Source organism: Zosterops lateralis, assembly GCF_965231275.1.
Source record: "Zosterops lateralis genome assembly, chromosome: W".
NCBI classification, from domain to species: Eukaryota; Metazoa; Chordata; class Aves; order Passeriformes; family Zosteropidae; genus Zosterops; species Zosterops lateralis.
Window position 1 is genome coordinate 27,799,078 of NC_139801.1, and position 142,912 is coordinate 27,941,989.

The window sequence follows — 142,912 nt, forward strand, 5'->3', positions numbered from 1 at the left end:
TTTACACCAATCAGTAACAAAAGTATGTATGACTAGAGTCACTCGAGCTCCACCTAAACACACAGAAATAGTATAAAAATAAGTCGAGAATGGGGAAAAGTTAGGGAAGAATCCATGGTAGCTGCTGGGATCAGTTGATGGGCTGAACCTGTCTTCTCCCCCATAGAGATGCCTATTGGATAGGAATCATACTCTATGCATGCTGAACATTTTATTGGGGATTAGAGCTTGTCTGTATATTCCTTCAAATATATTTTTTGCAGTCAGACACTATCACCAACAATCTTAGAACACTAACCTGTCACTATTTATATTAATAAAGAGTGTTATTCCATAAACTGCCAGTGCGAATCCTTGGCAGACGCTACCAGTCGCCAGCAGCAGGTAACACAATGGGTAAAGGGGAAGACCTGCTGAGGGGTCTCCCTTGCACTGTTGGTGCGTTTCCCTAAGTCAGGAGAACCACCCTCTGATCCAGTAGGACTGCTCAGTGAAGGATCTCCCCCAACGGGATGCTGACGGACCGGTCGGGCGCAATGGTCTCAACTTCCCTGAAACGCAGACAAATTAAACACTAAAGACTGAGTAAATCTCCCCACACGAAGGGTCGAGGAAGCCTCCCTTTTTCTCGTGACACACGGCACTGTGAGAGCTGCTATGGGGAAATAAACTCCATCTTAGCAACACCCAAACCAGCATCACTGGGGCCTGATTCTCAGCTGTCCTCTGCTGCTGAAATTGCAGTTATAGAAGACGGATTGGTACCTGCCCTACGCTCAAATCAACATTCAGCCCCTAATTAATTTTCCTGCTCCTAAAATCTCTAAACCACCAGTCACCTTCTACGTGGAAGAATATGCCTTTTAGGCTTTATGATGTCAGACCTCGGCTGGCTGCCAGGGGCCCAACCAGCTGCTCTCTCACCACCCCTCCTCAAGAGGACAGGAGGAGAAAATAAGATGAAAAAGTTCCTTCAGGACACAGCCACCTGCCAGATCTGAGGGCAGCAGGGAAATACCTGCCCCAGACAGCGCTTTACACCCTTTCTTAAATATGCTTACACAGGGGTGCCACCAGCTTTGCTGAGTTGCTCAGCTTTGCCTCTCAGGGAGTCTGGTGCCTAGCTGGTGAAAACTAGCTGTGTCTAGCGCAGAGCAGACCCTGGCCTCTTCTCACAGAGGCCATGCCTGCAGGCAACACTCTGTGTCCAGTTCTGGTCCCCAGAAGTCAATAAAAAGAGGCGGACAGACTGGAGAGGGTCCCAAGGAGGGCCATGAAGATGCTCAAAGGGCTGGAGAACCTGCTTTTGCTGATACCTTTTCCGGTGATACTTTAAGCGACCTAAAACACCAATTGGCATAGTCGGAGGGATGGCAAGAGATATCACTGAATACTTACAGAAGCAGGGAATAAGCCTAAGTCCTAAATACTCGGACAAATGGGCTCAGCATGATCCAAAAGCTGTGGAGGAACATCTAAAAGCAGCTAGGGGCTGCATGAAGGCTAGCAACGACAAAGGAATTAGTTGCAAAATGTTAGGCACCTGCCTAGGCTCAGGGGGAACCTCCTCACAGTATTCTAGTACTTCAAGGGAGCCACATGGAGAAGACAAGGGACAACGGGCACAAGTTGCACCAGTCCCCATTGCTGGAGGTTTTCAAGATGCAATTGGACAGGGCACTAAATAATCTCATCTAGGCTCCCTTTCCCACAGAAGGCTGCACCAGATGATCTTTCAAAGTCCCTTCACACCTGGGCTGGTCTAGGATCCTACAATTCTCCAGTGGATCTGGGTTTCATAACCCTTGGCTCTCTTCGGTTTGGAGCTAAGTATCCACAACCTTGCCTGCGAGGCGAGACATAAAATTCCACCAGGTGACAGAGACTTCTAAAACCTATGGCAATCACCCAGCATGCTGGTTTAAATGTAAACCGGCAGGAGAAAAATAATCCCACACATCTGCCTCAAGAGAGATTACAGGTCGGAGTTACAATTTACTAAACAATGATACAGAGAGAACTGGTTTTAACCCACAAAGTCAAGAGCATAAACTGGCACCCTGCTGGTCAGAGTGATGGCCACAGTCCTGTTGAAGTAATGGTCGCAGTCCTGTTGATGTTTTGGTCCTCCTTTGGATCTGTCAAGTGGTGGTGCCCAAAGTCCCCAAACCCAAAGATTATATATATGCTCAGGTTCAGGTGGGAATGCTCAGTACCTCCCCCAGGACAGGGAGTTTCACAGTGGAGGAATGCAATACTGTGAGTCATGGGATATTTTGGGAGTCTCTGATGGTCTGAGTCACTGCAGCTGCCCATTCTGCTAGTGCCATTGAGTCCATTATGGCCCATTAGCAGAGATGACCCCTCAGGCTGGGTGGGAATGAGCTGGTGCTTCCCCACAGGGGAGTTATCATGGCTGAGTCATTTGGGTGAAGAAAAAGAAAAACACTACCCTGCCTGGGAAGGGTTGCCTCTTCTCCCTTTTCTCATTTAATAGCCATTTTGTAGCCTGAGGTGTTGGGTGTACAGTAGGCAGCTACTGCAAGTAGATCCATTGTTGGCAGTTCATCAGGAATGACATAGAGGGTGGTACAATACAGTTTGCTTACATGCACATAGTGCTAAACTGGCACCCTACTCCTGTAACCAGGACACCCAGGTCCAACAGGAGGTCGATGCTTCCAACACAGTGCACCATGATGAATCCACCCTTGGAAAGCGTGCATGTAGCCTCCTCGCACACAGTATCTTCTACAGTTTTAGCAGCAGCCCACACAGACTTTCTGTACCTTGGCATGCCACTGCCAAAGAGCTAAGACTTTGCTTCCTACAAGACGTGAGAGACTGCTAAACGCTTCCAGCTTCAGGCTTCAAATGAACAGGCAAATCACCATCTATCTCTGAAATGCTGTTACCTGGCTGAAACATTCCACATGCACGTGCAGTTGGTGCAGTCGCGGGAGACACCGTTTGAATTTGCAGAACTACTTCCCCTCAGTAAGACGCGCAAGACGGAGATGATATCCCCATGACAAATCTTTATTGTGCAACTGCTGCTCAAGGCTTTTATTACCTTCCACAGACACACGGCAAAAAAAAAAAAAAAAAATTACACATCAAAAGCTGCTAGACTGATGGGCAACAGATGAAATCCATTCAGTGGCGATTTGTACACGTGCAGCAGCTCTTGCGGTGCCAAAATCTTAGCCAGGCGGCCAGTCCGACTGACGGCCACCCAGAACGGGTAGATGTATGCGATAGACAGACTGCCCACCCTCGGGCCCTTCATCCACAACCATCCGGAATCCATTGGTCAGGCCCAGGTGAGCAACACACATCTCGCCAACAATCATTACATGCCCAAGAAGCTGGAGAAGGAAGTACAAACCCATAAATAAGTAAAATAAAATGAATAAAGGAACACATAAAGACGGGAGAGGGCAGGAAAGGAAGGAACGAGAGCAGAGAACCACCCAGAGAATGCAGCTAGCCAATTCCTAGCAGTTCAACCACTGCATATCAAATTAATGTCCGTCCAACCTCCGGCAACTAAAGCTTTCCAAGCAAAGCTACAAAGACCAATTATGCACGCTATAGGGGCAAAAGAGAGCTAGGCAATTTTTCCAAAGCTAGACAGCAAAGGACTACAAAACAGCCACAGAAGCTGACACTGTCTCCGGGTTAAAGCCCCCATTGTGTCTTCAGGCAACATAACCAATCCTGCTGGAAAATAAACTTGAGGCCGCCTTTTGCATGGGTTTACAAAGTCTTTGAACATGGCTTTCATAGCTTAAAGCAAAACATCCAGCACCTCTCAACCAGCTTTGCCCTTCCTTGCCCCTGACCTGCCAAAAACCCCAAGCCCTCCTCTCCATGTTAGGAGTACTACTACTCTGACTCTAAACCACAACGATAGGCACCTGACTGCACTCCAAAACAACACTGCATTTTGCACCAGAAGTACATACCCAGGGACCAGCACTGCTTTATAGCACTGCTTTTAGTCAAAAAGCTCAACTCCATTACAAGCTAGAGGCAAGAGATGATAGCGCCAGAAAACCCAAAGTAGCCTACTGTGCCCTATCAAGGGGGAAAGGGGGGATGGGAAAGAGTCTAGTAAATGAGGCACTACCTACAGGTACAGTTTAGCATAAAGAAAACTCCCACAGTACTTACAGATTCACCAGAATCTCCTGCTTCAGACAACTCAATAATTGGCTCCTTAGGCATGACTAGGAAAAGTGCCCGTCTAGGGGCGAACGATCATGGAATGCACGGCACTGGAGGAAGAGCAAACAGTTAAAACATAACCGGCTTCAGAGAAAGGTAATAGCTTATGCAAACCCATCTGCCCCACTGAACTCCTACAGAAGCAGATTACCAGATACCCCAAACACAAGCCAGAACATTGATTATTATGCTTTCTATACCCAAAATACAGTATATTTACAGAGCCCCCTCCAGAAGTGGGATTCGTCATGCAAGACCATGGGGGAAGGAGACAGGCCACTACTTGCAATTAACAACCTCCAGCATGTTTTAGTTCGGGCTGATTCTTTCCTAAGCAGTTTTTCTATTGGATGTGGTCCACGCAGAGACTGGAGACAAATGGCTTAACCGAATCGGCAAAGAGTTCAGTGAAGTGGAAGAGCAGCGGCCATTCATTTCCCACAGGACAGGGGGCTCAAGTATCAAACACACGCATAATGACAGGAAGCCTGCGAGTGCATAGGACGAGTCTGTCTTCCATACTGCATGCAAACCCTACCTTCAAAAGCAGAAGGAATCCCTAACTGATAACTTTCAGCATTTTAATAACTAAATCATATGGGATACTACCTTAAAGTTAACATTGCATAGGCAACGACTGCATTGTTTTTCCCCCGGTCTAAGCAGCTCACTCTAGTTTCCAGTGCCAACACCCGTGACACTTGCAAGCATGCTGTTATCACGGTCTTACTTCCCCAGAGAAACGAGTTCTGGAAAGCTAATGCAGCCTGCAGCATGATCACTTTGTAAACTTCTTTTTTTTTTCCTTAATTTTTTTTTTTTTTTTAATCCTAGAAAAAGACGTAATTCCTCGCCCTCATAATCCAGTCTGGGGGTTCAAAACCAAAGTCTAGTACAGATAAGCTGCGAAACTTCATCGATGCTGTTAGGAGACAGACTGAGACCAAGTTACCGTCGGAGGCCCTTCTCTAGGCGCGCACAGGACACGCTGGGGGTGGGATGCGAGGCGAGCCCGGACAACACCAGCAACCCAGTACGCCCGCGGCAGCCGGAGGGGTGGGGGCGGGGCACGGAACAAACTATCGGGATGGTGCAGCAGAGAGCGCCACAACCCAGAAGAAGCCCGGTCCGTCCCGCGTCCCTGCACCCACCCACCCGCAGCAGCAGCGCCGCCGCACGCCCTACCGCGCGCCCGGGTGCCCCGCACCGGGTGTCCTCGGCTCAGATGCCCGCAAGCGCGCGAGGAGGGGGAGGAAGGGAAGAGGAACCGCGCACAGAGCAAAGCCGCGGCTACCTCCCAGTCCTCGTCGCTGACGATACCAGAGAAACGCCTTGCCGATGAACTTTCCGAAGATAGTAGTGGCGCCACCAGGGCGAGAGGCCAGCACACCGATACTCGCGTCAGCCAAGGACAACGCCCGTGTCCGCCCCGCCACTTCCTCCACTAAGCCGGGCCCTCCGCGGCGCCCATTGGGCCGACGGATCGTCGCCCGCGTCTCGATTTGCTGTCTCGCCTGTCTTTTTCGCTTTTCCCCGCCCCCTTGGCGGGTCGGCCCTCGTCGACCTGGTGCCCGCGGGGCGCGGATGGATCTGCTCCGTGTAGTGCTGCGACCCTGAGGGCGGGCTACGAGGTCGCAGAAGAGGCTGTAGTAGCTACAAGTACTACCTCTTGTTATTTGTTACCGCATCAAGTCCACCCCAAAGGTGCCTGTGCCTTTTTGGTGCTGCTCCCTCCACTCAATTGACTGCTTTGAGCAGGGCAGGGCAGGGCAGGGCAGGCCTGGCCTTAACTTCTCAGGACATCTTGAAAAACCGGCAGAAGTTGCTCCACACTGTTTGCTGAAAGCCCCACTTCCATTGCAGTCGTTTCTAAGCTGCACGTCTCCTGGAAGCAAATAAAATACAAAGCGTGCGTTCGGCACTGCTGGCTTGAGGGCTCAAGAGAGTAGGATTTGCGCTAAGCTGGATAGGAGTCTTTTAGAAAAATAGGCAGTGCCCTCAAAGCTGCCCAAGGGTGGTCTGTGGTGCCCTGCAGTCCCGGGGACAGTGAGCACCTTGAATGGTCCACACAACTGTCTTGTAACATATACAAACTCTGCTTTCCTCTACATCAGGCTAAGGATATCCTTGGTCGCCTTTGTGGCAAGGACACATTGTCCTATTTTGCAGAGCTGCTTTCCAGCCGATCGACCTCCAGCACGTACTGGTGCATGGGGTTGTGCCTGCCCAGGTGCAGGACTTGTGTATGCACAGGTTCCTCGGGTGGTCTCAGAACAGATCGTTTCCTTTGGTGGAAAGGACTTTGTTCCCCAAGTCCCTGCCTTGAGGTTCAGAGTCACAAGAGGTTTGGCAACCGTGCCAGTGAAAACAGAGGAAAATGACTCGCCGGGTACCACAGCCTTCTCCATGTTGCTGGCCACTAGACCTCCTGGCTTATTTATCAGCAAGGGAGGAGAGCTGTTACGCATTATTTAGTCTTACTTTCTGACCAACGCAGCTGTGGAAGCCCATCTTATGATTCTTTACATCCCCTGCCAAATTCAGCTCCAGCTTTGCCTTAGCTTTTCTGGTCCCATCCCTACAGACCCGAGCAGCATCTTTAGATTCTTCCAGAATGCGTGTCCCTGCTTCTACTACCTATGCATATCCTCCTTGCGCTTCAGCTCGACCTGAAGAGAAGGCCGTTACTCTGCCACGCTCATCTCCTGCCTTGCTTGCCTGATTTCTTACATTGACCTCATCCTCTTGATCCAGCAGCCTATAGTAGACAGCAACCACGAAATTTGCTTTGTTAACTTGGGTGGGATGATGACTCCAGAGCCGGCCAAGGCCTAAGGCATAATTTCTATGGCCTTCACCATGTTAGCTCAACATTATCTTTATGGATGGAGATCCCCATAGATGATGTCTAGAAAGGACAAGTTGGCCAAAGGAGGAGTTCAGTGGCAGTGAGGATTGTCCTCTTTTGTCTCTGACAAATGGCACAGCATGGAACAAAGCCATATGACCAGAACTTTCAAGGACACCACGGCCAAAAACTGCTACCACATATATGATTATATTGCTCAGTTCTTTGCTTATATCATGCTATACGCAAGGAGGAGAAGATTGGGCTGTATAAAAGGAGGGTAGTAATTTCACCTAGTTATGAGGAATTCCCAAAAGACCTTGGAGACAATTGCTGGGCTGCTCTCTTCTCCCTCCTCCCAAGTGGGGACAACTTCCTGGGAAGCTTCCGCATACGATTGTTATTAGTATTGCATGGGTTAGCACAATGTTATTAGAGTTCTACCACAGCTCGTGCACTTCTCAATGGCAGTTCCAAATCTCTATTTCTGTAACTTCAGAAAAAACACTCTGTTCCTGAATCTGCACTCGCAAAGGTTCTTAGAGAACGCAACCAGACTCGCAGTGCTGAATTGGTTGTAATCGGAAAATAAGCCTAACCCCACCCAGTCCCTCTGACCTCTGAGGACCAGCTGGAACGCAAGGGGCTTTATTTTCTGCCAAATTTCTTACTCTTAACACAACAGCTTGGCCTCTAATTTTCACCCATAAGCTCTCAACCTGTTCATCGCTGTCTTTCAAAGACAGCTCTGTACAGGAAATCCCTCTTATTTTGGTTTACATAGAGGGTCACCTCCGCCTCTCCTTCCTTCTGACCCATTTATAGCCACTGATTGCGGAGCTCCAGTCATTGAGTTGTCCCAGTATATTTTTACTGTAGTGATTACACTGTTAGCTTTCCGGCTGCACAGTGGTTTCCAGCTCCTCTTTCTTATGCATACTGCATGCATTGGTACAGAGGCACTTCCGTTGGGCTGTTAACTGTGTCACATTTTTGGACAAGGATCAAGCCCCAATTTCTTTGCAGCAGTTCTCAAGTATTCCCCTCTCGGTTCCTAACACACCACCAGCCCCTGGCTCTTCTCTGTTGCTCGAAACTCCATTGTCTTTGCCCGCTGAGTCTCGTTTAAAGCCCTCCTTGTAAGTCTAACCAGCTAACTGGCAAAGACGATCTTGCCCCACTTGGTCGCGTGAATCCCATCAGCTCCCGACAGACCTGGCTTCTTAAAGGTAGACCCATGACCATAGAAGCCAAAACCTTGAGTATGGCGCCAGCTACGCATCCCAGCATTCAGCTGTTCGGTCTGTCTCCTCCTTCCTGGACCCCTTCCTCAGACCAGACACCAAAAGAGGAGACCATCACCTGTGCTCCCCATCCTTTTAACATCGCTCCTTCAGACATAATAGACCTCTTGGGAGGGTTCTAAGTTGCCTCATCAGACCCTACAGAGAAGAGTAGGAGCAGATGATGAGCTGTAGGGTTCACCAGCCTCGGCAGCCTCTCAGTGACACCATGAATGGGAGCTCCTGGTAGGCAGCAGAGTTCTCTAGAGAAATCGTCTGGGTGGGAAATGGGTGTCTCGGTGTTTCTCAGGAGGAAATCTCCAATTACTAATACCTGGATGTGCTTCTCTGGTCGCACTGGTTCTAACGTGGGCAGGTGGTTAGGTCAGCTTTGCATGGTTGGCTTTGTCCTGGGTCCTGTCCCTTCCTCATGTGCTCTTCAGTCTTCAAACCAGGAGCATCCTGTCTGTTATGTAGGGGCACTTTGGGAGATGGGAGAGTGTTCTTCCTTCTACCCCGAGCACAGAAATGCATCCGGTCTCCTTCATCTCAGGAGTTACTTATGTCAGTCACCCCGAGGTTACATTCTGGCTTACCTTCCTTTTGTGCAGCCTGAAGGCAGGCCGTCGCTCAGCCTGGGGCAGCGTACAATACCTGGCATCGAACTCCCGTCCGTGTACCCGGAGTCCGTGCTTCCTGTCAAACTCCTCTTTTAAAACTTACTTGTCCAAGGAGATCTTTCTGCTGGGCACACTTGCAGCTATGCCATCCACCACCGCCTTTGGGTTCTAAGGGGGACTTCCAGGTACTGGAACTCTTGCCCTGCCCTTTGCTCATTGACCCTGTCCATCGGTCCCGCACAGGGCTGCTGATTATTCTCTCCCTCTCCCTCCTCGCACCCTCACTTTTAGTTTAAAGCCCTCCTAATGAGGCCAGCTATCCTACTGGCAAAAATATCTTTGCCCCGCTTAGTGAGGTGGAGCCCCGCTCTCCCAAGCAGATGCTGATCCAAAAACAGGGTCCCATGCTCATAGAACCCAGAACGCTGTTGCGAGCACCAGCTCCGCAGCCAATTATTTACCCGCATTATCAGTGTCCTTATCCTACCAACACCTGGACGGCATCAAAAGCATCCGTGGTGGGTCGACCTTGCCTGGATGCCAGGTGCCCACAGAGCCGCTCTATCACTCCTCCTTCTCAGCTTGACACAGAGAGAAAATAAGATGGAAAACAGCTCACAGGGTGAGATGAGGCAGTTTACTAAAGGAAAAGAGAAAGGTTTTGCACGAAAAAGCAAACAGGAAAAACAAATATTATATCCCCTGGTTCCCATCAGCAAGCACTGTCCGACCACTTTCCAAGAAGCAGGGCTTCAGCACGCGTAGGGGTTGCTCCGAAAGGCAAACGCTGTAAATAACGAATGTGCTCCCTTCCCCCTCCTTGACTTAGCTTTTATTTCTGAGCTGAAGTCATATGGTATAGAATAGCCCTCTGGCCAGTTTGGGTCACCTGGTCTAGTGGTGTCTCCTCCCAGGATCTTGCCCACCCCCAGCCTTCTGATGGGGGGCAGAATGCTGGAGAGACAGCGCTGATGCTGTGCCAACACTGCCCAGCAGTAGCCAAAACACTGATGTGTTATCAACACCTTTCTAGATACAAATGCAAAGCATGGCACTGACGGCCGCTATGGGGAAAATGAACTCCATCTCAGCCACACCCAGTACAATCTCCACCCCTTACTCCCCACCATTTGCATCATACTCAGACCCCACAGAATTCTATATATCTATATATTTACATACATATATCTGTCTTCTAATTATTCCACTGCATTTATTTGTCATGACTGAAATCCCTTCTTACCAACGCTTACAACGCTTAAACCATCTTTATGCCCAACACACGTATACATTTTCATTAACTACCGTCCCACTTCCTTTTCAAAGACAGATGATAGCTTCCCATTTCGTGGGCTTCCTCCACCCCTCCAGATGTTTAAAAAACAGGCCGCGACTTGGGCTCCATTCCATCAAGATGGGTGCTCGGGACAGAAGCGACACACTCGATCGTTCAGCACCGACACCGGCCCTGCCTGGGCTATCATCGCACTCTCCTCACGCCTCGTAAAATTCGCTCATCTTCGGTTCATGTCACTCCTGATACTTTACTTCCTGCAACATACAATTTACACTCATTATTTTTCCCCCAAGGTTGAATCTCCTTGAGGCACACACCAGGTCTCCCCATCCTTCTGCATTGCCCACCAAGTACACCCAGGTCCTTGAGCAAAGACAATCCCATTTAATGGGTTTGCCTTCTCCCATGGGAGGAGAATTCCACACCGACCTCCTTAGCCACTTCCCTGTGTGTAGTATGGGGACCTTATCTCTTCCCACAGTATGTAGGGGGTTTGTTTGGGCAGGACCAGTGCGGTTAGCAGATCCTCTGGTGTTAACCAGCCAAGTGGCTTCTGCTAAATTTGCATCCCAGTGCTTCCATGCCCGATTGCCTAACCCTCTTGGACATAGTCATCAGCAGTCCATCATACCTCTCAGTCTTTCCAGAGGCCTGTGGGTGATAAGGGATGTGATATATCCACTCAATGCATGTTGCTTTGCCTAAGAGTTTATGGGTCCATTTCATAAATGAGACTCATTGATTCCATCCCTTCTGGGGTACCATGTCACCACAAAATGTGTCTCTCAAGGCCCAAGAGAGATTTTTGAGCAATAGCATGGTTTACAGGGTATTTTTCCCGCCAACCAGTAGTTGCCTCTACCACGATGAGTATGCAAGCTCTTGCCTTGCTGTGTTCATGGCAGTGGTCCAATATAGTCAATTTGCCAGGCCTCATCACGATATTTAAAACCCAATTTGGCCATCTATTCCAAGGAGATTTTACTCATGCGGCTCACTTGATTGCAGCACATGTTTCGCATTCATGGGTGACCTGTGTGATAGCCTCCGTGGTCAGGCCGACCCCTCGATCACAAGCTCATCTGTAGGTTGCATCTTTTCCTAGATGTCCTGATGTTTCATGGGCCCATCGGGCTGTAAAGAGTTCACACTTCTGCTCCCAGTCTAAGTCTACCTGAGCTATTTCAATTTTGGCAGCCTTATCTGGCTGTTCATTTTTGTGATGTTCCTCAGGGGCGTGGCTTTTGGACATCTAAGCATCTACGTGACGTTCCTTCAGAGCCGTGTTTCCTATCCGTGCAGTGATGCCCTGCCACAACACAGCAGCCCAGATGGGTTTACCCCTGCACTGCCAATTGGTCTTCTTCCATTGCTGTAGCCACCATCCAGGAGTCAGTATAGAGACACAGTACAAGCCACTTTTCTTCTCCTTCAGTGGCCTCAACAACTCGTTGTGTGGGACTCCACACAGCAGCTTTCCACCTCTGATGGTTCCCAACCACAAGGCAGGATCCATCACAAAAGAGAGCATGGCCTCTTTCATCTTCTGATAACTCATTATGTGGTGGTGCTTCCTTCCTGAGCACGAGTGACCTTCCAAATCAATGCTCCAAAATCTCTGCCTGCTTTCAGGGATTCTCGGGCAATTGGGTTTCCCCAGGCGAGCTCGTTGTGTGATCAGTGCTACCCACTCACTTATTCCATGTAGCACTGCTTGCACGATATGTCGAAGGGATGCTTCCTTTGAACGTCTAGTGTAGCACAGGAAATTGCAGTGCCAAGAGGAGACACCCTTCTTTCCCAACAACTTCTGAGGATGCTCAAACCCCCTCATACGCTGCTAATATTTCTTTTTCAGTTGGAGTGTAGTGGGCCTTCTGGTCCGCAATATTCCCGGCTCCAAAACCCTAATGGTCAACCTCGCGTTTCTCTTGATGTTCTTTGCCAGCAGCTCCAAGTGATACCATGCTACCCAGCTGCAGTGTAGAGTATATTTTGCAGGGCTGGCCCAGTCTGAACAGGCCCAAGAGCTACCGCACAAGCTATTTCCTCTTTGATCTGCCCAAAGGCCTGTTGTTGCTCAAGGCCACATTCAAAATGGTTCTTCTTCTGGGTCACTCGATAGGGGGGCCTCGCAAGCTGACTATAATGTGGAATATGCATTCTCCAAAACCCCAGGCGGCTTACGAAAGCCTGTGTTTCCATCTTCTTAGCTGGCAAAGACATAGTTGCTATCTTGTTAACCACATCCATAGGCACATGACGGCGGCCATCCTGCCTTTTGACGCCCAAGAATTGGATGTCCTGTGCAGGTCCCCTGACCTTGCTTTTCTTTATGGCAAACCCAGCTTTCAGAACATTCTGAACTATTCTTTTTTCCCTTCTCAAACACTTCTTCTGCCTCACTGCCCCACACAATGATGCCACAAACGTATTGTAGATGTTCAGGGGCATCACCCCTCTCCAGTACGCTTTGGATCAGTCCATGAGAGGTGGTAGGGCTGCGTTTCCATCCCCGGGGCACTCGATTCCAGGTGTTTTGGACACCCCGCCACATGAGAGCAAACCGTGGTCTGCACTCTGTTGCCAAAGGAATTGAGAAGAATGCATTGACAAAGCCAAGTGCAGCATACCACCTGGCTGCCTTCGACTCCAGTTCATATTGGAGCTCTAACATGTCCGGTACAGCAGCACTCAGTGGGGGCGTTACTTCATTCAGGCCACGATGGTCTACTGTTCACCTCCACCCTCCGTCAGACTTTTGCACTGGCCACATGGGACTACTAAAAGGTGAGTGAGTCTTGCTGATCGCTCCTTGGCTCTCCTTATCCACTTTTTCTTTGTCACTTCTGGGGGCAATTACTGTAGTTGTTTTTGTTTGGGTCCCTATCTCAGCCATAGCATCCTCAAATGCAGTTTGGGTCCCTGCCTCAGCCACACTCCTCTGAGAGCACTGAACTGTGGCTCAAGAGGCCCCCGTACAGGGCGAGAAGCTGCTGGGTTTCATCCGGTTAGGCAAGGCACCCTTCTGTCAGGTGACGCCTCAGTTTGCCAGGGTGCATTACCTGTTTAGGTGTAGAGTCCCAGGCAATGGGAGGTGATAACCACTCTAGGAACCTGCCCAAATCCTTCCACACGCACTGCCATCCAGCGACCAGCCGCTTCAGGGCACATTTCGGTATCTCCTCACCTACAGTTTGTTTTGTCTTACACCAGGATGACACCAGATTCCACAAACCCCATAGTGTGCCAACAGTATTAGTTATTAGTATTAATAGCATTCAACAGCTTCACATAAGGATGAACGAGGAATGCGGCCGCCTGCATTCTAAAACAATCTACATCAATCCCAGATAGGGAGAGGGATTCCCTCATTGTCCCCAGAAAATAGCTCCCCCAGCACAACAAAGACATCAATGTCACAGCAAAGCACAGAGCCACTGTTTGTATTAACATGTTCTCAAACTCAACAAAACAAAGAGATAAGCAGCGCACCTGACAAACTCCATGTCCCGCACAGGAGCTTGCTACTCAGTAACTAATATTACTATACCATGCAAGATATATAACTGCCATTGTCTCGGCCCACATTAGGAACCGAAAAGGACTGGTGTGGGTTTATCTCGGCTAGATGCCAGGTGTTCACCAAACAACTCTATCTCTCTCCCTTCCCAGCTGGACAGGAGAGATGAAAAACAACTTGCAGATTGAGATAAGGCAGTTTACTAAAGCAAAAGTGAAAGTTTGTGCATGAACAAGGAGAGGGAAAAAACCCAAATTTATTGTCTAGTTTCGATCAGCGAGCACTGTCTAGCCACTTCCCGGGAAGCAGGACTTCCGCACACGTAGCAGTTTCTCCGGAAGGCAAACACTGTAAATAAGAAATGCCCCCCTTTCCTCCTCCTTTACTTTGCTTTTATTTCTGAGCTGACGTCACATGGTATGGAATATCCCTCTGGCCAGTTTGGGTCAGCTGTCCTGGTTGTGTCTCCTCCTAGGATCTTGCCCCACCCCCAGCCTGCTGATGCTGGGGCAGAATGTTGGAGAGACGGCACTGATGCTGTGCCAACACTGCTCAGCAGTAGCCAAAATGCTGGTGTGTTATCAACACCTTTCTAGCTACCAATGCAAAGCACGGTGTGGGAAAATGACTGGGGACCCTGTGGACCGGTAACTGGGGATTCAATTAGAGGAAACTTAGGAGTTATATTAACATCCTTACAGGAGTTAAAACAGTACGGGAATTATAGGGTAAATCACAGTTGCGGCTCCCTGGATGGAATGCAGTTGGCATGACTTGAAACCTATTCCGCGATGATTCCCCATACACACGCACCTGCTAAGGGGGATGGAATGGAGGGTGGAGCGGAGCGAAGGCCAGGCTCTGCAGAAATCCTTGCAGGGAAGGGAACGCAATGGTACTTTGCAGCTGATAAACCGCATGCCACCTGTCAACCAGGGGAGATAGGGGAAGATGTCTTACTGCTGAGCCAGCAACTGTGGTGAAATCTCTCTCCTTAGATGAACTCGCTTCATTAAAGCCCAATAAATAATATTAACGCACACCTCCATCCCAAAGTTACCCACCTCCAAAGTGCAACCACCCCTCACTGGGCATGCCCTCTATATTCCTTTTGACTGTATCTTTAAAAGCAAAGCAAGAGAATTTTACACCAATCAGTAACAAAAGTATGTATGACTAGAGTCACTCGAGCTCCACCTAAACACACAGAAATAGTATAAAAATAAGTCGAGAATGGGGAAAAGTTAGGGAAGAATCCATGGTAGCTGCTGGGATCAGTTGATGGGCTGAACCTGTCTTCTCCCCCATAGAGATGCCTATTGGATAGGAATCATACTCTATGCATGCTGAACATTTTATTGGGGATTAGAGCTTGTCTGTATATTCCTTCAAATATATTTTTTGCAGTCAGACACTATCACCAACAATCTTAGAACACTAACCTGTCACTATTTATATTAATAAAGAGTGTTATTCCATAAACTGCCAGTGTGAATCCTTGGCAGACGCTACCAGTCGCCAGCAGCAGGTAACACAATGGGTAAAGGGGAAGACCTGCTGAGGGGTCTCCCTTGCACTGTTGGTGCGTTTCCCTAAGTCAGGAGAACCACCCTCTGATCCAGTAGGACTGCTCAGTGAAGGATCTCCCCCAACGGGATGCTGACGGACCGGTCGGGCGCAATGGTCTCAACTTTCCTGAAACGCAGACAAATTAAACACTAAAGACTGAGTAAATCTCCCCACACGAAGGGTCGAGGAAGCCTCCCTTTTTCTCGTGACACACGGCACTGTGAGAGCTGCTATGGGGAAATAAACTCCATCTTAGCAACACCCAAACCAGCATCACTGGGGCCTGATTCTCAGCTGTCCTCTGCTGCTGAAATTGCAGTTATAGAAGACGGATTGGTACCTGCCCTACGCTCAAATCAACATTCAGCCCCTAATTAATTTTCCTGCTCCTAAAATCTCTAAACCACCAGTCACCTTCTACGTGGAAGAATATGCCTTTTAGGCTTTATGATGTCAGACCTCGGCTGGCTGCCAGGGGCCCAACCAGCTGCTCTCTCACCACCCCTCCTCAAGAGGACAGGAGGAGAAAATAAGATGAAAAAGTTCCTTCAGGACACAGCCACCTGCCAGATCTGAGGGCAGCAGGGAAATACCTGCCCCAGACAGCGCTTTACACCCTTTCTTAAATATGCTTACACAGGGGTGCCACCAGCTTTGCTGAGTTGCTCAGCTTTGCCTCTCAGGGAGTCTGGTGCCTAGCTGGTGAAAACTAGCTGTGTCTAGCGCAGAGCAGACCCTGGCCTCTTCTCACAGAGGCCATGCCTGCAGGCAACACTCTGTGTCCAGTTCTGGTCCCCAGAAGTCAATAAAAAGAGGCGGACAGACTGGAGAGGGTCCCAAGGAGGGCCATGAAGATGCTCAAAGGGCTGGAGAACCTGCTTTTGCTGATACCTTTTCCGGTGATACTTTAAGCGACCTAAAACACCAATTGGCATAGTCGGAGGGATGGCAAGAGATATCACTGAATACTTACAGAAGCAGGGAATAAGCCTAAGTCCTAAATACTCGGACAAATGGGCTCAGCATGATCCAAAAGCTGTGGAGGAACATCTAAAAGCAGCTAGGGGCTGCATGAAGGCTAGCAACGACAAAGGAATTAGTTGCAAAATGTTAGGCACCTGCCTAGGCTCAGGGGGAACCTCCTCACAGTATTCTAGTACTTCAAGGGAGCCACATGGAGAAGACAAGGGACAACGGGCACAAGTTGCACCAGTCCCCATTGCTGGAGGTTTTCAAGATGCAATTGGACAGGGCACTAAATAATCTCATCTAGGCTCCCTTTCCCACAGAAGGCTGCACCAGATGATCTTTCAAAGTCCCTTCACACCTGGGCTGGTCTAGGATCCTACAATTCTCCAGTGGATCTGGGTTTCATAACCCTTGGCTCTCTTCGGTTTGGAGCTAAGTATCCACAACCTTGCCTGCGAGGCGAGACATAAAATTCCACCAGGTGACAGAGACTTCTAAAACCTATGGCAATCACCCAGCATGCTGGTTTAAATGTAAACCGGCAGGAGAAAAATAATCCCACACATCTGCCTCAAGAGAGATTACAGGTCGGAGTTACAATTTACTAAACAATGATACAGAGAGAACTGGTTTTAACCCACAAAGTCAAGAGCATAAACTGGCACCCTGCTGGTCAGAGTGATGGCCACAGTCCTGTTGAAGTAATGGTCGCAGTCCTGTTGATGTTTTGGTCCTCCTTTGGATCTGTCAAGTGGTGGTGCCCAAAGTCCCCAAACCCAAAGATTATATATATGCTCAGGTTCAGGTGGGAATGCTCAGTACCTCCCCCAGGACAGGGAGTTTCACAGTGGAGGAATGCAATACTGTGAGTCATGGGATATTTTGGGAGTCTCTGATGGTCTGAGTCACTGCAGCTGCCCATTCTGCTAGTGCCATTGAGTCCATTATGGCCCATTAGCAGAGATGACCCCTCAGGCTGGGTGGGAATGAGCTGGTGCTTCCCCACAGGGGAGTTATCATGGCTGAGTCATTTGGGTGAAGAAAAAGAAAAACACTACCCTGCCTGGGAAGGGTTGCCTCTTCTCCCTTTTCTCATTTAATAGCCATTTTGTAGCCTGAGGTGTTGGGTGTACAGTAGGCAGCTACTGCAAGTAGATCCATTGTTGGCAGTTCATCAGGAATGACATAGAGGGTGGTACAATACAGTTTGCTTACATGCACATAGTGCTAAACTGGCACCCTACTCCTGTAACCAGGACACCCAGGTCCAACAGGAGGTCGATGCTTCCAACACAGTGCACCATGATGAATCCACCCTTGGAAAGCATGCATGTAGCCTCCTCGCACACAGTATCTTCTACAGTTTTAGCAGCAGCCCACACAGACTTTCTGTACCTTGGCATGCCACTGCCAAAGAGCTAAGACTTTGCTTCCTACAAGACGTGAGAGACTGCTAAACGCTTCCAGCTTCAGGCTTCAAATGAACAGGCAAATCACCATCTATCTCTGAAATGCTGTTACCTGGCTGAAACATTCCACATGCACGTGCAGTTGGTGCAGTCGCGGGAGACACCGTTTGAATTTGCAGAACTACTTCCCCTCAGTAAGACGCGCAAGACGGAGATGATATCCCCATGACAAATCTTTATTGTGCAACTGCTGCTCAAGGCTTTTATTACCTTCCACAGACACACGGCAAAAAAAAAAAAAAAAAATTACACATCAAAAGCTGCTAGACTGATGGGCAACAGATGAAATCCATTCAGTGGCGATTTGTACACGTGCAGCAGCTCTTGCGGTGCCAAAATCTTAGCCAGGCGGCCAGTCCGACTGACGGCCACCCAGAACGGGTAGATGTATGCGATAGACAGACTGCCCACCCTCGGGCCCTTCATCCACAACCATCCGGAATCCATTGGTCAGGCCCAGGTGAGCAACACACATCTCGCCAACAATCATTACATGCCCAAGAAGCTGGAGAAGGAAGTACAAACCCATAAATAAGTAAAATAAAATGAATAAAGGAACACATAAAGACGGGAGAGGGCAGGAAAGGAAGGAACGAGAGCAGAGAACCACCCAGAGAATGCAGCTAGCCAATTCCTAGCAGTTCAACCACTGCATATCAAATTAATGTCCGTCCAACCTCCGGCAACTAAAGCTTTCCAAGCAAAGCTACAAAGACCAATTATGCACGCTATAGGGGCAAAAGAGAGCTAGGCAATTTTTCCAAAGCTAGACAGCAAAGGACTACAAAACAGCCACAGAAGCTGACACTGTCTCCGGGTTAAAGCCCCCATTGTGTCTTCAGGCAACATAACCAATCCTGCTGGAAAATAAACTTGAGGCCGCCTTTTGCATGGGTTTACAAAGTCTTTGAACATGGCTTTCATAGCTTAAAGCAAAACATCCAGCACCTCTCAACCAGCTTTGCCCTTCCTTGCCCCTGACCTGCCAAAAACCCCAAGCCCTCCTCTCCATGTTAGGAGTACTACTACTCTGACTCTAAACCACAACGATAGGCACCTGACTGCACTCCAAAACAACACTGCATTTTGCACCAGAAGTACATACCCAGGGACCAGCACTGCTTTATAGCACTGCTTTTAGTCAAAAAGCTCAACTCCATTACAAGCTAGAGGCAAGAGATGATAGCGCCAGAAAACCCAAAGTAGCCTACTGTGCCCTATCAAGGGGGAAAGGGGGGATGGGAAAGAGTCTAGTAAATGAGGCACTACCTACAGGTACAGTTTAGCATAAAGAAAACTCCCACAGTACTTACAGATTCACCAGAATCTCCTGCTTCAGACAACTCAATAATTGGCTCCTTAGGCATGACTAGGAAAAGTGCCCGTCTAGGGGCGAACGATCATGGAATGCACGGCACTGGAGGAAGAGCAAACAGTTAAAACATAACCGGCTTCAGAGAAAGGTAATAGCTTATGCAAACCCATCTGCCCCACTGAACTCCTACAGAAGCAGATTACCAGATACCCCAAACACAAGCCAGAACATTGATTATTATGCTTTCTATACCCAAAATACAGTATATTTACAGAGCCCCCTCCAGAAGTGGGATTCGTCATGCAAGACCATGGGGGAAGGAGACAGGCCACTACTTGCAATTAACAACCTCCAGCATGTTTTAGTTCGGGCTGATTCTTTCCTAAGCAGTTTTTCTATTGGATGTGGTCCACGCAGAGACTGGAGACAAATGGCTTAACCGAATCGGCAAAGAGTTCAGTGAAGTGGAAGAGCAGCGGCCATTCATTTCCCACAGGACAGGGGGCTCAAGTATCAAACACACGCATAATGACAGGAAGCCTGCGAGTGCATAGGACGAGTCTGTCTTCCATACTGCATGCAAACCCTACCTTCAAAAGCAGAAGGAATCCCTAACTGATAACTTTCAGCATTTTAATAACTAAATCATATGGGATACTACCTTAAAGTTAACATTGCATAGGCAACGACTGCATTGTTTTTCCCCCGGTCTAAGCAGCTCACTCTAGTTTCCAGTGCCAACACCCGTGACACTTGCAAGCATGCTGTTATCACGGTCTTACTTCCCCAGAGAAACGAGTTCTGGAAAGCTAATGCAGCCTGCAGCATGATCACTTTGTAAACTTCTTTTTTTTTTCCTTAATTTTTTTTTTTTTTTTTTAATCCTAGAAAAAGACGTAATTCCTCGCCCTCATAATCCAGTCTGGGGGTTCAAAACCAAAGTCTAGTACAGATAAGCTGCGAAACTTCATCGATGCTGTTAGGAGACAGACTGAGACCAAGTTACCGTCGGAGGCCCTTCTCTAGGCGCGCACAGGACACGCTGGGGGTGGGATGCGAGGCGAGCCCGGACAACACCAGCAACCCAGTACGCCCGCGGCAGCCGGAGGGGTGGGGGCGGGGCACGGAACAAACTATCGGGATGGTGCAGCAGAGAGCGCCACAACCCAGAAGAAGCCCGGTCCGTCCCGCGTCCCTGCACCCACCCACCCGCAGCAGCAGCGCCGCCGCACGCCCTACCGCGCGCCCGGGTGCCCCGCACCGGGTGTCCTCGGCTCAGATGCCCGCAAGCGCGCGAGGAGGGGGAGGAAGGGAAGAGGAACCGCGCACAGAGCAAAGCCGCGGCTACCTCCCAGTCCTCGTCGCTGACGATACCAGAGAAACGCCTTGCCGATGAACTTTCCGAAGATAGTAGTGGCGCCACCAGGGCGAGAGGCCAGCACACCGATACTCGCGTCAGCCAAGGACAACGCCCGTGTCCGCCCCGCCACTTCCTCCACTAAGCCGGGCCCTCCGCGGCGCCCATTGGGCCGACGGATCGTCGCCCGCGTCTCGATTTGCTGTCTCGCCTGTCTTTTTCGCTTTTCCCCGCCCCCTTGGCGGGTCGGCCCTCGTCGACCTGGTGCCCGCGGGGCGCGGATGGATCTGCTCCGTGTAGTGCTGCGACCCTGAGGGCGGGCTACGAGGTCGCAGAAGAGGCTGTAGTAGCTACAAGTACTACCTCTTGTTATTTGTTACCGCATCAAGTCCACCCCAAAGGTGCCTGTGCCTTTTTGGTGCTGCTCCCTCCACTCAATTGACTGCTTTGAGCAGGGCAGGGCAGGGCAGGGCAGGCCTGGCCTTAACTTCTCAGGACATCTTGAAAAACCGGCAGAAGTTGCTCCACACTGTTTGCTGAAAGCCCCACTTCCATTGCAGTCGTTTCTAAGCTGCACGTCTCCTGGAAGCAAATAAAATACAAAGCGTGCGTTCGGCACTGCTGGCTTGAGGGCTCAAGAGAGTAGGATTTGCGCTAAGCTGGATAGGAGTCTTTTAGAAAAATAGGCAGTGCCCTCAAAGCTGCCCAAGGGTGGTCTGTGGTGCCCTGCAGTCCCGGGGACAGTGAGCACCTTGAATGGTCCACACAACTGTCTTGTAACATATACAAACTCTGCTTTCCTCTACATCAGGCTAAGGATATCCTTGGTCGCCTTTGTGGCAAGGACACATTGTCCTATTTTGCAGAGCTGCTTTCCAGCCGATCGACCTCCAGCACGTACTGGTGCATGGGGTTGTGCCTGCCCAGGTGCAGGACTTGTGTATGCACAGGTTCCTCGGGTGGTCTCAGAACAGATCGTTTCCTTTGGTGGAAAGGACTTTGTTCCCCAAGTCCCTGCCTTGAGGTTCAGAGTCACAAGAGGTTTGGTAACCGTGCCAGTGAAAACAGAGGAAAATGACTCGCCGGGTACCACAGCCTTCTCCATGTTGCTGGCCACTAGACCTCCTGGCTTATTTATCAGCAAGGGAGGAGAGCTGTTACGCATTATTTAGTCTTACTTTCTGACCAACGCAGCTGTGGAAGCCCATCTTATGATTCTTTACATCCCCTGCCAAATTCAGCTCCAGCTTTGCCTTAGCTTTTCTGGTCCCATCCCTACAGACCCGAGCAGCATCTTTAGATTCTTCCAGAATGCGTGTCCCTGCTTCTACTACCTATGCATATCCTCCTTGCGCTTCAGCTCGACCTGAAGAGAAGGCCGTTACTCTGCCACGCTCATCTCCTGCCTTGCTTGCCTGATTTCTTACATTGACCTCATCCTCTTGATCCAGCAGCCTATAGTAGACAGCAACCACGAAATTTGCTTTGTTAACTTGGGTGGGATGATGACTCCAGAGCCGGCCAAGGCCTAAGGCATAATTTCTATGGCCTTCACCATGTTAGCTCAACATTATCTTTATGGATGGAGATCCCCATAGATGATGTCTAGAAAGGACAAGTTGGCCAAAGGAGGAGTTCAGTGGCAGTGAGGATTGTCCTCTTTTGTCTCTGACAAATGGCACAGCATGGAACAAAGCCATATGACCAGAACTTTCAAGGACACCACGGCCAAAAACTGCTACCACATATATGATTATATTGCTCAGTTCTTTGCTTATATCATGCTATACGCAAGGAGGAGAAGATTGGGCTGTATAAAAGGAGGGTAGTAATTTCACCTAGTTATGAGGAATTCCCAAAAGACCTTGGAGACAATTGCTGGGCTGCTCTCTTCTCCCTCCTCCCAAGTGGGGACAACTTCCTGGGAAGCTTCCGCATACGATTGTTATTAGTATTGCATGGGTTAGCACAATGTTATTAGAGTTCTACCACAGCTCGTGCACTTCTCAATGGCAGTTCCAAATCTCTATTTCTGTAACTTCAGAAAAAACACTCTGTTCCTGAATCTGCACTCGCAAAGGTTCTTAGAGAACGCAACCAGACTCGCAGTGCTGAATTGGTTGTAATCGGAAAATAAGCCTAACCCCACCCAGTCCCTCTGACCTCTGAGGACCAGCTGGAACGCAAGGGGCTTTATTTTCTGCCAAATTTCTTACTCTTAACACAACAGCTTGGCCTCTAATTTTCACCCATAAGCTCTCAACCTGTTCATCGCTGTCTTTCAAAGACAGCTCTGTACAGGAAATCCCTCTTATTTTGGTTTACATAGAGGGTCACCTCCGCCTCTCCTTCCTTCTGACCCATTTATAGCCACTGATTGCGGAGCTCCAGTCATTGAGTTGTCCCAGTATATTTTTACTGTAGTGATTACACTGTTAGCTTTCCGGCTGCACAGTGGTTTCCAGCTCCTCTTTCTTATGCATACTGCATGCATTGGTACAGAGGCACTTCCGTTGGGCTGTTAACTGTGTCACATTTTTGGACAAGGATCAAGCCCCAATTTCTTTGCAGCAGTTCTCAAGTATTCCCCTCTCGGTTCCTAACACACCACCAGCCCCTGGCTCTTCTCTGTTGCTCGAAACTCCATTGTCTTTGCCCGCTGAGTCTCGTTTAAAGCCCTCCTTGTAAGTCTAACCAGCTAACTGGCAAAGACGATCTTGCCCCACTTGGTCGCGTGAATCCCATCAGCTCCCGACAGACCTGGCTTCTTAAAGGTAGACCCATGACCATAGAAGCCAAAACCTTGAGTATGGCGCCAGCTACGCATCCCAGCATTCAGCTGTTCGGTCTGTCTCCTCCTTCCTGGACCCCTTCCTCAGACCAGACACCAAAAGAGGAGACCATCACCTGTGCTCCCCATCCTTTTAACATCGCTCCTTCAGACATAATAGACCTCTTGGGAGGGTTCTAAGTTGCCTCATCAGACCCTACAGAGAAGAGTAGGAGCAGATGATGAGCTGTAGGGTTCACCAGCCTCGGCAGCCTCTCAGTGACACCATGAATGGGAGCTCCTGGTAGGCAGCAGAGTTCTCTAGAGAAATCGTCTGGGTGGGAAATGGGTGTCTCGGTGTTTCTCAGGAGGAAATCTCCAATTACTAATACCTGGATGTGCTTCTCTGGTCGCACTGGTTCTAACGTGGGCAGGTGGTTAGGTCAGCTTTGCATGGTTGGCTTTGTTCTGGGTCCTGTCCCTTCCTCATGTGCTCTTCAGTCTTCAAACCAGGAGCATCCTGTCTGTTATGTAGGGGCACTTTGGGAGATGGGGGAGTGTTCTTCCTTCTACCCCGAGCACAGAAATGCATCCGGTCTCCTTCATCTCAGGAGTTACTTATGTCAGTCACCCCGAGGTTACATTCTGGCTTACCTTCCTTTTGTGCAGCCTGAAGGCAGGCCGTCGCTCAGCCTGGGGCAGCGTACAATACCTGGCATCGAACTCCCGTCCGTGTACCCGGAGTCCGTGCTTCCTGTCAAACTCCTCTTTTAAAACTTACTTGTCCAAGGAGATCTTTCTGCTGGGCACACTTGCAGCTATGCCATCCACCACCGCCTTTGGGTTCTAAGGGGGACTTCCAGGTACTGGAACTCTTGCCCGGCCCTTTGCTCATTGACCCTGTCCATCGGTCCCGCACAGGGCTGCTGATTATTCTCTCCCTCTCCCTCCTCGCACCCTCACTTTTAGTTTAAAGCCCTCCTAATGAGGCCAGCTATCCTACTGGCAAAAATATCTTTGCCCCGCTTAGTGAGGTGGAGCCCCGCTCTCCCAAGCAGATGCTGATCCAAAAACAGGGTCCCATGCTCATAGAACCCAGAACGCTGTTGCGAGCACCAGCTCCGCAGCCAATTATTTACCCGCATTATCAGTGTCCTTATCCTACCAACACCTGGACGGCATCAAAAGCATCCGTGGTGGGTCGACCTTGCCTGGATGCCAGGTGCCCACAGAGCCGCTCTATCACTCCTCCTTCTCAGCTTGACACAGAGAGAAAATAAGATGGAAAACAGCTCACAGGGTGAGATGAGGCAGTTTACTAAAGGAAAAGAGAAAGGTTTTGCACGAAAAAGCAAACAGGAAAAACAAATATTATATCCCCTGGTTCCCATCAGCAAGCACTGTCCGACCACTTTCCAAGAAGCAGGGCTTCAGCACGCGTAGGGGTTGCTCCGAAAGGCAAACGCTGTAAATAACGAATGTGCTCCCTTCCCCCTCCTTGACTTAGCTTTTATTTCTGAGCTGAAGTCATATGGTATAGAATAGCCCTCTGGCCAGTTTGGGTCACCTGGTCTAGTGGTGTCTCCTCCCAGGATCTTGCCCACCCCCAGCCTTCTGATGGGGGGCAGAATGCTGGAGAGACAGCGCTGATGCTGTGCCAACACTGCCCAGCAGTAGCCAAAACACTGATGTGTTATCAACACCTTTCTAGATACAAATGCAAAGCATGGCACTGACGGCCGCTATGGGGAAAATGAACTCCATCTCAGCCACACCCAGTACAATCTCCACCCCTTACTCCCCACCATTTGCATCATACTCAGACCCCACAGAATTCTATATATCTATATATTTACATACATATATCTGTCTTCTAATTATTCCACTGCATTTATTTGTCATGACTGAAATCCCTTCTTACCAACGCTTACAACGCTTAAACCATCTTTATGCCCAACACACGTATACATTTTCATTAACTACCGTCCCACTTCCTTTTCAAAGACAGATGATAGCTTCCCATTTCGTGGGCTTCCTCCACCCCTCCAGATGTTTAAAAAACAGGCCGCGACTTGGGCTCCATTCCATCAAGATGGGTGCTCGGGACAGAAGCGACACACTCGATCGTTCAGCACCGACACCGGCCCTGCCTGGGCTATCATCGCACTCTCCTCACGCCTCGTAAAATTCGCTCATCTTCGGTTCATGTCACTCCTGATACTTTACTTCCTGCAACATACAATTTACACTCATTATTTTTCCCCCAAGGTTGAATCTCCTTGAGGCACACACCAGGTCTCCCCATCCTTCTGCATTGCCCACCAAGTACACCCAGGTCCTTGAGCAAAGACAATCCCATTTAATGGGTTTGCCTTCTCCCATGGGAGGAGAATTCCACACCGACCTCCTTAGCCACTTCCCTGTGTGTAGTATGGGGACCTTATCTCTTCCCACAGTATGTAGGGGGTTTGTTTGGGCAGGACCAGTGCGGTTAGCAGATCCTCTGGTGTTAACCAGCCAAGTGGCTTCTGCTAAATTTGCATCCCAGTGCTTCCATGCCCGATTGCCTAACCCTCTTGGACATAGTCATCAGCAGTCCATCATACCTCTCAGTCTTTCCAGAGGCCTGTGGGTGATAAGGGATGTGATATATCCACTCAATGCATGTTGCTTTGCCTAAGAGTTTATGGGTCCATTTCATAAATGAGACTCATTGATTCCATCCCTTCTGGGGTACCATGTCACCACAAAATGTGTCTCTCAAGGCCCAAGAGAGATTTTTGAGCAATAGCATGGTTTACAGGGTATTTTTCCCGCCAACCAGTAGTTGCCTCTACCACGATGAGTATGCAAGCTCTTGCCTTGCTGTGTTCATGGCAGTGGTCCAATATAGTCAATTTGCCAGGCCTCATCACGATATTTAAAACCCAATTTGGCCATCTATTCCAAGGAGATTTTACTCATGCGGCTCACTTGATTGCAGCACATGTTTCGCATTCATGGGTGACCTGTGTGATAGCCTCCGTGGTCAGGCCGACCCCTCGATCACAAGCTCATCTGTAGGTTGCATCTTTTCCTAGATGTCCTGATGTTTCATGGGCCCATCGGGCTGTAAAGAGTTCACACTTCTGCTCCCAGTCTAAGTCTACCTGAGCTATTTCAATTTTGGCAGCCTTATCTGGCTGTTCATTTTTGTGATGTTCCTCAGGGGCGTGGCTTTTGGACATCTAAGCATCTACGTGACGTTCCTTCAGAGCCGTGTTTCCTATCCGTGCAGTGATGCCCTGCCACAACACAGCAGCCCAGATGGGTTTACCCCTGCACTGCCAATTGGTCTTCTTCCATTGCTGTAGCCACCATCCAGGAGTCAGTATAGAGACACAGTACAAGCCACTTTTCTTCTCCTTCAGTGGCCTCAACAACTCGTTGTGTGGGACTCCACACAGCAGCTTTCCACCTCTGATGGTTCCCAACCACAAGGCAGGATCCATCACAAAAGAGAGCATGGCCTCTTTCATCTTCTGATAACTCATTATGTGGTGGTGCTTCCTTCCTGAGCACGAGTGACCTTCCAAATCAATGCTCCAAAATCTCTGCCTGCTTTCAGGGATTCTCGGGCAATTGGGTTTCCCCAGGCGAGCTCGTTGTGTGATCAGTGCTACCCACTCACTTATTCCATGTAGCACTGCTTGCACGATATGTCGAAGGGATGCTTCCTTTGAACGTCTAGTGTAGCACAGGAAATTGCAGTGCCAAGAGGAGACACCCTTCTTTCCCAACAACTTCTGAGGATGCTCAAACCCCCTCATACGCTGCTAATATTTCTTTTTCAGTTGGAGTGTAGTGGGCCTTCTGGTCCGCAATATTCCCGGCTCCAAAACCCTAATGGTCAACCTCGCGTTTCTCTTGATGTTCTTTGCCAGCAGCTCCAAGTGATACCATGCTACCCAGCTGCAGTGTAGAGTATATTTTGCAGGGCTGGCCCAGTCTGAACAGGCCCAAGAGCTACCGCACAAGCTATTTCCTCTTTGATCTGCCCAAAGGCCTGTTGTTGCTCAAGGCCACATTCAAAATGGTTCTTCTTCTGGGTCACTCGATAGGGGGGCCTCGCAAGCTGACTATAATGTGGAATATGCATTCTCCAAAACCCCAGGCGGCTTACGAAAGCCTGTGTTTCCATCTTCTTAGCTGGCAAAGACATAGTTGCTATCTTGTTAACCACATCCATAGGCACATGACGGCGGCCATCCTGCCTTTTGACGCCCAAGAATTGGATGTCCTGTGCAGGTCCCCTGACCTTGCTTTTCTTTATGGCAAACCCAGCTTTCAGAACATTCTGAACTATTCTTTTTTCCCTTCTCAAACACTTCTTCTGCCTCACTGCCCCACACAATGATGCCACAAACGTATTGTAGATGTTCAGGGGCATCACCCCTCTCCAGTACGCTTTGGATCAGTCCATGAGAGGTGGTAGGGCTGCGTTTCCATCCCCGGGGCACTCGATTCCAGGTGTATTGGACACCCCGCCACATGAGAGCAAACCGTGGTCTGCACTCTGTTGCCAAAGGAATTGAGAAGAATGCATTGACAAAGCCAAGTGCAGCATACCACCTGGCTGCCTTCGACTCCAGTTCATATTGGAGCTCTAACATGTCCGGTACAGCAGCACTCAGTGGGGGCGTTACTTCATTCAGGCCACGATGGTCTACTGTTCACCTCCACCCTCCGTCAGACTTTTGCACTGGCCACATGGGACTACTAAAAGGTGAGTGAGTCTTGCTGATCGCTCCTTGGCTCTCCTTATCCACTTTTTCTTTGTCACTTCTGGGGGCAATTACTGTAGTTGTTTTTGTTTGGGTCCCTATCTCAGCCATAGCATCCTCAAATGCAGTTTGGGTCCCTGCCTCAGCCACACTCCTCTGAGAGCACTGAACTGTGGCTCAAGAGGCCCCCGTACAGGGCGAGAAGCTGCTGGGTTTCATCCGGTTAGGCAAGGCACCCTTCTGTCAGGTGACGCCTCAGTTTGCCAGGGTGCATTACCTGTTTAGGTGTAGAGTCCCAGGCAATGGGAGGTGATAACCACTCTAGGAACCTGCCCAAATCCTTCCACACGCACTGCCATCCAGCGACCAGCCGCTTCAGGGCACATTTCGGTATCTCCTCACCTACAGTTTGTTTTGTCTTACACCAGGATGACACCAGATTCCACAAACCCCATAGTGTGCCAACAGTATTAGTTATTAGTATTAATAGCATTCAACAGCTTCACATAAGGATGAACGAGGAATGCGGCCGCCTGCATTCTAAAACAATCTACATCAATCCCAGATAGGGAGAGGGATTCCCTCATTGTCCCCAGAAAATAGCTCCCCCAGCACAACAAAGACATCAATGTCACAGCAAAGCACAGAGCCACTGTTTGTATTAACATGTTCTCAAACTCAACAAAACAAAGAGATAAGCAGCGCACCTGACAAACTCCATGTCCCACACAGGAGCTTGCTACTCAGTAACTAATATTACTATACCATGCAAGATATATAACTGCCATTGTCTCGGCCCACATTAGGAACCGAAAAGGACTGGTGTGGGTTTATCTCGGCTAGATGCCAGGTGTTCACCAAACAACTCTATCTCTCTCCCTTCCCAGCTGGACAGGAGAGATGAAAAACAACTTGCAGATTGAGATAAGGCAGTTTACTAAAGCAAAAGTGAAAGTTTGTGCATGAACAAGGAGAGGGAAAAAACCCAAATTTATTGTCTAGTTTCGATCAGCGAGCACTGTCTAGCCACTTCCCGGGAAGCAGGACTTCCGCACACGTAGCAGTTTCTCCGGAAGGCAAACACTGTAAATAAGAAATGCCCCCCTTTCCTCCTCCTTTACTTTGCTTTTATTTCTGAGCTGACGTCACATGGTATGGAATATCCCTCTGGCCAGTTTGGGTCAGCTGTCCTGGTTGTGTCTCCTCCTAGGATCTTGCCCCACCCCCAGCCTGCTGATGCTGGGGCAGAATGTTGGAGAGACGGCACTGATGCTGTGCCAACACTGCTCAGCAGTAGCCAAAATGCTGGTGTGTTATCAACACCTTTCTAGCTACCAATGCAAAGCACGGTGTGGGAAAATGACTGGGGACCCTGTGGACCGGTAACTGGGGATTCAATTAGAGGAAACTTAGGAGTTATATTAACATCCTTACAGGAGTTAAAACAGTACGGGAATTATAGGGTAAATCACAGTTGCGGCTCCCTGGATGGAATGCAGTTGGCATGACTTGAAACCTATTCCGCGATGATTCCCCATACACACGCACCTGCTAAGGGGGATGGAATGGAGGGTGGAGCGGAGCGAAGGCCAGGCTCTGCAGAAATCCTTGCAGGGAAGGGAACGCAATGGTACTTTGCAGCTGATAAACCGCATGCCACCTGTCAACCAGGGGAGATAGGGGAAGATGTCTTACTGCTGAGCCAGCAACTGTGGTGAAATCTCTCTCCTTAGATGAACTCGCTTCATTAAAGCCCAATAAATAATATTAACGCACACCTCCATCCCAAAGTTACCCACCTCCAAAGTGCAACCACCCCTCACTGGGCATGCCCTCTATATTCCTTTTGACTGTATCTTTAAAAGCAAAGCAAGAGAATTTTACACCAATCAGTAACAAAAGTATGTATGACTAGAGTCACTCGAGCTCCACCTAAACACACAGAAATAGTATAAAAATAAGTCGAGAATGGGGAAAAGTTAGGGAAGAATCCATGGTAGCTGCTGGGATCAGTTGATGGGCTGAACCTGTCTTCTCCCCCATAGAGATGCCTATTGGATAGGAATCATACTCTATGCATGCTGAACATTTTATTGGGGATTAGAGCTTGTCTGTATATTCCTTCAAATATATTTTTTGCAGTCAGACACTATCACCAACAATCTTAGAACACTAACCTGTCACTATTTATATTAATAAAGAGTGTTATTCCATAAACTGCCAGTGTGAATCCTTGGCGGACGCTACCAGTCGCCAGCAGCAGGTAACACAATGGGTAAAGGGGAAGACCTGCTGAGGGGTCTCCCTTGCACTGTTGGTGCGTTTCCCTAAGTCAGGAGAACCACCCTCTGATCCAGTAGGACTGCTCAGTGAAGGATCCCCCCCAACGGGATGCTGACGGACCGGTCGGGCGCAATGGTCTCAACTTTCCTGAAACGCAGACAAATTAAACACTAAAGACTGAGTAAATCTCCCCACACGAAGGGTCGAGGAAGCCTCCCTTTTTCTCGTGACACACGGCACTGTGAGAGCTGCTATGGGGAAATAAACTCCATCTTAGCAACACCCAAACCAGCATCACTGGGGCCTGATTCTCAGCTGTCCTCTGCTGCTGAAATTGCAGTTATAGAAGACGGATTGGTACCTGCCCTACGCTCAAATCAACATTCAGCCCCTAATTAATTTTCCTGCTCCTAAAATCTCTAAACCACCAGTCACCTTCTACGTGGAAGAATATGCCTTTTAGGCTTTATGATGTCAGACCTCGGCTGGCTGCCAGGGGCCCAACCAGCTGCTCTCTCACCACCCCTCCTCAAGAGGACAGGAGGAGAAAATAAGATGAAAAAGTTCCTTCAGGACACAGCCACCTGCCAGATCTGAGGGCAGCAGGGAAATACCTGCCCCAGACAGCGCTTTACACCCTTTCTTAAATATGCTTACACAGGGGTGCCACCAGCTTTGCTGAGTTGCTCAGCTTTGCCTCTCAGGGAGTCTGGTGCCTAGCTGGTGAAAACTAGCTGTGTCTAGCGCAGAGCAGACCCTGGCCTCTTCTCACAGAGGCCATGCCTGCAGGCAACACTCTGTGTCCAGTTCTGGTCCCCAGAAGTCAATAAAAAGAGGCGGACAGACTGGAGAGGGTCCCAAGGAGGGCCATGAAGATGCTCAAAGGGCTGGAGAACCTGCTTTTGCTGATACCTTTTCCGGTGATACTTTAAGCGACCTAAAACACCAATTGGCATAGTCGGAGGGATGGCAAGAGATATCACTGAATACTTACAGAAGCAGGGAATAAGCCTAAGTCCTAAATACTCGGACAAATGGGCTCAGCATGATCCAAAAGCTGTGGAGGAACATCTAAAAGCAGCTAGGGGCTGCATGAAGGCTAGCAACGACAAAGGAATTAGTTGCAAAATGTTAGGCACCTGCCTAGGCTCAGGGGGAACCTCCTCACAGTATTCTAGTACTTCAAGGGAGCCACATGGAGAAGACAAGGGACAACGGGCACAAGTTGCACCAGTCCCCATTGCTGGAGGTTTTCAAGATGCAATTGGACAGGGCACTAAATAATCTCATCTAGGCTCCCTTTCCCACAGAAGGCTGCACCAGATGATCTTTCAAAGTCCCTTCACACCTGGGCTGGTCTAGGATCCTACAATTCTCCAGTGGATCTGGGTTTCATAACCCTTGGCTCTCTTCGGTTTGGAGCTAAGTATCCACAACCTTGCCTGCGAGGCGAGACATAAAATTCCACCAGGTGACAGAGACTTCTAAAACCTATGGCAATCACCCAGCATGCTGGTTTAAATGTAAACCGGCAGGAGAAAAATAATCCCACACATCTGCCTCAAGAGAGATTACAGGTCGGAGTTACAATTTACTAAACAATGATACAGAGAGAACTGGTTTTAACCCACAAAGTCAAGAGCATAAACTGGCACCCTGCTGGTCAGAGTGATGGCCACAGTCCTGTTGAAGTAATGGTCGCAGTCCTGTTGATGTTTTGGTCCTCCTTTGGATCTGTCAAGTGGTGGTGCCCAAAGTCCCCAAACCCAAAGATTATATATATGCTCAGGTTCAGGTGGGAATGCTCAGTACCTCCCCCAGGACAGGGAGTTTCACAGTGGAGGAATGCAATACTGTGAGTCATGGGATATTTTGGGAGTCTCTGATGGTCTGAGTCACTGCAGCTGCCCATTCTGCTAGTGCCATTGAGTCCATTATGGCCCATTAGCAGAGATGACCCCTCAGGCTGGGTGGGAATGAGCTGGTGCTTCCCCACAGGGGAGTTATCATGGCTGAGTCATTTGGGTGAGGAAACACTATCCTGCCTCACAGGGTTTGCCTCTTTTTCCTTATCTCATTTAACACCCACCTTGTAGCCTGAGATGTCGGGTGTGCACTGGGCCGCTACTGCAAGCGATCCATCAATAAAAGTTCATCAGAAATGACCCAGAGGGGGGTAGAATACACAGTTTGGTTATACCCACCACGGGTTAAACTTGCACCTTACTCCTTTAACCAGGACATTATCCACCCCTATACATATCTCCTACGTCATGCCAAAATGAATATCTTTTCTTCAACTATATACCTACATATATATATATATAGACACAATGAAGCATTACAGACAGTTCTCACTCAAAATTAGGTCCCTTTGAGGTACAAAATGTGTTTCCCCATCTTTCTGCATTACCTACCAAGCGTAACCAGGTCCTTGAGCAAAAACAATCCCTCGTTTGGGTTTGCCTTTGTTTGAGGTGTGACTAATCCAAACCGTCATTCCTAACATACCTCTTATATGTACCACAGGCACTTTATCTCCATCTACAGTATGCAAGTGTTCTGATTGGGTAGGACCAGCTCAATTGATGGAGCCTCGGGTATTGACCAAACAGGTGTCCTTCACTGAATGCAGCTCTCAGTTGTCTGAAGGTTTCTCTGCCCAGTGCATTCAAGGTGGTTTGTAGCAGTCCATTGCATCGTTCAAGTTTCCCAGCAACTGGCGCATGATGGGGAATATGATATATCCACTTAAAACCATGGCTATCTGGCCCAGGTGTCTATGAGGCTCTTTTTGAAATGTGTCCCATTTTAAGACTCAGTTCTCTCTGGGGTGCCACGTCACCACAAAACTTGCTTTTCCAGGCCCAGGATGGTGTTCCGAGCAATGGCATGAGGCACAGGGTATGTCTCCAGGCACCCAGTGGTTGCTTCTACCTTGGTCAGCACATAGAGTTTTTCTTGGCGAGTTTGGGGGAAGTGTGATGTAATCAACTTGCCAGGCTTCCTTCCGTACCTATATTTTGACCACCGTCCACCATACCATAGAAGCTTCACCCGCTTGGCCTGCGTGATTGCAGCACATGTCTCACAGTCATGGAGAACCTGTGAGATACTGTCCGTGATTTAAGTTCACCCCTCGGTCACAAGCCCATCAGCATGTCGCATCTCTCCCCGATGACCGGAGGCATTACAGGCCCACCGAGCTAGAAATAACTCTCCCTGGTGCTGCCAGTCCAGTTCTAACTGAGGTACTTTAACCTTGGCAGCTTGATCCACCTGCTTGTTGCTACGATGCTCTTCATTAGCCCGACTCTTGGGTACATGTGCATCTATGTGATGGGCCTTCGTGGTCAGCTTCTCTACCCGGGCAGCGATGTCTTGCCACATCTCAGCCACATCCAGATGGGGTTCCCTCTGTGCTACCACTTGACCTTTCTCCATTGATCTAGCCATCCCCACAGAGCATTTGCTACCAACCACGAGTCAGTGGAGATGTGCAGTCTTGGCCACTTTTCTCATTCCACAATACCAAAGCCAGCTGGATGGCTCTGAACTCTCCAACCTGACTTGATCCAACTTGTCCCTCGGTAGTTTCTGCAATCCACCATGTGGGTCTCCATACGGCTGCTTTCCATTTCTGGTTTGTCCCTACAATATGGCAGGAACCATTAGTGAAGAGGGTGTATCGCTTTTCATTTTCTGGTAGTTGGTCATATGGTGGGGCCTCCTCAGCACATGTCACCTGCTCCTCTTCTTCTTCAGAAGACAGTCCAAAACTCTCACCTTCAGGCCAGTTTGTGATGATTTCCAAAATCCCAGTGTGATTAGGATCTCCTATCCAGGCTCACCGTGTGATCAGAGTGATCCACTTACTCCATGTAGCATTGGTGGTATGATGTGTAGAAGGAACCTTTCCTTTGAACATCCAGCCTAGCATGGGTAGTTGGGGCGCTAGAAGCAGCTGTGCTTTGGTGACAATCACTTCTGAAGTGGCTCAAACCCCTTCATAAGCTGCCATGATCTCTTTCTCAGTTGGGGTATAGGTGGCCTCAGATCCTTTGTATCCCCAACTCCAAAACCCCAGCAGTTGTCCTCAGGTCTCCCTGGGTACTTTCTGCCAGAGGCTCCAGGAAGGACCATTCTCCCTGCCTGGCTGCAGTGTAGAGCACGTTCTTCACATCCTGTCCTGTCCTGACTGGCCCAAGGGCTACTGCATGGGCAGTCTCCTGTTTGATCTGTTCAAAGGCTTATTGTTGTTCAGGGGCCCCACTGGAAATCCTTTTTTTTTCATGTCACGAGGTAGAGAGGGCTTACATTCCGACTGTACTCAGGGATATGGATCCTCCAAAAGCCCACAGAGCCTAGGAAAGCCCATGTTTCCTTTTTGCTGGTCGGTGGGGACACAGCTGGTATTTCGTTAAGCACTTCTGTTGGAATCTGGCGACATCCATCTTGCCACTTGACTCCTAGAAACTGAATTTCCTGAGCAGGTCCCTTAACCTTACTTGGTTTAATGGAAAAACCAGCTTTCAGGAGAAACTGCATGATCTTCTCCCCTTTCTCAAAGACTTCCCCTGCTGTGCTCCCCCATACGATGATGTCATCTATATAGCGTAGATGTTCCAGAGCCTCGCCCTTTTCCAGTGCAGTCTGGATCAGTCCATGGCAAATGGTGGGACTGTGTTTCCACACCTGGGGCAGTGGGTTCCGGGTGTACTGCAAACCCCTCCAGGTGTAAGCAAACCGTGGCCTGCACTCTGCTGACAAAGGAATGGAGAAAAATGCATTGGTGTTATGGGCTTAGGCTTCTCAGTGAATTTCTTCCCATTATCGTTGTGGAGGTGCTGGGAGGGAAAAGGGGCAACTGCTAGATGAATGGCCAGCAATTGAGACACAAAAAGAATAGCTAATAGCCCTGGGATACCAACACAATCGTTTTGGGGAGGGGAGAGGAATAGGGGGTTGGGGAGTTTTAGCTGGGGGGGGGGGGGTGGTGGGCTCTTCCACTCAGGGGATCAGGGGATCTGCGAACTGTCGCACGATGCCATGGGAGGTTGTGCGCTCTGACCTGGGACTTTGCTGCACTGCAACTCAGCACTACGATTGAGTTCTGCCTACCTTCCCCACCTGTGCCCGCTGCTGATGAGAAGGTTCCAGCTGCCAGCCGTCCGCCGCCCGCACATCGACCAGCTGCCACTCGCGTGAGTTTGCAGGAACCTTTTTGAAAGGGGAGACACCTCCTTTTCCTCTCTCATCTAAGTGCCAGCCCAGGCCACCTGGGGAGGTTCCGAGCTCGCATCAGAGTGGCCCCTGCCAGCTGCAAATCAGTTACAGCAGCTTTTGCCTTGCCTCTCCTTGCGATGTCCTTTTGGGTCTTTGAAATACCCACTCCTGAGGTCATCTATGCCGAGGATACACAGGGCCTCTGGACCAGTCACGATGGGGTGTTTGTGCCATTCCTTCCTGGTCAAGTTCACTTCAGCTTCCAGTACAGTCAGCTGTTGGGATCCCCCTGTCACCCCAGAAATAGAGATGGATTCTGCTCCCACATTTCTCAATGGCATTAAAGTACATTGTGTGCCAGTGTCAACTAAAGCCTTATACTTTTTTGGGTCTGATGTGTCGGGCCATCAGATCAACATAGCCCAATAGACCCTCTCCTCTACTTGGCTAGAGGCAGGGCCCCTCTGGTTCTGGTCATGGTACTTATTGTTCCCTTCCTATAAACATGACCTGGAGGTCCCTTCAAGAGGATTGGACATAACATCATCACTCCTATATTGCCAGGAGTATACCCTCGTGGAGCGTGCCCTCTCTCCTAAGCTGGGGGATGCCTGCTCCTAATAGCAGAGACTCTCGTCTGTCCTGGCGAGATATGGAAGATTCCCTCCTTAAGCTCCTCTCTTAGTTTCTGGTAGCCCTCTTCAATTTTCTCTTCCAGGCTCCAGACACGCTCAGCCAGTTTCGTTTCCACAGTCGAGACGTGGGCCCGTAACGGGGTGGCGATGGTGTCTTCATAAATGCTGAGTTTACTAACCAATGCACCCACCTTATCTTCTCCCTCCCTCCATTGCAGCCTCGCTAAGTAACAGGAATATATTTCTGACCCGAGCTGAGCGAATTTCAGCCGCATTTGTGATGCGTACTGGACACCATCTGGACTTTTAGGGAATCCCTTGTCCTGTGAAAAAACTATCTCCGACACAGCTAATTCCCTCAGGCATCGAATACCTTGCTCCATCATGTTCCACTGTCCTTGCTGCACATGCAGGTCCTCCTTACAAAGGTGTCTTTCCCTCACACTTGACAGCAGTCGTTGCCAGAGGCTGAGAGGTTCCTGCCTTTTCCCGAACCCCTGGTCAATAACCACACCCCAGGACAGGGATCCCAGTTGCCTGGCCTCACTACCATCTAGAACTGTATCATTAGCCATGGCATTCCGGATTTGGAGCAGCCAGGTCAATAGGGACTCATTTGCCTGGCATGTGAACTCTCTACGCAGCTCAACCAGCTTGCCCAGGGACAGGGATCGAGTGATGTTTTCTGGCTCTTCTGCTGGATGTGAAGGTCCTGCCTCTTCCTCGTCATTCACTATGTGGATTTTCTTTCCTGAACAAGGGCAACTGCTACCAACTTAGGCTGTCCTTCTGGTTCAGCAATGGTTTGCGTGCATATGGTGCCTGTTGATTTGTCTCCTTTTCCCTCTGGCTCAGACGTGGTTTGTGTGGGCGTGGTTCTTGTTGATGTGTTTCTTTTCTCCTCCTCCTGAAAGTGTTGTACCATACCAAGCAGTGTCTGGTAAGCAACAGCCAGGGCCCAGCATGTCGCTGTGAGTTGTCCATCTCTGGAGCTATCAGAGCCTTTTCCCTTCACATAACTTCTTATTTTAACAGGGTCCTGCAGTTGTTCAGAGGTGAACTTCCAGATCATTGAAGGAGAGAAGTTTTCCAAATACTGGCCCATCTACTTTGACATCTCGTGCCACTCAGGATTATCTACTCCCAGGGCAGGCCTCCAGACAGATTCCCTAGAAGCCTCTGTCCTGACTTTAAGCATGGTGTTGACAGTGCAAGCTGTACAGAGAAAACTTAGCAGAACTAACAAGAAGATTATGCTGTCCTTAACATCTAGAGGGAACTCAACATTCTCAAAAACTGTTGTAGCAGGCCTGAAGGGCTGGAAAAAAACATTCTCTCCTCTTCATCCCACAGGCTTGATGCCTTCTATTTTTCAAATCCTGTACTGCATTAGTGCATAACTCTAAACTCCATATAAAGAGTTAGCTAACTGTCTTCACATTTTGGTCAGACAAAACAATCCCTCTAGGCCTGAGATCCAAGGACACCCTACTGCCTCAGGCCCCAGAAAGTATAAACAAAAGTGAATTGCGGAGGAAGGGGAGGAGCAAACTGGAGACATATGACTTCATTACCTGAAGCCGTAATTGGAGGATTAACCCCTGTTATGTAAATGGACCAAACTTATTTCTGTCTGAAAAACTCATGACCATCGTCCATCTTGGCTGTAGCCTCTGAGGCTTCTGACTGCCCAAGGTCTACCTTCTGAAGGCCTTTAATAAATACCTACTTTTATTCTCTTAACCTTGTTTAGCCTCTGTTCCAGGTAGCCATTCCAAGGCATCAGGCCGGGGGTGATTATTAATGAGGCCCCAGAGGTAGCAGGCCAGACAAGGACAGGCAAACCAGACTGAATATACATTCGAAATGAAACTCATTGTCTCTGATTTATCATGCCATAAACGCAGTAAATGAGCAAAGCAACTATGTTTCCTCTCCGGATCATAAAGAGAGCATCATGATGGACAAATACTTCTCCCTATGCAGAAATATGTACAGGGTATAACATGCACGGGAATACACCAAGAAATATGATGATCAGGAAAGTTTCTATACCCCAACACACAAATGCTTAGGAACAAAACTGTAATTCCGACCTCTCTCAAGCCTCACGTTGGGTACCAAAAGATGTGCCGGTTTAAAAGTAAACCGGCAGGAGAAAAATAATCCCACACATCTGCCTCAAGAGAGATTACAGGTCAGAGTTACAATTTACTAAGCAGTTTACAAAAAATACAATGATACGGAGAGAACTGGTTTTAACCCACAAAGTCAAGAGCATAAACTGGCACCCTGCTGGTCAGAGTGATGGCCACAGTCCTGTTGAAGTAATGGTCGCAGTCCTGTTGATGTTTTGGTCCTCCTTTGGATCTGTCAAGTGGTGGTGCCCAAAGTCCCCAAACCCAAAGATTATATATATGCTCAGGTTCAGGTGGGAATGCTCAGTACCTCCCCCAGGACAGGGAGTTTCACAGTGGAGGAATGCAATACTGTGAGTCATGGGATATTTTGGGAGTCTCTGATGGTCTGAGTCACTGCAGCTGCCCATTCTGCTAGTGCCATTGAGTCCATTATGGCCCATTAGCAGAGATGACCCCTCAGGCTGGGTGGGAATGAGCTGGTGCTTCCCCACAGGGGAGTTATCATGGCTGAGTCATTTGGGTGAAGAAAAAGAAAAACACTACCCTGCCTGGGAAGGGTTGCCTCTTCTCCCTTTTCTCATTTAATAGCCATTTTGTAGCCTGAGGTGTTGGGTGTACAGTAGGCAGCTACTGCAAGTAGATCCATTGTTGGCAGTTCATCAGGAATGACATAGAGGGTGGTACAATACAGTTTGCTTACATGCACATAGTGCTAAACTGGCACCCTACTCCTGTAACCAGGACACCCAGGTCCAACAGGAGGTCGATGCTTCCAACACAGTGCACCATGATGAATCCACCCTTGGAAAGCATGCATGTAGCCTCCTCGCACACAGTATCTTCTACAGTTTTAGCAGCAGCCCACACAGACTTTCTGTACCTTGGCATGCCACTGCCAAAGAGCTAAGACTTTGCTTCCTACAAGACGTGAGAGACTGCTAAACGCTTCCAGCTTCAGGCTTCAAATGAACAGGCAAATCACCATCTATCTCTGAAATGCTGTTACCTGGCTGAAACATTCCACATGCACGTGCAGTTGGTGCAGTCGCGGGAGACACCGTTTGAATTTGCAGAACTACTTCCCCTCAGTAAGACGCGCAAGACGGAGATGATATCCCCATGACAAATCTTTATTGTGCAACTGCTGCTCAAGGCTTTTATTACCTTCCACAGACACACGGCAAAAAAAAAAAAAAAAAAATTACACATCAAAAGCTGCTAGACTGATGGGCAACAGATGAAATCCATTCAGTGGCGATTTGTACACGTGCAGCAGCTCTTGCGGTGCCAAAATCTTAGCCAGGCGGCCAGTCCGACTGACGGCCACCCAGAACGGGTAGATGTATGCGATAGACAGACTGCCCACCCTCGGGCCCTTCATCCACAACCATCCGGAATCCATTGGTCAGGCCCAGGTGAGCAACACACATCTCGCCAACAATCATTACATGCCCAAGAAGCTGGAGAAGGAAGTACAAACCCATAAATAAGTAAAATAAAATGAATAAAGGAACACATAAAGACGGGAGAGGGCAGGAAAGGAAGGAACGAGAGCAGAGAACCACCCAGAGAATGCAGCTAGCCAATTCCTAGCAGTTCAACCACTGCATATCAAATTAATGTCCGTCCAACCTCCGGCAACTAAAGCTTTCCAAGCAAAGCTACAAAGACCAATTATGCACGCTATAGGGGCAAAAGAGAGCTAGGCAATTTTTCCAAAGCTAGACAGCAAAGGACTACAAAACAGCCACAGAAGCTGACACTGTCTCCGGGTTAAAGCCCCCATTGTGTCTTCAGGCAACATAACCAATCCTGCTGGAAAATAAACTTGAGGCCGCCTTTTGCATGGGTTTACAAAGTCTTTGAACATGGCTTTCATAGCTTAAAGCAAAACATCCAGCACCTCTCAACCAGCTTTGCCCTTCCTTGCCCCTGACCTGCCAAAAACCCCAAGCCCTCCTCTCCATGTTAGGAGTACTACTACTCTGACTCTAAACCACAACGATAGGCACCTGACTGCACTCCAAAACAACACTGCATTTTGCACCAGAAGTACATACCCAGGGACCAGCACTGCTTTATAGCACTGCTTTTAGTCAAAAAGCTCAACTCCATTACAAGCTAGAGGCAAGAGATGATAGCGCCAGAAAACCCAAAGTAGCCTACTGTGCCCTATCAAGGGGGAAAGGGGGGATGGGAAAGAGTCTAGTAAATGAGGCACTACCTACAGGTACAGTTTAGCATAAAGAAAACTCCCACAGTACTTACAGATTCACCAGAATCTCCTGCTTCAGACAACTCAATAATTGGCTCCTTAGGCATGACTAGGAAAAGTGCCCGTCTAGGGGCGAACGATCATGGAATGCACGGCACTGGAGGAAGAGCAAACAGTTAAAACATAACCGGCTTCAGAGAAAGGTAATAGCTTATGCAAACCCATCTGCCCCACTGAACTCCTACAGAAGCAGATTACCAGATACCCCAAACACAAGCCAGAACATTGATTATTATGCTTTCTATACCCAAAATACAGTATATTTACAGAGCCCCCTCCAGAAGTGGGATTCGTCATGCAAGACCATGGGGGAAGGAGACAGGCCACTACTTGCAATTAACAACCTCCAGCATGTTTTAGTTCGGGCTGATTCTTTCCTAAGCAGTTTTTCTATTGGATGTGGTCCACGCAGAGACTGGAGACAAATGGCTTAACCGAATCGGCAAAGAGTTCAGTGAAGTGGAAGAGCAGCGGCCATTCATTTCCCACAGGACAGGGGGCTCAAGTATCAAACACACGCATAATGACAGGAAGCCTGCGAGTGCATAGGACGAGTCTGTCTTCCATACTGCATGCAAACCCTACCTTCAAAAGCAGAAGGAATCCCTAACTGATAACTTTCAGCATTTTAATAACTAAATCATATGGGATACTACCTTAAAGTTAACATTGCATAGGCAACGACTGCATTGTTTTTCCCCCGGTCTAAGCAGCTCACTCTAGTTTCCAGTGCCAACACCCGTGACACTTGCAAGCATGCTGTTATCACGGTCTTACTTCCCCAGAGAAACGAGTTCTGGAAAGCTAATGCAGCCTGCAGCATGATCACTTTGTAAACTTCTTTTTTTTTTCCTTAATTTTTTTTTTTTTTTTTTAATCCTAGAAAAAGACGTAATTCCTCGCCCTCATAATCCAGTCTGGGGGTTCAAAACCAAAGTCTAGTACAGATAAGCTGCGAAACTTCATCGATGCTGTTAGGAGACAGACTGAGACCAAGTTACCGTCGGAGGCCCTTCTCTAGGCGCGCACAGGACACGCTGGGGGTGGGATGCGAGGCGAGCCCGGACAACACCAGCAACCCAGTACGCCCGCGGCAGCCGGAGGGGTGGGGGCGGGGCACGGAACAAACTATCGGGATGGTGCAGCAGAGAGCGCCACAACCCAGAAGAAGCCCGGTCCGTCCCGCGTCCCTGCACCCACCCACCCGCAGCAGCAGCGCCGCCGCACGCCCTACCGCGCGCCCGGGTGCCCCGCACCGGGTGTCCTCGGCTCAGATGCCCGCAAGCGCGCGAGGAGGGGGAGGAAGGGAAGAGGAACCGCGCACAGAGCAAAGCCGCGGCTACCTCCCAGTCCTCGTCGCTGACGATACCAGAGAAACGCCTTGCCGATGAACTTTCCGAAGATAGTAGTGGCGCCACCAGGGCGAGAGGCCAGCACACCGATACTCGCGTCAGCCAAGGACAACGCCCGTGTCCGCCCCGCCACTTCCTCCACTAAGCCGGGCCCTCCGCGGCGCCCATTGGGCCGACGGATCGTCGCCCGCGTCTCGATTTGCTGTCTCGCCTGTCTTTTTCGCTTTTCCCCGCCCCCTTGGCGGGTCGGCCCTCGTCGACCTGGTGCCCGCGGGGCGCGGATGGATCTGCTCCGTGTAGTGCTGCGACCCTGAGGGCGGGCTACGAGGTCGCAGAAGAGGCTGTAGTAGCTACAAGTACTACCTCTTGTTATTTGTTACCGCATCAAGTCCACCCCAAAGGTGCCTGTGCCTTTTTGGTGCTGCTCCCTCCACTCAATTGACTGCTTTGAGCAGGGCAGGGCAGGGCAGGGCAGGCCTGGCCTTAACTTCTCAGGACATCTTGAAAAACCGGCAGAAGTTGCTCCACACTGTTTGCTGAAAGCCCCACTTCCATTGCAGTCGTTTCTAAGCTGCACGTCTCCTGGAAGCAAATAAAATACAAAGCGTGCGTTCGGCACTGCTGGCTTGAGGGCTCAAGAGAGTAGGATTTGCGCTAAGCTGGATAGGAGTCTTTTAGAAAAATAGGCAGTGCCCTCAAAGCTGCCCAAGGGTGGTCTGTGGTGCCCTGCAGTCCCGGGGACAGTGAGCACCTTGAATGGTCCACACAACTGTCTTGTAACATATACAAACTCTGCTTTCCTCTACATCAGGCTAAGGATATCCTTGGTCGCCTTTGTGGCAAGGACACATTGTCCTATTTTGCAGAGCTGCTTTCCAGCCGATCGACCTCCAGCACGTACTGGTGCATGGGGTTGTGCCTGCCCAGGTGCAGGACTTGTGTATGCACAGGTTCCTCGGGTGGTCTCAGAACAGATCGTTTCCTTTGGTGGAAAGGACTTTGTTCCCCAAGTCCCTGCCTTGAGGTTCAGAGTCACAAGAGGTTTGGTAACCGTGCCAGTGAAAACAGAGGAAAATGACTCGCCGGGTACCACAGCCTTCTCCATGTTGCTGGCCACTAGACCTCCTGGCTTATTTATCAGCAAGGGAGGAGAGCTGTTACGCATTATTTAGTCTTACTTTCTGACCAACGCAGCTGTGGAAGCCCATCTTATGATTCTTTACATCCCCTGCCAAATTCAGCTCCAGCTTTGCCTTAGCTTTTCTGGTCCCATCCCTACAGACCCGAGCAGCATCTTTAGATTCTTCCAGAATGCGTGTCCCTGCTTCTACTACCTATGCATATCCTCCTTGCGCTTCAGCTCGACCTGAAGAGAAGGCCATTACTCTGCCACGCTCATCTCCTGCCTTGCTTGCCTGATTTCTTACATTGACCTCATCCTCTTGATCCAGCAGCCTATAGTAGACAGCAACCACGAAATTTGCTTTGTTAACTTGGGTGGGATGATGACTCCAGAGCCGGCCAAGGCCTAAGGCATAATTTCTATGGCCTTCACCATGTTAGCTCAACATTATCTTTATGGATGGAGATCCCCATAGATGATGTCTAGAAAGGACAAGTTGGCCAAAGGAGGAGTTCAGTGGCAGTGAGGATTGTCCTCTTTTGTCTCTGACAAATGGCACAGCATGGAACAAAGCCATATGACCAGAACTTTCAAGGACACCACGGCCAAAAACTGCTACCACATATATGATTATATTGCTCAGTTCTTTGCTTATATCATGCTATACGCAAGGAGGAGAAGATTGGGCTGTATAAAAGGAGGGTAGTAATTTCACCTAGTTATGAGGAATTCCCAAAAGACCTTGGAGACAATTGCTGGGCTGCTCTCTTCTCCCTCCTCCCAAGTGGGGACAACTTCCTGGGAAGCTTCCGCATACGATTGTTATTAGTATTGCATGGGTTAGCACAATGTTATTAGAGTTCTACCACAGCTCGTGCACTTCTCAATGGCAGTTCCAAATCTCTATTTCTGTAACTTCAGAAAAAACACTCTGTTCCTGAATCTGCACTCGCAAAGGTTCTTAGAGAACGCAACCAGACTCGCAGTGCTGAATTGGTTGTAATCGGAAAATAAGCCTAACCCCACCCAGTCCCTCTGACCTCTGAGGACCAGCTGGAACGCAAGGGGCTTTATTTTCTGCCAAATTTCTTACTCTTAACACAACAGCTTGGCCTCTAATTTTCACCCATAAGCTCTCAACCTGTTCATCGCTGTCTTTCAAAGACAGCTCTGTACAGGAAATCCCTCTTATTTTGGTTTACATAGAGGGTCACCTCCGCCTCTCCTTCCTTCTGACCCATTTATAGCCACTGATTGCGGAGCTCCAGTCATTGAGTTGTCCCAGTATATTTTTACTGTAGTGATTACACTGTTAGCTTTCCGGCTGCACAGTGGTTTCCAGCTCCTCTTTCTTATGCATACTGCATGCATTGGTACAGAGGCACTTCCGTTGGGCTGTTAACTGTGTCACATTTTTGGACAAGGATCAAGCCCCAATTTCTTTGCAGCAGTTCTCAAGTATTCCCCTCTCGGTTCCTAACACACCACCAGCCCCTGGCTCTTCTCTGTTGCTCGAAACTCCATTGTCTTTGCCCGCTGAGTCTCGTTTAAAGCCCTCCTTGTAAGTCTAACCAGCTAACTGGCAAAGACGATCTTGCCCCACTTGGTCGCGTGAATCCCATCAGCTCCCGACAGACCTGGCTTCTTAAAGGTAGACCCATGACCATAGAAGCCAAAACCTTGAGTATGGCGCCAGCTACGCATCCCAGCATTCAGCTGTTCGGTCTGTCTCCTCCTTCCTGGACCCCTTCCTCAGACCAGACACCAAAAGAGGAGACCATCACCTGTGCTCCCCATCCTTTTAACATCGCTCCTTCAGACATAATAGACCTCTTGGGAGGGTTCTAAGTTGCCTCATCAGACCCTACAGAGAAGAGTAGGAGCAGATGATGAGCTGTAGGGTTCACCAGCCTCGGCAGCCTCTCAGTGACACCATGAATGGGAGCTCCTGGTAGGCAGCAGAGTTCTCTAGAGAAATCGTCTGGGTGGGAAATGGGTGTCTCGGTGTTTCTCAGGAGGAAATCTCCAATTACTAATACCTGGATGTGCTTCTCTGGTCGCACTGGTTCTAACGTGGGCAGGTGGTTAGGTCAGCTTTGCATGGTTGGCTTTGTCCTGGGTCCTGTCCCTTCCTCATGTGCTCTTCAGTCTTCAAACCAGGAGCATCCTGTCTGTTATGTAGGGGCACTTTGGGAGATGGGAGAGTGTTCTTCCTTCTACCCCGAGCACAGAAATGCATCCGGTCTCCTTCATCTCAGGAGTTACTTATGTCAGTCACCCCGAGGTTACATTCTGGCTTACCTTCCTTTTGTGCAGCCTGAAGGCAGGCCGTCGCTCAGCCTGGGGCAGCGTACAATACCTGGCATCGAACTCCCGTCCGTGTACCCGGAGTCCGTGCTTCCTGTCAAACTCCTCTTTTAAAACTTACTTGTCCAAGGAGATCTTTCTGCTGGGCACACTTGCAGCTATGCCATCCACCACCGCCTTTGGGTTCTAAGGGGGACTTCCAGGTACTGGAACTCTTGCCCGGCCCTTTGCTCATTGACCCTGTCCATCGGTCCCGCACAGGGCTGCTGATTATTCTCTCCCTCTCCCTCCTCGCACCCTCACTTTTAGTTTAAAGCCCTCCTAATGAGGCCAGCTATCCTACTGGCAAAAATATCTTTGCCCCGCTTAGTGAGGTGGAGCCCCGCTCTCCCAAGCAGATGCTGATCCAAAAACAGGGTCCCATGCTCATAGAACCCAGAACGCTGTTGCGAGCACCAGCTCCGCAGCCAATTATTTACCCGCATTATCAGTGTCCTTATCCTACCAACACCTGGACGGCATCAAAAGCATCCGTGGTGGGTCGACCTTGCCTGGATGCCAGGTGCCCACAGAGCCGCTCTATCACTCCTCCTTCTCAGCTTGACACAGAGAGAAAATAAGATGGAAAACAGCTCACAGGGTGAGATGAGGCAGTTTACTAAAGGAAAAGAGAAAGGTTTTGCACGAAAAAGCAAACAGGAAAAACAAATATTATATCCCCTGGTTCCCATCAGCAAGCACTGTCCGACCACTTTCCAAGAAGCAGGGCTTCAGCACGCGTAGGGGTTGCTCCGAAAGGCAAACGCTGTAAATAACGAATGTGCTCCCTTCCCCCTCCTTGACTTAGCTTTTATTTCTGAGCTGAAGTCATATGGTATAGAATAGCCCTCTGGCCAGTTTGGGTCACCTGGTCTAGTGGTGTCTCCTCCCAGGATCTTGCCCACCCCCAGCCTTCTGATGGGGGGCAGAATGCTGGAGAGACAGCGCTGATGCTGTGCCAACACTGCCCAGCAGTAGCCAAAACACTGATGTGTTATCAACACCTTTCTAGATACAAATGCAAAGCATGGCACTGACGGCCGCTATGGGGAAAATGAACTCCATCTCAGCCACACCCAGTACAATCTCCACCCCTTACTCCCCACCATTTGCATCATACTCAGACCCCACAGAATTCTATATATCTATATATTTACATACATATATCTGTCTTCTAATTATTCCACTGCATTTATTTGTCATGACTGAAATCCCTTCTTACCAACGCTTACAACGCTTAAACCATCTTTATGCCCAACACACGTATACATTTTCATTAACTACCGTCCCACTTCCTTTTCAAAGACAGATGATAGCTTCCCATTTCGTGGGCTTCCTCCACCCCTCCAGATGTTTAAAAAACAGGCCGCGACTTGGGCTCCATTCCATCAAGATGGGTGCTCGGGACAGAAGCGACACACTCGATCGTTCAGCACCGACACCGGCCCTGCCTGGGCTATCATCGCACTCTCCTCACGCCTCGTAAAATTCGCTCATCTTCGGTTCATGTCACTCCTGATACTTTACTTCCTGCAACATACAATTTACACTCATTATTTTTCCCCCAAGGTTGAATCTCCTTGAGGCACACACCAGGTCTCCCCATCCTTCTGCATTGCCCACCAAGTACACCCAGGTCCTTGAGCAAAGACAATCCCATTTAATGGGTTTGCCTTCTCCCATGGGAGGAGAATTCCACACCGACCTCCTTAGCCACTTCCCTGTGTGTAGTATGGGGACCTTATCTCTTCCCACAGTATGTAGGGGGTTTGTTTGGGCAGGACCAGTGCGGTTAGCAGATCCTCTGGTGTTAACCAGCCAAGTGGCTTCTGCTAAATTTGCATCCCAGTGCTTCCATGCCCGATTGCCTAACCCTCTTGGACATAGTCATCAGCAGTCCATCATACCTCTCAGTCTTTCCAGAGGCCTGTGGGTGATAAGGGATGTGATATATCCACTCAATGCATGTTGCTTTGCCTAAGAGTTTATGGGTCCATTTCATAAATGAGACTCATTGATTCCATCCCTTCTGGGGTACCATGTCACCACAAAATGTGTCTCTCAAGGCCCAAGAGAGATTTTTGAGCAATAGCATGGTTTACAGGGTATTTTTCCCGCCAACCAGTAGTTGCCTCTACCACGATGAGTATGCAAGCTCTTGCCTTGCTGTGTTCATGGCAGTGGTCCAATATAGTCAATTTGCCAGGCCTCATCACGATATTTAAAACCCAATTTGGCCATCTATTCCAAGGAGATTTTACTCATGCGGCTCACTTGATTGCAGCACATGTTTCGCATTCATGGGTGACCTGTGTGATAGCCTCCGTGGTCAGGCCGACCCCTCGATCACAAGCTCATCTGTAGGTTGCATCTTTTCCTAGATGTCCTGATGTTTCATGGGCCCATCGGGCTGTAAAGAGTTCACACTTCTGCTCCCAGTCTAAGTCTACCTGAGCTATTTCAATTTTGGCAGCCTTATCTGGCTGTTCATTTTTGTGATGTTCCTCAGGGGCGTGGCTTTTGGACATCTAAGCATCTACGTGACGTTCCTTCAGAGCCGTGTTTCCTATCCGTGCAGTGATGCCCTGCCACAACACAGCAGCCCAGATGGGTTTACCCCTGCACTGCCAATTGGTCTTCTTCCATTGCTGTAGCCACCATCCAGGAGTCAGTATAGAGACACAGTACAAGCCACTTTTCTTCTCCTTCAGTGGCCTCAACAACTCGTTGTGTGGGACTCCACACAGCAGCTTTCCACCTCTGATGGTTCCCAACCACAAGGCAGGATCCATCACAAAAGAGAGCATGGCCTCTTTCATCTTCTGATAACTCATTATGTGGTGGTGCTTCCTTCCTGAGCACGAGTGACCTTCCAAATCAATGCTCCAAAATCTCTGCCTGCTTTCAGGGATTCTCGGGCAATTGGGTTTCCCCAGGCGAGCTCGTTGTGTGATCAGTGCTACCCACTCACTTATTCCATGTAGCACTGCTTGCACGATATGTCGAAGGGATGCTTCCTTTGAACGTCTAGTGTAGCACAGGAAATTGCAGTGCCAAGAGGAGACACCCTTCTTTCCCAACAACTTCTGAGGATGCTCAAACCCCCTCATACGCTGCTAATATTTCTTTTTCAGTTGGAGTGTAGTGGGCCTTCTGGTCCGCAATATTCCCGGCTCCAAAACCCTAATGGTCAACCTCGCGTTTCTCTTGATGTTCTTTGCCAGCAGCTCCAAGTGATACCATGCTACCCAGCTGCAGTGTAGAGTATATTTTGCAGGGCTGGCCCAGTCTGAACAGGCCCAAGAGCTACCGCACAAGCTATTTCCTCTTTGATCTGCCCAAAGGCCTGTTGTTGCTCAAGGCCACATTCAAAATGGTTCTTCTTCTGGGTCACTCGATAGGGGGGCCTCGCAAGCTGACTATAATGTGGAATATGCATTCTCCAAAACCCCAGGCGACTTACGAAAGCCTGTGTTTCCATCTTCTTAGCTGGCAAAGACATAGTTGCTATCTTGTTAACCACATCCATAGGCACATGACGGCGGCCATCCTGCCTTTTGACGCCCAAGAATTGGATGTCCTGTGCAGGTCCCCTGACCTTGCTTTTCTTTATGGCAAACCCAGCTTTCAGAACATTCTGAACTATTCTTTTTTCCCTTCTCAAACACTTCTTCTGCCTCACTGCCCCACACAATGATGCCACAAACGTATTGTAGATGTTCAGGGGCATCACCCCTCTCCAGTACGCTTTGGATCAGTCCATGAGAGGTGGTAGGGCTGCGTTTCCATCCCCGGGGCACTCGATTCCAGGTGTATTGGACACCCCGCCACATGAGAGCAAACCGTGGTCTGCACTCTGTTGCCAGAGGAATTGAGAAGAATGCATTGACAAAGCCAAGTGCAGCATACCACCTGGCTGCCTTCGACTCCAGTTCATATTGGAGCTCTAACATGTCCGGTACAGCAGCACTCAGTGGGGGCGTTACTTCATTCAGGCCACGATGGTCTACTGTTCACCTCCACCCTCCGTCAGACTTTTGCACTGGCCACATGGGACTACTAAAAGGTGAGTGAGTCTTGCTGATCGCTCCTTGGCTCTCCTTATCCACTTTTTCTTTGTCACTTCTGGGGGCAATTACTGTAGTTGTTTTTGTTTGGGTCCCTATCTCAGCCATAGCATCCTCAAATGCAGTTTGGGTCCCTGCCTCAGCCACACTCCTCTGAGAGCACTGAACTGTGGCTCAAGAGGCCCCCGTACAGGGCGAGAAGCTGCTGGGTTTCATCCGGTTAGGCAAGGCACCCTTCTGTCAGGTGACGCCTCAGTTTGCCAGGGTGCATTACCTGTTTAGGTGTAGAGTCCCGGGCAACGGGAGGTGATAACCACTCTAGGAACCTGCCCAAATCCTTCCACACGCACTGCCATCCAGCGACCAGCCGCTTCAGGGCACATTTCGGTATCTCCTCACCTACAGTTTGTTTTGTCTTACACCAGGATGACACCAGATTCCACAAACCCCATAGTGTGCCAACAGTATTAGTTATTAGTATTAATAGCATTCAACAGCTTCACATAAGGATGAACAAGGAATGCGGCTGCCTGCATTCTTAAACAATCTACATCAATCCAGGAGAGGGAGAGGGAGATGGAGAGGGAGAGGGAGAGGGATTCCCTATTGTTCTGCAGTCTTTAAGGGCTAGTTGGATGGCTCTCACTTCTGCAAATTAGCTTGACTTACCTTCTCCTTCAGTAGCCTCAATGAATCATTTTGAGGAAGTCCATACATCTGCTTTCCACCTCCTATGGTTTGCTGTCACTAGCCAGTCATCATCAGTAAATGGAGGATAGCTTCTTTCATCTTCTGATACCTCATTACATGGTGGTGTTTCTTGGGCATGAGTCACTTTTCAAAGCAATGCTCCAAAATCTCTGCCTTCTTTCCACAATTCTAAATGTGTTTGGGGTTAGTTTTTCTCAGCGGAATTTCTTCCCATTTGTTGTCAAGGAGATCCCGAGTATGGGCGGGGGGCGGGGGAGTGTAGCTTCTTAGGCTAAATGGCAGAGATTAAGAGACAAAAGAAATGGCCGAATACCTTGGCATAACACTGCTGGGTGAGAATGGGCTACTGAAATAAACTAATCAATATGATTCCAACAGAAGCCTCTTTATTGTTTACATAAAGCCACAGTTATTGTTTCTACAGTTCATGTGTACAGGAGTCTCTCAGTTGGCTAAGTCATTTGTCCATCAGTCAGGCACACATCCTTCAGGGCATCTAATTGGTCAAGTGTCCATCACCATGTTGTGTGTCCTCTAAGTTTTGCATTTCTTGTAGACACTTTCCCAGGCTCTTGCTCATTAGTTTAGACCTGTTGTTGTTCCCGGAGCCTTGACGAATCCTTGAGAACTCAGAAAAAGAAGACTGCAGGTGCCTTCTTGTCTACAGTTTGGCTGGTACAGGGAATGGCCTAAGTTATTCAGATGCTTTGTTACAGTTCCTCCCTCTCTTTCTTGGACCAGCCAAACTTTCTTTATTGCATTTTCTGCCAATCGAGTCATCAATTTTACAATACATGGAATGATACAAAGCAAAAGTATAATGAAAGCTAATATTCCCAAAGCACCTTTAGTGATCTCTTTTAACCAACCAGTGGTTCCCCATCCCTTAAACATTCATCCAAACTCCAGTCATTAACAGTCAACTTCTTCATGTTATCTTGTAAGTGTTTAAGTTTCTTGTGAATGGATGCAGAATGATCAGAGATGTTCATACAATGCATCCCCTCAAAATCTTCACACTCATGCCCATGAGCCAATAATAAGAAATTGATGGCAGCCCTGTTTTGCAGCATGCCGTATCTAACACTCTCTAAGTCAGTGAGCATTTGGTCTATAATGGCTGAAGTGATATTTAACTGTTTAGCTGTCCAACAACCCAACTTATTAAGAGTCGTTAAGGCTTGAGCTGCAGCAACACCTGGCACTAGGATTGATGATATTATCCTTGCTGGAGCGCCCCAAAACTCTACCTTATCAGGACCATTTGGCCCCAAGCTTGTGATTGCTCTTTTTGTTCTTCTGCTCTGTCCTGCTCTCCAGATGGTCTGATTTAGCAACTCACTCTTGCTGGGAGCAAACATAGTTAGTTTCCCTAAGTAACACGGTCCACCAAATGCCCTATCTCCACAGATTAAGAAGACTCCTGGTGGAAGCATTCTTACAGTTGCATTCTCACCAGTACTTTCAGGATTAGTTCAACCATGGAAGTATTTGGTTAGGTCCTGATACCATGAAGAATTGGGATTAAGGATTGCTCTACTATTTTTGGGATGTGGGACTAGGACATTGCTCATGTTTGTCGATCTTTTGTCTAGAAAGTAATTGAAAAACAAGTAATAATTTCCAGGTGCCGATCCTAACAGATCCAGCTCCTGAGGCTCCAACCCGGTCCGGTTCAGTGTCTGTGCTATCATGCCTGCTTGGAAGCCTTCACTGTTAGGCCTAATTCCCAGTCTTCTACATGGATCCAATTTTGCCCTTCTTTTGATTATGCTGCACCAATGATCCTCTGCACTAGGTCTACTTGCTCCTACATATGGTTTTCCTGCAGCTCCTACCTGTTTTGTGAAATTATTGAAGTTACTCAAAGGGACACCAATTAAACATGTGTGAAAGGGGTCTCCTGGCATGGCTAAGAATAAGCAAAAGGAATCTACCCGAGTCGCATTAGCCCAATTAAGCCACACATTCTGTCGATGCCATCCTGGCGGATTAATTTCTTCTGCACTACAGATGTAACCACATTGTGCAAGTAGCAAAGGGAAAAACTCAGAAACCCGCATCTCTGGATTACGACTGCTCTTTGTCCTTATCCTCAGCAAAACCCCCTCCCCTATATGATCAGGGAGAAAATCCCAACCTGGCTGCACTCCTTGCCTTTTGTGCCCTTCTCCTATTCCGTCTTCTTTGGTTCTCCTTTTCCCACCTACGCTTTGTCTGTTCCCACCATTCAGGTCTAACACCCCAGGTTCCAGGGATGAATATTCCCTTCCCACACTCAATTGTCTTGACTCTATTCTCCCTTTCTTGTCTCCTGAGCTTCTGAAGCTTGCTATGATACCACCAAAAGGGCTGCACTAGATGGTCCTTGGACTCAAACTAACTCAGTGCCTCCTCAGAGGTTTCCGGGGAATTCACAGTTATTCCAGTCACCTGGGATAACACCACCCATGTGTTAAATTCTTGAGAGTGCAAATGTCTGCAGTTTATGCACCTGGGAAAACTACCTCCTTTGAACTGATGCCACCGGTCAGAACCACACCCCACACATTCAAACCTCACCCAGGGATAGGAAAATTTTTTGCAGTTCTGAGGACAACTGATGTCTTCAGGTAGTGCTGGTTGGTGGTTCATTGGCGTTATTGGGAGTCAGTGTGCCTTTCTCAAGCCAGGGACCAACTCACTTCGCTGGTATCCATCAGGGTCCCTTGTCTGTAATGACACAAGCATAACCCCTCCCCCACATTAATAGATCTGCAGGTCCTTCCCATAGCCCTGTCATAGGATTCTTAAAATGAACTTTTGGCTGGTGCTGTGCCAATTCAGAATCCTGCTGCAGACCTGAATAATGGGTTAATGCAGGTGGTTCATTATGCCTACCTACTAGCTGTAGATGATTCATCACATAAACTGCTTTCATCAATCTGCCCTGTGGGCTCAGCCCATCCTCCCCTGTTTTTTGTTTATCAAGCAGCCCTTTCAGTACCTGATGTGTCCTTTCAATAATAGCCTGATCTGTGGAGTTGCCAGGAATCCCTGTGCTATGTTTCACCCCTCAACGAGCCAAAAAGTCTTGGGTTTGTCGGGCTACATACCCCAGCCCATTGTCCGTCTTAATTTCCTGGGGCAGATCCATTACAGCAAAACAGATCCAATCCGCCAATCATACCCTGATATTGCGGACAAGTTGTGAAAATTCCTTGGGCATCCTGTAATGATATCCCAAATTTTTTGTGTAGAACCTTTGCACCCTGGTGAAAGAACTCGCGAGCCCTCCTAGTCTGAGTGAATTTGTCAATGTTTGGAGAAGCAGAGGCCCAAAGTGGTGCCACCAACTGGTCAGCCTTCTTGTTACCCAATCTCAAGCTTAATCTGTTTTTTTTCTCACTCGAGATTCCAAGGCTGGTGGTTCCTGTGGGCTCCGAGGGAGTGACTTTCCCTCTTGACCTCTGAAGGATTTAGGGTCTGCTGTCTGGCTTTGTGTCTCTGTATCTGTGCTGAGCTCAGTGCGGCGCGAGAATGATGAGGAGTCTCAAGGTCTTGGTTTTCTTGGTTTCTCGCATTGTTTATTAGTTCTTATCTTACAATTCTCAGTGTCTGGCCAAGATGTTCACAGCAGCCTGGACACGAGGTGACTCCCCCCTGTCATGGGAGGTCGCTACCTCTTATACAGATAACTACGTACCCGTTATTTACAATTCTGTGCCAATGTCTATCACCTATACTAACAGGGTCATGTCTACTTTGATCCAATCCACTGAAACTATTTTGTGCCCACATCACTACAGAAGATGGATGCCAAGGGAGAAGAAGAAGAACCCAGGGCACCGCTCTAAAAACTCCATCTTGTCACTTTGCATCTACATTCTAAAAATCCCTAAACTATAAAATCTTCTACACAGTGATAACTACACTACTCTCAGTAACACCTTTGTGACTTGCAATTCTTCTCTCTGATGGATGTTTTTCTCATGGACCAAAATCAAAGACTGTGTCTTCCTGGGCTCTGTGCCAGGCAAACTCCCCTGCACAGATCCCAGACCCTCTTTTTCGGGTCCCAGGCCTCTCTACTGAGGTCTATGACTTTCCAGGGTGCCCAGAGGGATGCCCTGGACTCCAACACCCAAGGCCAGACCTTCCAGCAGGCCAGAATGACTTTGTATATGGGTAATAAAATAATCTCATCTATGAGAATTAAGTAATTGCCACAGCTGCAAAAAGAGTTGCCATAACCATCTGTTCCGGACTTCCTTCAACAGTGCCCACTCTATTCGCTTGACCACACCTACAACATAGAGAGAGTCAGAAACAATATTAATGGGATCATTTGGCCACTTCTCAAACACTCTGATCACAGCGTATAGTTCCAGAACCTGCAAAGAGTCTCCTGGCCTCTCAAGGACTTCACTGAGCCATTTGCCATTTTCCTGCCATGTAAGACCTGCTTTAGAATTTTTCCGACTGGCATCAGTGAAAACTGTGAGGCTTTCCACAGGTTGCCTTGATAACCAAGGTAATTCCTCGACCTGTTGATGCAAAGAAAAGAACTTATGTGGAGGAAAATGAGTACTAATAAGACCTGAAAAATTAAACAATGCCCATTGTAATGTGTTCGAATTCTGCAATGACCACTGCAAGTACTCCTTTGTTAATGGAAGAAGAATACTTTGGAGTTCCATCCCCGCTATTTCCAATGTCCATTTCCGTGCCTTGATCACAACCTTCGCTATAGCTTCCAGTTGAGTGGTCACAGATTTGTTCAAATTAAATGGTAAAAACACCTATTCCAAGATTTTGAATGGTTGTTTTGTCTGGCTATCCCACTGCATCAGTATAGCCATCATGTGTACTTCCTTATTCAGCACAGCCACAAACAACGGCAGAGCAGGTAACCAATGGTCTCCAAAGGAGTTGCCCAATTTAGTGGCAATCTGAGTCAAAGCCTTCTGCTGCTTTTCAGTTAGCTCACACTGCAGATTGGCCTGACTACTCCCTTTCAACAATGCCATCAGAGGCTCAAGGTCCTCATTAGTTATACCACAAGTGCTACTAATCTACTGTATGCCTCCAATCAATTTTTGAGCATCTGTCAAGGTCCAAATCTCAGTGCAGATAGTTAATTTCTGGGGGCAAATTTGGGCTTCAGTAATAATCATTCCCAAATATTTCCATGGGGCCTGTTGTTGAACCTTCAAAGGGGCAATTTGAAGACCTGCAGTCTGCAATCATCGCTGTAAGACAGGTAGCAGGTTCACGGCATCCAAATGTTCTCCTTCAATCAGAATATCATCCATGTAATGATAGATAAGATACTGTGGGTACTGTTTTCTTGGTGGAGCTAGTGCCCAAGCAACATACAGCTGGCACATCACCAGTGAGTTCCACATCCCTTGTGGCAAAACGGTCCATTGATACCACTTTGCTGGTTCTGCCTTATTAATGGATGGTATCAAGAAGGCAAACTTCTCACTATCATCTTCATGTAGAGTGATTGTGAAAAAACAATCTTTCAAGTCAATGATCAACAATTGCCAATTCACAGGTAACATTGCTGGTGAAGGTAGGCCAGCCTGCAAGAATCCCATGTCCTGCATTGCCGAATTAATAGCCCCAAGGTCATGTAACAACCTCCACTTTCCTCATTTTTTTGGAATTGTGAAAATGGGTGTGTTCCAGGGGCTCATAGAAGGTATTATATGCCCCTTTTGCAATTGTTCATCAACAATTCTGTAACATGGGCAAGCTTTTCTTTTGACAGTGACCATTGATCAATCCATATGGGTGTTTCAGTTAACCACTTCAATTTTAGGATCAGCCGCCCCTCAATGGCCGCAACTAAAAGCCCTCATTAGTAAGGCAGAAACCCATCTGGCTCAATACATCCCTTTCCAGCAGCCAGATCGTTGTGTTCATCACGTAAGGTCTCACCTGGGCACAAACGTGCTTCATTGTCAACCCAAACCGTTAGAAGTGACTCACTTACTCGGGTCATCTGCATACCCCCCACCCCCAGAACTGGTGTCCCCAGGGTGGTGAGAGGCCATGAATCAGGGCATGCAAAGGAAGGTACGATGGTTACATCCGCGCCAGTGTCAAGCAGCGCAGCTTTAACTTTCAGGGTTTTTCCACCGGGATGCTGAAAAGTAATAGGTTTAGCTGGTTTATCCTTGGACAGTGGCATCGTGAACATCACCTGAGGAGTTCCTGTTGGTCCAAAACCTCCATCCCCCTTGAACTAGCCCCTTTTCTAGGAACCTGAGCCCTAAAAGGAATTAGATGAGCCAATCTAGTTCCTTTTGGGATGTAAACAGGTGGGCTCATGGCCTGCACCATGATACCAGTATTACCCAAATAGTCTGCATCTATCAGTCCAGGCAAAACAAAGATGCCTTGCTTTGACGTGGATGATCTCCCTATCAGTAGGGCACTGAGTCCATGCCCCAAAGGTCCGTTAGCCGTGGATGGAACAACCTGCACAGTAGCATCAGTCAAGCTGACGTCTACTCCTGTTTGTAGATCCACTCCAGCACTTCCTGATGTTGTGGAGATGAGAAGGTCCAGGCAGCCGCCTGACCGTGGCCTTGAGAGTGCATTTGTGTCGTGTTGTGCCCCTCCGTCGTGCTTGGTTTCATGTTTCCCAGTGGCGTTCCGTCCTTCTTGCATCAAGATTTGCATTCGCTGGCTGTATGCCCAAACTTGTCACATCTGCTGCAGTTTCCTGAAGAGTCGGTAGATGGCGCTATCGCATTACTTTTCTTCGCAGCTTTGCATTGGTTCTTCTTGTTATGTGACTGACCTTTCCACAGCGAAAATACTTAAGACCGATGCTCTTGCTGTGCTGGACTAACACCTTCAGAGCCACAGCCATGGCATCTGCCAAGCCACCATTTTTGTCCTCCATAGTTCCATCCCTGGAACATGCCTCTATCATGTCTACCGAAGTTGCCACGAGTATATCATTCTCTGGCATGTGAGGTTCACGTTTGCCACCAATAGCTGTTTTCAGATCGCAGCTTTAACATCTGAGGACATTCCAGGAACTCGGTCAAGCGCATCCCTAAGATGATCTAGGAAACCCATAAAGGTCTCCTTTGGTTCCTGCCTGATGGTAACGTAAGACTGTTTCGGAAGTTCTATATTGGGGACAGCCCGAAATGCCTTTCTGGCCAACCTCTGGGACTGCTGTAAAACGGTAACATCTAACTTGGATTGTTCCTGGGGATCAACATAAGGTCCCTTCCCCAGTAGCATGTCTGTCGTCACAAACTGTCTGGGATCTCTGAGGGAGTGAGAGATTCTCGGTAACCAGCGCTTCCACTCTCTGCTCCCAATCCACTAGAAACAAGAGCTTCTGTGTGGGCTTTAGAAAGGTGCCTGCTAACTTTTTGCAGTCAAAAGGGACCAACAACCCACTAGTAAATATATGATCTATCATCAACTGCACATACGGGTTTGTCAAGCCATATTGCATCACTGCCTTCTACCCCTCGTGGGCAAGTTTCTAGTCCAGCGGTGCCCACAGGTGTTGGTTTGGGTCCCCAGGAGCAGCAATAACTGGGAAAGCACTTGGAACGAACTCACCCTCGACCAAGGCATCATGAATAATACCTCGCCACTTCCGAATGTGATCGAGATAACCACCAGGACTGGAACAACTCAGACAATCCCATCCAGGGCTTCACTGGTCAGGATCCCTACCCTCCTCCCTCGGCCGTGTGTGCTCTCGGCTTTCGGGTCGAGTTACAAGGGGATCTGGCTACGTTCTCTGGTGAACCGATCTCACCTATCACCATAGCTATCTCGGTCAGGAATGAGACCTCAGTAAGATGCTCCCTCAATGGATTCATTGCCCTGTGGTCCTTCTGCCCACCACAGTGACCTGGCTTTTTGCCTCTCCGTCATCTGCCTATCAACCAGGGCTCTGAGCTAGGCTAATTCTCTCTGCTCCCACTGCCTCTCCTCCTCTTCAAAGTGCCGATGATGCTCTGCCTCTAATTGCTAGGTATGTGTAAGCCGCAGTGCATTTGAATGCTCGGTGTTATCAAGTGGCTTTGCATCAGAATGCTCAGCCAAGGTAAGCTGAGTAAGCCGCTCTGAGCAAGGTGATGACAGGGCTGGCGGATCTTAACACAGCCCCCTGATGCAGCTGGTAATTCTTCCGAATTAAGCTCTGGACTCCCCTTAGGGGACCCCGTTGCAGGGGCAGGTGAGGGGGACATATCTACCTCCACTTTTCCACTTCTGCTGAGAGTTGTGAAGGCGACACAGGTTGTTGCTGTGCAGTGTTAGCATTATCAGTCACCTGTGGAGCCTGCGGGTCTGGCTTTGGGGGTGCAGAAGGCAAAGATGGTATGACAAAGTCCTCCCCCTCAAAGAATTCTCAGGGAAAGGTCGGAAGCGCAACCACAGGGTCCTCTGGCTCTAACGCGGCAACTGCTTTCGCTGCAGCTGGCTTTTTTGCTTTTAACTGCCTCAGAGCTGTAATCGCAATCCTCCACATCCTGCATAATGCTTTCGTGCCTTTGACTCCAGTGCTCACCTCTTCCCAGAGTTCTGCCCCCACTCTGTCCCATTCCTGAGTATCGAATACGCTTCTGGGGGTGGCAAAAAATCCTCTATCCTGACCCCATTTTAATAACTTCTTTAAGACCTCCTGATCATACTTATCATCTTTCTTTGAAAGGATAATGTGCAGGAGATTCAGGGTAGCCGCCTCTTCTTTGGACAAAGACTTGCCCATCTCCTCCAGCCCCGGCCCCTCACCTGTCTTATCTGGTGAATTCGCTGCAGCGTTCTGAAGCTTTGCTTCTTCTGGAGCTTTTAGTCGGAAGACTTTGTGCTTTCCTACTCTGATCTCTTCATCCAGAGCTTTTCCTTGGAAGGCTGTGAGCCTCCGTACTCCGATTGGAGTCCGCGACTCCTACCTCGGCGGCCAACTGTGGAGGTGTTGGGCTGGGCCCCCTGCCTGTGTTCTCTGCAGATCCTCTTCACGCCCGATCATTGTTCAAAGAGTCCTGGTCCCCTTCAATCTTCCACCCTCGTAGAGATGATTGGGTTCACCAATATGCAGGGGGAAAATGGGCTACTGAAATAAACTAATCAATATGATTCCAACAGAAGCCTCTTTATTGTTTACATAAAGCCACAGTTATAGTTTCTAGCACTACTGTTCACGTGCACAGGAGTCTTTCAATTGGCTAAGTCATTTGTCCATCAGACAGGCACACATCCTTCAGGGCACCTAATTGGTCAAGTGTCCATCACCACGTTGCGTGTCCTCTAAGTTTTGCATTTCTTGTAGACACTTTCCCAGGCTCTTGCTCATTAGTTTAGACCTGTTGTTGTTCCCGTAGCCTTGATGAATTCCTGAGAACTCGGAAAAAGAAGACTCAGGTGTCTTCTTATCTACAAGCAGTTTGGCTGGTACAGAGAATGACCTAAGTTATTCAGATACATTGCTACATAACACTGAAATGGTTTTGGGGGGAGGGGAATGGGTTTTTTGGCAGTCTCTTAGCTGGGGATAGCGCAGTCTTTGTCCTGCTTGGAGGGGAGATGGTTGCGGGTTTTGGTGCTGGACTTCTGCCCAGAGGCTCGGTGCTGCTGGGGAATTCTCCTTGCTGCCTGTTGGTAAGCCTACTGCTTGCAAGAGATACCTGTTGACTAGGACTTTTCAGCACCCGCCATCATCGGGTGACCTTCACCATCTGCAATGGTTGTTTTCAGGGGAAAACCAGGCCCCCCACCTCCCCCCTCTCTCTGGAGAGAGGGTCCCAGCTGCTGGTTGACTGGAACCTCAGTGGTTGCCATTGCCAGGATATGCACAGGACATGTGAGAGCCAAGGGAAACCGATCCCCCCGCCACATCTCTCTCTTCCTGAGGCCACCATTAACCCCTGAGGAGACTCAGGGCTTGCATCGGAGCACCCCCTGAAGCCATGGGGGAGTCACTGCAGCCTCTGCTTTGCCTGGGCCAACAGCGGCCCCTGCCGGGTGTAGTCATAACTACACCAAAGGGGAAATACCTTAACGGGTGGGAGAACTTATGTTAATGTTGTTTGCTCTGTTTTTTATATCTATTTTCCAATAAAGAACAGTTATTCCTTTTCCCATATTTTTCCTGGAAGCCCAGTAATTTCAAAGTTATAACAATTTGGAGGGAGAGAGCCATCTTTCCATTCCAGGAAGGTTCATGCCTTCCTTGGCAGACATCTGTATTTTAAACCAGGACATAAATTGGTGTGCAAAGTGGGGCTCTGTAGCAATATACAGCTGGTTTACAGCTGGATATAATTAGTCTGATAATAACAGACTTGATTTGGCTGACCTGGCTTGTTCTAGAAGTCCCTAGGGGGAACAAAGTCCTCAGCTTCCCCACCTAAGCCCTGGATGCAGACAGACCACTGACCAGAGATCTGGGCAGTGCAGAGATTCCCAAGCAATAGGCTCCCCAAGCCCAGGAAATTCAAACTGGCTATAAAAAGAAGATTGGACAAAAAAAGTGGGTTACTAGCTGTTGATTAGGACTCAGAAGATGTCTGTATTGTGCATCTGTCTCAAACCCATTGACTTTGTGTTACAGGGCTTGAGGTCATCCAGAGGAAAGGGTGAAAAGAGAATAATAGTTCTTGAGTAACCCATTTTTGCACTGGATATAGGAACGTCATTAGGAAGCACCATGTGGCTTAGCCTTCCCTGTTTTGGTTGGCATATGATTGTGGCTATGTTTTTCTCATTTGCCAGTCATTAACAAGACATGGGTCCTATAAGTAAGGCTACGGTGGCTGTTATCCAGTTTGTAGAATGGATCAATAGGGTGAGGAATTCAATGTTTGTAAACTTCCTCTGGAATGTGGGCACATGGCTATATAACTATCAAAGACTAAGTTCATATCTTTCGGGTTTCCTTAATAATGGTACTGATTGTGAGTAAGCAACATGGGGGAGTTTTCTCCCAACTCATCACCCACTTCTTTGGGCCTACGTATTGGTTTGTCAGGGCCTGGGTTTTGGTAGCAAGGGGGCCACAAAATGGGTCCTGTGAGAAGCTGCTGAAAGCTTCCCACCATGTCTGACAGTGGCTGATGGTTCTGAAGATGGACATGCTGCTGACAAAAACTGGGCCAATGAGAGAGGTTGGTTATGCCTCTGTGATGACATATTTAAGGAGAAAATCAAAACAAAGTCACAAGTTTTTGCTTCTAGTCAGAAAAGAGGAGGAGGTGAGAATATGTGAGGGAAAACAACATGGTGACACCACAGTCAGTGGAGAAGGAGGGGGAGGAGGTGCTCCAGATGCCTGAGCTGAGATTCCTCTGCAGGCCATGGTGAAGACCATGGTGAAGCAGGATGTAACCCTGCAGCCCATGAGTCCACGGGGAATGCAGAGATCCACCTGCAGCCTGTGGGGGAGGTGCCCAGGTCAGAGCAGGTGGATGCCTGGAGGAGGCTGTGATCCAGTGGAAGACCCAGTGGAGAAAGGGGGCCCCTGCTTCCAGGCTGAAGCAGCCTGTCCTTGGAGGAATGCACCCTGTGGAAAGAGAGGCTCACACTGTGGCAGTTTTGGGAAGACTGTCTGCCTGTGAGGGGAATTCACACTGCAGCAGGTGTGTTATAGCTGCTGCTTGTGACAGTGGACCCATGCCAGAGAAGTTCACAGAGAACTGTCTCCCATGAGAGGGACCCCACGGTCTCACAGAGGAAGGACTCCTTTTCCAGAGTAGCAGAAGAAAATCTCAGTGATGAACTGTCTAAAACACCCATGCCCTGTCTCCCTGTGCTGTCAGTGGGAAGGAGGGAGGGGCCGGGGAGGTGACCTAGGGTGATGTTATGATGCTTGTATCCCCAATCATCTGTTCTGTGTGTGCTGTATGTTGTATTCTGTACCTTTAAAACTGGTTCTGAGAGTGAAGCAGGGAAAGAAGAAGCGTGCAGTTTGTTTGAAAAAACAGCGTTTACTCCTACACATTCGGCTCTCTGGACTCGGTTGTGTTTGTCGGAGGTACGGACAGTGGCTGGAAAGAGAACTTTTTTTGCTTTTAGTTTAGCTAGCTGAGGCATTATGCAGAATGTGAAGGATTGCAATTATGGCTCTGAGGCAGTTAAAAGCAGAAAAAACAGCTGCAGTGGGAGCGGTTGCTGTGTTAGAGCCAGAGGACCCTGCGGTTGTGCTTCTGACCTTTGCCCGAGAATTCTTTTGAGGGGGTGGACTTTGTCATACCATCTTTGCCTTCTGCACCGTTAAAGCCAGACCCGCAGGCTCCACAGGTGACTGATAATGCTAACACTGCACAGCAACAACCTGTGCCGCCTTCACAACCCCCAGCAGAAGTGGAAAAAATGGAGGTGGATACATCTCCCTCACCTGCCCCTGCAACGGGGTCCCCTAAGGGGAGTCGGGAGTTTAATTCTTTGATTTCAGCCTTAATGAACTCAATTAACTGGTGGTTTTTATGATCATACTTTGGAGCAAACCCTTGTGGTGGTGTGTTTTCGTCAAGTTGTGGTTTGCTCCTTTTACCCCCCATGTCTGGTTTATCTTAGGTTTTACCCCAGGTCTTCCCCTCCCCGGTCCTTTTGTCCCTCTTCCCTGACCCTGCCCTGCGTTAACCGGGGCAAATCACCTATCTGCCTCACCCCTCTGCCCCTTGATTTAAATGTTAACTGCATGGAATCCTTCCTCTCTCTACTGGACCATCTGGAAGAATAAACATCTGAGAGAGCCTTCTCTAATTCCTCATTCCGAGCGTCATTATAAAAAAACACCGCCGCAGAGATAGCCTGTTCTGCACTGTCTCAGACTGCTGGCATTCTGAGAGCGGTACTCCTGATACCAGGGTTGGAGCTTTGAGCTAGCTGGGTCTCTCTGGCCCTGTCAGTGTCAGTTGGCACCCACCTGTGGGACTAATGGAGCCCAAATGGAAGGACTGTTAAGCACTGATTTAGAAGAATTAAAAACTTTATTTAAAATAAATATCGCTGGGGTAAGGGAGCTAAACTTCCCTTTTGTTAACAGAAGCCAGACTGAAGGAACTGATAAATCATTGAAGGAACTGATTAATCATGGAAGCTGTCAAACTAGGCTTTTGCATCCTGAATAATCAATAGACCCCATGAATACAATACAATCATAAATCAAACAGTCCTGGTGTCAGGGTCCGCAAACATATGCGGGGAACCTGATGGTTCGTTTTAGAGATCTCAAAGCGCAAAAGACACAACAGGGGACAAACCAGTTTGCTTAAACAAAAAAAAATGCACTTTTATTTAGTGCCCACAATGCGATAGTAGGGAAAGAAAATAAAGAATAGTGAGAAAGATAGAGAAAGAGGGGAAGGGGGATTATAGCTACCACGTGGAGAGTCGGAGGTCCTCAAGACGTAGAGATGCCCATAGACGCGATCTTCTCCAGTGGGATGTACACAAAGGGTGCACGGGATCTGCAGAGTCTTTATAGGCTGGTCAGGAAGAGGACCAAGGCGAGTGGAACGGAGCCAAAGAGGGCACTGGGCCAATGCAGGCACCTGCGTCAAAGTTGGGTGCTCAGGAACAAGCAGCAAGCTGTACCCTTCTAGCATGGTCAGTATAGTCAGCTCAGTCCACTGTAACGAGCTACTATTGTTCTTGCATTCCGTTCTCGTGGAGATGCGTATCAGTCATCGGCAGGCGCCCCACCTAAGTCAGGCCAGGGGCTCTCCCTAGTCTCTTCGGGGGTCTTGGTCTTCAACCATCGGAGACAGTTGTGAGGCATAACACATCCTCGGACAGACTCTGACACCTGGAAAACAGGATTCAGCTGTCAAAGGTTAAAAAGTCAAAGAGAGGAAGACCCATCTTACTTCATCATTTTAGAACCCTACCGCATAAAAAACACCACTGACCCATTTCAAAGAACAAACTAGGCACGCTTAATGGCTTTTTGGGCTAATTACCATACGAGGTGGGGAATGGGATGTACCAAAGTTATGAATATGCATTTGTGGTTTAGGTATTCAATACTCCTGTAGATAAAAGACCCTGTGATCATCTGTAAATTGCGCGTGTGTATTTGGGAGCTATCCCGCACGCTGCCCGGCGTCGTAATAAACATACACTTTCTAACTTTAAACTGTTAGAGAGTCTTTGTCCGTCATAGTTGGATATTGGTATTAGATCAATATCCATAGTTTTTTAATAATTCAACTGTGCCTTGGAAAACTGAGAAGCCACGGCGCTGGGACAGTGCTGAGCCGCTGTGAGTCGGCCACATGGGAGAGAGCTGCTGCACGCACCGCCCCACCAGGAGAGAGACTGCGTGCCGAGTCTGTGCTGTGCTGGGGCTGTCACTCTGCTGCACGCCAAGCCCACACCACTCACCCATGCCAGCTGACTACCACGTGCTGCCCACGCCAGCTGCTTGCTGCTTGCTCGGCCGTGATGCCTCAGGGGGTCGCCTGCTGTTCACCCTCCAGCTTCTCATCTCTCACCACAGCTCACGACACCAAGGATTGCACAGTTTGTGGAACACCAGCACCTCTGCCAGCCAGCTCGCCTTTTGTAAGCAGCGGTCTGGCAGGGAAAGGAGATGAGGCATTGATTTAGAAGAATTAAAGACTGTAGTCAAAATAGATAGTGCTGAGATAATGTAGCCAGGACTTCCCTTTTGCTAACAGAAGCCAGACTGAAGGAACTGATAATCCTTGGAAGGAACTGATAAATCAGAGAAGCTGTCAAACTAGGCTTCTGCATCCTGAATAATCAATAGACCCCATGAACACAATACAATCATAAATCAAACAGTCCTGGGAAAAACAGGATTTAGCTGTCACGAACACTAAAGGTTAAAAAGTCAGAGCTGAGGAAGACAATCTTACTTCATCATTTTGGGACCCCACCCTATAAAAAAGACCACTGACCCATTTCAAAGAACAAACTACGCATGCTTGATGGCTTTTTGGGCTAATTACCATACAAAGCGGGGAATGGGAGGTGTCAGAGCTATGAATATGCATTTGTAGTTTGTGTATTCAATACTCCTGTAGATAAAAGACCCTGTGATGATCTGTAAATGGCACGTGTGTTTCTGGGAGCTATCCCGCACGCTGCCCGGTGTCGTAATAAACATACACTAAACATACACTTTCTAACTTTAAACTGTTAGAGAGTCTTTGTCCGTCATAGTTGGATATTGGTATTAGATCAATGTCCATAGTTTTTTAATAAATCAGAGGGAAAGCCTTTCAGTGCACAGAAAGGTCCCTCCAAGGCTTCGGAAGCCTCCTTGCAGCTTATTTTACCCAGGACCATCAGTTTGGTAACTGCCTGGCTGTGCAGCAGGTGGGGGTACAAGTGCTTTCCCTGGGGGAGTGGGGGGGCACTGGGCGCATGTGGTGGGCGAGCCACGTGGTGCCAGGGGGAGCCGCTGAGTCGGCTGTGTACCCCAGACTGGATTCTTGGGTTCTTTTTTGCTTTTGTTTTTTCATTTTACTGCAGGATTTGGTTTTGTGAAAGGCAAATATGGATGCTCGCTTGAGGTCACAACACAGAGAAGCGTACGTCCAACTGGGAGAAATCTTGGTGGAAGGAAAAATGGGGTTTTCAAAGGGTTTGTTAAAGAGATTTGTCAGATGGTTGTTTCTCCATTTTCCACAGATGGATTTGAAAGATATTAAAACTGGGGATTTTTGGGATGCAGTAGGGATTCAATTGACTGAGCTGACCACAACTAAAGGAGATTCTTCTGAAGATAAATTCTATTCTTTATTTGTGAAAAATTCAATCTGTGCCCAGAAAACAAGAAAGAGAGAAAGGGAAACTGGAGAAACAACCATTGCATCCACCCACAGCTATGCCTGAAGCCCCAGTTCCCCAAACCTCTTACCCTGGTGCCTCTTTCCCTACCCTAGGCAGATTGCAGGGGGCAATCCACAGAGATATAAAAGCACAGGACAGCTATCATCTTCCTGGCCCCCTACAATCCTCTCGGGACCCTAGCTCTGGTGGCATGCCGCCTGCCGCCAGAGACCTTTCCATAAACCCTGGTTCCAATCCCTTCTCCCCGATGGAAAATGCTCAGTTTGCCCCTCATGATCCCTTGTTTTCAACCCTACAAAATGGCCCCTGGGGGGACATAATGACAGAGGCCACAGGTCCTGGTCTCGACCATGTGCTCCTTCCTCCCACAATCCCTCTCTCCCATTCCCTTCCCCTCCAACCAACCCTTTCCTGACACCCAACTCCTCCCATCCCCCGGGTGCCACTCCTTCCTTTGTGTCAGCCCCTTTGGCTCCTCCCCCTGTGTCAGTCAACCTGGCACCACCCCAGGCTCCACCCATAGCCCCTCCCATGGCTCCACCCTTTGCTCCACCCCCAATGACATCACTGGGAAGCTCTGTCTCCTGTGGTAACCATGCCCATGTTACCGCCCCTTGCCCAAGTAGCTCCACCCACCCTCTTCCGGCTTCTGGTTCCCACAGTTCCACTTCCAGTTCCCACGGTCTAGAACCCAGAAGTGGGGGGCCTGGGAGCCAGAACCTGGAACTGCAAGCCATTCCTTTTTCTCCTCCTGTTTCTTACAGCAGCAGGGAATCTCATCCTAAATAGGAATCCCTCTCTTATCAAAACAGGAAAGAGCTTTGCTGAGCTCAGAAAGAATTTGGCCAAAAAGGAGAGTTTTTCAAAGGCCTGTTAAAGGCCACCTCTTCATCTAATGTGTTAGTTCCTAGAGACCTCAGGGATTTGTTTTCATGCCTCCTCACCCCTGCAGAATGTATGCTGTGGGAGAGAACATGGAAGAGAATTCTTAGTGATCTCCTTTCTAAATGGTGGCAAAACAAAGAAACCGCACTTGACAATGAAAACAATCCTGTTACATTTTATCACATTTGAGGTGAAGGTGAATGGTCTGAGGCAAGCAAGCAGGCCAGGGGGATCCCTCAGTTTGTTCTTGAATGCATGAAAGAAGCTGCCAAAAGGGCATTCCAAATCATGCCCACCACAGATGTTGAACAAAGTTATATTGCTATTAAACAGTCTCCTTCTGAGGCCTTCTTAGATTTTATAGACAGACTCCATGCAGTGGTGGAGAGTCAAATGGAGGACCAGGAGCTGCTGCAAAAGATGATCCTAGAAGTGGCTCAAAGAAATGCCAATGATGTTTGCAAGAGGGTCATCTTGGGGCTTCCTGTCGATCCACTCCCAACCCTGGATCTCCTCATTGGGATTTGCATGAAGCAAGCCATCATAGATCCGGAGGATCAGCGAAAGGGACCTGGGCTCAGGAGCTGGACTGCAGCACCAGCCACCATTTCACCTCAACCACCAATGGCTGGGAGGGTCAAATGTTACTAGTGTGGGAGGGAAGGACACATGATGTGATTTTGTCCTTTCAAAAGAAGAACACCATACACCCCAGTGGGTGGGGAACAGAGGGGGAAAGGGGGGGCAAGTTCCATCACCAAAAAAACTAAAGAGGGAGCATGGATCTGCCCCGTGTGAGGAAAGAAATGTGGCAGACCACAAATTTGTTGGGAATGTGGGGCAGAGGGGTTCTCCCAAGATACTAGAACCCCAAAAACCTTCAGAGTTTGTTAATACAAAGAGTCAGAATGAGCCCTTTCAGCTCGAGTTAACTAACCCTATGAATTTTTCATCACCAGACTGGCAGACTGAAACAATTGATCCTGGACATGTTGAAAACTTTCATTGGACAGACTGTAAATACCTTGTTGTTGGGGACACAAAACACACTGCCCCTGAGATTGAGATTGCACCGACTGTGTTACCATCTAATCTGGAGCAAATCATTCTCTTGGCACACTGTGTCCATCCATCCCTTTTCCTCCCAAAGGGCCAAATCATTGCCCAAGCTATCCCTTTGCCTAGTCAGCGTCTCAGTGACCTGGATCTTCCAGTTTACTGGGCAGAGACCATGGGGGAGAACAAGCCCCTCATTTGGTGTGCACTGAGGCGGGAGGGGGATTCTGTACAACTTGAAGGAATGTTAAACACCAAATTCGATGCTACAGTTACACTACCGCACAAATGGCCATCACACTGGGAGCTGCAACCCGTGGCTGGCAGGATTTCAGGTATCAGGGGCACAAAATTGGCACAACAATCAAAGAGCAATGTGAAAATAGAGGGACCAGATGGGCGTTTGGCTTCTGTATGCCCATTTGTTTTAGATTCAAAGTACACCCTGTGGGGAAGAGACACCATGTCCCAATGGGGAGTCAAATTAGAGGCTCCAAAAAACCCTAAGGATTTTTCTTAGAAGCCACTGAGGAGCGTGCCTTCCAAAAACTGAATTGACTGACTGATACTCCCATTTGGCAGGACCAATGGCTGCTGAACAAACAAAAACTAAAAGTGCTCAATGAGCTAGTGGAGGAACAATTGGCAAAAGGTCAGTCACATCGTTGAAACTAACAGCCCCTGGAATTCTCCAGTGTTTGTCATCAAAAAGCCGGAGAAAGACAGATGGCGCCTCCTCCACAATTTGCGAAAAATTAATTAGGTGGTCAAGGACATGGGGTGTCTTCAACTGGGTATGCCAACCTCTTCAATGCTCCTCCAAAATTGGAATCTGGTTGTCATTGATATAGAAGACTGTCTCTTCCAAATTTCCCTAGACCCAGACGACACCCCCCGATTCATGTTCTCAGTTCCCTCCATCAATAGACAAGCCCCCTGGAAATTACATCACTGGAGAGTTTTGCCACAGGGTCTCAAAGTAAGTCCCAGTAATTGCCAGTGGTATGTCTCCAAAATACTGTCCCCAGTGTGTGCCAAGGTGGGGGAAGCTGTCATCTTTCATTATATGGATGATGTGCTTGTGTGTGCCCCTGACGACAACAGACTTGCACAAATTCTAGAGGAAACTATTACTGCTCTGGCTGCTGTGGGATTTGAGTTGCAGCAAGAGAAGGTGCAGAGACTGCTGCCTTGGAGATACCTAGGGCTCGAGATTGCCAACCAGACAATAACACCTCAGAAGTTGGTGATCAATGATAGGCCTAGGACCTTGAGGGATCTCCATCAGCTGTGTGGGTCCTTGAACTGGGTCAGGCCCTGGCTGAGCCTTACCACAGATGACCTAGCACCCTTATTCAATTTGTTAAAGGGAGGAGAGGAGCTGAACTCTCTGAGGGCTCTGACTCAGAGGCACAGCAGATGCTGGAGAAAGTACAGTTGGCACTGTCTTGCCAGCAGGCCCATTATTGCCAGCCAGACCTCCCATTCAATTTTATCATTCTAGGGAAGTTGCCACACCTCCATGGGCTCATTTTTTTTAATGGGACAAGGACCAAAAGGACCCCCTCTTGATCATAGAGTGGACATTCCTTGGTCACAAAATGTCTGAAAGTATCACCAAGCCACAAGAGTTGATGGTCCAGTTGATCAGTAAAGCTAGGGCCAGGATACGAGTGCTGGCAAGGTGTGAATTTGCATGCATCCATGTCCCAATCAAATTATCAACAGGAAGATTGACTAAAGAGGCTTTAGAGCAACTGCTCCAGGAAAATGAAATGCTACAGTTTGCTCTAGATAGTTACCCAGGATAAATTTCAATTCACTGTCCCAGTCATAAATTATTTAATTCAGAATTCAATCTGATCCCAAAAGAGAAACAAAGTCTCAAACCCTTTAAAGCCTTGACCATTTTTATTGACACGTCCAGAGGGTCTCACAAGTCATTAATGACTTGGAAAAATTCTCAGACAGAGCAGTGGGAGATGTCAAAGTAGTCAAAGGCTCCCCTCAGGTTGCTGAACTAGCTGCAGTTGTCAGGGCCTTTGAGAGGTTTCCAGAACCAATAAATTTAGTCACTGATTTGGCTTATGTAGCAGGAGTAGTGTCTAGAGCAGAAAATGTGGTCCTAAGAGACATTTCAAATCCAGACATTTTTTATTTGCTATCAAAGCTGATTAATCTAGTCTCCCACTGAGAGCATCCCTTTTACATAATGCATGTAAGGTCACACTCAGACTTTTCAGGTTTCATTACAGAAGGCAATCGCAGAGCAGATGCCCTAGCTGCTCCTGTACAGCTGGCTGGCCCCCCTGACATCTTCTAACAGGCCAAGTGTTGGGGTGCGTATCTTTCTCTGGTCCGCCCAGTGTTCAGCTGGACCACCTACTAGCTCTGATACGCCTCAACAGAACCGTTGTGTGAGTTCTTGGCTCTGCAGCACCTTTACCTTTGCTGTCACGGCCGTGGTTTGAAAGAGGGGAAACTCTCGAGGCTCGGGGAACAAAGGTTTTATTTGGGGATCACAGGGGAAGCCCCTGGCCCCAGGCCCGGTGCCTCAGGAGAGAGACCCCGAACCTGGGCTGCAGGGAGTTTTTGTCCAAAACAATTTGGGGCGTGGATACAAGTTATAAACCAATAAAACAAAGCAAGGTGGCAAATGCCAACTGAATTACATAAACACTAACAAATCAAGGTAAATTGGGGAGGGGTCCCTGGGGGATCCACCAACCACTGGCCGAACCTTCGGACCTTGGAGATAATTGATGGACGGGGGGGGGAAGATACATTGGAGAGGATGGGTAGGGATTCATCTCAGGGAGGGACCAATGGGAGACAGTCTCTGGGCAGAGACCTGGGTTGTCTTGGAAACTCTTATCAACTTTTGATAAGAACATTTCAGGATAGGGGGCCCACTGAAGGTGGCTAAAAAACTACACTAAAGTTACAATTAAAAACTATACTAAACTTATAACTAAAACCTATAAAACAATTCCAGCATCCACACAGCCAAGTTAAGCCATCAACAATTCCATCAAAATGTCCCAGGTCTGATCCACCAATTCCATCTAAGGCGAGACCAGGCCAAAGCGATCACTGATACATGTCATCATTGTCAAAAAGCTTCAGTGCCATCACTAGGGTCAGGTGTGAATCCAAGGGGACTTGGCAGTTGTGAGGTGTGGCAGACAGATGTCACTCATATATCCCAGTTTGGGAGATTCAAGTATGTTCATGTGTCTGTCAATACCTTCTATACCTTCTCTGGTGCCGTTTATGTCTCAGCCCACAGAGGGGAGAAGACCACTGATGCACAGAAACATCTAGTGCAGGCCTTCTCCATGTTGGTGTCCTGGGTTGCAGTGTAGGATGTACACAAAGCATTTATTCTATCACCATCTTTATGAACTGTTGAAACCAGGTGGGCTAGTGTATTCCCAAGCCCCCTGCCTCTTCTGCTAATGGCTTCTGGGGTGTCTTTTGCTAATGACCTTTGGGGTGTCTTCTGCTAATGGGCCATTAACGCCTGGCCCATGAGTCACAGGTAACTCCCTCCAGGGGTTATCTCTGTTTAATGGGCCATCAAGGACCCACTTCACACTCCTCATCCTATTGGGAGATGCTCTGCCCAGGGGGAGGAGCCAAGCATTCTTACCTGGATGTAAGCTGGTATGTGGGACAGTGCAAGTGGCACTTACCCACTGGATTCCCAGAGGACCAGAGCTCCCAGACCTTTCTACAGGATCACTGCTTCAGGAAGAGCACTTCACCTGGACTGCTTCCACCATCCTGCTCAGGTTGTATTCTGACTCTGTCAGTGATCCTTTGTGTTATTGCATTTATTTTATTTTATTTTTACCTTTTTTACCTTTCTTCTTATTAAATTATATCTCTGACTTGGAGCCTCTCATTCGTTTTGCTTTCAAACCACAACAGTTGGGGATCCCAAAAGAGATAAAATCAGATAATGGTCCAACTTATGCCTCTAAGGCCTTCAGTGAGTTCCTGCAGCAATGGGGGGTGAAACACAGCAAATCCCTTACTCCCCCACTGGTTGGGCAGTAATAGAAAGGACCCACCAGACATTAAAGAAAATGCTAGAACATCAAAGAGGGGATGGTAAACTCAACAGTTAGCAGTAAAGGTTGTGCAAGGCTTTGTTTACCATGAACTTTCTGAACGGTTCCTTTGAAAATCTTAACCCTCCAGTGTTAAGACATTTCAATCAGAATCAGCATCTGAAACTGTAACAGAGACCACCAGTCCTGATTAAAGACCCAGAGACCTGTTAAATTCAAGTACCCTTTGATTTGGTAACTTGGGGGGGGGGGGGGGGGGGTATGCCTGTGTATCCACTCCCTCAGGTTTGAGGTGGGTCCCACAAAAATGGGTCAAGCCCTTTGTTCCATCAAGGGAAAAGAAGGTCCCAAATGCAGCCTCACCTCCTCCTTCCCAGCCAGACGATGTTGCAATTGCTTCTTCCCAGAGACAGCGCAAAGGAAGTGGGAGACCCGAATCCCCTGTCACTCCTGATCTAGAGTTGTTAACTGATTCTTCTGCTGAATTTTAAATGTTATTTTCTAACTTATGTGTGTATGGTTAGTTTTCTTTTAAGGACATCCTCCTGATGCCCAAGATGAAGCCTGAACTCTAGTGTTTTCTCTTGCTTCTGACTCAGTCAGTAGTACAGGGACATGAGTGCGAGGACTCTCAAGGAATGCACTACCTCAATCTACCTGGCAAAATCCTGAGCATCCATGATTCCATCCAGGAAATGAAAGGCATGATGGAGGAGATCAAGCAAGGAGCAGGACACTGGATGGAGAACATCTTCAAAGACTGGAAGTTGCCAGGAGGAATGTCGTCATTTGTGAAGGATGTCTTGCTGGCTGTTCTGGTTCTCATTTTAATTTACATAGCCTTTAGGACTCTAAAAGGAGTAATGACTAAGTGTACTAACAGAAAACCGGCCCCTTGGATTGTTACTGTGTCGAAAGATGGTGGAAGAGGCCAGAGACAATGGTTTAAGAAGTTAGTCTCCTCCCTCCTTTCATTCAAAATTAAACAGAAAAGAGGGAAACATGGTGGATTTTCATCAAGTTCTGGTTTGCTCCTGTTATTCCCCATGTCTGCTTTATCTTGGGTTTTACCCCAGGTCTTCCCCTCCCCAGTCCTTTTGTCCCTCCTCCCTCCCCCTGTGTTACCTGGGGCCAATCACCTACCTGCCTCACCCCTCTGCTTCCTGGTTTAAATGTTAAGCGCGCGGAATCCTCTCTCTCTCTACTGTACCATCTGGAAGAATAAACATTCTCAGGTTTAATCTGGTTGTTTCTCACCCGAGATTCCAAAGCTGGCTGGTGGTTCGTGTGGGCACAAAGGGAGTGATTTTCCCTCTTGACTTCTGAAGGATTTAGGGTCTGCTGTCTGACTCTGTGTTCTGTGCTGAGCTCGGTGCTCGGTGTTCGGCGCGAGAATGATGAGGAGTCTCAAGGTCTTGGTTTTCTTGGTTTCTCGCATTGTTTATTAGTTCTTATTTTACAATTCTGTGTGCCCGGCCAAGATGTTCATAGCAGCTCGGACACGAGGCGACTCCCCTTCCCCTGTCCGGCCAAGGCGTTCACTGCAGCTCAGACACGATATGACTCTCCCTGTGATGGGAGGTCGCTACCTCTTATACAGATAACTACCTACCCATTGTTTACAATTCTATGCCAATGTCTATCACCTATACTAACAGGGTCATTTCTACTCTGATCCAATCCACTGAAACTACTTTGCGTCCACGTCACTGCAGAATATGGATGCCAAGGGAGAAGAAGAACCCAGGGCACCGCTCTAAAATCACCATCTTGTCCCTTTGCATCTACATTCTAAAAACCCAAAACTACAAAATCTTCTGCACAGTGATAACTACACTACTCTCAGTAACACCTTTGTGACTTGCAATTCTTCTCTCTGATGGATGTTTTTCTCATGGACCAAAATCAAAGACTGTGTCTTCCTGGGCTCTGTGCCAGGCAAACCCCCCTGCACAGACCCCAGACCCTCTTTTTCGGGTCCCAGGCCTCTCTACCGAGTTCTGTGACTTCCCAGGGCGCCCAGAGGGATGCCCTGGACTCCAACAAACATCTGAGGGAGCCTCCTTTAATCCCTCCTTCCGAGCCTCATTATAAAAACCACCACCGCAGAAATAGCCTGTTCTGCACTGTGTCTCGGACTGCTAGCATTCTGAGAGCGGTACTCCTGATACCAGGGTTGGAGCTTTGAGCTAGCTGGGTCTCTCTGGCCCTGTCGGTGTCAACCCTGACAGATCAATATCTTTCTGTGATACTATTGCTAGAATGTCTTTTTCTGCAGCTCCTTTTGCTGTTGCATCAGCAAAACAATTCTCCAGTTCGGGAATTGTTTTCCCTTTATGATGAGCTTTGCAATGCATACTAGACACTTATGTAGGCTTCAAAATATCCTGCAGATGTGCAAGGATCTGTTCAGCATGTTTGATTCTATTACCTTGAGCAGTCAGCAGCTCTTTTTCCTTCCAGATGGCTCCATGTGCATTCACAATAAATGCATATTTAGAATTGGTCCATACATTTACCTTCTTTCCTTCGCTCAGTTCTAGAGCTCTCATCAGTGCAATCAGTTCAGCTTTCTGTGATTATACATCTGGTGGCAAGGCCTTTAATTACCTTGTCCATGGTTGTCACTGTATATCCTGTCATTCTTTTACCATCTCTTATGAATCTGCTTCCGTCTGTCTACAGTTCTCAATCTGGATTTTCTAGAGGCACATCCTTCAGGTCTGCTGTGCTGGAATAGACCTTCTCTATGATTTGTAAACCATCATGGTTAGGCACACTGTCAATCAATGTGGAGGACAGAAACGTAGCAATGTATTTGAACAGCTTAGGCCACAGTGTGCTCCAGCAGAACCGTCTTTAGTCATTCTTATCAGAACCCTTTGGAATTGTCAAGGTTACTAAGACACAATTTGTTCTAAAATAAGGAAGAAGAGGCTGAGAAACAGAATACCAAGACTGCAAGAACTAGATAAAGGAGGGCCATGAAGCTCTGGACTGTAATCAATCATATTTCCTGAAAGGTGTATGCTGAACGCGTGGACAAGATAGGGGCACCAATCAAGTAATGCATGATTGCTTGAACAGTAGTTTTAGAATGTATAAATATAGCTTAATGTAAACAATTAATGGCTTCTGCTTAATCATATTGGTTAGTTGTCCAGAAGTCCTGAGCTCCTGCAGAAACATAGCAGGGTTGATGACAGAGGTTGTTTTTAGGGTAACATCATCTTGCTCCAACAACACTGCTTGGTACTTAAGCATCCTGCTAGGGGACAACCAATGTCCCCCCTTTTGTTCAAATAGTTAGTACTGCATGGGGTACATACACTACAATGTGTTGCCCAAGAGTAAATTTCTGGGCTTCCTGGATCAATATAACAGTAGCTGCCAGAGCTTTCAAACACCCAGGCCACCCTTGGCTAACATTGTCTAGCTGTTTTGAAAAGTAGGCCACAGCTCTTCTCTGGTTTCCAAGGAACTGTCCTACTACCCCCAAAGAAGCATTCAGTCGCTCATAGGTGAAAATTTCAAAAGGTTATTTAAGACTGGCAGCCCTAACACTGGAGCTGACATAAAAGAATGTTTAAACTGTTTAAATACAGCTGTAGTACTATCTGTCCATATCACAATTCCCTTATCAGCTGCTTTTAATGCTCCATAAAGAGACTTTACTAGTAATCCATAATTTGGTATCCATAAGTGACACCAACCTATGATTCCCAGGAAGGCTTGAATTTCTTTCATGGTGTGGGGTTCAGGAAGATGACAGATGGCATCTTTCCAATCTCTGTTGAGTCGTTGATGTCCACAGAAGATTTCAAGCCTCAAATAAATCACTGCTTCCTCGGCAATCTGTGCTTTCTCTTTCGATACTCCATACCCACTTAGTCCCAAAAAGTTTAATAAACTTACTGTGAGTTGGATGAAATTGTCTCAGTCTTTGGCTGCAATTAGTATATTGTCCATGTACTGTAAAAAAAAAAGCCTCCTGGTTCTTGTTTTTTCCAGTCCTCCAATTATTTTGCTAGCTGGTTTCCAAATATTTTCTGGCTATTCTTGAAACCCTGGGGTAGGACTGTCCAGGTGAGTTAGCTTCTTCTCCCTGTCTCAGGATTTTCCCACTCAAAAGCAAAAAGTTCTTGACTTTTCTTATTCACAGGAATACAGAAGGTGGCATCTTTGAGATCTAACTCAGTAAACCACCCTAAATTGTCTGTCAGTGTGATCAAAAGTGTATGGATTGGCCACTATGGGGTGAATATCCTGTTATTTTGTCAAATGTTCTTAAATCCTATACCAATAGATAGCTCCTACCATCAGCTTTTTATACTGGCAGGATGGGCATATTGTATTTGGATTCACATTCTACCAATAGCCCAAATTTAAGGAACTTTTCAATTATAGGGATTAACCTGGTACAACTTTCTAAGTTCAAAGGGTATTGCTTTTGTCTTACTGTATGGTTCCTGGTTTGAGTGCAATGCTTACAAGTTCTGCTCATTTGGATCTCCCAGGACAATTGCTAGCCCACACTAGTGGAATGACAGCATTTTCAACTTTTGTGGGAATCTTGCTATAGTCCTCCTCTATCAAAAGGGCAGTCATTTCCACAATTTTAGGTTCAGGAATTATAACTTGTATTCTTCCCTCTTTGCAAAACCTAATTTCTGCTTTTAATATCTCCAATAGGTTTCTACCCAGCAAAAGCTTAGGAAAGTTTGGCATACAGAGGAATTGGTGAATCATCCAGTGTTTTCTCAGTTTAAATTTCAAATTTTGAAAGAAAGGCCTTATTTCACTTACCCCTGTTGCATCAACTACTTTTACAGTGTCTTGACTCAATTTCCCTTCTAAAGTACTTAACACAAAATATGTGCCCCCATAGCTACTAAAACCTCAATTTTGTCTTTCCCCAGCTTAGCTATAACCAAAGGCTCTGCTAGGGAGAAAGCCTTTGGTCACCCTCATTCCCTATCCACAACTAGCTTGGTAGCTGGGTCTGGAAATTTCTTCTTCACCAACACTGGACACTCCTTTTTCCAGTGCCCTTTCTTCTTGCAAAAAGCACATTGGCTCTTATCCAAAGGAGTCCCCAGGCAGATGCAGAGGAGAGACACTTTATTGCAAAAACCAGGCCTTTTTAAGCAATTAGGCCTTTATCAGTTACATAGTTTTAAAACATAAACATAATTCAACCAACCACCATGCACTACAATGTGAACATGTAATGGTTATATACCTTGTTTTTCTACCTCCAGTTCAGCTGAGCCACTTTCCCATAGTCCTCTTCTAGATTTTACAAGGATAACAAGGCCCTTATTTAATAAGGTTTATCTATATGCAACAGATACCCTTTTTAGATTCCTTAGATGTCTTTTCCTGATCGACCCCCTTACCATGCTGGCCTTTGCATCTATTACACTAGTGGCAATTCCCCCCATCTTTTAGATCTCCAGCTTTTGAACCTGTATTTCAATATGCCTTCCAAGCCATGTCCAACAATTCCCCTATATCTTCCCTCTCTTCTATCTTTTGCAGTTTTATCCTTATATCGTCTGCAGACTGACCTATAAACAGATAGACGAGGTGTGCCTTCCCTTCAGTTGATTTGAGGTTTAGAGTTGTGTACTTTCTTGCAGCCTCTTTTAGCCTATTCAAAAAGTCTATTGGAGTTTGATCTTCATTTTGCTTTATGTTGTATAATCTTGACCAATTTATTGCTTTAGGAATTCTCGGTGGGTCCTCTCCACCACTGCTTGGCCGGTCGGGGAGTGCGAGATGCCTTTCTTATGTTCCACTCCCCATTGCTGCAAGAAGCTGCGGAGCTCCTTGGACTTGTATGCAGGCCTGTTATCTGTTTTTAAGGCTTTCAGGATATCCATAAAGGAGAAAGCCTGGAACAAGTGTTTAATGGCATCCCAGGACTTCTTCCCTGTGTGGGTGGAGGCATAAACTGCACCAGAAAAGATGTCCACTGAGACGTGCACGTATTTTTGTTTCCCGAACTGCAGGAAGTGCGTGATGTCTGTTTGCCACACCTTGCAGCTGTTAAGGCCTCTGAGGTTTGCTCCTTCACTCAGGGTGGGGAGTGCATGCTGTTGACAAGTGGGACAGGTGGCCACGATTGCCTTGGCCTGTTCCTGGGTGAGATTGAACCGGCCAACTAGATCTGGGGCATTTTGATGGAAAAGCTGATGACTGATCTTTGCCTGCTCAAACATGTTTGGCAGTGGGGCCATTTCCTCAGGGGCAGCAAGAGCATCAGCCCTCCTGTTTCCCTCAGCGGTGAACCCTGGCAAATCACTGTGTGATCTTGTATGCATCACATAAAAAGGTTGCTCTCGGTGGGACACTAACTTAACGAGCTTTGAGAGCAGTTGGAAAAGTGCAGTGTTGGACACCTCTTGCAAAACCAATTGTTCAGCTCTGGACACTACTCCTGCGACGTATGCAGAATCGGTGACTAAATTGAATGGTTCAGAGAACCTTTCAAATGCCCTGATGACAGCGGCCAACTCAGCAGATTGAGGTGATCCTTCCACCTCAGCAACATCTGTCTCCCATTGCTGAGTCTGAGGGTCCTTCCAAGTCATGACTGACTTGTGAGACCTTCTGGACGCATCAGTGAAAACTGTCAAAGCATTTAAAGGCTTCCTGCTCTGAACACTTTCTAGAGCCAATGTGAATTGGGCATTCAAATTGAAAATTTTGTGGGCAGGCCGATGAATTTAAATCCGTCCTGAGTAGGAGTCCAGAGCAAATTGCAGTGCTTCATTCTCCTGAAGCAGGTGTTCCAACACTGCCTTTGTAATTTGGCCCAATTGAAGCTGAATTGGAATGTGAATGCATTCAAAATCAGTCGGCTAATTCCCTAATCCGGGTCCTAGCTTTCCGAATCAGGTCAGCTACCAACTCCTGTGGCTGTGTCATTCTTTTGGACCTCTGGTGGCTCAGGAAGACCCACTCTATTATCAAGAGGGGATCTTTCCTGTCCTGGTCCTTTCTTGAGGTGTTGTTGTCCCTCTTGGGTGTTGTTGTCCCTCTTGTCCCACTGAAAAATCACCCTATGTAGATGTGGCAACCTTATGAGGATGATAAATTGAAAGGGCAGGTCAGGGTCGCATTTGCTCGTCTGCTTGGTGGACATGGTTACCTGGACCTTTTCCAGTGCTTTTTGTGCCTCTGGGGTGAGAACCCAGCTCCTCTCTCCCTTTCAACAAATTGAAAAGAGGGGCCAGGTCTTCTGTGGTCAGACCCAGCCAAGGCCTCACCCAATTCAAAGCTCCACACAGCTGATGGGCATCTGCGAGTGTTCTAATTTTTGTTTTGATTGCCAATTTTTGTGGCCTGATTGTCTGCTTACCAGTTTCCAAGCCCAGACACTTCCAAGGTGGCATCCATTGAATTTTAGATTCCTGCAGCTCGAACCCCGCAGCAACCAGTGTGTCGACTGTCAGGTCAAGCGCATGAGTCAATAGGTCTTCATTGGGGGGCACACACAAGGACATCATCCATGTAATGGTGGATAATGGCCTTCTCCGCTGCTGCATGGACTGGGGATAGCAAGGAAGGGACGTACCACTGGCAAATCACAGGAGAGTTTCACATTCTATGGAGAAGAATTTTCCAATGGTACCTCTTTCTTGGGGCTTCTCAGTTTAGGATGGGAACCTGTTGGAGTCCAGGACATTCCCTTGGATGATCTGGGACCCAAGGAAGGGAGCTTGAGCCCTGGACAGGGGGTTGTGGAGCCGGTCCAGGGGGTTTGGAGACCTTGGCACAGAGCCCAGGAAGACACTGGGTTTGATTTTAGTCCATGGGAGAGGCTTACGACACTGAGAGAGGAATTGCAAACCACCAAGATGTGAAAACAGTAGTTTAGCACAGCACAAGATGAAAAATATAGTAGTTTTAGGATTCATAGAATAGAGGTAAGTGGGGGAAAACATGGAGGAATTAGGGTGGTACCTCGTGTTCCTTTCCTTCTTCCTCGTCCTCCATCTTCTGAGGTGGTGATGACACAAGGTAGTTAGAGTGGATTAGGTCAAAGTAGAAATGACCCTTTTAGTGTTGGCACTAGGTATTGGTATAAAATTGTAAATAACTGACACATAGTTATCTGTATAAAAGTAAGGTGAAGTCCCATCAGTGGTCAGTTGCCTCATGTCCTAGCTGCTGTCCGGACCTTGGCTGGGAGCAAAGAAAATTTTGAGATATCAAATAATAAACAACACGAGAAATCTGAAAACAAGGCCTTGAGGACTGTGCTTTTTTATTCCGATGTGACTCGGGGCTTTTAGAGGGCCAAGGACTTTTAACAACCTAAATCTCAGGTGAGGAAACTCTCCTTGAGAATTGGCATCCCTGGGTACTTCCCAGTGGACCCACCAGGCCCTCTGAAGCCAGGAAAACAACCTGAGAAGACAGGGGAAGATTTTTGGCCAAAGCAGCTGACTTCAAATTCGCCTTGGACAGAGGAACTTCAAGGGCCCTGGACCCGTCACCCTGAGATATGCTGGTCGGTGATCAGGACACCCCTGGGACGAATTTGACAACACCAGCACCCCGTTCTTCATTTTTGGTAAGACCGGTCGAATCCAGAACACATGGGGGATAGTGTCCCAGGAACAACTTAGGATCCTATCTGCATTAAGGGTAGTCATGTCTGCACATCCTGCAGGCCTTTCTGAAAAGGAGCTTCAAGCTCTTCTTTTGTGGGTTCAGTGTAACTTTCCACATTGTGAAACCCATGTCCTATTTGAGCCAGCATTTTGGTAAGAGGAAAATTGTGAGTTGTACCACAGAGCCACAAAAAAGGACAAAACAGCTGCTAAGCTGTTGTCCGCAGGGAGAACCATGCTAGAGGCCATTTCACATAGTGGCAAGGTGGTTCCTCCTTTCTTGCAGCAGTGGAGAACTGCGAAGGAGGGAGAAAGCAAGGTTTCATCTGTTGGCGGGCAGCCAGCAGGAAATTTTTCTGCCTCTCAGCAGCAGGCAGGTCCCGTATCTCCTAGTGGGGATGTGGGAGGGGAGGGCCATCAGTTCCCCCCAGTTATAGCAGCAGGGGAGAGCCAGCAGCTCCCCCCAGGTGAGGCACATGAATGCCAGCAGCTTGTCTCGGTGCCTCAAACCCTGAAACCTGAATCCTCGATGCCAGTCCCGGGAAAGCAAAAACTTGCGATTCATCCCAGTGACCAAGATAAAGACATGCTTTCTTTTGAGGCATGTCCCCTGGACATGGGACACTCGCCCTGGGGGGGGGGGGGGGGGGGGACAGAGAGATTTAGAACAGAGTCCACCTAGAAGTCCATTTACTCCCCCCAGACACTGTGCACTCCTCCACCCCTTCCCCCATCCAAACAGGGACAGACAAAACAGGGGGGAGGTACAGTGTGGCAAACACCAGAACAGCAGGGAAAACAAGCAGCCTGTGATAACTGCGGTGCATGCACGCGGAAGCGATCCGAGTCAGTTGCGCCAGGAACAATCACATGGCGGGGATGCGGAACCATGCCAGGAAGGGGCAGATCATGGGGGAAAGCAATTTGGGATTTCGCGGACCACAGGACCGGGACAGAGGGGGAGGGAAAGCTCATGCCGGTAGCTCGGCGCACGGCAATGACACAAGCTACGGGAAGCGGCGTGGACCAAGCTGTGTCCGCATCGCAAAGCATGGGCAAAGAGCCAGAATGGGCGGCGCAGGCACAGAGCTATGCACTGCAAACTCCAGAAGTGCTCGCGGCTGATGTTGGTGCAAGTGCAGAGTGAGTGGGGTGGAGCCCAAGCCACAGTCTCACTCCGGGTGGGGTAAACTCTGATGGCGAGCGAGATGGGGGGGTCCCTGGGGACGGGTCGAGAGGGAACGCCTACCAGGGCAGTGCCAGGGTGGCGAAAGCAGGATCGGAGCAGGTGGGGGCAGAGCAAGCAGGGATGGGGCATGGCCAGGGCAGAGTTTCTCCAGGGAGCCACTTTCTCAGGGCGAACGCCGCGGAGCCTGACCCCGCCCACGAGAGGCATTTTAGTACCAATGCAGCAGGCTTTCAATGATTCAGAATTAGCTAGTGCTTTCAATGATTCAGAATTAGCTAGTGCTTTCACATGTTTGGGTGCACGTCCAAAAATTACTACAGTGTTTCAAAGAGATCCAGAAACGGAGAATTTGTTGCAAGCACAGCATCTTTTGTCAAAGATGGTGGAAGAAATCCCAGACAAAACAGCCACTGATTGACAAGGTCCAATTGTCGCGATGCCAACGCCACCTAGTGGCGGGACTACACAATTACAGCAGTCACAGGGACTTCTATATCCATCTAGTGGAGCAACATTGCCACCCAGTGGCGGAATACCTACATTGCATCATTTTTTCCTAGTTACATATAAAACGCCGATTTATTCTCCAAAGCAACAATTTCAAGAAGAATAAATAGAGCCTTTGTCAACTTTAGAGGACCACGAAGCAGCTCAACTGCAACAACAAGCATCGGGTACAGATGAAAACATGATTCATATTACTGCTTCACAAGGCATTCCTATGGTTCTTCCGAGGTGGTCTCCTGGCTAGCGCTCCTCTTCAGATACCATATAAACGAGTTTTTCCTTTGGGTCCAGATTCCAGAGACGTGATCTTGCTTGGAAGAAGGAGCGGACTCACACTTGGTGGTAATTAGGAAGGTGTTTATTTAGGGCGAAGCCCTGACATCAGAGAGAGTGAGAGTGTGAGTGTCGATTTTGGTTCTTACTTGCCCTTACTGTCGGAAATGAGGGGGAGTGACTTAGGTAAAGAGGGCATTGACATTGCCATTTTGGGGCAAAAGGGGTGTGGAGATACCTGAAGCCTTGGCTGAACCATCTGGCTTTGTCAGGGCCATCAAGTACCAGAGTGTGTCAATGGATAAGGTACAATAGAAGGTACAATACACTGGGAGAGGGCTATTGAGGGAGTACAATGGGGAGGGAGAGGCCTATTGAGGGGAGTAACCACAGGAATTAAGGAAAGGGGTGTGGGTAGGGATGAACCATTACAGAAACACAATAACAAAAATCGTACAGAACTTTAGAAATCTCAAAATGCACACTGCAACACATTCCTGTTTGATCAACAACAACTGCTGGTCCTTCACTTCAAGCTCATTCAGTTTTGCTATCCAAAGATTTTATTAAGCAATTTTTTCTACAGTTTAAAGAAACAGCTTTGGAGCTCAACCCAGATTTATCCACTCCATTCCCTCAAGTGCTCCTTTTGTTATGAATAAAAATGGGCGGAGAAAATATTAATCTCCTTAAAACGCCTTTATTGATCAGCTCTTTCAATATTTGCTCGAGGGGTTTTTGGCTGCCCGTGCGCAGTGAAGGAGGAGGGTCTTTTTCAACTCTGCTGCAGGCAATTCAACAGAGTTGGAGAACTCGCCCTCGCTAGGAGCAACCCCAGAGTTCTGAGTTTCCTTTGTTTTCTTCGGGAGTCTCACCTCTGGTTTGGTCTTTTTAACTTACAGCTAGTAAGCAAAACCGGAGAAATTAGCTCTTTTGATACTTCAGGGTCCACACGGCCTAGAACTGGTTTCTGTGCGTTTCAATTTTGCTTGTTTTTTATTTTATAAGGGGTTTTTGGTGTTAAACGGTATCCCGAGATGCACCTGGAGTCTTTTATTTGCATGCGGGATTAGTTGGGGCGGGCAGCTGGAGACTCTTGCGACCGCGTGGCAGTTTTGCCGCAGTTATGGTGTCTCGGGGTCTCACGCTGCCTCACAGCGGCGGCAACGTTTGCGGGGGTTTGGGCCGGTTCTTGTGAGGTGGGGGTGGAACGTGGCGGGCGTGAGTTTCTTTCTTTTGGAACGGGGCGGCGGTCTGATGGGGGGGTCCAGCCCGGGGTGGGCGGCTCCGCGGCTGGAGCTGCGTCGGGGCGGGCGGCTTCGCGGCTGGAGCCGCGCCGGCGGCGGCGGCTGCGGCGGCTCCGCTGGTCTCTCTCGCTCCGGCGGTGGCGGCTGCGGGCGGCTGGGATTTCTCCGCGCCGAACCTGGGGGGGGGGCCGGCCGGCTCCTCCCTCTCCCGCTCCGGCGGCGGCGGCCGCGGCTGCTCTGCTGGTCTCTTTCGCTCTGTCGTTGGGGGTGGGGGGGACGCGGTGCCGGGCTTCTTTGAATGGAGCTCTTTTTGTTTTTAAGGTGGTCTGGGGGGGAGGTGCCACGGAGGTGGCCTCTCACTGTTACATTATAGGATAAACATTTTAAATTTCATTTTTATCACTTTCACCAAAAGGTAGCCAGGTTTCTCTTCAGCCAACCTCACAGACTCCTTCTTTGTTTACCCTCTGGCTACCTGATGGATCCACCCTCTCCTTTGGTAGTGCTGCACAAGGATCACATGCTGCATAAAAATCCCAGGTTCCTACTCCTCAACTAGGAGTGAGAGAAATTCCAAAAAGAGAAATAACCCTTATGGATGAAGGGATCACATCTCAAGAAGATGTGGACAAACAACAAATGCAGGCAGACTCCAGAAGAGGAGAAGCAGCATTAGCATTGCAACTACAGCAATTGATTCCAGTTTCTGAAGATTCAAAGATATCTGATACACAGGTATCCAGTGCAACAGATTGGACTGAAATAAAGAAAAAAGCATTGAAAGAATTTAATTTAACAGGCAGAAGAAGTTTAGCATTGCCAGTGACGTACGATGCACAAGGCCAAAACCCAAGATGGGAGCGATTGGATCATGATGTCATCAAAGAGTTGGCGAAAGCCATCTGTGATAATGGATTGGGATCTCCGTACTTCAAGCAGCTTTTGAAGGCAACATTTAACATATATGATTTAATATCTTTTGATCTCAAATCCATCGCTTCAATGATTCTCACAGATTCGCAGGTCCTTACCTGGGAAGCGAAATGGAGAAGAGCTCTTGAAGAGCTCAGGAACAAATATCGAGGAGGACCGCATGCAGGCATCACTGTAGTGCGAATGGCAGGTGATCCACCAGATGATGAGCCAGGTCATCAAGTGAGAGATTTGCCATGAGAGGTGTTGACAGATATAAAAGAAGCAGCAAGAAAAGCAATTATATAGATTCCACCAGCTGGAGTTCCAGAGAGCATTTATACCGAAATAAAGCAAGGTTCTTCAGAGTCATTCTCCTCATTCATTGATCGTCTCACGCAATCAATAGACAGGCAAGTCGATGATGAGGGAGCAAAGCCACACCTGCTTTGAAGTCTTGCATTTGCAAATGCCAACACAGAATGCAAACGCATCATCAGCGCGATTCCTGGTCAGCCTTCCTTGGCAGAAATATTAAAAGCATGCAGCAAAGTAGGAACAACACAGCATGTGGTGTCAAGCAAGTATCTGGGGAGAACATATGGAAAGAATTATCAAAGCCCAGACTGAAAATGTCAAAGAGGCTTTTGCAGCCAACAGAGTGATTCCACAGCAGCAATGACGGCAAAACTTGTGGGAGGACAATGTTACAAGTGTGGCAGACAGGGGCACTTCAAGAAAAACTGTCCAGAACATGCAAAGACTGCAAGCCCATCAGGTGTTTGTCCGAGATGCAGAAGAGGAAAGCATCAGGCAAGCCATTGCCATGCCAAAACAGGTGTGGATGGAAGACCTCTGCCTCTCTCGGGAAGCTCCAAGAAGAGTATGAATTGTCAACGCGCGATGACACAAGTGATGGGAATGACTCAGAACCAAATTCCGCAAGTAGAACAGTTGTTGGGGAATGCCAATCCGAAGCCCTCAGCAGGACAATCTACAGGATCCCCAGTGATCCAGACTTGCTGCCACCAGGGGTACAATGTGACTTGGCAGCTTCTAAAATGGCATGTTTCTTAGATGAAAATCATGCAGTGATACCCACAGGGGTCACTGGAACTTCATGGAAATTCAAGATATTTAATCATAGGTAAAGACAGGAGCAGCATTTTAGGTCTCATCATTTATCCTTCAATTATTTACGCAAATTGCAATGAAGAATTGGCAGTTTTGGCCAAGCCTCTTCGACCACCATTGGTCATTCCTGAGAACACCTCAATTGCCAAAGCTGTTGCATTGCCATCTCACGCCGTGGAACAGGTCATGCCAGTGCTCCATCAACAGGATTTTTCTTTGGGTGAGCACGTGGAAGTTCATGCCACATGGGTGAAACACCTAGGTCAAGATCGACCCATCATTAAATGCTCATTGACCTACGGCAAGAAGACAATTACGCTCCAAGGAATGCTCGACACAGGGGCAGATGTCACAGGGATTTCACACCTTTTTTGGCCCAGAGTGAAGCTTGGTTGCACATTTGAGTTCACTTTCAGGCATTGGGGGAAGTTCCATCTGTCCGCAGAGTGAAAATGTGATTCTTGTCTCAGGACCAGGAGGAAAGACAGCAGTCATCCGTCCATTCATTGTGAAAGAACCCTTCACAGCATGGGGAAGACACATCTTGGCACAATGGGGCATGAGGTTGGAAGTGGATTTTTAGTGGGGGTCACTGCGGCACTCACCACTTTGAAACTGATCTGGAAGACAGACAATCCTGTCTGGGTGGATCAGTGGCCCCTTGAGCGGAAGAAATGGAGTGCACTCAAAATTTTAGTCAAAGAACAGTTGGAAAAGGGACACATCAAACCAACAAATAGGCCCTGGAATTCTCCAGTGTTTGTGATCTGCAAGAAGGTCTCTGGTTCATGGAGATTGCTTCATGATCTCAGAAAGATCAATGAGGTCATCAAAGAAAATGGGACCACTTCAGTTGGGACTTCCAGCTCTCTCAATGATTCCGAGACATTAGCCACTTGTGATCATTGCTCTCAAGGACTGTTTCTTTAACATTCCATTTCATCCAGATGATGCTCCTCGATTTGCAGTCTCCATCATTCTTCAGAAAATTCAAATCAACAATCTGCAAGACTTACAACAGCTTTTGGGAGAAATCAACTGGATGAGACCAATCTTGGGAATCACAAACGATGAACTTACATCGTTGTTCAATCTTTTGAGAGGAGACTGCAACATCAAATCTCCCAGAACTCTCACACCAGAGGCTCAGAAAGCCCTTTAGAGGAGTGCTGAAGCTCTCCAACAGAGACAGGCACATCATTTTGTAGAAACATTGCCATTCTTTCTTGCAGTGTTGGGGGAAAAAGTACAATTGTATGGTTTGATTTTTCAATGGGATGCATCACAAACAGACCCATTGTTGATTTTAGAGTGGATTTTTTTATCTTACAGATCTCCAAGGACAATCCTCACAAGTTTGGAAATGACATCTCTCATCATTTTCAAATCTAGGTCCAGACTGCTGACAATGGCAGGCAAAGATTTTACAATGATTTACCTGCCTTTGAAAATTGAATATTTTGATTGGGCATTGCAAAAATCAGAAGATTTGCAAATTGCATTGTTAGATTACCCTGGCACTTGCACGATTTACTTTCCAAGCCACAAATTGCTGAAAGCAAAAATAAGTTTTAGAGAAAAACCAAAAATAAGTGAGATCCTGTTGGATGCAATTACCATATTTACCAGCGTCTCAGGGAAAACTCAGAAATCAGTTATCACATGGCAAAATGTGACAACAGGAGAGTGGGAATCAAACATAAAAACAGTGCAGGGTTCACCACAGATAGTGGAGTGGGCAGCAGTGGTTCGAGCTTTCAAACTGTTTCCTCAACCTTTCAATCTGATCACAGATTCAGCTTATGTAGCGAATGTGGTCAGAAGGCTTGAAGGTTCACTTTTGAGGGAGGTTGACAATGAAGACTTATATTCATACTTACTTTGTATGAGGACTTTATTACAGGAAAGAAAACATGAATATTTTGTTTCCCACATCAGGACATCTCTTCCAGGATTCTTAGCAGAAGGCAATGCACATGCAGACAAATTGGCTATGCTGATTTCAAATACTTTGCCAAACATCTTCGAGCAGGCAAAGTTGAGTCATGCATTTTTTTCATCAGAATTCTCAGACATTGATGGAAACTTTTAGCATTTCCAAAAGCCAGACAAAGGAAATCATCAGTACTTGCCCAGACTGTCAGTGTGTAAAGCCTCCTGCATCCATGAGAGCAGTCAATCCAAGAGGATTGCACAGTGTGCAATTATGGCAGACAGATGTCACCAAATACCCATATTTCGTAAAACTCAAAAATATTCATGTTTCAGTTGGCTTGTGGCCATTTTTTACAAGCATTTGCATCATTAGGTGTGCCGCAAGAAATCAAAACAGACAATGGTCCAACTTACATGGGAAAGTGCTTGGCAAATTTTTGAAAAGGTGGGGTGTCCATCACACTTTTGGTATCCCACATTCTCCAACAGGTCAAGCGATCACTGAAAAAACACATCACATACTGAAAGTCCTTTTGGAAAAACAGAAAAGGGGGGAGGCAGATGCAACACCACACATGCGCTTGAACAAAGCCTTGTACGTGCTGAATTTTCTAAATGGCTCTTTTATAGAGCCCACTCCGCCAATCATCAGACATTTCTTAGACAGTACAAAAGCAAAACTAAAGGAGAATCCTTTGGTTTTGGTTAGGAACCCAGACACAGGACAGATCGAAGGACCATTCAAATTAGTAACTTGGGGCAATGGCTATGCTTGTGTCTCCACAGGAACCGGACCAAGAAGGGTGGCAGCAAAGAACGTGAAACCCTACTGAGTCCAAACGCAAGCAGACGCGGACCCCAAGACTGGAAACAGAAATGCGGGCATGCAGACGTGAGTGGGTGTCAAGACAGCAGACGTCCCCTCGTTCTACGTGCAAAAGAGACTTTGGGATTTGAGTTTTCTTTGGGACTTGGGTGGTGGTGCATTTCAGGGATTCCGATGGAAAGGAGGCCTTTGATAACACACATTTGCCTCATTTTCTCGTTGGTTCCTTTGAGCAATGCAGCAGTTTGGCCCATGGCTCAGCCAAAGGAAAATGTTTGGGAAACTCTGGCCAATGCATCAGGGCTGGACACCATCTGTTTGACACACTCAAGACCAGGAACCCCTTTTTCGACATGTTTAGTGGGGTTGCCAGTGAGCGAATGGCCGATTCCAGAAAGCATCCCTCCAGCAATTTCAAAGGTCATTTTAAATCCAGTGGACCAATAGGATGTTTAGACGAAGTTCCTTCCTGTGGCTCCTTTTGAACCTCAGGAACTGGAAATTCTTGGATCGGTCAGAATGAATTTTTGTGTGAAATTTAATCATTCTGGAGTGGCAGAAAACAAAACAATAGATGTCACTCCAAATCACATCATTTACAGAAATGCATCATCTTGGTGTAATTACACTAAGATGCTGAGCAGACCATCCAATCATGTTCCAGCGCAATTGCCAAAAGGAATCTTTTTCATCTATGGGGACAGAATTTGGCCCGCAGTCCCCGCAAATGTCAAAGGTGGTCCATGCAGCATTGGAAGGCTTTCATTGCTAACACCCAACATGACATTGCTGAGAGAACAAAAGCAAAGGGGAAAGATCTATCCAACAAGATGATTCAAAATGTGATGATGATGTTCACACATGGACCAAGAAGTAAAGAATTGTGGTTGCAATTTTTTCACTGCAGACAGCATCAGGAGTAGCCTTGACACAATTGGATCACATGGCTTGTTGACTGAGCAAGCATGCCAGAGCCATTTCTCTTACACTGAGTGACATGTTAGTGGACATTGACAGTATAAGACAAGCAACTCTCCAAAACAGGGCAGCAATTGATTATCTTTTGCTGTCACATGGGCATGGGTGTGAGGAATTTGAAGGGATGTGCTGCATGAACTTGTCAGATCATTCCAAGTTAATTCATGAGAACATCAAGAAATTTTGAGAGAGCATGAACAAACTTGGAGAAGTAACTAGGTCATGGCTGGACGACATGTTCAATTTTTTTGACCTTTCACCATTGTGGAAGATTTTAAGAACAGGTGTATGTATTCTATTGGGGTTTGTAATTCTTCTCATGGTCATGCCGTGTTTGTTTCAATGCATGCGACAACTCATGGACAAAACTGCCAAAGAGGTCTTTTTGGTGCAAACAGGAGGGGGAGATGTCGGAGTCCAGGACATCCCCTTGGATGACCTGGGACCCGAGGAAGGGAGTAAGTCTCGGGTGAGGAAACCCTTCCCAAGAGGAACCAAGAATGCAAAGAGTGGAGCATTGTCAGGGTGTAGAGGAATTTGGAAGAAACAATCTTTAATGTCAATGACAACCAAATTCCAATCTTGGGGGAGCATTGTAGGGGATGGCATCCCTGGCCTGAGAGAACCCATTTCTTCTATTACGTTCTTAATTTGTCGAAGGTCCTGGAGGAGCCTTCATCTGGTCTTATCAGATTTTTGGATGACAAACACGGGGGAATTCCAGGGGGAGGTGGTTTCCTCGATGTGTCCCTTTTTCAATTGCTCTTCTATGAGGTCATTCAGTACCCTTAATTTCTGTTTTGAAAGCGGCCATTGTTCCACCTAAACTGACTCATCTCTTTTCCAATTCAGCTTTTGGGTGGGACGCTGTTCAGTGACCACTACCTGAAAATCCTGTGAGGGGTCAGGAATGTTAATTGTGACCCCCTCACTGGGCCATTAGGTCTCTCCCAAGCAAGGGTTCCGGGTAGTCCAAAATGAAAGGGCAGAGATTTGCCAATTGCCCCTTCGATCCCTCCATTTGCACAACGGTCTTTGATTGTCTAGCCAATTCAAGACCTCCTATACCCTGGATGTGCCAAGGCACACTTTGCAGAGCCCAATGTGATGGCCACATCCCTTCAGGGATAACCGTGATGTCCGTGCCAGTGTCCATGACACCCTCGATGGATGTGGTCTCCCCACCCACCGTTAGCTTGCAAGTCTCCTTGGTCTTGTCCTCCCCTATGGCTCTTGCTGTGTTCACTGTGGGAACACCTGTCGTCTCAGGTGAATCTGGGAGAGGGATTACCTGTGTGATTATCTGCCCTTTTGGAAGGAAGGTTGGTGGGTGTAGGCAGTACAGCCAGAGAACCAGGCATCCTGGGTCAGATGTAAGCAGCACAGGCATAATCTTGATCTCCTGCGGGGTGTACTTACAATCCCCAATGACTACGCATTTCCCATCAATCCGTGGCCAAGTACCTTGCTCTGGGCTAACAGAGGCTTTGTGCCAATTGCCGTCACTTAGGAGGAGTGGCTCAGTTGGGCTCAGTCGAAATGGCTCGTACAACGAGGTTGCTGTTAAAATAGGTTGTATCTCGTCCTGTGAAACAGTCAAATCCAATGCAGTCCTCTCAGAAGGAGCCTGTATTAAATCATGTTTACACAAAGGAAGAATAATGTTATTTTCCCCCTTTGTTTTCCTCTGTTTCTCTTTCTCCCCTCTATCTCAGGCCACCCAATTTTTTCCACACGCTGGGTGGGCCCACACTCCTCCATCAGTTTTTTTGAGGGGCTTTCAGGGGTTTACCCCCTTTCCCACCCTCCCCTCCTCCCCGTTCCCTGAACTTGTCAAAGTCTTTTTTGACAGGGCATTGTAGGCACCAATGTCCCGTCTTCCCACACAGCAGGCATGGCCTCTCAGCACTCCCTCGAGGGAGACACTTCTTCTGGGCTGACGAGTGGGGAGCGGGCAGGGTGTTTGATGCCTCAGCGACCACAGCAGCAGCAGTTTTGACAGCAGTCTGTTTCCCTTGGTGACCTACTGGTTGGCTCATCCATGGAACCTTTTGCTCGCACACCTCGAGCATCGCTTGGAGTGTCGGCATGGGATTCATAGGCAAGGTTAAGATAGCTGCTCGACACTTCTCATTAGCGTGTGAGAAAGCCATCTCTAAAACTTCCTCTCTTGCCTGCTCCTTCCACACCTATAACTCAACAGCTTTTGAAAGTTTTCCAACAAACCTAACATAAGGTTCACTGGGGCCTTGATAGATTTCAGAATAGGGTGGCAAAGGACCAAGGGGTTGCATGCAGAAAAATGCTCGCTATGCTGCTTCTTTAATCTAGTCTAGAACAGGGACAGGGATATCTGAGGCTTGGGTATGACCTAATTCCCATTGCCCTTCACCGCACAGATGTTCTATAGTTACTGGGATTCCATTTGCATCAACAGCAGTGGTTGTATCCCTTAAACCAGGGAGTGCGTTTTTCAGTATACTCTTCCACAAAGCTTCCCACAACCTGTATTTAGTGGAATCAGAGGCATTTGACAAGATGCTTTAGATCAGCTGGGACAACCAATATCCCTGAGAGCTGGGCATTTAGACAACCTTTAAAATAAGGGCTATCCCTTACGTATTCTTTCAGAGCTTTACATAAGTCTTTTATCATGCTATGGGGTATAGGGTTCCAGTCAGCTGTGATGTTTCCATGCCTAGTTTGGTGGTATGTGACCGGAGTGAGCGTTGGAATGCAGCTGCGGCTTGGACAGTCAGCTTCTGAATCATTGCAGTCGGTTTTGCAACCATTCAAAGCGGGGGAGGGGGAGGTGTGGGAACCAGGCTGGGGAGCGTGGCGACCGTGAGAACCAGAGGCAGGGTGGGGCCTCTGGGCCACAGGGGGAGTGGTCTGGCCCTCCCGTGACGTCATCCAGTGGGCAGACCTTGGGGTGGAGAGAGAGGGAGGGGTTTGGGAAGAGGACGGAGGATAAATCTCGTGTGAGGAGGATGAGAACTGGGTTTGGGGCAGACAGGGCTCAGATGGATACCACGACAGCGTGGGGATGGCTCGCACACATGTTCCTTGCGCGAACAAAGAATCCAGGAGGGGGACCGGGCCCATGCCACTCGCCACGGCGAAAGAGACTCCCACTGGCGACGCGGGGGGAATGGAAGGCTGCATGCGGTTTTGGGGGGATGGGGAATCCTGTGGCACCTGCTCCAGGCATGGGGGACTCGTGCCACCAGCTGAGGCAAAGAGGTAAAGGGCTGGCACTGCTCGCTGCAGCAAAGCAAAGAAAGTGGTCTCGTAATGCGACGCCGGGGGGATCCTGGCCACCCGGGGCTGAGCAATGAGTGTCCCCGCTGCTTGGGGCTGGGTGGGGACAGCCCATGCCACTCCTGCCCAAGCAGGGGGACTGCCTCCTGCGCTGTGACAAAGAAACTGCTTCCCCACAAATCGGAGACGCTGTTTTGCGGCGTTTTGTCCCTACACAAACAGAACCGAACACGGCTTTTCGCAACTGGGGAAAATGGGGGAAGGGGGTCCCGCACCACCTGCCCATGGCAGGCATAGGAATTTAGGGCAAAATGGACAATTTTACCTGATTGGGAGAGTGGAGCCACCCGCGGGGTCTCGGGACTAGCTGGACGCGATTCCTTCCCTGCACAGGGTAGTGGGGAGTGCTCCTTTGCTGTTTCCCAAAGAATGCCAGCCGTGGGGGAAGAGGGGATAGGACTGGGGGAACAGGGAACCTAGAGAAATGGCTTTTTAAAGGACTGCTCTCTTTTCCCTCTCCTGCCGCCTGCTAGTGCAACGTGTATCTGGAGTGGCCAAGACATGAACTCAGCTGCTCTTAGATCACCCACGCAAGCTAAATCCATAAGAGTCATGCACACTGCATCCCAAAAAGACGCACTACCCACTAACTCGGTGGTGGTTTGAGGAAAATAAAGGAACAGAAACCGAATAAATTTTTTCAGATCTGCTTTCGAAAATTTAACTTTTGCTACTGATAAATCAGAACAAATTTTATAAAATACTCCCTTCTGAATCACGGAAAATTTCACACCCATAATGATTTTATATTTAACTGTGATTCACACACACACACACCATGAAAAAGGCAGAAAATCAAAGGTGAAAGCAAAAGCCGAACACGTTTGAGACCACGTGGAGGGGGTGGGGAACTCAACCTCCCGTGGCCACAAGGTGCCGCTGTAGGGCAGAAAAAGAAACCGTGATTGCGAAACCAGTCCCAAGGTGGCCATGTGGCGAGTAAAGCAAAAGAGAAAGAAAGAAAAAGAAAAAAATCACAGACAGAATTTTTACCAAAGGATACACTTTACCAACACTTTATCCTGTATTGTTTAAAGCTGCACAGCTTTTTCTCCCTTTCCTTCTTCACAGGGGAAGGCATTCTAGACATAAAGCCTCCGTTACCCCAAAAATGGTAACAAATATTTACCATCCGATGTGATGAGAAAGAGAATCCATGGTGGTGTGTTTTTCCTCACCTGATGTTGGGGATTAGGTTTGCTCCTTTTTACTTTAAAGAATTTTTTCCCTATAAGTTACCAAGGAGACTAAGTGTTGGATACTTAAAGAGTACTTGACTGAAACAAAGACATGGCCAAAGGTTTTGTTTTTCTTATCTGTTGTAACTCCAGAAGGGAGGGGGTAACTGCCTTCCCTGATAACAAGGCAGCTGTTAAAAACTGGATGGGGTATTGTCTCTTATCTCTGCTCAGTCTTCCACTACCCCCATGGGAATATCTTTTGTTAACGCACCATCAAAGCTCACCAATCGCATAACACATTTCATCATCCTACTGTGAGATGCTCTACTAGGGAGCAGAAGGGCAACCATTTCCACCTAGATAAAAAGGAGCCGCAAGTATCACCAGGCACTCCGGTGTTCCAACGGGACTCCCAAAGGAAGACCAGACACACTTTGGGACCCCTGGCTTCACAGGACCATCTCTGCTTCCAACAGGACCATATCTGCCACTCCAGGAGGGCTGACTTTGGACTGTTTCCAATGTCCTGATTAACAGGACGTCAGGTTGTATTTCTGACTCTGTCAGGGTTTTTTTTCTGGGATTCCTTGTTTGTTTGCTTATTCTTTTGCACTACAACATTTGTATTTTTGATATCTCTAGTAAAGAACTGCTATACCTATTCCGAAAATCTTTGCCTGACAGCCTTTTAATTGCAAATTTATAATAATTTGAAAAAGGGGAGGGGGGGCTTGCATTCCAAGGGAGACTCCAATCTTCCTTGGCAGATACCTGTCTATTCAAACCAAGACACCTGGAAAAGACCACCCGGGTGCGAGGTGGTTGCCTTTCCTCCATCGAGAGCATCTCTCCATGGTGTAAAACATGCCAAATAGTCCTTTTCGCCAATTCCAGTCGAATCAGCTGGTTCGAGGACTCTCCGTGGGGTCTGGTATTTCACAGACCAGACCATGCTGGCTGCCTTGCACTCACTCTTCTTCGGCACACCCTGCAAGCACATGCCAACCTTCGTGGCATGCTGCTCGTGTGGGGAGCTGAACTGCTGAGATTCAAGCCTCACGGTTGGGCGCCAGCAATGCGGGGGTTCGATGCTGCTTTCAGGGAACTAGCGTCCCGTTTCTGGCTAGCTCTGGCACCGAGCTCGCATTTGAGGGTACAGCTTGGTACCTTTCTGATCTTGTGGGTCTTGGCCTCTGGCAGAAGCATGGCAATGGCGAGGAAGAAGAGAGGACTCACATGGATTTCAACTGGGTTTTATTTCACCCAGAGGGGAGCTCACAAAAAGTGAGTTTTTCCCTCTGGGTCTCACCTTAAGTACAGGGGGTGAGGAAAGGGTTAGGGGACAGCCTAGAACCAATCCCGGGAGGGGTGTGACCTGGAACACAAGGGACAGACAGTAGAACAATTCCATGCATAAAAAGGGGAGTGGGGAACTGAGAACCTGCCAAATCACTGCACAGCCTCACTAGAACATTCCAGGCTTTGGGGCAGGGCTGCAGAGTGATGGAAAGGACCCATAATTCGGGAAAAACCAAAAGGGTTTCACATGGGGGTACAGGGAGGAACCAATGTAAATCAAAGAAACAGAAAAACCTAAAATGCACGCCACAACAAGGAATAGCATTTCTCATCCCAAAGACCACCCAATTCTGATATTGTTTCAGCTTTTCCATTTGCTCTGTTACACTGGGGTCCCACTTTGGGTCCTCTAAAGGGAAAAAATCATTAACCAACCCTTGAAGAGTACCAGCTGCTATCTGTGCCTCTTGCAGACTGAACTGCCCTCCTTATCATCTGTCTCTCAGTTCTATCAAGCAGAATATCCATTATGGCCTCTAAATTGTTCCAATCTGGATTCTGTGACTTAATGGCTCTTTGTACAAAATTTGCTACCTTTGCTGGGTTGTCTCTATTCCCTGACTGAGGCTTTCCACTGCTGCAGCTCAACAAGAGAAAAGGGAACCCTTATTAAGACAGGACCCTGGCTATCCATAGTTTATCTCAAGGGAGTTTGTATAACGTCATCTTCTCTTTTGGACCTGGTACTCTCAGAGACAGGGCTAGAGGCCTTTATGGTGTCCTGTGCTTTCTTTGCCCTTCTCTTCTCAGTCTCAACAGATGTTTTTTCCTCAATCTCCTCCCCTTCAGAGGAAGAGTCTAAGTCTGTGCTAACAGGCTCGCTTTTGATGGTTCTTTCTTCTTCAGTCTCCCTTCTCAAAGGTGGAAGAGAATAGGGAGGCTGAACATGCCTTTTCTTTCTCATGGGAGCCAGCGTTATTTTCCAGCCTGCAAAATCAGAACTACCCCCACTGGGTGGGAGTTGGGTCCCACTCAATGACACCCCGGAAGCACCAGGGAATGCATAGGATGCAGGCCAAATCATTGGCCGAAACCTGGGTCCTGCTCCCCCAGTGTAGGTAGGGGAGATGGGAGGGGCAGATGGAAAAGTCGGGCCCCTGCCCACTACTTCATCCCCCCTCTGGATTGCATAGCTGGGAGGGGAGAGGCAAGCTGCCAAGGTAGGAGAGGCAGACAGGCAAGCCAGGCTCCCCCCCCACTCACTGTCTCATCCCCCTTCTGCTGCATCACGAGAGCTATGCCCCTGCCCTGGGCATTAGAGGTGGGGGGAGAGGGGAGGCACAGATGGGAAAGCCAGGCTCTCTCCCACTGCCTCATAGAGGGGGAAAAAGGAAAGCGGTCCCCCTGACTGCAGAAGTTGTGCTTCCACCCACCCTCTGTGGTCCACAGGAGGCACAGGGGCTCTGCCCCCAACCTCACCTCTACCCATAATAGCAGCAGAAGCCCTGGCACTCATATCCCCAACTACTATTGGAGTGGCATAGGAGTGCAGTGCTTGAGGTTGGCTGCACGGCACAAAAAAACCCCAGGCTGCATCTGTCACAGCGGCGGCAGGAGCAGTGGTGCAACGGGTGTAGTGGTTTTACGTTTGTTGAATTTTATTTTGTTAAAAGGGGGAGCTGAACTGAGTTCACCCAGGGCCCTCACCCCAGAGGCAAAGATTGCACTGGATAACATTCAACACGCATTGTCCACCAGACAGGCCAACAGATGTAAACCTGACCTGCCTTTTCGTTTCATCATCTTAGGAAAGCTGCCACATCTCCATGGGATGATTTTCCAATGGAACAACAAAACCCTCAAAAAATCAAGGGAGGTCCAAGGCAAAGAAGATCCTCTCTCTATTATAGAGTGGGTCTTTCTGAGCCACCACAGGACCAAAAGAATGACAAAGCCACAAGAATTGATGGCTGACCTGATCCGGAAAGCCAGAGTTCGCCTTAGGGAACCGGCTGGTTGTGACTTTGAGTGCATTCACATGCCAATCAAATTAAAATCGGGTCAAATTACAAAAGCTTTGTTAGAGCATTTGCTTCAAGAGAACGAAGCACTGCAGTTTGCCCTAGATAACTACCCTGGTCAAATTTCTATTCATCGGCCTGCCCACAAAATTTTCAATTCGGATGCCCAATTTCGATTGGAGTTAAAAAGTGTCCAAAGCAAGGAGCCTCTTAAGGCTCTAACCGTCTTCACTGACACGTCCGGAAAGTCCCACAAATCAGTTATGACTTGGCGGGACCCTCTCACCCAGAGGTGGGAATCAGAGGTGGTTGAGGTGGAAGGATCACCTCAGGTTGCCGAGCTGGCCGCAGTCGTTAGAGCATTTGAGACGTTCCCTGGACCTTTCAATTTGGTAACAGATTCAAGTTTTGTTGCAGGGATAGTTTCTAGAGCAGAACATTCTGTGCTGCAGGAGGTTTCCAACGTCACTCTGTTTAAGTTGCTTTCCAAGCTGGTCAAACTGATTTCCCACAGGAAGCAACCCTTTTACATGATGCACACCAGGTCACACACAGAGCTCCCAGGTTTCATAGCAGAGGGAAACAGGAGAGCCGATGCTCTCGCTGCCCCTGTGGAGGTAGCCCCTCTGCCAAACCGTTTTGAGCAAGCCAGAATCAGCCATCAGCTCCACCATCAAAACGCGCCAGGTCTGGTCAGGCAGTTTAACTTAACCCGTGACCAGGCCAAAGCGATTGTGACTGGCTGTCCGCAATGTCACAGGTATGCCATCCCATCCATGCCCACAGGCGTGAATCCCCGTGGTTTGTCCAGTTGTGAAGTGTGGCAGACAGACGTCACGCACTTTGCCCCCTTTGGGAGGCAGAAATACGTGCACGTCTCTGTGGACACGTTCTCAGGAGCTGTTTTTGCTTCTGCCCACACAGGGGAGAAGGCTGGGGATGCTATCAAGCATCTCATCCAGGCTTTCTCTGTCCTGGGCATCCCAAAGTCCCTGAAAACAGACAATGGTCCAGCATACAGGTCCAAAGAATTCTGCAGTTTTCTGCAGCAATGGGGAGTGGAACACAAAACTGGGATCCCCCACTCTCCGACAGGTCAGGCGATTGTAGAAAGGACTCATCAGAACCTCAAAAGAGTCCTCAGCCAGCAGCAACCGATTCTCAAGATTGAGCCACCGTCTGTAAGACTAGCCCGTGCCTTGTTTACGTTGAATTTTCCTAACTGTTCCTTTGAAACCATGAACCCGCCGGTGACAAGGCACTTCCGTGGGAGCTCACAGTTAGAGCCCCGGGAAAGGCCAAAGGTCCTTGTCAAGGATCCAGAAACTTGGAGAATACAGGGTCCCCATGATTTGGTCACCTGGGGGCGCGGTTACGCCTGCGTCTCCACTCCCACCGGTTTGCGGTGGATCCCCTCCAGAAATGTGAGACCCTATGTTCCCAAGGCTTCAGAAATGAAAGTACCCCAGGTCACTGTGGCCTCCTGGAGAAGGAGGAAAAAGGAGGAAGAGGAAGCAGGCCCAGAGGCAAGTCCTCCTAGCCCAATTACTCTTCCCTCCTGGGTTTTCTGTCATGAAGAGGAAGCAGAAGAGCTGTTTCCCCCAGAGGAGTGTTTTCCATGGTTGTTTAACTGACCCCTTTCTTCTAAGTTACAGAACCGCAGTCCAGGTGATCAGCATGGAGGTCCGCAGCACAGCAATTTGTGCCCTTGCAGTGCTGCTCAGCTTCCCGTCGATAACCACCCCCTGGATTGTTCCACAGCCCAAAACCAATGTATGGAAAACCCTCGCAAAGAGTCTAGGTCAAGATCACATCTGCCTAGCCTCAGCAGCAGCCCAAGATCCCATGTCATCCTGCCTGGTAGGAATCCCTGTGAAAGAGGAGGAGTTTCCATTCTCACTCCTCCAGATACAACAAAAATACAACCGAAAACCTGTTGAAGCTAGCCACTTTACAGAAATTGGTGATGCCCCTTCTGCTTTTGTTATAAATCCCCTTGCTTTTTGGAAAGAGAGGTTGCAAACACTCCCGCGTGCCCCCCAAGAGCCCCAAGAATTAGACCTTCTTGGGTCCTCAAAAGCTCCTTTTTGTGTTCACTTTCGTTACACCCCCCAAGACGAACACACCAGGTCATTTTATCATTTGTTGCAAATTAAGGATTCTTATATAGCAAAAAACTGGTGCACAAAAATTGCACGTTACCACTCCTTCCACTGATGCTCACAGTCCCTTTCCCCGTTCCCTACCCAAAGGTTTTTTCCTCATTTGTGGTGACAGAGCTTTTACAGGCATTCCTGCTCGGCTGATCGGAGGCCCATGCACTTTAGGCAAGCTGAGCCTGTTTACTCCAAACATGACTCAAATCCTCAATTGGCACAGAAAAAATTCCTCTCTCCATGTACCAATCCAGAAAAGAGACCTAACAAGTCTCGACCCAGATTGTAATTCGGAAATCATCCACTGGTCCAGGGCAAAGGCCACAGCCCTGACAGTTTTTTTACCCTGGGTCTCGATAGCAAAATCCATGGGAGAATTAGGCCGTTTAGAATGTTGGGTGGCCAAACAGGCAAATTTAACAACTCAAGCTATAAGTGACCTCCTATCAGACGAACAGATTACCAGGCAGGCAACCCTTCAGAACCGCGCCGCGATTGATTATCTACTTCTACTGAACCAACATTCATGTGAGGAGTTTGAAGGACTGTGTTGCTTCAATCTGTCATCTAAGGCTGAGGACGTCAAAAAATCAATCCAGCAGCTGCGAGGAATGGTCGAGTCCATCAAGCAAGAAACAGGGGACTGGTTTGACAACCTCTTCAAAGGTGTTGGACTCTCTAACATTGCCAGCTCGTGGATCAAAACCGGACTGTTGTTTCTGTTCATCATCTTAATTGTAGCCATTGCTTCTGGTTTGGTCAAAAGCCTGATCATGAATGCAATTTTCCCCACTACTACCCCCTCAGTGCGTTCAGTGACACCTGCCATCGAATTCCCACCAGACTCTGACTCCAGCAGCGAGTGTGATTCAGATATCTACACTCCAGACCAGTGACACAAATAAAAGAAAAAGGGGGAGGTGTGGGGGTGCTGAAATGGTATAATAGGTTTCTTAGTTGTAGGTTTGATGTGATTTGGACTTTAACCCTAGCCAGGCAAAGTTCTTGTCTTGGAGGGTTCTTATCAGAAGTTGATAAGAGTTACTAAGGCAACCTAATCCTCTGCCCAGGGTTTCGGTCATCCTATTGTATTTTCCCCCATCCTATTGTATTCCCCTCCCCATGTCCATCATCCCCCAGGCCCCAGAACCTTCAGGAGAGGTGTCTGACAGTGGTTGGTGGGTCTCCCAAGACCACATCCCAAATTCACCTGATTTGTTAATGTTGTGTATTGCATTTTGACCTTACCCACCTGGCTTTGTTTCATTGGTCTTGTAACTTGTATCCACCCCCGAGATTTTGGGGGAAGAAAAACCCCCTGCAAGACAGGCCAGGGGTCACTCCCCAGAGGCACAGGCCTGGAACCAGGGGCTGCCCCTGAGTTTCCCGAATAAAACCTTTCCCCCTGAGCCTGGAGTGTCCCCTCTTTCGAACCACAGCCGAGACAGCTAAGGCAAAAGCACTGCGGAGCCAAAGACCCACGCAAAGGTACTGTTGGGCGTATCAGAGCTAGCAGGGTGGCCCAGCCGACGCTGAGCTGACCTGAGAGACAGATACGCGAAGCAACAGTATAAAATGAGGATTCTTATTTTTTATTTTTAAAACTGTCTTTATTTCAAGAGAAATAGAGACTTTTATTAGCTTAGGAGCTGGGGTTTCAAATTACTTTTTTTCTAGAATTATTTTTGTTTCAAAAGCTGAGACTTCTTTATTTTTACTTTAGGAGCTGGGGGCTTACTCTATTCAAAATTATTAATTAAATCCTAATTATATCAATATACACAACTGTTTGGCTAGAACTTGTATTTTTTAAACAGCATTATGATATTACAAAAAATAGTTCACTTTTTCATGGTTTACATTTAGAGAAGTCTAGTCAAAAATGTCTACTTTTTATACCTTTTTTTCTAATAGTTTTTATCGGTTTTTTTGCTGACTGTCTCATGCTGTCTCTCTACATTTTAAATCACTCTGTTTTCTATGGAGGAAAGGGTTAATGTTTTTGCTCAGAGTATTTTTTTTTTTGAGTTGGCTCTTGGTGTTGAACTTCAAAGCTGCGCAGGTGATGGTGGATGGGGAAGCATGCTTAGGAATGCTGATAGATGCTTTTTTTGGGCCAGCGGCGCCAGCAGCCCAGCCAGGACATGGTCCAGCCAGGGCCTGCTTCTCTCTGTCGGCTGCCACGGCCCCTGGAACAGGGCCAGCACTGCTGATCTGCAGTCTTTCCCCTCTCCCCCGTCAGCAGCCGAGAAGGGGGGAGAAGGGAACACGGCCCCCCAGGCTGGTCTCTCATGGGGCAGTGGCCCCCAGAGGCCTGGCCAGGCCTGGCCCCCACCACCAGGGGAGGCGGCAGGGTCTGGACCGGGCTCTAACTTAAATTGTTACTTCTTAGTTAAACAAAAGAAGAAAAAAGCTGAGTTGAAGCATTAATTTTGAAGAATTAGGGACTTGAGTTAAGCTAGATATTGCTGAGGTAAGATAGATAAGCTTCCCTTTTCTTAACAGAAGCCAGATTTAAGGAACTGATAAATCATGAAGCCTGTCAAACTATGTTTGTGCATTCTGACTAATCAATAGACTCCAAGAATACAATACAATCATAAATCAAACAGTCCTAGAAAAACAGGATTCAGTTGTCACGTAACACTGAAAGGTTAAAAAGTCAAAGCGAAGAAGACTCATCTTACTTCATCATTTTGGGACCTCACCCCATAAAAAGGACCACCAACCCATTTCAAAGAACAAACTATGCATGCTTAATAGCTTTTTGGCTAATTATCATATGAAGTGGGGAATGGGATATACCAGAGTTATGAATATGCATTTGTGTTTTGGGTATTCAATACTCCTGTACATAAAAAGACTCTGTGATCATCTGTAAATTGCGCGTGTGTATTTGGGAGCTATCTCGCACACTGCCTGGTGTCGTAATAAACATACACTTTCTAACTTTAAACTGTTAAAGAGTCTTTGTCCGTCATAGTTGGATATCGGTATTAGATCAATATCCATATTTTTTTAATAAATCATTGTTGCCTGAGATGATCTGATTTTAAGCTGGAACTCTCCAAAAGCATAACTAACTCTTTAATTAATCAGGCAAACAGTTAACATTTGCTATAACTTCCTTAAAGAAAAAAAAAAACATCCATGCTAAACTACTACAACGGCACACCCCCTCCCTCCTTCCCCTCCCTGGGTCCCTGATATCCAAGTCCCTGAAAATTTGGAGCTATCAATTCTGGGAATACAGCTAGAAAGCAGGACTCATAATACTGCTGAACTTGCGACAGATTTGGACATTCTGAACTTGGTAGGCCAAAAGCCATGGGAGATTCAAAAAGATTTGAGGGAGGTAGGAAAGAAACGTGTTTTGTTTTTAGGTAGCCATGTAAAACTGCACCTGTGTTATATGTGTGTATTATAAAATTGGCTTTTCACAAGATGTGTGCTATATAATTAATAACATAGTAAGGATATAGGATATAAGTTTATTTCTGCTATTGGTAAAAGAAGATTAGATATAATGGGAGTAGTTGATGTAAGTATGCTTAAACTGTCTGTTTGGTTGGGATAACATCCAGTGAACATGTAAAGAAGACTCTGCTACTGATACACCAACTATCAGCATCTACCACCTGCAGAAAGCACGGACCAAGGCCCAAACTGGAAGCAATAAAAAGGACACAGCCACGAAACACGCATGCTCTAAAAAGGCGGACCCAAGGAGGGACCATGCAAAACAGTTCCTGGAATATGGAAACTAGTTTATGGAATTTTATGAATATTCATATATCGATATAACGGGAAGGGTATTTAACGAGTATCCCTGAGAAAGCAAGGGGTGGACTTGGCTAAATGCCAAGTCACCCGGACGGCTGTTCTTGGTTTTTTCTTATCTCCTAATTGTCTTAATTATTTTATTAAACATAGTTTTTTTAAATTTACCAAAAAGTGAACCTCGTTTTTCACAATTTGGGGACTCTTGCCGGGATATACCTCGTCCCTGAAACCCCAGGAAATCCAGAGTGAGGGAGGTGCCCCGCCTGGGTTTTTGGCGGCCCAAAACTTTGTTTTTCCTGGTGAGAATTGGGGATTGCAGGTAAACATCCAAAGAGACAAGCAAGGAGAAAGAAAAAAGCAAGTAAGGAAAAGGGAAAAGGCTCCCTAAAACTGCAGTATTTTTGCTCCATAAAAACCTCGTGCACGAAGAACCTGAGAAAGAAAATGGTTGTGAGTATTTCTCAGGGGAGCGGGTTAAAGGGGGGGTCTGCGTGGTGTGTGAATGGGACACTGGCTGGGTACCCCAGACTGGTGAAATGAGTGTGGTGCGGCTTCTCATGCTGTTCGTTATCTCGCAAGGGAAACGGCCAGCACAGAGGTGAAGCGAAAGATAAAAAGTGTGAATGTGACCCTCGGGTGATTGGGACAGGGTCCCCGAGCAAAGAGAGGTTGTAAAAAACCTCGGGTGGCTGGGACGGTGCCAGGGAGGGGTTGGACCCTCAGGAAGGGAGCCGATAGTTTTCCTATACAATCCACTGGGAAAACGGGATACTGGGGGGGGAAAAACATTTGAACCCCCTGGTCTGGGACAGGGTCCCAGAAAAAGGGGTTGGACACCTTAAAGGAAGAGAGCAAAGGACACCTAGACTTGCTGCTGAATTAAAAGGGTTACGTAAGACCCAAGAGCATTTAGGGTTTGGCCAAATATAGGTATTTTTGGGTTTTTGCCAGATTGAGGATAAAAACACAAAAAGGCTTGCAGGTGTAAGGTCCAAGACACCTGGGCTTTGGAAAAGGCTGCCAGGTTGAGGAATACTAAAGGCTTGAAAAGTGTGATAATCTAAGAACATCTGGGGGTAGTCAAATACCTATGAGTAAAAACTAACAATTTTTTTTTTTTTTTAAAAAGGGTACTAATCTTTTTGTGTTGTCTTTGTGTAAGTGGAAGTAAGTGCAGCTGAAGAGGTGTGCTTGTTGTGGAGTTTATTTGTGTTAAAGAAGTGAATTGTTGAAACGGTTAAAATGTCTGAATGAAAAGAGGGGAACTGCAGGCCAGAGTGGAATTCTGAGGAGTTGTGCTCACAAAGAGGGGGAACTGCGAGGGAATTAATGAAGAATTCAGGTTCAAGAAGGTTGTTTACAATGACAGAAACGCAGGAAGCGGAATGGGAGGGGGAGGAGGAGGATTGGGGTCTCTTTGAAGCGTTGGCCCCTGTGCTGCTGCCTGCCCGCCCCTGCCCCTGCCCCTGCCCGCAACTGGAGCCGCCGCCTGTGCTCCCGTTCCCCTCGGCCCCCGCGCCAGCCCTAAACCCACCGGGAGCTCAGTCTCACCCAGCCTTGGCTGCCCTGACCGCGGCCGCTCCGCCTGCCACGCCGGGGGTCCCACTGCTCTGACCACTCCACAGCCGTCCACTTTCCCCGCAGCCCTGTCCTCACCTGCTTATGTTACAACACAAGCGGCTCACACCCCCTCGTTCTTGGAGGACTCGGCGTGGAGTCCTGTTTTTCTCCCCTCTGCCTTAGAAGAATTAATCCATGAAACAGATTCTGTTCTTACATCTGTAATGAATGACTTTCTCTTTGAGACAGGAAGCCTAGTTAGAATCCAAAATTGTCTCGATTTGAGTTTTGAAGAGCTTTTATTGTTGTTGTTGTTATTGTTGTTCTTGAGTGAATGTATGTGTAATATAGACTGCTGAGGTAAAATAGGAGTTTTTGTTTTGAAAGATGGTGTATGCAGCACATGGTGCTGTACTGCTGAGCTGATGAGTTTTCTGTGCCTTGGGGGAAAAAGGGAGGGGATGGTGTTCGGGCTGTTGGATGGCAGAGAGGAGACCAGGCAGTGACTGGATGGAATCCTGAAGGTGGGACAGAAGCTTGGAGAGTCTTATGTTAGAGGTCTTGAAAGGTTTTTTGAGAATTTTGGAAATTCTTAGAGGTCTTAGAAGTTGTTTTTGTTTGGTTTGGATTTTGGTTTTTTGGGAGTGCATTGAAATTGCCTAAAGAGATAGCTATAAGACATCAAATGCTGGAGGGTGACCTCAGAAATAGGAAGGAATAGTTTTAATGGAACAGGAGATTGGAGTCAAAAGAGTTGTGAGAGTTCTGGTGTTTGATAAGAAGGAATTAAAAGAAGAAGGAATTATGGATGAAATTAGATCTTTTGTTATTGGGAATTTTTTTAAACAAAATTAATGCTCAAATGCCATGAGTAAAATGTATGTTGGGAGTCCAGATGCAACCCAGATTGGAACCTGAAAGTAACACCCTATGAGATAATGTTTAAATTATGAAATAAAGAGAAATTAATGTTAAGAGGGTATAGCTTTACAATTGCAAAAATGGGAGAGGAAGTTCTTTAACCCCATAGAGGGAAGATGCTTTTTCAGGTATTGCAGGCAACTGAAGCTGCGGTATGGCTGAAAAAAACTAAAGCTGCAAGTTTTGAATCAACGTCAGCAAAATCAAGAGACCGGTGTGAGAACCCAAGAATGAACTGTAGCATCTAAACCAGGTGATACAAAGTTGAATTTTAAACAGAGCTGAGTGGTCATGAACTGGAAAAGACTCAAGTAAATTTGGAAGTTATGGACAAAGGACTTTCTCTGTTTTACTTCTCTGCATAACACCTAAAAATCAGTCCGGTCTGTCAAATGCTACCTCTGTTTCTTCACAGCTACAAAGGAAATGGACTTTCAAGTAATTCTAGTGTGGGGAGTTGAAATTGAAATATGTAATATTGTTTTTTGAAAGTGTTTATGTCACTCCACTGTATAATATTGCAGGTACATGAAAATCACAAGAAGAAGACGGGCTCCATATCCCTAACATTTTGGCTAATTTATTTTAGGTTTTATATCTTACAGAACAAACAATATGTTTTTGCCTCCTTTATTTTTCCTATTTTTGTGTGTGTTTAAGGTACTTCTTTCATACTAACTTAAAGACATTTTATTACTTATTAATCTGTTTTGTTTAAAGAAGAAGGGCAGAGAAGAGCGCCTATGTGAAATACCAAGAGGATATGTTAGTGCTCACAAAATATAGGGTGAACTACTACCCGGCAGAGTGAGAATTAAGGAAAGAGTTTTCAACTAAACTGGTACTGTGTCAAAGTTAATACAGTAGCTGTGATTCCTTTGTGTACACACACAAACATGCAGATATTTGTAACCAATACGGGACATTCTTCAGTTACGCTGGCAGCGTTGTCCCCACAAAAAGGTACAGATAATTACTGATAGAAATCTAGTTCTGTCAGGTTTATTCTCAAGAGCAAATTTTTCTTCTACTATTTAGAAGTCATGAGAAGGGATATAAAGATTTGCTCTTCAAGTAGGTGGATCAAAAATAATTTAAGGAACTAATTATATAACTTTATAAGGTGGAAAAACTTTGTCATTCGCCTCTTAGACAGAGGTTGAGATGTAGGTATTGGTTGAGAAGTTTTTTTTGTTGTTTTTTTTTTTTTTCTCTTTTTTGGGCAGTTCTTTGTGTGTCTTTGTTAAGAAACTTTTGAAGGTGTTTTGGTTTCTTTTTTTATATAAGAAGATGTCAGATTTTCTTGTGGAATATAAGGAGAGATAGTATGAATGACAAGATACTTGCTGCTTGGAAATATTATTGTGGTATATGCAAAATTTTTCTAGTAGTTTCATTTATTTCCCTGCTTGATAAGTTACTATAAATTTTGCAGAAACTGTTTTGGAAGGTTTTTTTCTTAGTTTTCTAGCTGTCTGCAGATGAGACCTAGCTCACAAAATTGGTGGTGTTAATTGTCAAAGGGGGTTCTCATCGAAGTTTCTAAGGAGTATCTAATCTTTCAAATCAATGCATGTCAAATTGAGTGAGTGTGTTTGCCTTAGATAGAAATAAATCCTATAGTGTATGTATCTTTCTAAGTTCTCCTAAATAGTGAAGGAAAATCTTCTAGAATAGCAAGAATTCATTGTCTTCCTGCCCTAAGAATAGGCTGAGCAGAGGATTGGCCCAACAGAAACCTTCAATATGATAAAACTCTAACATCAGAAGGGGTAAAAGACGTTTCTGTTGTTTTTTTGTTTTGTTTTGTTTTTTCTTTCTCTCTGTAGTTTAAGTTATTTTTTTTTAGTAGATTTTTTTCTCTCTCTAAATTTCTTTTTAACCTGTCTCTCAATCCTAGTTACAGTTAAAAAGGTGGAAGCTTTCAAAAATTAAATGGTATCAGAAGTGATTCCCCAGAGAGGAAGATGACACCCTAATTTCAGTAAAATGATCATGAGGAAAAGTCACAGTACATGGAATAGCTGAACTAAAGATGCAGTTTTACTCGAAGTGCAGCTCTGGCCAGCATAATTAATTGTCAGTTCTAAAAAGTCTTTGCAGCTGGCCTTTGGATTAAAAGACTTTACCGCCTTTTAGTGATGCATGTGTACATATATCCCAGTAAATGGGGATTACCAGTGCCTGTTGAGTGGGAAATACCTGAGGAACAGTGGAGAGAATTACGGTTAAAAAAAAAAAAAAAAAAAAAAAAAAGTCAAAGGCAATTTGTCTGAAAACTAACAAACAAACAAACAAACAAACAAAAAGAAGTGACAAGGAAATAGAGGGCAAGACTGGGTTGGCCGCTGTACTTGCCACCAAGAAGATCATATACTCCTGCTGTGGGTAGCAACCCCATAGGCATGGAGGGTGGAGGTATAAGCCATACCAGACCTCTGTTATTCCTTTTTCTGTCACTTCACTCATTCTTTGTCTTTTGCCTTATAGGATATTGGCAAAATCATGCTACAGATACTATTGAAAGTTCTATACGAAAAGACACCGAGGTTCCTTTCTTATTACACATACCCATATCGACAGTCACTGTTATAACCCATCCAAATTAGATAGTTGTATTCATAATTGGGAAAATATTAAATTGTGGAAAACTTGAGGACCAGTGGTGACTGGTTGGAAAGTAAGTGTCTATAAGAGGAAATAATGGAAGCTAGAAAACAAGGAATATGGCTCAAAGCCAAATGAATTATAAAAGAAGGAGTGGGGTTTGTTATATGTGTGTATTATAAAATTGGCTTTTCGCAAGATGTGTGCTATATAATTAATAACATAGTAAGGAAATAGGATATAAGTTTATTTCTGCTATTGGTAAAAGAAGATTAGATATAATGGGAGTAGTTGATGTAAGTATGCTTAAACTGTCTGTTTGGTTGGGATAACATCCAGTGAACATGTAAAGAAGACTCTGCTACTGATACACCAACTATCAGCATCTACCACCTGCAGAAAGCACGGACCAAGGCCCAAACTGGAAGCAATAAAAAGGACACAGCCACGAAACACGCATGCTCTAAAAAGGCGGACCCAAGGAGGGACCATGCAAAACAGTTCCTGGAATATGGAAACTAGTTTATGGAATTTTATGAATATTCATATATCGATATAACGGGAAGGGTATTTAACGAGTATCCCTGAGAAAGCAAGGGGTGGACTTGGCTAAATGCCAAGTCACCCGGACGGCTGTTCTTGGTTTTTTCTTATCTCCTAATTGTCTTAATTATTTTATTAAACATAGTTTTTTTAAATTTACCAAAAAGTGAACCTCGTTTTTCACAACCTGCAAAGATTGTAGTTAAGCATGTTGATAAGCAATATGAACAATGTGGTTATTGCTTGGCAATAGAATATTCTATTCAAAGCTGTAAGGCTATATAAGCTGAGCCCTGTAAGTCACTAAATCGACTTCTTGCATCCAAGCAATGAGTCCCATCTTTTCAATTGCCCAACAATCAATAAATCTGTCTGATATATCTGGGTCTGTGGCACAGGTTTGGCTATTTGGGGGCTATTTATACTGTTTTTTTCTCTTTCTTTTTCTTTCCTTTCAAAACCATAACAGACAGAATTTCATTATTGTTATAAATACATATCATAAAGTTGGCTTTTCACAAATATTAAAATAGATACTATATGTATAATGTGGGAAGGATTTACTATTATTAACAGGGTTTAGAAATAGTGATGTGATGAATGCATATATTTTTTTAGGTTGTAGCATAATATTAAAAGTAAAGACTGTTTTTTTTGTAACATCTAAACCAGCTAAACCAGAGGATAGAGGGAATCCTCCTGCATTCCTGAATTATCCAGATGAAGATAATGATGAACCAGAGCTCCAAGAAGGAATTTATTGATCCTCTGATATCAGAAAATAGAACATGAGACAACCAAGAGGTGCCACCAAGAAAATTATCTACAAGAAGTAATAAAATGCTAAATTGGTGAAATAGGGGCAGGGTTGGAGAGTTAAATCTAGGAAAGAATTTCTAAACTCAAATGTTGCAGTGTGCATTTTGGGTTTTATAAAGTTCTGTGTGATTTTTGTTATTAATTTTCTGTAATGGTTCATTCCTACCCCCACCCCGCCTTCCTTAATTACTGTCGTTAACCCACATAATAGGCCTGTCTCCCCCCATTGTATGTCTCCTCAATACCCTGTCCCAGTGTACTGTATCCCCTATTGTATCTTATCATAGACACTCCCTGGTACTTGATGGCCCTGGCCGAGCCAGGTGGCTCGGCCAAGGCTTCAGGTATCTCCACACCCCTTTTGCCCCTAAATGGCAATGTCAATGCCCCCTGTATATAAATCACTCCCCCTCATTTCCATCAGTAATGCCCCTGTACTTAAGAGGAAGTAAGAGAAAAAAATCCTCCCTCACACTCTCACGCTTTGACCACCTGGGCCTTCGCCCTGAATAAACACCTTCCTAAGTACCACCAAGTGTGAGCTGCTCCTTTCTTCCAAGCAAAGTCACGTCTCTGTCTAAAATCTGGACCCAAAGGAATAACTCATTTATGTGGTATCTGAAGAGCAGAGCTAGCCAGGAAGACAAGCTCAGAAGGACCATACTCAAAGGAATGTTTAAATAATATATTAGGTTCTTTTGAATATTTAACAAACTGGTACATTTAAAGGAATGTTTTTCTGAGTTAAGGTGTGTTTTCTGGCTGCACGCCAGGCACCCAGAGGTCAACTATTTTGCTTGTCTGTCTCCTAATTGTCTTTCTTTTTATAATTTTTATTAAACTTATAAATTTTTCTACAAAAGTGAACTTAGTTTTTCACGTTATCTTTCGAGGGCCTACAACCCATGTTCTGTTATAGGTAGGAGAATGTGAAAAATGGAATTATGCTTCAGTATTGTTAAAAAGTTTAATAGGGAATAAAATAAGAGACAAAAGTCCAGCACTGGGGTGCTCCTGGCAAACAGTCAAAGAACACACCAGTAGTCTCTGATAGTGTTATCTTTATACTGTTATATTACTGAGGTACATGCATATTCATAGAGTCCATACATTATTTAAGCATTCTTGTGAACTGTTTGATGTTACCGGAATTATTCTGTTTGTTTTCTTCATACTCTGGCTTATCCGCAGGACATCCTGTGTGTCAAGTTAATATATTTTATTTCTCCTTGCGTCTCCATCTTGTTTTATGTCCTCTGATAAGGATTTAGTATGTCCTCTTTAAATTTACCATGGTATTTTCTATTTGTCCTCTGGTGCTCTGGTTTGTGTCAGGGTTATCTGATCACTTAGAGAGGTCAGCCAGCAGATGTGGGAAACAGCTGATTGCCTTATACAGTTTTCATGGTTGCATAGAAGCATTTTAACATTTTATATTTTGTTAAGGCCTACAATACAATACATTTATTACACTATTATTTTTACAAGCTATAATGTATTCATTAACATAATATATTCATCACACTACTATTTCCATGGGTTATATGGTGCATATTTAAAATGAGAAATTAGGTTATATTAGCAAGCAGCTAAAAGGGATTATAAATTGTGCTATACTTACAATCAATAACAACATATAAAGACTAATACACAAATGTAAAAGCCAGTATTATAGGGTTATTTTTAACAAGAAAGAAGAAGAAAAAAAATAATTGCAGAGCAGGATTAGAACTCACAGGCTTCACATGTGAAGGCAAATTCTTAACACTGTGTGCTACTAGTTTGAGCTGGCACAACCAGGCTCTCCAGTCTAGGAAGCACTATGCTGGAGTGCCCTCCTTCCCCCCTACCCTTTTCCGCAGAACTGAGATGGCAGCTACCACATGGCTCACAGCGGCTCAGCTGAACCAGTGTGGGGAGGAATGCCTGCCTACACACAACAAGCAGACCAAAAACCACACCGCATAGCCGGCGAGCCCACATCAAAAAGTGGAAGAAGCTATCCAAATTACAAAAAGCCAATCTGAACCGGGTTACATTCCTGACTGCAGAGGGCAAAGGAAAAATAAAAGAGAGAGAAAAAACCAGTTTCCTGGGTCGGGATTCAAACTGACATTCATGGGCTTGCAAAGCCAAGCCAGTCCCTAGCACTGGGAGCCACCACTAAAGCCAGGTGTGTTTTACTTGTGCGCCATGTAACCCACGGTGCGATGCCCCAAGCACGACCCGGCGGTTGCCTGGGGAAATGTGCAAAGTGGAGAAAACAACTCTCAAATGGCCCCCTTCCCCCTTTTCCACAAGCCTAGAGAGCCAGGGTTAACCCGTGGTTCCTTGGACAAAACGCAATGGGAGAAAAGCCTCCAGGAGCCCCAAGTGGTCCCCTATCTCCCTGAGCCGGGGCAAATCTTCAAAGACTGAACAGAGAAATGACTTTTTTATCTTACAAGCAAAGGAATCCCACAAAAGAGGTCATGATCCAGTCCCAAAAACGTCCCTATTTCCAAAAAAGACAAATAACAAGAGCTAGCCAAGCCAAACAATTTCCAAAGAGAATTGTTTTATATTGCCTTAAGTGCAGAATCTCCAGAGTCTCTCTGGTCATACCCTCCAAAGAGGCCACAGGGTACCAGAGGTCCTATCTGGTGGTGCCAAAACTGTTGCCTGGAAATAGAACAAAACCTTCCCAAACAATGTTAAAATGATGATATAAAAGCAAGCTGAAGCCAGGGATAACTTAAATATAAGAGAGGGTTGGACAGAAGAAACGCAGGTCTGACCAGTATGGTTACCACTACGTTCTTCCTTTATTTTGTGCAGAATGGCGGCTTATATACATTTCTACAAAATTTACAGATTTGATAGCTTTTTCATTGGCACACAGCAGAGGAAAGAATGCAAACACACATTATTTGGTTTGCTTTTAAGGTACCTAACATGTGCCTATTAACAACTGTATTCAGTGACCTTCAAAACCCCATTATTTTTTCCCTGACACCTTAACATCTAATTCTAACTGCGCCACAACTTTATCAAGTAATTTTTCCTGCGTCACAAGCTTCAAGGCCTCAACAAGGCCTCAGTTCAGGCCTCAGCTAGGGTAGTTCAAGATCTAAATATAAATCATGTTCTCCTTTCCTGAGGAAATCCGTAACAGCAAGCCTTTATTTGAGCGGCTTCAGGTACAAAATATGGCGAAGAAGAGGTGCCCGGATTTAGATTAGTAAAATTTAATAAGATTGGGTAATTATTATATCTAGCAAATATTGAGCAATTAGAAAAGGAGTTGGTTAGGTAATCTCCCACCTGCCGGGTTCTGCCCATTTGGAGTCCTCCCCTCATGTGCTCTAACTCTACTTTTATTATGTCAATGATACATGGTGCAAAATAAAACATCCTTGCTAAATTAACAAATAAGACTAAAGAGAATTTCAAGAATACATCAATAGGACTGTTGGTTGTGGGAGAGATGGAAAAGTACTAGAATTTAAAACCGTGCCTTAACAGTTTAAAAAGATACAAATACGTGAAAAATACATGAAAAGATAAAAATCTTAAGGCATCAAAAAGACAGGAGCTACCACTGGCACTTGACAGGCTTCTTTCCACTTGGAGAACAAAGAAAACACAAAATGGTGATGCTGCAAACAAAGCTACAGAAGGCCTACTCAGAGGACACAAGCTCTGTGTGCAGAGTTACTTCTCTCGGCAAAAGAGAGCTTGCAGCTGCTGACGGCTCTGCCATGGAAAAGAAGCATGGAGGCAGCAGGGACTCGCTTCTGGCTGCTGCAGACATGGGAAAACACCAAGTATGGAAGAAGGGGTTCCAGGCCTACTGGAGCTACCATCGAACCCTAAAAGGCTTCTTTTCACTTGGAGAACACAGGAAACACACAACGGTGCTTCTGCAACCAAAGCTACAGAACCCCCCCTAAGAGATTGCCATAAGCTCTGTGTGCAGAGTTACTTCTCTCGGCAAAAGAGAGCTTGCAGCTGCTGTTATGTCTGCCATGGAAAAGAAGCACGGAGGCAGGAGGGACTAACATCTGGCTGTTTGAGATATGGGAAAAAAGCAAGTTTGCCAGAATGTGTTCCAAGCCTACTGGAGCTACCACCTAACCCTAAAAGGCTTCTTTTCACTGGAGGACACAGAAAACACACAACGGTGCTTCTGCAAGCAAAGCTACAGAACCCCCGCTCAGAGAACACAAGCTCTTTGTGCAGAGTTCCTTCTCTCGGCAAAAGAGAGCTTGCAGCTGCTGACAGCTCTGCCATTGAAAAGAAGCACGGAGGAAGCAGGGAGTATCTTCTGGCTACTGCAGACATGGGAAAACACCAAGTGTGGCAGAATGGGTTTCAGGCCTACTGGAGCTACCTCCGGCTCATGACAGGCTTCTTTTCACTTGGAGAACACAGAAAACACACCAAGGTGCTGCTGCAAGCAACGCTACAGAACCCCCCCTGAGAGGCCACAAGCTCTGTGTGCTGAGTACCTTCTCTCGGCAAAAGAGAGCTTGCAGGTGCTGACAGCTCAGCCATGGAAAAGAAGCACGGAGGCAGCAGGGACTCGCTTCTGGCTGCTGCACACATGGGAAAACACCAAGTGTCACAGAATGTGTTCCAGGCCTTCTGGAGTAACCGCAGGATCCTGACCCATTTCTTTTCATTGGAGAACACAGAAAACACACAACGATGCTGCTGCAAGCAAAGCGACAGAACCCCTCCTCAGAGGCCAGAAGCTTTGTGTGCAGAGTTCCTTCTCTTGGAAAAAGAGAGCTTGCAGCTTTCTACAGATCTGCCATGGAAAAGAAGCACGGAGGCGGCAGGGACTCGCTACTGACTGCTGCAGACATGGGAAAACACCAAGAGTGGAAGAATGTGTTCCAGGCCTACTGGAGCTACCATCGGCTCATGACAGGCTTCTTTTCTTTGGAGGACACAGAAAATACACAACGGTGCTGCTGCAAGAAAAGCTACAGAAGCCCCAGAGACGCCACAAGCTCTGGGTGCAGAGTTCCTTCTCCCAGGAAAAGAGAGCTTGCAGCTGCTGACAGCTCTGCCATTGAAAAGAAGCAAGGAGGAAGCAGTGTTCTGTGTTCTCCAAGTGAAAATAAGCCAGTCAGGAGCCAGTGGTAGCTCCAGCTGCTTTGGAACACATTCTGCCACACTTGCTGTTTCCCCATGTATCTAGCAGCCAGAAACCAGTTTCTGCTGCCTCTCTGCTTCTTTTCCATGGTAGACATAACAGCAGCTGCAAGCTCTCTTTTGCCGAGAAAAGCAACTCTGCACACAGAGCTTGGGGCCTCTGAGGGGGGGTTCTGTAGCTTTGCTTGCAGCAGCACCTTGGTGTGTTTTCTGTGTTCTCCAAGTGAAAATAAGCCTGTCAGGAGCCCGTGGTAGCTCCAGCTGCTTTGGAACACATTCTGCCACACTTGCTGTTTCTGCATGTCTCTAGCAGCCAGAAAGCGCTGTAAAAGCTCTCTTTTGCCGAGAAAAGCAACTCTCGGGGGGGGTCTGTAACTTGGCTTGCAGCAGCACCTTGGTGTGTTTTCTGTGTTCTCCAAGTGAAAATAAGCCTGTCAGGAGCCCGTGGTAGCTCCAGCTGCTTTGGAACACATTCTGCCACACTTGCTCTTTCTGCATGTCTCTAGCAGCCAGAAAGCGCTGTAAAAGCTCTCTTTTGCCCGAGAAAAGCAACTCTCGGGGGGGTTCTGTAACTTTGCTTGCAGCAGCACCTTGGTGTGTTTTCTGTGTTCTCCAAGTGAAAATAAGCCTGTCAGGAGCCCGTGGTAGCTCCAGCTGCTTTGGAACACATTCTGCCACACTTGCTGTTTCTGCATGTCTCTAGCAGCCAGAAAGCACTGTAAAAGCTCTCTTTTGCTGAGAAAAGCAACTCTCGGGGGGGGTCTGTAACTTGGCTTGCAGCAGCACCTTGGTGTGTTTTCTGTGTTCTCCAAGTGAAAATAAGCCTGTCAGGAGCCCGTGGTAGCTCCAGCTGCTTTGGAACACATTCTGCCACACTTGCTCTTTCTGCATGTCTCTAGCAGCCAGAAAGCGCTGTAAAAGCTCTCTTTTGCTGAGAAAAGCAACTCTCAGGGGGGGTTCTGTAACTTTGCTTGCAGCAGCACCTTGGTGTGTTTTCTGTGTTCTCCAAGTGAAAAGAAGCCTGTCAGGAGCCCGTGGTAGCTCCAGCTGCTTTGGAACACATTCTGCCACACTTGCTGTTTCTGCATGTCTCTAGCAGCCAGAAAGCGCTGTAAAAGCGCTCTTTTGCCCGAGAAAAGCAACTCTCAGGGGGGGTTCTGTAGCTTTGCTTGCAGCAGCACCTTGGTGTGTTTTCTGTGTTCTCCAAGTGAAAATAAGCCTGTCAGGAGCCCGTGGTAGCTCCAGCTGCTTTGGAACACATTCTGTCACACTTGCTGTTTCTGCATGTCTCTAGCAGCCAGAAAGCGCTGTAAAAGCTCTCTTTTGCCGAGAAAAGCAACTCTCAGGGGGGGTTCTGTAACTTTGCTTGCAGCAGCACCTTGTTGTGTTTTCTGTGTTCTCCAAGTGAAAATGAGCCTGTCAGGAGCCCGTGGTAGCTCCAGCTGCTTTGGAACACATTCTGCCACACTTGCTGTTTCTGCATGTCTCTAGCAGCCAGAAAGCGCTGTAAAAGCTCTCTTTTGCCGAGAAAAGCAACTCTCGGGGGGACTTCTGTAACTTTGCTTGCAGCAGCACCTTGGTGTGTTTTCTGTGTTCTCCAAGTGAAAATAAACCTGTCAGGAGCCCGTGGTAGCTCCAGCTGCTTTGGAATACATTCTGCCACACTTGCTGTTTCTGCATGTCTCTAGCAGCCAGAAAGCGCTGTAATAGCTCTCTTTTGCCGAGAAAAGCAACTCTCAGGGGGGGGTCTGTAACTTGGCTTGTAGCAGCACCTTGGTGTGTTTTCTGTGTTCTCCAAGTGAAAATAAGCCTGTCAGGAGCCCGTGGTAGCTCCAGCTGCTTTGGAACACATTCTGCCACACTTGCTGTTTCTGCATGTCTCTAGCAGCCAGAAAGCGCTGTAAAACTCTCTTTTGCCCGAGAAAAGCAACTCTCAGGGGGGGTTCTGTAGCTTTGCTTGCAGCAGCACCTTGGTGTGTTTTCTGTGTTCTCCAAGTGAAAATAAGCCTGTCAGGAGCCCGTGGTAGCTCCAGCTGCTTTGGAACACATTCTGCCACACTTGCTGTTTCTGCATGTCTCTAGCAGCCAGAAAGCGCTGTAAAAGCTCTCTTTTGCCGAGAAAAGCAACTCTCAGGGGGGGTTCTGTAACTTTGCTTGCAGCAGCACCTTGGTGTGTTTTCTGTGTTCTCCAAGTGAAAATGAGCCTGTCAGGAGCCCGTGGTAGCTCCAGCTGCTTTGGAACACATTCTGCCACACTTGCTGTTTCTGCATGTCTCTAGCAGCCAGAAAGCGCTGTAAAAGCTCTCTTTTGCCGAGAAAAGCAACTCTCGGGGGGACTTCTGTAACTTTGCTTGCAGCAGCACCTTGGTGTGTTTTCTGTGTTCTCCAAGTGAAAATAAACCTGTCAGGAGCCCGTGGTAGCTCCAGCTGCTTTGGAACACATTCTGCCACACTTGCTGTTTCTGCATGTCTCTAGCAGCCAGAAAGCGCTGTAAAAGCTCTCTTTTGCCGAGAAAAGCAACTCTCGGGGGGGGTCTGTAACTTGGCTTGCAGCAGCACCTTGGTGTGTTTTCTGTGTTCTCCAAGTGAAAATAAGCCTGTCAGGAGCCCGTGGTAGCTCCAGCTGCTTTGGAACACATTCTGCCACACTTGCTCTTTCTGCATGTCTCTAGCAGCCAGAAAGCGCTGTAAAAGCTCTATTTGCCGAGAAAAGCAACTCTCGGGGGGGGTCTGTAACTTGGCTCGCAGCAGCACCTTGGTGTGTTTTCTGTGTTCTCCAAGTGAAAATAAGCCTGTCAGGAGCCCGTGGTAGCTCCAGCTGCTTTGGAACACATTCTGCCGCACTTGCTGTTTCTGCATGTCTCTAGCAGCCAGAAAGCACTGTAAAAGCTCTCTTTTGCTGAGAAAAGCAACTCTCGGGGGGGGTCTGTAACTTGGCTTGCAGCAGCACCTTGGTGTGTTTTCTGTGTTCTCCAAGTGAAAATAAGCCTGTCAGGAGCCCGTGGTAGCTCCAGCTGCTTTGGAACACATTCTGCCACACTTGCTCTTTCTGCATGTCTCTAGCAGCCAGAAAGCGCTGTAAAAGCTCTCTTTTGCTGAGAAAAGCAACTCTCAGGGGGGGTTCTGTAACTTTGCTTGCAGCAGCACCTTGGTGTGTTTTCTGTGTTCTCCAAGTGAAAATAAGCCTGTCAGGAGCCCGTGGTAGCTCCAGCTGCTTTGGAACACATTCTGCCACACTTGCTGTTTCTGCATGTCTCTAGCAGCCAGAAAGCGCTGTAAAAGCGCTCTTTTGCCCGAGAAAAGCAACTCTCAGGGGGGGTTCTGTAGCTTTGCTTGCAGCAGCACCTTGGTGTGTTTTCTGTGTTCTCCAAGTGAAAATAAGCCTGTCAGGAGCCCGTGGTAGCTCCAGCTGCTTTGGAACACATTCTGCCACACTTGCTGTTTCTGCATGTCTCTAGCAGCCAGAAAGCGCTGTAAAAGCTCTCTTTTGCCGAGAAAAGCAACTCTCGGGGGGACTTCTGTAACTTTGCTTGCAGCAGCACCTTGGTGTGTTTTCTGTGTTCTCCAAGTGAAAATAAACCTGTCAGGAGCCCGTGGTAGCTCCAGCTGCTTTGGAATACATTCTGCCACACTTGCTGTTTCTGCATGTCTCTAGCAGCCAGAAAGCGCTGTAATAGCTCTCTTTTGCCGAGAAAAGCAACTCTCAGGGGGGGGTCTGTAACTTGGCTTGTAGCAGCACCTTGGTGTGTTTTCTGTGTTCTCCAAGTGAAAATAAGCCTGTCAGGAGCCCGTGGTAGCTCCAGCTGCTTTGGAACACATTCTGCCACACTTGCTGTTTCTGCATGTCTCTAGCAGCCAGAAAGCGCTGTAAAAGCGCTCTTTTGCCCGAGAAAAGCAACTCTCAGGGGGGGTTCTGTAGCTTTGCTTGCAGCAGCACCTTGGTGTGTTTTCTGTGTTCTCCAAGTGAAAATAAGCCTGTCAGGAGCCCGTGGTAGCTCCAGCTGCTTTGGAACACATTCTGCCACACTTGCTGTTTCTGCATGTCTCTAGCAGCCAGAAAGCGCTGTAAAAGCTCTCTTTTGCCGAGAAAAGCAACTCTCAGGGGGGGTTCTGTAACTTTGCTTGCAGCAGCACCTTGGTGTGTTTTCTGTGTTCTCCAAGTGAAAATGAGCCTGTCAGGAGCCCGTGGTAGCTCCAGCTGCTTTGGAACACATTCTGCCACACTTGCTGTTTCTGCATGTCTCTAGCAGCCAGAAAGCGCTGTAAAAGCTCTCTTTTGCCGAGAAAAGCAACTCTCGGGGGGACTTCTGTAACTTTGCTTGCAGCAGCACCTTGGTGTGTTTTCTGTGTTCTCCAAGTGAAAATAAACCTGTCAGGAGCCCGTGGTAGCTCCAGCTGCTTTGGAATACATTCTGCCACACTTGCTGTTTCTGCATGTCTCTAGCAGCCAGAAAGCGCTGTAATAGCTCTCTTTTGCCGAGAAAAGCAACTCTCAGGGGGGGGTCTGTAACTTGGCTTGTAGCTGCACCTTGGTGTGTTTTCTGTGTTCTCCAAGTGAAAATAAACCTGTCAGGAGCCCGTGGTAGCTCCAGCTGCTTTGGAACACATTCTGCCACACTTGCTGTTTCTGCATGTCTCTAGCAGCCAGAAAGCGCTGTAAAAGCTCTCTTTTGCCGAGAAAAGCAACTCTCAGGGGGGGTTGTGTAACTGCGCTTGCAGCAGCACCTTGGTGTGTTTTCTGTGTTCTCCAAGTGAAAATAAGCCTGTCAGGAGCCCGTGGTAGCTCCAGCTGCTTTGGAACACATTCTGCTACACTTGCTGTTTCTGCATGTCTCTAGCAGCCAGAAAGCGCTGTAAAAGCGCTCTTTTGCCCGAGAAAAGCAACACTCAGGGGGGGTTCTGTAACTTTGCTTGCAGCAGCACCTTGGTGTGTTTTCTGTGTTCTCCAAGTGAAAATAAGCCTGTCAGGAGCCCGTGGTAGCTCCAGCTGCTTTGGAACACATTCTGCCACACTTGCTGTTTCTGCATGTCTCTAGCAGCCAGAAAGCGCTGTAAAAGCTCTCTTTTGCTGAGAAAAGCAACTCTCAGGGGGGGTTCTGTAACTTTGCTTGCAGCAGCGCCTTGGTGTGTTTTCTGTGTTCTCCAAGTGAAAATAAACCTGTCAGGATCCCGTGGTAGCTCCAGCTGCTTTGGAACACATTCTGGCACACTTGCTGTTTCTGCATGTCTCTAGCAGCCAGGAAGCGCTGTAAAGCTCTCTTTTGTCGAGAAAAGCAACTCTCAGGGGGGGTTCTGTAACTTTGCTTGCAGCAGCACCTTGGTGTGTTTTCTGTGTTCTCCAAGTGAAAATAAGCCTGTCATGAGCCCGTGGTAGCTCCGGCTGCTTTGGAACACATTCTGCCACACTTGCTGTTTCTGCATGTGTCTAGCAGCCAGAAAGCGCTGTAAAAGCTCTCTTTTGCCTAGAAAAGCAACTCTCGGGGGGGGTCTGTAACTTGGCTTGCAGCAGCACCTTGGTGTGTTTTCTGTGTTCTCCAAGTGAAAAGAAGCCTGTCAGAAGCCCGTGGTAGCTCCGGCTGCTTTGGAACACATTCTGCCACACTTGCTGTTTCTGCATGTCTCTAGCAGCCAGAAAGCGCTGTAAAAGCTCTCTTTTGCTGAGAAAAGCAACTCTCAGGGGGTGTTCTGTAACTTTGCTTGCAGCAGCACCTTGGTGTGTTTTCTGTGTTCTCCAAGTGAAAATAAGCCTGTCAGGAGCCCGTGGTAGCTCCAGCTGCTTTGGAACACATTCTGCCACACTTGCTGTTTCTGCATGTCTCTAGCAGCCAGAAAGCGCTGTAAAGCTCTCTTTTGCCCGAGAAAAGCAACTCTCAGGGGGGGTTGTGTAACTGCGCTTGCAGCAGCACCTTGGTGTGTTTTCTGTGTTCTCCAAGTGAAAAGAAGCCTGTCAGGAGCCCGTGGTAGCTCCAGCTGCTTTGGAACACATTCTGCCACACTTGCTGTTTCTGCATGTCTCTAGCAGCCAGAAAGCGCTGTAAAGCTCTCTTTTGCCCGAGAAAAGCAACTCTCAGGGGGGGTTGTGTAACTTGGCTTGCAGCAGCACCTTGGTGTGTTTTCTGTGTTCTCCAAGTGAAAATAAGCCTGTCCGGAGCCCGTGGTAGCTCCAGCTGCTTTGGAACACATTCTGCCACACTTGCTCTTTCTGCATGTCTCTAGCAGCCAGAAAGCGCTGTAAAAGCTCTCTTTTGCCGAGAAAAGCAACTCTCAGGGGGGGTTCTGTAACTTTGCTTGCAGCAGCACCTTGGTGTGTTTTCTGTGTTCTCCAAGTGAAAATAAGCCTGTCAGGAGCCCGTGGTAGCTCCGGCTGCTTTGGAACACAGTCTGCCACACTTGCTCTTTCTGCATGTCTCTAGCAGCCAGAAAGCGCTGTAAAGCTCTCTTTTGCCCGAGAAAAGCAACTCTCGGGGGGGTTGTGTAACTGCGCTTGCAGCAGCACCTTGGTGTGTTTTCTGTGTTCTCCAAGTGAAAACAAGCCTCTCAGGAGCCAGTGGTAGCTCCAGCTGCTTTGGAACACCTTCTGCCACACTGGGCTGTTTTTCATGTCTCTAGTCACAACAAGTCAGTTTCTACCGTCTCCCAGCTTCTTTTCCATGGCAGTCATAACAGCAGCTACAAGCTCTCTTTTGCCGAGAAAAGCAACTCTGCACACAGAGCTTGGGGCCTCTGAGGGGGGTTATGTAGCTTTGCTTGCAGCAGCACCTTGGTGTGTTTTCTGTGTTCTCCAAGTGAAAATAAGCCTGTCAGGAGCCCGTGGTAGCTCCAGCTGCTTTGGAACACATTCTGCCACACTTGCTGTTTCTGCATGCCTCTAGCAGCCAGAAAGCGCTGTAAAACTCTCTTTTGCCCGAGAAAAGCAACTCTCAGGGGGGGTTGTGTAACTTTGCTTGCAGCAGCACCTTGGTGTGTTTTCTGTGTTCTCCAAGTGAAAAGAAGCCTGTCAGGAGCCAGTGGTAGCTCCAGCTGCTTTGGAACACATTCTGCCACACTTGCTGTTTCTGCATGTCTCTAGCAGCCAGAAAGCGCTGTAAAGCTCTCTTTTGCCCGAGAAAAGCAACTCTCAGGGGGGGTTCTGTAACTTTGCTTGCAGCAGCACCTTGGTGTGTTTTCTGTGTTCTCCAAGTGAAAAGAAGCCTGTCAGGAGCCCGTGGTAGCTCCAGCTGCTTTGGAACACATTCTGCCCCACTTGCTGTTTCTGCATGTCTCTAGCAGCCAGAAAGCGCTGTAAAGCTCTCTTTTGCCCGAGAAAAGCAACTCTCAGGGGGGGTTGTGTAACTGCGCTTGCAGCAGCACCTTGGTGTGTTTTCTGTGTTCTCCAAGTGAAAAGAAGCCTGTCAGGAGCCCGTGGTAGCTCCAGCTGCTTTGGAACACATTCTGCCCCACTTGCTGTTTCTGCATGTCTCTAGCAGCCAGAAAGCGCTGTAAAACTCTCTTTTGCCCGAGAAAAGCAACTCTCAGGGGGGGTTCTGTAGCTTTGCTTGCAGCAGCACCTTGGTGTGTTTTCTGTGTTCTCCAAGTGAAAATAAGCCTGTCAGGAGCCCGTGGTAGCTCCAGCTGCTTTGGAACACATTCTGCCACACTTGCTGTTTCTGCATGTCTCTAGCAGCCAGAAAGCGCTGTAAAAGCGCTCTTTTGCCCGAGAAAAGCAACTCTCAGGGGGGGTTCTGTAACTTTGCTTGCAGCAGCACCTTGGTGTGTTTTCTGTGTTCTCCAAGTGAAAATAAGCCTGTCAGGAGCCCGTGGTAGCTCCAGCTGCTTTGGAACACATTCTGCCACACTTGCTGTTTCTGCATGTCTCTAGCAGCCAGAAAGCGCTGTAAAAGCTCTCTTTTGCCCGAGAAAAGCAACTCTCAGGGGGGGATCTGTAACTTTGCTTGCAGCAGCACCTTGGTGTGTTTTCTGTGTTCTCCAAGTGAAAATAAACCTGTCCGGAGCCCGTGGTAGCTCCAGCTGCTTTGGAACACATTCTGCCACACTTGCTGTTTCTGCATGTCTCTAGCAGCCAGAAAGCGCTGTAAAAGCTCTCTTTTGCCGAGAAAAGCAACTCTCGGGGGGACTTCTGTAACTTGGCTTGCAGCAGCACCTTGGTGTGTTTTCTGTGTTCTCCAAGTGAAAATAAGCCTGTCAGGAGCCCGTGGTAGCTCCGGCTGCTTTGGAACACATTCTGCTACACTTGCTGTTTCTGCATGTCTCTAGCAGCCAGAAAGCGCTGTAAAAGCTCTCTTTTGCCGAGAAAAGCAACTCTCGGGGTGACTTCTGTAACTTTGCTTGTAGCAGCACCTTGGTGTGTTTTCTGTGTTCTCCAAGTGAAAATAAGCCTGTCAGGAGCCCGTGGTAGCTCCAGCTGCTTTGGAACACATTCTGCCACACTTGCTGTTTCTGCATGTCTCTAGCAGCCAGAAAGCGCTGTAAAAGCGCTCTTTTGCCCGAGAAAAGCAACTCTCAGGGGGGGTTCTGTAACTTTGCTTGCAGCAGCACCTTGGTGTGTTTTCTGTGTTCTCCAAGTGAAAATAAGCCTGTCAGGAGCCCGTGGTAGCTCCAGCTGCTTTGGAACACATTCTGCCCCACTTGCTGTTTCTGCATGTCTCTAGCAGCCAGAAAGCGCTGTAAAAGCTCTCTTTTGCCGAGAAAAGCAACACTCAGGGGGGGTTCTGTAACTTTGCTTGCAGCAGCACCTTGGTGTGTTTTCTGTGTTCTCCAAGTGAAAATAAACCTGTCAGGATCCCGTGGTAGCTCCAGCTGCTTTGGAACACATTCTGGCACACTTGCTGTTTCTGCAGGTCTCTAGCACCCATGAAGCGCTGTAAAGCTCTCTTTTGTCGAGAAAAGCAACTCTCAGGGGGGGTTCTGTAACTTTGCTTGCAGCAGCACCTTGGTGTGTTTTCTGTGTTCTCCAAGTGAAAAGAAGCCTGTCAGGAGCCCGTGGTAGCTCCAGCTGCTTTGGAACACATTCTGCCACACTTGCTGTTTCTGCATGTCTCTAGCAGCCAGAAAGCGCTGTAAAAGCTCTCTTTTGCCGAGAAAAGCAACTCTCGGGGGGGGTCTGTAACTTGGCTTGCAGCAGCACCTTGGTGTGTTTTCTGTGTTCTCCAAGTGAAAATAAGCCTGTCAGGAGCCCGTGGTAGCTCCAGCTGCTTTGGAACACATTCTGCCACACTTGCTGTTTCTGCATGTCTCTAGCAGCCAGAAAGCGCTGTAAAAGCTCTCTTTTGCTGAGAAAAGCAACTCTCAGGGGGAGTTCTGTAACTTGGCTTGCAGCAGCACCTTGGTGTGTTTTCTGTGTTCTCCAAGTGAAAATAAGCCTGTCAGGAGCCCGTGGTAGCTCCAGCTGCTTTGGAACACATTCTGCCACACTTGCTGTTTCTGCATGTCTCTAGAAGCCAGAAAGCGCTGTAAAAGCGCTCTTTTGCCCGAGAAAAGCAATTCTAAGAGGGGTTCTGTAGCTTTGCTTGCAGCAGCACCTTGGTGTGTTTTCTGTGTTCTCCAAGTGAAAACAAGCCTCTCAGGAGCCAGTGGTAGCTCCAGCTGCTTTGGAACACCTTCTGCCACACTGGGCTGTTTTTCATGTCTCTAGTCACAACAAGTCAGTTTCTACCGTCTCCCAGATTCTTTTCCATGGCAGTCATAACAGCAGCTACAAGCTCTCTTTTGCCGAGAAAAGCAACTCTGCACACAGAGCTTGGGGCCTCTCAGGGGGGGTTATGTAGCTTTGCTTGCAGCAGCACCTTGGTGTGTTTTCTGTGTTCTCCAAGTGAAAATAAGCCTGTCAGGAGCCCGTGGTAGCTCCAGCTGCTTTGGAACACATTCTGCCACACTTGCTGCTTCTGCATGTCTCTAGTAGCCAGAAAGCGCTGTAAAAGCTCTCTTTTGCCGAGAAAAGCAACTCTCAGGGAGGGTTCTGTAACATTGCTTGCAGCAGCACCTTGGTGTGTTTTCTGTGTTCTCCAAGTGAAAATAAGCCTGTCAGGAGCCCGTGGTAGCTCCAGCTGCTTTGGAGCACATTCTGCCCCACTTGCTGTTTCTGCATGTCTCTAGCAGCCAGAAAGCGCTGTAAAGCTCTCTTTTGCCCGAGAAAAGCAACTCTCAGTGGGTGTTCTGTAACTTTGCTTGCAGCAGCACCTTGGTGTGTTTTCTGTGTTCTCCAAGTGAAAAGAAGCCTGTCAGGAGCCCGTGGTAGCTCCAGCTGCTTTGGAACACATTCTGCCACACTTGCTGTTTCTGCATGTCTCTAGCAGCCAGAAAGCGCTGTAAAGCTCTCTTTTGCCCGAGAAAAGCAAATCTCAGGGGGGGTTGTGTAACTGCGTTTGCAGCAGCACCTTGGTGTGTTTTCTGTGTTCTCCAAGTGAAAATAAGCCTGTCAGGAGCCCGTGGTAGCTCCGGCTGCTTTGGAACACATTCTGCCCCACTTGCTGTTTCTGCATGTCTCTAGCAGCCAGAAAGCGCTGTAAAAGCTCTCTTTTGCTGAGAAAAGCAACTCTCAGGGGGGGTTCTGTAACTTTGCTTGCAGCAGCACCTTGGTGTGTTTTCTGTGTTCTCCAAGTGAAAATAAGCCTGTCAGGAGCCCGTGGTAGCTCCAGCTGCTTTGGAACACATTCTGCCACACTTGCTGTTTCTGCATGTCTCTAGCAGCCAGAAAGCGCTGTAAAAGCGCTCTTTTGCCCGAGAAAAGCAACTCTCAGGGGGGGTTCTGTAGCTTTGCTTGCAGCAGCACCTTGGTGTGTTTTCTGTGTTCTCCAAGTGAAAATAAGCCTGTCAGGAGCCCGTGGTAGCTCCAGCTGCTTTGGAACACATTCTGCCACACTTGCTGTTTCTGCATGTCTCTAGCAGCCAGAAAGCGCTGTAAAAGCTCTCTTTTGCCGAGAAAAGCAACTCTCAGGGGGGGTTCTGTAACTTTGCTTGCAGCAGCACCTTGGTGTGTTTTCTGTGTTCTCCAAGTGAAAATGAGCCTGTCAGGAGCCCGTGGTAGCTCCAGCTGCTTTGGAACACATTCTGCCACACTTGCTGTTTCTGCATGTCTCTAGCAGCCAGAAAGCGCTGTAAAAGCTCTCTTTTGCCGAGAAAAGCAACTCTCGGGGGGACTTCTGTAACTTTGCTTGCAGCAGCACCTTGGTGTGTTTTCTGTGTTCTCCAAGTGAAAATAAACCTGTCAGGAGCCCGTGGTAGCTCCAGCTGCTTTGGAATACATTCTGCCACACTTGCTGTTTCTGCATGTCTCTAGCAGCCAGAAAGCGCTGTAATAGCTCTCTTTTGCCGAGAAAAGCAACTCTCAGGGGGGGGTCTGTAACTTGGCTTGTAGCAGCACCTTGGTGTGTTTTCTGTGTTCTCCAAGTGAAAATAAGCCTGTCAGGAGCCCGTGGTAGCTCCAGCTGCTTTGGAACACATTCTGCCACACTTGCTGTTTCTGCATGTCTCTAGCAGCCAGAAAGCGCTGTAAAAGCGCTCTTTTGCCCGAGAAAAGCAACTCTCGGGGGGGTTCTGTAGCTTTGCTTGCAGCAGCACCTTGGTGTGTTTTCTGTGTTCTCCAAGTGAAAATAAGCCTGTCAGGAGCCCGTGGTAGCTCCAGCTGCTTTGGAACACATTCTGCCACACTTGCTGTTTCTGCATGTCTCTAGCAGCCAGAAAGCGCTGTAAAAGCTCTCTTTTGCCGAGAAAAGCAACTCTCGGGGGGGTTCTGTAACTTTGCTTGCAGCAGCACCTTGGTGTGTTTTCTGTGTTCTCCAAGTGAAAATGAGCCTGTCAGGAGCCCGTGGTAGCTCCAGCTGCTTTGGAACACATTCTGCCACACTTGCTGTTTCTGCATGTCTCTAGCAGCCAGAAAGCGCTGTAAAAGCTCTCTTTTGCCGAGAAAAGCAACTCTCGGGGGGACTTCTGTAACTTGGCTTGCAGCAGCACCTTGGTGTGTTTTCTGTGTTCTCCAAGTGAAAATAAACCTGTCAGGAGCCCGTGGTAGCTCCAGCTGCTTTGGAACACATTCTGCCACACTTGCTGTTTCTGCATGTCTCTAGCAGCCAGAAAGCGCTGTAAAAGCTCTCTTTTGCCGAGAAAAGCAACTCTCAGGGGGGGTTGTGTAACTGCGCTTGCAGCAGCACCTTGGTGTGTTTTCTGTGTTCTCCAAGTGAAAATAAGCCTGTCAGGAGCCCGTGGTAGCTCCAGCTGCTTTGGAACACATTCTGCCACACTTGCTGTTTCTGCATGTCTCTAGCAGCCAGAAAGCGCTGTAAAAGCGCTCTTTTGCCCGAGAAAAGCAACACTCAGGGGGGGTTCTGTAACTTTGCTTGCAGCAGCACCTTGGTGTGTTTTCTGTGTTCTCCAAGTGAAAATAAGCCTGTCAGGAGCCCGTGGTAGCTCCAGCTGCTTTGGAACACATTCTGCCACACTTGCTCTTTCTGCATGTCTCTAGCAGCCAGAAAGCGCTGTAAAAGCTCTCTTTTGCCGAGAAAAGCAACTCTCAGGGGGGGTTGTGTAACTTTGCTTGCAGCAGCACCTTGGTGTGTTTTCTGTGTTCTCCAAGTGAAATTGAGCCTGTCAGGAGTCCGTGGTAGCTCCAGCTGCTTTGGAACACATTCTGCCACACTTGCTGTTTCTGCATGTCTCTAGCAGCCAGAAAGCGCTGTAAAGCTCTCTTTTGTCGAGAAAAGCAACTCTCAGGGGGGGTTCTGTAACTTTGCTTGCAGCAGCACCTTGGTGTGTTTTCTGTGTTCTCCAAGTGAAAATAAGCCTGTCAGGAGCCCGTGGTAGCTCCGGCTGCTTTGGAACACATTCTGCCACACTTGCTGTTTCTGCATGTGTCTAGCAGCCAGAAAGCGCTGTAAAAGCTCTCTTTTGCCTAGAAAAGCAACTCTCGGGGGGGGTCTGTAACTTGGCTTGCAGCAGCACCTTGGTGTGTTTTCTGTGTTCTCCAAGTGAAAATAAGCCTGTCATGAGCCCGTGGTAGCTCCGGCTGCTTTGGAACACATTCTGCCACACTTGCTGTTTCTGCATGTCTCTAGCAGCCAGAAAGCGCTGTAAAAGCTCTCTTTTGCCTAGAAAAGCAACTCTCGGGGGGGGTCTGTAACTTGGCTTGCAGCAGCACCTTGGTGTGTTTTCTGTGTTCTCCAAGTGAAAAGAAGCCTGTCAGAAGCCCGTGGTAGCTCCGGCTGCTTTGGAACACATTCTGCCACACTTGCTGTTTCTGCATGTCTCTAGCAGCCAGAAAGCGCTGTAAAAGCTCTCTTTTGCTGAGAAAAGCAACTCTCAGGGGGTGTTCTGTAACTTTGCTTGCAGCAGCACCTTGGTGTGTTTTCTGTGTTCTCCAAGTGAAAATAAGCCTGTCAGAAGCCCGTGGTAGCTCCGGCTGCTTTGGAACACATTCTGCCACACTTGCTGTTTCTGCATGTCTCTAGCAGCCAGAAAGCGCTGTAAAAGCTCTCTTTTGCTGAGAAAAGCAACTCTCAGGGGGGGTTCTGTAACTTTGCTTGCAGCAGCACCTTGGTGTGTTTTCTGTGTTCTCCAAGTGAAAACAAGCCTCTCAGGAGCCAGTGGTAGCTCCAGCTGCTTTGGAACACCTTCTGCCACACTGGGCTGTTTTTCATGTCTCTAGTCACAACAAGTCAGTTTCTACCGTCTCCCAGCTTCTTTTCCATGGCAGTCATAACAGCAGCTACAAGCTCTCTTTTGCCGAGAAAAGCGACTCTGCACACAGAGCTTGGGGCCTCTCAGGGGGGTTATGTAGCTTTGCTTGCAGCAGCACCTTGGTGTGTTTTCTGTGTTCTCCAAGTGAAAAGAAGCCTGTCAGGAGCCCGTGGTAGCTCCAGCTGCTTTGGAACACATTCTGCCCCACTTGCTGTTTCTGCATGTCTCTAGCAGCCAGAAAGCGCTGTAAAGCGCTCTTTTGCCCGAGAAAAGCAACTCTCAGGGGGGGTTGTGTAACTGCGCTTGCAGCAGCACCTTGGTGTGTTTTCTGTGTTCTCCAAGTGAAAAGAAGCCTGTCAGGAGCCCGTGGTAGCTCCAGCTGCTTTGGAACACATTCTGCCCCACTTGCTGTTTCTGCATGCCTCTAGCAGCCAGAAAGCGCCGTAAAACTCTCTTTTGCCCGAGAAAAGCAACTCTCAGGGGGGGTTGTGTAACTTTGCTTGCAGCAGCACCTTGGTGTGTTTTCTGTGTTCTCCAAGTGAAAAGAAGCCTGTCAGGAGCCAGTGGTAGCTCCAGCTGCTTTGGAACACATTCTGCCACACTTGCTGTTTCTGCATGTCTCTAGCAGCCAGAAAGCACTGTAAAGCTCTCTTTTGCCCGAGAAAAGCAACTCTCAGGGGGGGTTCTGTAACTTTGCTTGCAGCAGCACCTTGGTGTGTTTTCTGTGTTCTCCAAGTGAAAATAAGCCTGTCAGGAGCCCGTGGTAGCTCCAGCTGCTTTGGAACACATTCTGCCCCACTTGCTGTTTCTGCATGTCCCTAGCAGCCAGAAAGCGCTGTAAAGCTCTCTTTTGCCCGAGAAAAGCAACTCTCAGGGGGGGTTGTGTAACTGCGCTTGCAGCAGCACCTTGGTGTGTTTTCTGTGTTCTCCAAGTGAAAAGAAGCCTGTCAGGAGCCCGTGGTAGCTCCAGCTGCTTTGGAACACATTCTGCCCCACTTGCTGTTTCTGCATGTCTCTAGCAGCCAGAAAGCGCTGTAAAACTCTCTTTTGCCCGAGAAAAGCAACTCTCAGGGGGGGTTCTGTAGCTTTGCTTGCAGCAGCACCTTGGTGTGTTTTCTGTGTTCTCCAAGTGAAAATAAGCCTGTCAGGAGCCCGTGGTAGCTCCAGCTGCTTTGGAACACATTCTGCCACACTTGCTGTTTCTGCATGTCTCTAGCAGCCAGAAAGCGCTGTAAAAGCGCTCTTTTGCCCGAGAAAAGCAACTCTCAGGGGGGGTTCTGTAACTTTGCTTGCAGCAGCACCTTGGTGTGTTTTCTGTGTTCTCCAAGTGAAAATAAGCCTGTCAGGAGCCCGTGGTAGCTCCAGCTGCTTTGGAACACATTCTGCCACACTTGCTGTTTCTGCATGTCTCTAGCAGCCAGAAAGCGCTGTAAAAGCTCTCTTTTGCCGAGAAAAGCAACTCTCAGGGGGGGTTCTGTAACTTTGCTTGCAGCAGCACCTTGGTGTGTTTTCTGTGTTCTCCAAGTGAAAATAAGCCTGTCAGGAGCCCGTGGTAGCTCCGGCTGCTTTGGAACACATTCTGCTACACTTGCTGTTTCTGCATGTCTCTAGCAGCCAGAAAGCGCTGTAAAAGCTCTCTTTTGCCGAGAAAAGCAACTCTCGGGGTGACTTCTGTAACTTTGCTTGTAGCAGCACCTTGGTGTGTTTTCTGTGTTCTCCAAGTGAAAATAAGCCTGTCAGGAGCCCGTGGTAGCTCCAGCTGCTTTGGAACACATTCTGCCACACTTGCTGTTTCTGCATGTCTCTAGCAGCCAGAAAGCGCTGTAAAAGCGCTCTTTTGCCCGAGAAAAGCAACTCTCAGGGGGGGTTCTGTAACTTTGCTTGCAGCAGCACCTTGCTGTGTTTTCTGTGTTCTCCAAGTGAAAATAAGCCTGTCAGGAGCCCGTGGTAGCTCCAGCTGCTTTGGAACACATTCTGCCCCACTTGCTGTTTCTGCATGTCTCTAGCAGCCAGAAAGCGCTGTAAAAGCTCTCTTTTGCCGAGAAAAGCAACACTCAGGGGGGGTTCTGTAACTTTGCTTGCAGCAGCACCTTGGTGTGTTTTCTGTGTTCTCCAAGTGAAAATAAACCTGTCAGGATCCCGTGGTAGCTCCAGCTGCTTTGGAACCTATTCTGGCACACTTGCTGTTTCTGCAGGTCTCTAGCACCCATGAAGCGCTGTAAAGCTCTCTTTTGTCGAGAAAAGCAACTCTCAGGGGGGGTTCTGTAACTTTGCTTGCAGCAGCACCTTGGTGTGTTTTCTGTGTTCTCCAAGTGAAAATAAGCCTGTCAGGAGCCCGTGGTAGCTCCGGCTGCTTTGGAACACATTCTGCCCCACTTGCTGTTTCTGCATGTCTCTAGCAGCCAGAAAGCGCTGTAAAAGCGCTCTTTTGCCGGAGAAAAGCAACTCTCAGGGGGGGTTCTCTAACTTTGCTTGCAGCAGCACCTTGGTGTGTTTTCTGTGTTCTCCAAGTGAAAAGAAGCCTGTCAGGAGCCCGTGGTAGCTCCAGCTGCTTTGGAACACATTCTGCCACACTTGCTGTTTCTGCATGTCTCTAGCAGCCAGAAAGCGCTGTAAAAGCTCTCTTTTGCTGAGAAAAGCAACTCTCAGGGGGTGTTCTGTAACTTTGCTTGCAGCAGCACCTTGGTGTGTTTTCTGTGTTCTCCAAGTGAAAATAAGCCTGTCAGGAGCCCGTGGTAGCTCCAGCTGCTTTGGAACACATTCTGCCCCACTTGCTGTTTCTGCATGTCTCTAGCAGCCAGAAAGCGCTGTAAAGCTCTCTTTTGCCCGAGAAAAGCAACTCTCAGGGGGGGTTGTGTAACTTTGCTTGCAGCAGCACCTTGGTGTGTTTTCTGTGTTCTCCAAGTGAAAATAAGCCTGTCAGGAGCCCGTGGTAGCTCCAGCTGCTTTGGAACACATTCTGCCCCACTTGCTGTTTCTGCATGTCTCTAGCAGCCAGAAAGCGCAGTAAAGCTCTCTTTTGCCCGAGAAAAGCAACTCTCAGGGGGGGTTGTGTAACTGCGCTTGCAGCAGCACCTTGGTGTGTTTTCTGTGTTCTCCAAGTGAAAAGAAGCCTGTCAGGAGCCCGTGGTAGCTCCAGCTGCTTTGGAACACATTCTGCCACACTTGCTGTTTCTGCATGTCTCTAGCAGCCAGAAAGCGCTGTAAAAGCTCTCTTTTGCCGAGAAAAGCAACTCTCAGGGGGGGATGTGTAACTGCGCTTGCAGCAGCACCTTGGTGTGTTTTCTGTGTTCTCCAAGTGAAAATAAGCCTGTCCGGAGCCCGTGGTAGCTCCAGCTGCTTTGGAACACATTCTGCCACACTTGCTGTTTCTGCATGTCTCTAGCAGCCAGAAAGCGCTGTAAAAGCTCTCTTTTGCCGAGAAAAGCAACTCTCGGGGGGGGGGTCTGTAACTTGGCTTGCAGCAGCACCTTGGTGTGTTTTCTGTGTTCTCCAAGTGAAAAGAAGCCTGTCAGGAGCCCGTGGTAGCTCCGGCTGCTTTGGAACACATTCTGCCACACTTGCTGTTTCTGCATGTCTCTAGCAGCCAGAAAGCGCTGTAAAAGCTCTCTTTTGCTGAGAAAAGCAACTCTCAGGGGGTGTTCTGCAACTTTGCTTGCAGCAGCACCTTGGTGTGTTTTCTGTGTTCTCCAAGTGAAAATAAGCCTGTCAGGAGCCCGTGGTAGCTCCAGCTGCTTTGGAACACATTCTGCCACACTTGCTGTTTCTGCATGTCTCTAGCAGCCAGAAAGCGCTGTAAAAGCGCTCTTTTGCCCGAGAAAAGCAACTCTCAGGGGGGGTTCTGTAACTTTGCTTGCAGCAGCACCTTGGTGTGTTTTCTGTGTTCTCCAAGTGAAAATAAGCCTGTCAGGAGCCCGTGGTAGCTCCAGCTGCTTTGGAACACATTCTGCCACACTTGCTGTTTCTGCATGTCTCTAGCAGCCAGAAAGCGCTGTAATAGCTCTCTTTTGCCGAGAAAAGCAACTCTCGGGGGGGGTCTGTAACTTGGCTTGCAGCAGCACCTTGGTGTGTTTTCTGTGTTCTCCAAGTGAAAATAAGCCTGTCAGGAGCCCGTGGTAGCTCCAGCTGCTTTGGAACACATTCTGCCACACTTGCTGTTTCTGCATGTCTCTAGCAGCCAGAAAGCGCTGTAAAAGCTCTCTTTTGCCGAGAAAAGCAACTCTCAGGGGGGGTTCTCTAACTTTGCTTGCAGCAGCACCTTGTTGTGTTTTCTGTGTTCTCCAAGTGAAAAGAAGCCTGTCAGGAGCCCGTGGTAGCTCCAGCTGCTTTGGAACACATTCTGCCACACTTGCTGTTTCTGCATGTCTCTAGCAGCCAGAAAGCGCTGTAAAAGCGCTCTTTTGCCCGAGAAAAGCAACTCTCAGGGGGGGTTCTGTAGCTTTGCTTGCAGCAGCACCTTGGTGTGTTTTCTGTGTTCTCCAAGTGAAAATAAGCCTGTCAGGAGCCCGTGGTAGCTCCAGCTGCTTTGGAACACATTCTGCCACACTTGCTGTTTCTGCATGTCTCTAGCAGCCAGAAAGCGCTGTAAAAGCTCTCTTTTGCTGAGAAAAGCAACTCTCAGGGGGAGTTCTGTAACTTTGCTTGCAGCAGCACCTTGGTGTGTTTTCTGTGTTCTCCAAGTGAAAATAAGCCTGTCAGGAGCCCGTGGTAGCTCCAGCTGCTTTGGAACACATTCTGCCACACTTGCTGTTTCTGCATGTCTCTAGAAGCCAGAAAGCGCTGTAAAAGCGCTCTTTTGCCCGAGAAAAGCAACTCTAAGAGGGGTTCTGTAGCTTTGCTTGCAGCAGCACCTTGGTGTGTTTTCTGTGTTCTCCAAGTGAAAATAAGCCTGTCACGAGCCAGTGGTAGCTCCAGCTGCTTTGGAACACATTCTGCCACACTTGCTCTTTCTCCATGTCTCTAGCAGCCAGAAAACGATTTCTGCTGCCTCTCTGCTTCTTTTCCATGGTAGACATAACAGCAGCTGCAAGCTTTCTTTTGCCGAGAAAAGCAACTCTGCACACAGAGCTTGGGGCCTCTGAGGCGGGGTTCTGTAGCTTTGCTTGCAGCAGCACCTTGGTGTGTTTTCTGTGTTCTCCAAGTGAAAAGAAGCCTGTCACGAGCCCGTGGTAGCTCCAGCTGCTTTGGAACACATTCTGCCACACTTGCTGCTTCTGCATGTCTCTAGTAGCCAGAAAGCGCTGTAAAAGCTCTCTTTTGCCGAGAAAAGCAACTCTCAGGGAGGGTTCTGTAACTTTGCTTGCAGCAGCACCTTGGTGTGTTTTCTGTGTTCTCCAAGTGAAAAGAAGCCTGTCAGGAGCCCGTGGTAGCTCCAGCTGCTTTGGAGCACATTCTGCCCCACTTGCTGTTTCTGCATGTCTCTAGCAGCCAGAAAGCGCTGTAAAGCTCTCTTTTGCCCGAGAAAAGCAACTCGCAGGGGGCGTTCTGTAACTTTGCTTGCAGCAGCACCTTGGTGTGTTTTCTGTGTTCTCCAAGTGAAAAGAAGCCTGTCAGGAGCCCGTGGTAGCTCCAGCTGCTTTGGAACACATTCTGCCCCACTTGCTGTTTCTGCATGTCTCTCGCAGCCAGAAAGCGCTGTAAAGCTCTCTTTTGCCCGAGAAAAGCAAATCTCAGGGGGGGTTGTGTAACTGCGCTTGCAGCAGCACCTTGGTGTGTTTTCTGTGTTCTCCAAGTGAAAAGAAGCCTGTCAGGAGCCCGTGGTAGCTCCAGCTGCTTTGGAACACATTCTGCCCCACTTGCTGTTTCTGCATGTCTCTAGCAGCCAGAAAGCGCTGTAAAACTCTCTTTTGCCCGAGAAAAGCAACTCTCAGGGGGGGTTGTGTAACTTTGCTTGCAGCAGCACCTTGGTGTGTTTTCTGTGTTCTCCAAGTGAAAATAAGCCTGTCAGGAGCCCGTGGTAGCTCCAGCTGCTTTGGAACACATTCTGCCACACTTGCTGTTTCTGCATGTCTCTAGCAGCCAGAAAGCGCTGTAAAAGCTCTCTTTTGCCCGAGAAAAGCAACTCTCAGGGGGGGATCTGTAACTTTGCTTGCAGCAGCACCTTGGTGTGTTTTCTGTGTTCTCCAAGTGAAAATAAACCTGTCAGGAGCCCGTGGTAGCTCCAGCTGCTTTGGAACACATTCTGCCACACTTGCTGTTTCTGCATGTCTCTAGCAGCCAGAAAGCGCTGTAATAGCTCTCTTTTGCCGAGAAAAGCAACTCTCAGGGGGGGGTCTGTAACTTGGCTTGTAGCAGCACCTTGGTGTGTTTTCTGTGTTCTCCAAGTGAAAATAAGCCTGTCAGGAGCCCGTGGTAGCTCCAGCTGCTTTGGAACACATTCTGCCACACTTGCTGTTTCTGCATGTCTCTAGCAGCCAGAAAGCGCTGTAAAAGCTCTCTTTTGCCGAGAAAAGCAACTCTCAGGGGGGGTTGTGTAACTTTGCTTGCAGCAGCACCTTGGTGTGTTTTCTGTGTTCTCCAAGTGAAAATAAGCCTGTCAGGAGCCCGTGGTAGCTCCAGCTGCTTTGGAACACATTCTGCCACACTTGCTGTTTCTGCATGTCTCTAGCAGCCAGAAAGCGCTGTAATAGCTCTCTTTTGCCGAGAAAAGCAACTCTCAGGGGGGGGTCTGTAACTTGGCTTGTAGCAGCACCTTGGTGTGTTTTCTGTGTTCTCCAAGTGAAAATAAGCCTGTCAGGAGCCCGTGGTAGCTCCAGCTGCTTTGGAACACATTCTGCCACACTTGCTGTTTCTGCATGTCTCTAGCAGCCAGAAAGCGCTGTAAAAGCTCTCTTTTGCCGAGAAAAGCAACTCTCAGGGGGGGTTGTGTAACTTTGCTTGCAGCAGCACCTTGGTGTGTTTTCTGTGTTCTCCAAGTGAAAAGAAGCCTGTCACGAGCCCGTGGTAGCTCCAGCTGCTTTGGAACACATTCTGCCACACTTGCTGTTTCTGCATGTCTCTAGCAGCCAGAAAGCGCTGTAAAAGCGCTCTTTTGCCCGAGAAAAGCAACTCTCGGGGGGACTTCTGTAACTTGGCTTGCAGCAGCACCTTGTTGTGTTTTCTGTGTTCTCCAAGTGAAAATAAGCCTGTCAGGAGCCCGTGGTAGCTCCAGCTGCTTTGGAACACATTCTGCCACACTTGCTGTTTCTGCATGTCTCTAGCAGCCAGAAAGCGCTGTAAAAGCGCTCTTTTGCCCGAGAAAAGCAACTCTCAGGGGGGGTTCTGTAACTTTGCTTGCAGCAGCACCTTGGTGTGTTTTCTGTGTTCTCCAAGTGAAAATAAGCCTGTCAGGAGCCCGTGGTAGCTCCAGCTGCTTTGGAACACATTCTGCCACACTTGCTGTTTCTGCATGTCTCTAGCAGCCAGAAAGCGCTGTAAAAGCTCTCTTTTGCCGAGAAAAGCAACTCTCGGGGGGGTTCTCTAACTTTGCTTGCAGCAGCACCTTGTTGTGTTTTCTGTGTTCTCCAAGTGAAAAGAAGCCTGTCAGGAGCCCGTGGTAGCTCCAGCTGCTTTGGAACACATTCTGCCACACTTGCTGTTTCTGCATGTCTCTAGCAGCCAGAAAGCGCTGTAAAAGCTCTCTTTTGCCGAGAAAAGCAACTCTCGGGGGCGGTCTGAAACTTGGCTTGCAGCAGCACCTTGGTGTGTTTTCTGTGTTCTCCAAGTGAAAAGAAGCCTGTCAGGAGCCCGTGGTAGCTCCAGCTGCTTTGGAACACATTCTGCCACACTTGCTGTTTCTGCATGTCTCTAGCAGCCAGAAAGCGCTTGTAAAAGCTCTCTTTTGCTGAGAAAAGCAACTCTCAGGGGGAGTTCTGTAACTTTGCTTGCAGCAGCACCTTGGTGTGTTTTCTGTGTTCTCCAAGTGAAAATAAGCCTGTCAGGAGCCCGTGGTAGCTCCAGCTGCTTTGGAACACATTCTGCCACACTTGCTGTTTCTGCATGTCTCTAGAAGCCAGAAAGCGCTGTAAAAGCGCTCTTTTGCCCGAGAAAAGCAACTCTAAGAGGGGTTCTGTAGCTTTGCTTGCAGCAGCACCTTGGTGTGTTTTCTGTGTTCTCCAAGTGAAAATAAGCCTGTCACGAGCCAGTGGTAGCTCCAGCTGCTTTGGAACACATTCTGCCACACTTGCTCTTTCTCCATGTCTCTAGCAGCCAGAAAACAATTTCTGCTGCCTCTCTGCTTCTTTTCCATGGTAGACATAACAGCAGCTGCAAGCTTTCTTTTGCCGAGAAAAGCAACTCTGCACACAGAGCTTGGGGCCTCTGAGGCGGGGTTCTGTAGCTTTGCTTGCAGCAGCACCTTGGTGTGTTTTCTGTGTTCTCCAAGTGAAAACAAGCCTCTCAGGAGCCAGTGGTAGCTCCAGCTGCTTTGGAACACCTTCTGCCACACTGGGCTGTTTTTCATGTCTCTAGTCACAACAAGTCAGTTTCTACCGTCTCCCAGCTTCTTTTCCATGGCAGTCATAACAGCAGCTACAAGCTCTCTTTTGCCGAGAAAAGCAACTCTGCACACAGAGCTTGGGGCCTCTCAGGGGGGGTTATGTAGCTTTGCTTGCAGCAGCACCTTGGTGTGTTTTCTGTGTTCTCCAAGTGAAAATAAGCCTGTCAGGAGCCCGTGGTAGCTCCAGCTGCTTTGGAACACATTCTGCCACACTTGCTGCTTCTGCATGTCTCTAGCAGCCAGAAAGCGCTGTAAAGCTCTCTTTTGCCCGAGAAAAGCAACTCTCAGGGGGGTTTCTGTAACTTTGCTTGCAGCAGCACCTTGGTGTGTTTTCTGTGTTCTCCAAGTGAAAATAAGCCTGTCACGAGCCCGTGGTAGCTCCAGCTGCTTTGGAACACATTCTGCCACACTTGCTGCTTCTGCATGTCTCTAGTAGCCAGAAAGCGCTGTAAAAGCTCTCTTTTGCCGAGAAAAGCAACTCTCAGGGAGGGTTCTGTAACTTTGCTTGCAGCAGCACCTTGGTGTGTTTTCTGTGTTCTCCAAGTGAAAAGAAGCCTGTCAGGAGCCCGTGGTAGCTCCAGCTGCTTTGGAGCACATTCTGCCCCACTTGCTGTTTCTGCATGTCTCTAGCAGCCAGAAAGCGCTGTAAAGCTCTCTTTTGCCCGAGAAAAGCAACTCTCAGGGGGCGTTCTGTAACTTTGCTTGCAGCAGCACCTTGGTGTGTTTTCTGTGTTCTCCAAGTGAAAAGAAGCCTGTCAGGAGCCCGTGGTAGCTCCAGCTGCTTTGGAACACATTCTGCCCCACTTGCTGTTTCTGCATGTCTCTAGCAGCCAGAAAGCGCTGTAAAGCTCTCTTTTGCCCGAGAAAAGCAAATCTCAGGGGGGGTTGTGTAACTGCGCTTGCAGCAGCACCTTGGTGTGTTTTCTGTGTTCTCCAAGTGAAAAGAAGCCTGTCAGGAGCCCGTGGTAGCTCCAGCTGCTTTGGAACACATTCTGCCCCACTTGCTGTTTCTGCATGTCTCTAGCAGCCAGAAAGCGCTGTAAAACTCTCTTTTGCCCGAGAAAAGCAACTCTCAGGGGGGGTTGTGTAACTGCGCTTGCAGCAGCACCTTGGTGTGTTTTCTGTGTTCTCCAAGTGAAAATAAGCCTGTCAGGAGCCCGTGGTAGCTCCAGCTGCTTTGGAACACATTCTGCCACACTTGCTGTTTCTGCATGTCTCTAGCAGCCAGAAAGCGCTGTAAAAGCTCTCTTTTGCCGAGAAAAGCAACTCTCGGGGGGGGTCTGTAACTTGGCTTGCAGCAGCACCTTGGTGTGTTTTCTGTGTTCTCCAAGTGAAAATAAGCCTGTCAGGAGCCCGTGGTAGCTCCAGCTGCTTTGGAACACATTCTGCCACACTTGCTGTTTCTGCATGTCTCTAGCAGCCAGAAAGCGCTGTAAAAGCTCTCTTTTGCCGAGAAAAGCAACTCTCAGTGGGTGTTCTGTAACTTTGCTTGCAGTAGCACCTTGGTGTGTTTTCTGTGTTCTCCAAGTGAAAAGAAGCCTGCCAGGAGCCCGTGGTAGCTCCAGCTGCTTTGGAACACATTCTGCCACACTTGCTGTTTCTGCATGTCTCTAGCAGCCAGAAAGCGCTGTAAAAGCTCTCTTTTGCCGAGAAAAGCAACTCTCAGTGGGTGTTCTGTAACTTTGCTTGCAGTAGCACCTTGGTGTGTTTTCTGTGTTCTCCAAGTGAAAATAAGCCTGTCACGAGCCAGTGGTAGCTCCAGTTGCTTTGGAACACATTCTGCCACACTTGCTCTTTCTCCATGTCTCTAGCAGCCAGAAAACAATTTCTGCTGCCTCTCTGCTTCTTTTCCATGGTAGACATAACAGCAGCTGCAAGCTTTCTTTTGCCGAGAAAAGCAACTCTGCACACAGACCTTGGGGCCTCTGAGGCGGGGTTCTGTAGCTTTGCTTGCAGCAGCACCTTGGTGTGTTTTCTGTGTTCTCCAAGTGAAAACAAGCCTCTCAGGAGCCAGTGGTAGCTCCAGCTGCTTTGGAACACCTTCTGCCACACTGGGCTGTTTTTCATGTCTCTAGTCACAACAAGTCAGTTTCTACCGTCTCCCAGCTTCTTTTCCATGGCAGTCATAACAGCAGCTACAAGCTCTCTTTTGCCGAGAAAAGCAACTCTGCACACAGAGCTTGGGGCCTCTCAGGGGGGGTTATGTAGCTTTGCTTGCAGCAGCACCTTGGTGTGTTTTCTGTGTTCTCCAAGTGAAAATAAGCCTGTCAGGAGCCCATGGTAGCTCCAGCTGCTTTGGAACACATTCTGCCACACTTGCTGCTTCTGCATGTCTCTAGTAGCCAGAAAGCGCTGTAAAAGCTCTCTTTTGCCGAGAAAAGCAACTCTCAGGGAGGGTTCTGTAACTTTGCTTGCAGCAGCACCTTGGTGTGTTTTCTGTGTTCTCCAAGTGAAAATAAGCCTGTCAGGAGCCCGTGGTAGCTCCAGCTGCTTTGGAGCACATTCTGCCCCACTTGCTGTTTCTGCATGTCTCTAGCAGCCAGAAAGCGCTGTAAAGCTCTCTTTTGCCCGAGAAAAGCAACTCTCAGGGGGGGTTCTGTAACTTTGCTTGCAGCAGCACCTTGGTGTGTTTTCTGTGTTCTCCAAGTGAAAAGAAGCCTGTCAGGAGCCCGTGGTAGCTCCAGCTGCTTTGGAACACATTCTGCCCCACTTGCTGTTTCTGCATGTCTCTAGCAGCCAGAAAGCGCTGTAAAGCTCTCTTTTGCCCGAGAAAAGCAACTCTCAGGGGGGGTTGTGTAACTGCGCTTGCAGCAGCACCTTGGTGTGTTTTCTGTGTTCTCCAAGTGAAAAGAAGCCTGTCAGGAGCCCGTGGTAGCTCCGGCTGCTTTGGAACACATTCTGCCACACTTGCTGTTTCTGCATGTCTCTAGCAGCCAGAAAGCGCTGTAAAACTCTCTTTTGCCCGAGAAAAGCAACTCTCAGGGGGGGTTGTGTAACTTTGCTTGCAGCAGCACCTTGGTGTGTTTTCTGTGTTCTCCAAGTGAAAATAAGCCTGTCAGGAGCCCGTGGTAGCTCCAGCTGCTTTGGAACACATTCTGCCACACTTGCTGTTTCTGCATGTCTCTAGCAGCCAGAAAGCGCTGTAAAAGCGCTCATTTGCCCGAGAAAAGCAACTCTCAGGGAGGGTTCTGTAACTTTGCTTGCAGCAGCACCTTGGTGTGTTTTCTGTGTTCTCCAAGTGAAAATAAGCCTGTCAGGAGCCCGTGGTAGCTCCAGCTGCTTTGGAACACATTCTGCCACACTTGCTGTTTCTGCATGTCTCTAGCAGCCAGAAAGCGCTGTAAAAGCTCTCTTTTGCCCGAGAAAAGCAACTCTCAGGGTGGGATCTGTAACTTTGCTTGCAGCAGCACCTTGGTGTGTTTTCTGTGTTCTCCAAGTGAAAATAAGCCTGTCAGGAGCCCGTGGTAGCTCCAGCTGCTTTGGAACACATTCTGCCACACTTGCTCTTTCTGCATGTCTCTAGCAGCCAGAAAGCGCTGTAATAGCTCTCTTTTTCCGAGAAAAGCAACTCTCAGGGGGGGGTCTGTAACGTGGCTTGTAGAAGCACCTTGGTGTGTTTTCTGTGTTCTCCAAGTGAAAATAAGCCTGTCAGGAGCCCGTGGTAGCTCCAGCTGCTTTGGAACACATTCTGCCACACTTGCTGTTTCTGCATGTCTCTAGCAGCCAGAAAGCGCTGTAAAAGCTCTCTTTTGCCGAGAAAAGCAACTCTCAGTGGGTGTTCTGTAACTTTGCTTGCAGCAGCACCTTGGTGTGTTTTCTGTGTTCTCCAAGTGAAAATAAGCCTGTCACGAGCCCGTGGTAGCTCCAGCTGCTTTGGAACACATTCTGCCACACTTGCTGTTTCTGCATGTCTCTAGCAGCCAGAAAGCGCTGTAAAAGCTCTCTTTTGCCGAGAAAAGCAACTCTCAGGGGGGGTTCTGTAACTTTGCTTGCAGCAGCACCTTGGTGTGTTTTCTGTGTTCTCCAAGTGAAAATGAGCCTGTCAGGAGCCCGTGGTAGCTCCAGCTGCTTTGGAACACATTCTGCCCCACTTGCTGTTTCTGCATGTCTCTAGCAGCCAGAAAGCGCTGTAAAGCTCTCTTTTGCCCGAGAAAAGCAACTCTCAGGGGGGGTTCTGTAACTTTGCTTGCAGCAGCACCTTGGTGTGTTTTCTGTGTTCTCCAAGTGAAAAGAAGCCTGTCAGGAGCCCGTGGTAGCTCCAGCTGCTTTGGAACACATTCTGCCCCACTTGCTGTTTCTGCATGTCTCTAGCAGCCAGAAAGCGCTGTAAAGCTCTCTTTTGCCCGAGAAAAGCAACTCTCAGGGGGGGTTGTGTAACTGCGCTTGCAGCAGCACCTTGGTGTGTTTTCTGTGTTCTCCAAGTGAAAAGAAGCCTGTCAGGAGCCCGTGGTAGCTCCGGCTGCTTTGGAACACATTCTGCCACACTTGCTGTTTCTGCATGTCTCTAGCAGCCAGAAAGCGCTGTAAAACTCTCTTTTGCCCGAGAAAAGCAACTCTCAGGGGGGGTTGTGTAACTTTGCTTGCAGCAGCACCTTGGTGTGTTTTCTGTGTTCTCCAAGTGAAAATAAGCCTGTCAGGAGCCCGTGGTAGCTCCAGCTGCTTTGGAACACATTCTGCCACACTTGCTGTTTCTGCATGTCTCTAGCAGCCAGAAAGCGCTGTAAAAGCGCTCATTTGCCCGAGAAAAGCAACTCTCAGGGAGGGTTCTGTAACTTTGCTTGCAGCAGCACCTTGGTGTGTTTTCTGTGTTCTCCAAGTGAAAATAAGCCTGTCAGGAGCCCGTGGTAGCTCCAGCTGCTTTGGAACACATTCTGCCACACTTGCTGTTTCTGCATGTCTCTAGCAGCCAGAAAGCGCTGTAAAAGCTCTCTTTTGCCCGAGAAAAGCAACTCTCAGGGTGGGATCTGTAACTTTGCTTGCAGCAGCACCTTGGTGTGTTTTCTGTGTTCTCCAAGTGAAAATAAGCCTGTCAGGAGCCCGTGGTAGCTCCAGCTGCTTTGGAACACATTCTGCCACACTTGCTCTTTCTGCATGTCTCTAGCAGCCAGAAAGCGCTGTAATAGCTCTCTTTTTCCGAGAAAAGCAACTCTCAGGGGGGGGTTGTGTAACGTGGCTTGTAGAAGCACCTTGGTGTGTTTTCTGTGTTCTCCAAGTGAAAATAAGCCTGTCAGGAGCCCGTGGTAGCTCCAGCTGCTTTGGAACACATTCTGCCACACTTGCTGTTTCTGCATGTCTCTAGCAGCCAGAAAGCGCTGTAAAAGCTCTCTTTTGCCGAGAAAAGCAACTCTCAGTGGGTGTTCTGTAACTTTGCTTGCAGCAGCACCTTGGTGTGTTTTCTGTGTTCTCCAAGTGAAAATAAGCCTGTCACGAGCCCGTGGTAGCTCCAGCTGCTTTGGAACACATTCTGCCACACTTGCTGTTTCTGCATGTCTCTAGCAGCCAGAAAGCGCTGTAAAAGCTCTCTTTTGCCGAGAAAAGCAACTCTCAGGGGGGGTTCTGTAACTTTGCTTGCAGCAGCACCTTGGTGTGTTTTCTGTGTTCTCCAAGTGAAAATGAGCCTGTCAGGAGCCCGTGGTAGCTCCAGCTGCTTTGGAACACATTCTGCCACACTTGCTGTTTCTGCATGTCTCTAGCAGCCAGAAAGCGCTGTAAAAGCTCTCTTTTGCTGAGAAAAGCAACTCTCAGGGGGTGTTCGGCAACTTTGCTTGCAGCAGCACCTTGGTGTGTTTTCTGTGTTCTCCAAGTGAAA

At 47.9% G+C, this 142,912-nt stretch overlaps 3 long non-coding RNA genes across 5 annotated transcripts; all 3 read right to left on the bottom strand.

The window, feature by feature from the left end:
- Window positions 1-3,226: 3,226 nt before the first annotated feature.
- Window positions 3,227-17,875, bottom strand: LOC310922267. 2 transcript variants are annotated; one of them, XR_014592364.1, is made up of 5 exons: window positions 17,861-17,875; window positions 14,615-14,726; window positions 5,525-10,532; window positions 4,177-4,280; window positions 3,227-3,368 (listed from the first exon to the last, which is right to left on the bottom strand). It is a non-coding gene; the product is annotated as an uncharacterized lncRNA (long non-coding RNA). The 2 variants fall into 2 exon arrangements; XR_014592365.1 differs by lacking the exon at window positions 17,861-17,875 and having other exon boundaries at window positions 5,525-6,115; window positions 9,443-10,532; window positions 14,615-14,629.
- A 296-nt stretch (window positions 17,876-18,171) lies between these two features.
- On the bottom strand, window positions 18,172-39,319 carry LOC310922268. 2 transcript variants are annotated; one of them, XR_014592366.1, is made up of 6 exons: window positions 39,305-39,319; window positions 29,562-29,673; window positions 24,390-25,479; window positions 20,472-21,062; window positions 19,122-19,225; window positions 18,172-18,313 (listed from the first exon to the last, which is right to left on the bottom strand). It is a non-coding gene; the product is annotated as an uncharacterized lncRNA (long non-coding RNA). The 2 variants fall into 2 exon arrangements; XR_014592367.1 differs by having other exon boundaries at window positions 20,472-25,479.
- Window positions 39,320-39,616: 297 nt separating this feature from the next.
- Window positions 39,617-45,849, bottom strand: LOC310922270. The gene is made up of 4 exons (XR_014592368.1): window positions 45,835-45,849; window positions 41,917-42,507; window positions 40,567-40,670; window positions 39,617-39,758 (listed from the first exon to the last, which is right to left on the bottom strand). It is a non-coding gene; the product is annotated as an uncharacterized lncRNA (long non-coding RNA).
- Window positions 45,850-142,912: the final 97,063 nt, after the last annotated feature.